This window comes from Macaca mulatta, chromosome 14 (assembly GCF_049350105.2).
Source record: "Macaca mulatta isolate MMU2019108-1 chromosome 14, T2T-MMU8v2.0, whole genome shotgun sequence".
NCBI lineage: Eukaryota > Metazoa > Chordata > Mammalia > Primates > Cercopithecidae > Macaca > Macaca mulatta.
This window is the reverse complement of record NC_133419.1, coordinates 87,465,147-87,589,428: the sequence shown is the minus strand read 5'-3', so window position 1 is coordinate 87,589,428 and position 124,282 is coordinate 87,465,147. Positions and strand designations below refer to the sequence as shown.

The 124,282-nt window shown below is 42.1% G+C and overlaps 1 protein-coding gene and 1 long non-coding RNA gene across 4 annotated transcripts; one reads left to right on the top strand and one right to left on the bottom strand.

Moving 5' to 3' along the window:
- Positions 1 to 7,790: 7,790 nt before the first annotated feature.
- Positions 7,791 to 65,197, bottom strand: LOC144334441 (uncharacterized). Its single transcript, XR_013404248.1, has 3 exons — positions 65,073 to 65,197; positions 20,915 to 20,983; positions 7,791 to 7,969 (listed from the first exon to the last, which is right to left on the bottom strand). It is a non-coding gene; the product is annotated as an uncharacterized LOC144334441 (long non-coding RNA).
- FZD4 (frizzled class receptor 4) lies at positions 61,524 to 111,168 on the top strand. 3 transcript variants are annotated; one of them, XM_028832624.2, is made up of 3 exons: positions 61,524 to 64,630; positions 65,781 to 65,987; positions 68,318 to 75,069. In XM_028832624.2, exons 2-3 carry the CDS (start codon positions 65,856 to 65,858, stop codon positions 69,644 to 69,646), a joined length of 1,461 nt encoding a protein of 486 aa, XP_028688457.1. In that variant the 5' UTR covers positions 61,524 to 64,630; positions 65,781 to 65,855; the 3' UTR covers positions 69,647 to 75,069.
- The last annotated feature ends 13,114 nt before the right edge of the window (positions 111,169 to 124,282 follow it).

Below are 124,282 nucleotides of genomic sequence, written 5' to 3'. Positions count from 1 at the left end.
TACTGGCCAAAATAAATGGAAAGAGACACGTAAGCACTTGCCAGCTGTTGTTCATTATAAAACCTTAAAGTCTATTCAGAAACTTATTGAGAAAGTTCACCTTTTATTTCCATTTGTCTGAGTTGACAGTCTCTACAACCTAAACCCATTAGAATCCACACCTCCAAATTCATTTAGTTCTGTATGACCTATGATTACAGAAATTGAATCTCTAAAGAATCTCAATTTCACTATTTGACTAACTCTAATTCTTAAAACTTCATAAAATTATTTTTGAATTATTGTTGACAAGCCAGGTATCTAAGTTTCAAGAAAAATAAATCAAAATTAGTTCCATATTTATGTGGTCGTGGAAAAGGGGAAAGGCTGCGTTGCCCGGAAAGAGGCAGCAGTTTCCCTTCTGCTCTCTTTTTAGGGCTAGATTCCCTTTTGTGAGTGATACCCTTAAGAAAAGCAGAGATCACTGGGGGTAGGCAGTCACATAATACTTGTAACCAGAACCTTAACTAAAAATGGGCCTGAGATCTGTGAAGGCTAGAGTGGGGATGGTGCCTTGAATGTTGTAATTTCAGATCTTCATGTAGTTTTTGCAGGAGGTGGAAACTTTCATTCATCTTGAGGCAGATTCACCCTTGGTTTGGGAATAATTATCTAAATGGACCAGGTTAGATATGCTTATATTAAGCCAGATCCTTTTCAGGAATGGGGGTTTGACAGCTGTATCTTTAGAGAGCTAAACTTTTCTGCATAGTAATAGCAAAAATTATCTTTATTATGGGCAAAGCTACATATCAGCAGTTTACTATGCCTTTGGGGAAATGTTTCCTTTAAAGTGCGGGTGTAGGCTACCCCAGCCTGTATGGTATTGTTTATTGTAGTAGAAATGCTCATGCTTCCTGTTTAAACAGCTTCTCACGGGAGATTGGGAGAGAAGACTTTAGGACTGCAGAGAAACTGTGGTTCTGATTTTGAGTTCATGCTGGATAAAATGTTGTAAAAATAATGGGACTGGGCTTGGCTTCATGCTAAAAGACTGGCCTGCTATTCTGTCATACACAGTAATATTCAAATGCAGATTTTGGAGAATATGCCCCATTGGATATTTTGCTTTTATACGATGATATCACAGAGACCTTAGGGAGAGGCCTGACCCCATGAATGGGGGAGGGCTGGAGTTTACCCACAGGAAATAAACAGGAAAAGAGGATGGGGAGGCAGGCCTGAGACTAGAGGGACAGAGGGAGAAATGTGGTCCTCTCCTGGGCTCTCGGAGATTGGGGCCTGGACTTTTAGCAGAGCGAACCCACTGGAGGTTGCCCCTGAAGGGAAAAGATAAACAGACACCACTAGAAGGTCCAAGTTTGAGAACAGGGAGGCACTCTCAAAACAGGGGTCCCCAACTCCTGGGCTGTGGACCAGGAGCAATTCACGGCCTGTTAGGAACCGGGCTGCACAGCAGGAAGTGAGTGGCAGGCAAGCAAGCATTACCACCTGAGCTCCAGCACCTGTCAGATCAGCGGCAGCACAGGAGCTTGAACCCCACTGTGAACTGTGCATGAGAGGGATCTAGGTTGCGTGCCCCTTATGAGAATCTAATGCCTAATGATCTGAGGTGGAACAGTTTCATCCCAAAACCCTCTCCCACCACCATCCATGGAAAAATTGTCTTCTTCAAAACCGGTCCCTGGTACTAAAACAGTTGGGGACTGCCGCTCTAAGAGCCCAAGGCAGACTATGCTCTGGCTTGTGGACTCTGAGAACATTCAGAATTAGTAGGCATTTTTGTTTGTCAGTTTTATAATTCCTTTCTCATATCCTTAAACATTCTGCAAAATAATGTTTGGTCTTCATCATGCTGTGGGAAATTAAAGGGTCTGTGTCCACCTTTGGGATCATCTAGCAAAGGGAAGAAAAGCCTTTCTCTCCCTGAGACCAGCATAGCTACAGTGGCATCAATCCTGGGGTTGTGGGAGATGAGGGGTGACAGTGGTGGAGCTACGATGAACAATCTGCCACCACAGGGATGGCTAGGGCAGTATGGGTTTGTGGAACATGTGACCGACTGGGAGGCGCAAAGACCTACTTGCAGAGAGGGGCCTCATAAAAGACAGGATTTTCTGTCATTAGATGAGATGAAAGTTTGAGCCACAGTAATTTGGACATTACAAGGTAAACCTGACCTCCTCTTTAATCACCGTCTGGTGCGTCCAGGTAGACTGGGTGTATGTATATGGAGCACACCATAAAACAGTTTTTGTATCTTAGTAACCTGTTTAACATGGGTTTGCAGAATATAAAAGAAAACCGAAATGGGTTCCTAATCAAATCTGTGGAAATCTTATTGAACATTTTATAGTCACATTCCATGTATCCATTTGTTAGTACTCTAATCATGTAATGAACCCCATCATGTGCCAAGCAGTATGGTAGAAACCAAAGTCGATCCACTGACGTGTAGCTGGTGTCAGCTCCTCAACATTCAAGGTAGAATTATGACAGCATATTCAATTTTCCTATTTAAATGAAAAATGACTTGAGTCCCCTCATGTTAGGTTTGTGTGGAATCTGTTGTCTCTTTTTTGGGACCCCTTTCCCTTCTTCTAGCTCTTCTGAGAACCCTGGAGGGTGTACACATTCCAACTGGGAGGTCCATTTGACTTCTGCTTCAAGTTAAGGTAAGCCCTGATATCCAAGCACCCACTGCTATTCCTGCATGCCTCATAGTGTTGCTGTTGAAAGTTGGCCTTCCACCGTCAGCCAGGGCCTGTAGCAGCTCAGTGTCAGACACTGCTGCTGATCCAGTTTACCGCATCAGCTAGCGTTGTACTTTGATGGAAGGTGTCTTCATGAGAGACTCCATTCTTTTGATGCCATGATCAACAGAGAATGTCCCTTGCTGGATCTCCCAGTCTGCAGCATTTAGTGCTCAGTCCTTTGCATCACATAAAACCATTCCCCTTCAATCCCCACCACCAATCCACCTTCACTCTGACTGGCTGAAGCATTAGCACCTCACAGACTGCAATACCAGAGGCCAGCCCACTTTCCATTTCAACTGTAAAAATACAAAAGCACTATATTCATACTTCTCACAGACAAAAGGCCCTTTCATGCCCTCAGCTAAAGTGACTATCTAGGTGGTCTCCAGGGCCACCTCTCCTGGCAGCAGTTTTCTGTTGACCTTTAGACACAAAAGCTCCTTCCTTGGCAATAGGATTTACAAAGCTTGCCATGAATCCCAAACTCCAAATTCCAGGATTCCTATCTATCACCTCCTGAGAGGTGATTAGCTTTTGTGTCTCAATAATTCAAGCCCCAAGGCCTCCAAAAGCAGAGGAGACAAACTTATGTTTAGTTCCTTGCAAGGCATTCTTGTGTCAAAGGTTAAAAGAGTTCGTGCCTCTGTGATTTCTCCTGTCTAATAGGGAAAATATGCATGGAAATTAAATGAAAGTATAATGTAAGATATATGAGGAATAGGCCGGGTGAGGTGGCTCACGCCTGTAATCCCAGCATTTTGGGAGGCCAAGGCAGGCAGATCACAAGGTCAGGAGATCGAGCCCATCCTGGCTAACACAGTGAAACCCATCTCTACCAAAAATATAAAAAATTAGCCGGGCGCGGTGGCGGGCACCTGTAGTCCCAGCTACTCAGGAGGCTGAGGCAGGAGAATGGTGTGAACCGGTAGGTGGAGCTTGCAGTGAGCTGAGATCATGCCACTGCACTCCAGCCTGGGCAACAGAGCAAGACTCTCAATAAAACCAAAAGATATATGAGTAAATAAAGGCAGAGGCAGAAGTGCCTAACTTTTTGGGGGTTCTGGAGGGGTAGACCAGAGGAGTTCAAAGAATTTTAATTATGCCTCGAAAAAATAGTAGCCGTTTTCCCGATGAATAAGGCATTAAACCCTTTCTAGGTATGCATTCATGTATCACTAATTCAATAAGTATGTACTAAGTATCTGCACAGTGAGTGACACTATTCTAGCTGCTATGGGTAGAGCAAGAAGCAAGGCAAACAACTCTCCTCCTCTCTTGGAGGTGGAAGGCAAAGAGCTATGAAGGCAGCTTGTTGTCTGTGTCCCACATGTGGCTGAGTCACACAGGTCCTCCCAGCGGGCTGTCTTACATGGCTAACTATGCCCAAGACAACAAGCATCACCCTAGACATCTTCCACCAACATAAGGTGGGTCAATATTTATTAAGCATTTACTGTGTCCCAGGCTCTGTCTGTTCTATGTCTATTATCTCATTTAATTCTCACAACAATCCTATGAAGATAGTAATTTATGACCCCCATTTTACAGATGAGGAAAACAGAGATACTCATGATCAAGAGGATTGTCTAGGGTCAAAGACTTCATAGGTAAAGGGGTTGGATACGAAACTAAGCATTTTGATTCCAGAGCCTGGACCCTCAGTCATTCTGCTTAGTTCCGCCAACAAACATCCCTCTACTGCCTCTTTTAATTACACTGCTTCCTTTTCTTCACTCCCTGGCATCCTCTGACCCTAATTCCTCATGCTCATCTTTAGTTACTTGTCTCCTTTCCCTGTCCTGTACCCACTCACTATCTTAATGGGAGGCAATTAGCTGGGAAGGCAGGCAGGAGCTACCATCTGACTGCTCTCAGAAATCAGGGGGGTTTTACTTCCAATTTAAGTTTCCTGCCTAAATGCCATACTTACTAAGGGAGTATGACAGTCTCCCACACACCAATGAGAAAGAAAGGCAGTTTCAGATATCTCTGAATACGTTCTTAGTGTGTTCTATCATTTCCACTGGACTAGGAGCTCCTTGGAGCCTGCATTTCAATGATCATCTTTGCATTCCAGGTAAAGACAAAATCCAGGTTCTATCCCAGTACCAATCACAGAAGGCACACATGCTGTATAACACTTTTTTTTCCTTGTAAAATGGGAAAGTATAATTGAATTTAAAAATTATTTTTATTTAGATGTTTTGTATATTTACCATAAAGTGATTGATGATTAGAAGCTGAGGAGAATTGATAATATAAGAAGAGAATGCATTTCGAAGGGGTTTTGGAAACAAACAGCAACAGGAAAAGGTAAGAAGAGGCCAATTGCCGTGGCTCACACCTGAAATCCTAGCACCTTGAGAGGCCGAGGCAAGTGAATCATCCGAGGTCAGGAATTCGAGATCAGCCGGGCTAATATAGTGAAACCCCATCTCTACTAAAACTACAAAAAATTAGCCGGACATAGCGCTGTATGCCTCTAGTCCCAGCTACTTGGGAGGCTGAGGCAAGAGAATCATTTGAACCTGGAAGGCAGAGGTTGCAGTGAGCCAAGCTTGCTCCACTGCACTCCAGCCTGTGTGACAGAGCGAGACTCCATCTCAAAAAAAAAAAAAAAAAAAAAGTAAGAAGAATTATCAATTATAGAAGGAACCAATAATGATGATAAAAGTACCAATAATAATTACCATTGTATTGCATTAAACACTGTTTTAGGTGTTTGCCTATGTTATTAGCATTTACCCCTCATTCTCATAACAGATCATTTTATAGATGAGAAAATTGAGACTTGGAGGGCTTAAGAAACTTAAACACTGGGTGTGGTGGCTCACACCTGTAATCCCAGCACTTTGGGAGGCTGAGGTGGGCGGATCATCTGAGGTCAGGAGTTTGAGACCAGCCTGACTAACATGGTGAAATGGAATCTCTACTAAAAATACAAAATTAGCTGGGCATGGTGGCACACGCCTGTAATCCCAGCTACTCAGGAGGCTGAGGCAGGAGAATTGTTTGAACCAGGGAGTTAGGGGTTGCAGTGAGCTGAGATTGCACCATTGCACTCCAGCCTGGCGACAGAGCAAGACTCCGTCTCAAAAAAAGGAAAAAAAAAAAGTCTGTTTATATATCTATCTCTATATATATACATTTAAGAGTCCGCCTTTACCCTTGTCTAATTACCCTTTCTTTCCCAGAGGTAACCATTTTCTTTATGCATTTGTGCACACACACACACACACACACGCACTGGGTTTTCTTTTTCATAAATGAGATAATGGACAATATTGAGTTTCAGGCCTTTTCATATTTCAAAGCCAGAATAAATATACAAGGACTGTAACCTGTTTATCATTCTAGGCCTTTTTTCTTAAGGCCCTCCAATCTAATTTGTATGGTAGCCACTGCAAATATATCATAGGCACTGGGAACTGGGCTGCATTAGAGAAAGAGGTGCATCAATAAGATCTCCCTGGGACATCTGACCTTGTAGAACCTCTCCTCTTGTGGCTTTAGCACTGCAAAACTAAGCTGAGAAGAAAAGGATGGAAGAGGAGAGTAAGGGAGAAATGTATAGGCCCCTTGGGCCCTTGGATGCCTGGGCTGTTAGGGTTTGGATACAGTTCTCGCTAGGACTCTAAACTCTTTTGCCTCTTATAGCCAGAGGGATAGAGTTTGAAGCATGTAAGATTTTGGGAAACATGCAACTGACCAAGGTCTAATCGTTGATGATTGGAAGTGAAATGTGCAATAAAAGTCAACTGGGAGTTAACTCAAAGGCATTTTGAAAGTTTGCTTCAGTGAGTTAAAATTATAGCCTTTTGTCCCAAATTTCTCAACAAATACTCTATAGAAAATTTTAAGCCCCAGAGTCCTTAACTAATGTTATTTAAGGCAATTTTATGTGTCTAATTGTACAGATTATTTGCTAACTTTTGACCAAGAAATGATCTCAAAATACCCTTGTGTCTACTGATATTTCAAGGTAAGGGAATACTCTGGAATGCTTCCCATTTTCCAAATGTAATATTTTCCAAAATAAACTTTGGAGTAACTGCATGGTTGATATCATGTGAACATTTTAATTCACACAATCATTCTGCAGTTTATGGGAGCTTGGCTTTTTTCCAGGAGGTTTGGAAGTCCAAAAGCCGGCTGTTTCTTCTCTGTGGGAGAAAGATGGAGCACGTGAATCAGAATTGGTAAATTGGAGAAGAGGTCACAAACTGAATGGAGTTAAGCAAAGTGCAGTGCAATCTGCAGTGGAGAAAAGCCAGTTGTACAGGGGGGAAGGACTGGTTACCATTAAAGTCTTCAAAATTGAGACCTCAGAGGAGAAATGAATGGAGAACAACTCCTTGTTTCTCTCTCTCTCTTCTAGAGGATGGGGCTGGTGTAATGAGATCCAGGTGCAACCCTTGAGATATCAGGGATCCCCATCCTGGTCTATTCAGAAGTCCCCCAAACCTTCAGTGCCTATAGTTCATGTACTGCCTCTTACAAGGAGCCTCCCTTGATGGCTCGATTGCAGTCATCAAATGACATCTCACTACTGAGATGATCTGTTTCCTTGTCCTTTTCTCAATGGAATGTGAGATTCTTGAGACAAAGATGTAACAGGCACACAATAATTATTTGTTGAATGTTGGCTGTATCCGCTTCTCTGGTTGGAAATAATCCCCCCTCCTCTGAGCTCCCCTGGTGCTTTGCACTTACCTCACTCATGTGATCTTTTTCACATTCCACCTTGTACTATAATTTCTGCATTTTTTAGCTCCACTATTAGACTCAAATTCTTCTGCATCAGAGATGAGATAATGCATGTAAAGCATTGGTACCATGTCTGCTGAATAAATGATAGCTATTATTATTTGTGTAATGAGGCACCTGGAGGAGCAGAAAATGCATTTTATTTAAAAAACAGCTTTGGAAAATCACATTTGAATAGATCTTTATTTTGCAAGAATCACTTGAGTGAATTACATTACTACAAGAGACCTACTGCCTTGGAAGAAGGAATAATATGATGACTTGGTCTTGAAATATCTGTTCTTTCCCATTCCCTTGGGATAGAAGGCTGGGGTTAAGTAGGTGACTCAGTGCTAAGCTGCACAACTTCAGGGGACACCATGCATATTGTAATAGATTGCGATGGACATGTTCTGAGGGGCACAATGTGGATGGTACCCCTGGAGTTCTGCAAGGAAGCCACCCTGAAAAAAGAAAAGGAAAAGAGGCTTTGACTCTTTATCTTTGAGGTCCTAGGTTAGAGGTTCCCAAATGGATTGGGATGGTACTCATTGAGAATTATTAGCGGGAAAGAAGAACAAGGGCCCCAGAGAGGCACTTGCCATAAGGGAAGGGCTATCTGCAGAGCACTGGGCTCAGCAAAGCTTTCTGAGGCTAGATGCCATTGGGAAAAAAGGATGGATCTGAATCACTGAAGGGCCACTGTAACCTAAAAATCTTTCGGGGCTCTCCCCAGCACTGGTCAGAAACACCAAGGTAGATCTAGAAGTCTTTTTTCCTCTCTATTTTACCAGCTGCTTTTCCTCGAGGGTCCAGGAAGTTGAGACTGATGTTTTAATTTCACTTCAAGTTTACCATCCTGTACTGTGTATGCTCAGCAAGTGTTAATGACTAATCAGCTAGCTGGTTGAGTGAAAAGTTTTAATATTGAAAGAATTGGAATCATTCATTATTATTTGATTCCAGACATGAAACAGAATGGCAATTCGAGGAAAATAGTCCTATGTGATTTTGTGTGTGTGATTTTTATTATTAAAAAACTAAATCTGGCCGGGCGCGGTGGCTCAAGCCTGTAATCCCAGCACTTTGGGAGGCCGAGACGGGCGGATCACGAGGTCAGGAGATCGAGACCATCCTGGCTGACACGGTGAAACCCCGTTTCTACTAAAAAAAATACAAAAACTTAGCCGGGCGAGGTGGCGGGCGCCCGTAGTCCCAGCTACTCGGGAGGCTGAGGCAGGAGAATGGCGTAAACCCGGGAGGCGGAGCTTGCAGTGAGCTGAGATCCGGCCAGTGCACTCCAGCCTGGGCGACAGAGCGAGACTCCGTCTCAAAAAAAAACAAAAAACAAAAAACAAAACAAAAAAAAAACTAAATCTATCATTATATTAAGAAGCTTTCCTTTTATAAGCTTATAACCATATAAACAAGAATACTCTCAGCCCTACCTTCTCTGGCCTCAATGTGGCTGTCAAGATATTGGGTCTGGGTCAGTCAAAACTAGGTTTGAGTCATGTTTGGCAACCTATTTGTTTTGTGATCTTTAGCAACTCACTTAAGTCCAAGTGTGTTTCTGGTGTATAAAAGGGGACAACAGGCTGGGCGAAGTGGCTCATGCCTGTAATCCCAGTACTTTGGGAGGCCAAGGAGGGCAGATCACGAGGTCAGGAGATCAAGACCATCCTGGCTAACACGGTGAAACCCTCTCTCTACTAAAAATACAAAAAATTAGCCGGGCGTGGTCACAGGCGCCTGTAGTCCCAGCTACTCCGGAGGCTGAGGCATGAGAATGGCGTGAACCCGGGAGGCAGAGCTAGCAGTGAGCCGAGATTGTGCCACTGCACTCTAGCCTGGGCAACAGAGCGAGACTCTATCTTAAAATAAAATTAAATTAAATTAAAATTAAAAAATAAATAAACAAAAGGAGACAACAATTGTACATGGTTCACAAAATTAGATGCTACGTGTCAGACACTAAACCTGACACAAAATAAGCACTTAATAAATGTTAGCTATCACCATTTATTATTTCCTTCATCACCAAACTCCACTCTGCATCCTTTTATTATTATTTTTTTTTTTTTGAGACGGAGTCTCACTGTGTTGCCCAGGCTGGAGTGCAGTGGCATGATCTCGGCTCTGCCTCCCAGGTTCAAGCGATTCTCCTGCCTCAGACTCCTGAGTGACTGGGACTATAGGGGCACATCACCATGCTCAGCTAATTTTTGTAATTTTTAGTAGAGACGGGATTTCGCCATGTTGGCCGGGTGGTCTCGAATTCCTGACCTCAAGTGATCCAACTGCTTCGACCTCTCAGAGTGCCGGGATTACAAGTGTGAGCCACCATGCCCCCACCTCACTCTGCATCCTTCTGCACCTTCCCTGTGTTCATATTTAAATATCCTACAATCCAGTACCCACGACCCACACACTTTGATGGGATTTTTTTCATGGTTTTTTTTTTTTTTTTTTTTTTTTCTGAGACAGAGTCTCGCTCTGTCACCCAGGCTGGAGTGCAACGGCGCGAACTCGGCTCACTGCAAGCTCCGCCTCCCGGGTTCATGCCATTCTCCTGCCTCACCCTCCTGAGTAGCTGGGACTACAGGAGCCCGCCACGAGGCCCGGCTAATTTTTTTGTATTTTTAGTATAGACGGGGTTTCACCGTGTTAGCCAGGGTGGTCTCAATCTCCTGACCTTGTGATCCGCCCGCCTCGGCCTTCCAAAGTGCTGGGATTACAGGCGTGAGCCACCGCGCTCAGCTTTTTTCATGTTAAATAGTCCTTTTTTTTTTTTTGTATATACTTAAGGGATATAATATACTTTGATATACATATACATAGTGAAATGATTACTACAGTCAAGCAAATCAATATATCCATCTTCTCACAGTTCCTTTTTTTAAAAAAAAGTTTTCTAGCTGTTTTGAGATATAATTGACAAAATTTTATAAATTTAAAGTATAAATGTGATAATTTGATATATGTATATTGTGAAATGATTACCATAATCAAGTTAGTTAACACAGCTATCACTTCACTAGTGAACTTAAATGTATGTGTGTATTCACGGGGGCGGGTTGGTAAGAACATTTAAGATCTCTCAACAATTTCAAGTGTATAGTATTACATGGAAACTATAGTCACCAAGCTGTATATTAGGTCCCTAGAACTTACTCATCTTATAACTGAAAGTTTGTTCCCTTTGACCAACATTTCCCCATTTCCCCTGCCCCCAGCCCCTGGCGACCACCATTCTACTATTTGTTTCTATGGGTTCAACTTTTTAGATTCTATACATACGTAAGATAATACAGTATTTGGCTTTGTCTGTCTGGTTTGTTTCACTTAGCATAATGCCTTCAAGGTTCATCTATGTTGCAAATTATGGTATTTCCTTCTTTTTAAGGCTGAATAATATTCCATTTGTCTATACATAACACAATTTATTTACCCATTCATCTATCAATAGACACTTAGGTTGTTTTAATGTTGTGGCTACTTTAAATAATGCTAGAGTGAACATGGGTGTGCATATTCTCTTTGAGATATTGATTTCATTTTCTCTGAATATATACCCAGGAGTGAGATTGCTGGGGTCATATGGTAGTTCCATTTTTAATTTTTTGAGGAACCTCCATACTGTTTTCCATAATGGCTGTACCAATTTACATTCCCATCAAGAGTGGAGAAGGATTCCCTTTTCTCCACATCCTTACCAACATTTGATATATTTTGCCTTTTTGATGACAGCCATTCTAACTGGTGTGAGATTATATCTCATTGTGGTTTTGATTTGCAATTCCCTGATGGTTAGTGATGTTGAGCACCTTTTCATGTACCTGTGAGTCATTTGTATGTCTGCTTTGGGCAAGTGCCTACTGAGGCTCTTTGTCCATTTTTTAATTGGATCATTGGTTTTTTGCTACTGAGTTGTATGAATTCTTTATATATTTTGTATATTAACTCCTTATCAGATATATGGTTTACAAATGTTTTCTCCCATTCCATAGGTTGCCTTTTCATTCTGTTGATTGCTTCCTTTGCTTGTGCAGATTTTTAGTTTGATACAGTCCCACTTACTTATTTTTGCTTTTGTTGCTTGTGTACTTTAATGTTCTTTTAAAGGTCTTCAATGACTTTCTTACTGCCAAGGCCAATGAATACTTTTCATTGTTTCCACTGCTTTCTTTGGGGTATTTGATATCCCCAAACACTCTGCTTTTTGGAATTCTCTTCCTTTTGTTTCCATGACAATCCATTCTCCTGATTTTCCTGATGAACCACAATGTCTCTCTTCTCAATTTGCTTACTTGGCTGCTTCTTCTGTTAGCCAGACCTTACGTATTAGTACTCCAATATTTAATTATTCACCTGTCTTTCCTTTTCACCCAGCACACTGCTACCTTAACTTCAATTATTATTCATACTCTAACTACTCTTAAATATATATTTATACTTCTATGTTAATCTCCAGACCTGTATTTTTGACATCTTACTTGACATCTCCACCTGGATTTCTCCTGGGAACCTCAAACCTAGGGTATATAAAGTAGAATGTATGCTCTCCAACTCCAAACCAGCTCCTTATTCTGTAGTCATTTTTCTATTAGTGGTATTACCACTTCCACATTCATTCAAGTAAACTGATGTTATCTATAGCTTCCTCTCTCATCACACCCCTCCGCACCCCACTGCCATCAATATGCACTCATTCTATTTATTCTACTCCTAAACACCTCTCAAATCTATCTTTTCTTCTACATCCTCACTGCCAGAACCTTGATTTAGGTCATCATTTTCTCTTACCCAAATATTGCAGTAGCATTCCACATAACTGTCATTTTCTATTTATAAAATACAATATCACTCATCAGCTAAAATCCTTTACAGACCTCACACTCAAAACTGGACAGAACCAGAGTGGGGCTGCTAGAAAAAAAAAAAACAATAATAAGAATAATTTGCTTTTAAATTTTCAAAAAAAAATTTTTTTTTTTTTGAGACGGACTTTTGCTCTGTTACCCAGGCTGGAGTGCAGTGGCGTGATCTCGGCTCACTGCAACCTCCGCCTCCCAGGTTCAAGTGATTATCCTGACTCAGCCTCCCAAGTAGCTGGGACTATAGGCGCCCGACACCTCGCCCGGCTAATTTTTTGTATTTTTAGTAGAGATGGGGTTTCACCACGTTGTCCAGGCTGGTCTCGAACTCCTGACCTCAGGTGATCCACCTGCCTTGGCCTCCCAAAGTGCTGGGATTACAGGCATGAGCCACTGTGCCTGGCTACATATTTTCATTATGTGGTACATATACACCATGGAATACTATGCAGCCATAAAAAAGAATAAGATCAGGGGCTAGGATGGAGCTGGAGGCCATTATCCTTTGCAAGCTAACACAGGAACAAAAAACCAAATACCACATGTTCTTACTTTCAAATGGGAGCTAAATGATGAGAACAAATGGACACACAGAGAGGAACACACACTGGGGACTACTGGAGGGTGGGAGGAGGGAGAGGATTGGGAAAAATAATTAATGGGTACTAGGCTTAATACCTAGGTGAGGAAATAATTTGTACAACAAACCCCCATGACAAAATTTACCTATATAACAAACCTGCACATGTACCCCTGAACTTAAAAGTTAAAAAATAAAAATCCATTTCCTTTCTATTTTGCACAGTGAGCAGGGTAAGTGAGCATGCTTATGCATAGATAAAGTTTATGGGAGGAAGAGGAGAATATATTTATCTTCTGTAATAGAAGCAGCCTTACCATAGAAGGACCCCCTGGTGTATGGCTTGGCACATGGTAGGCACACAACTGTTGCTAGTTGAACAGCTGGATGGATGGATGCCCAATATTTTGTAATGGGGATAAGTAGTTTCCAAAGCTCTCAAGTTGCTAGTGGGCACCCAAATAAATATATAGGTTCAAGGCAGCTGTGATTTGGGGCCACGCAAGTCACAAATCAGGAATGTGGAAATTGGTCTCGTATCAGCTCAGTGCTGCTTCGACTTTTTCCTTCTGGGCTCCTAGCCATGAGGTTTGGCAAAGCTACCTCCATAACACTTCACATAGTCCATGTTCATATTGCAATAAATTGACCACAGTACTTAATTTCATTTTTTTTTCTTTTTAGAGATAGATTCTTGCTCTGTCTCACAGGCTGGAGTGCAGTGGCATGATCATAGCTCACTGTAACCTCAAACTCCTAGGCTCACCTACCCTTTCTTACCTTTTTTGTGCCCACTCACTCCCCCCACCCACCTGCCACCTCAGTCTCCCATATAAATAGGACTACAGGTACACATCACCACGCCCAGCTAATTTATTTTAATTTATTTTTATTTTTTATTTTTTTCTGGAAGAGATGGGGTCTCATTATGTTACCCAGGCTGGTCTCAAACTCCTGGCCTCAAGCGATCTTCTCACCTCCCAAAGCACTGGGATTGCAGATGTGAGCCACTGTGCCCAGCCCTTACAATTTCACCTTAATCTCACCTGTGAGTTCCAGACTTAGTCGTCTCCTTAAATGATTTGTAATCTTGTTCCCCCTATTAATGGTTCTTTATTACAAAAATCTATATTAAAAAATAAGCAAAATCCAAGAAAAAGTTTTCTCACAAAATAACCTTTTAATCAAATTAATGTTTAACGTTTGTTCTTGCTATTGTTCAGCTTTTCTTAAATGCATATTCAATACTAGATATTTGCAATAACACTGTAGAACTTTATATTTGACATTTTCATTTGACATTATGCCATGTCTATTGTTCTGTGTTGTTTTAGTCTTTGTTTTACTTTTTTGTGCTCACTTCTTCCCCCCAGCCACCTCCAAATACTCTCTGCCCAATGTATGCTAATTCCACTCAATTCTCATGAAACCACATATGAGTGTATATATGTATAATTTGTTTATTGTTTGATAAAAGTGAATCACATTCCATATAGTTTCTGCTATTTACTTTCTTCATTTGATGGAACACCATGGATATATTTCCAGGTCAATAGATCTAGATCCAATTCATTCAAAATATACCTGCCAAATATGATTGTGTCGCTGCTAATTCAACCTTTATTGATGGACATCAGGATTTTCCAGTTACATCAAGAATATCACAATAAAAATTCTTGTATGTACATCCTTTAGTATATATCTATTACTTCTGTAGAATATGTTCCTGGATTGTTGGGTTAAAGGTATGTGTAGCTGGGCACGGTGGCTTATGCCTGTAATCCCAGCACCTGGGGAGGCCAAAGTGAATCACCTGAGGTCAGGAATTCGAGACCAGCATAGCCAACATGGTGAAACCCTGTCTCTACTAAAAATACCAAAATTAATCGGCTGGGTGCGGTGGCTCACCCATGTAATTCCAGCACTTTGGGAGGCTGAGGTGGGCGGATCATGAGGTCAAGAGATCGAGACCATCCTGGTCAACATGCTGAAACCCCGTCTCTACTAAAAATACGAAAATTAGCCAGGCATAGTGGTGCACACCTGTAGTCCCAGTTACTCAGGAAGGTGAGGCAGGAGAATGGCTTGAACCCAGGAGGCGGAGGTTGCAGTGAGCCAAGGTCATGTCACTGCACTCCAGCCTGGGTGACAGAGGGAGACTCCATCTCAAAAAAAAAAAAAATTAGCCAGGCCTGTTGGTGCATGCCTGTCATGCCAGCTTCTCGGGAGGCTGAGGCAGGAGAATGGCTTGAACCCAGGAGGCGGAGGTTGCAGTGAGCCGAGATTGCACCACTGCACTCCACCCTGGGTGACAAATCAAGACTCTGTCTCAAAATAAATAAATACATAAAAATAAAGGTAGGTATAATTTAAATTTTAATAGGTGTTGCAAGATGACTTTCCCAAAGGTTGTATTCCTACATTCCTATAAGCTTATTAACTTATCTGTGCAAATACTGTGAAAAACAGTAAAACACCATGGTTAAGAACAACAGAAGCTTTAGATCAAGACTATCTGGTATAAATCCTAGCTCATCCATTACAACCTGTGTGACCTCAAGCAAGTTAAGTAATTATGTCATACCTCAGTTTCATATGTGTAAAATGGGGATAATAATAGTCTCTACTCATTATTGATATGTGTAAAATGATTGGAACAGTGCCTGAGTGTACTGAGTATATAATAAGTACTCAGTAAGGGTCAGCTGTCATTATAGTTATGATGAAGTGAAATATTAACATAATCAATTCACTACATTTCCTCCACTGTTTTTTTGTCATCAAGATATGGTAGAAGATTCTCCTGGCCTATTTCAATGTGACACAGCCATCTCAGCAGTTGTTTTTTATTTCCTTATTTCTTTTTGTTTTCAGCAGTTATTAATACTAGCAAATCAGGATTTTCCAGCCATTCACAGCTATGACACATCATTTCACAGTGTTCTTCAATGTGTTCTAAAAGTATTTCTGTCTGAGTCTTTCAGGTTTAATGAGCTCAGCCCAAAGAGCAGTGTTCCTAAACGGTGCACAGCAGCAAGAGCTCATGGCCATTCTGGTACAGAATTGAGGCTACGTTTTCACAGTAATAAATAGAAAAATATCGTATTTCTCTACCCCTTTTTAATTTGAGAGAATGCCAGTAGCTTTGTGTGAAAGGACTCAAGCTCCAGAGAAAAAAAAACAGGTTTTTGTTTGTTTGTTTTTTGTTTTTTTACAAAGGGCAGAAAGTAAACATTTTATTTGACTGAGCCACCGATAGAGCAATCCACTCTGCATCTTCCAATCAGTTTTGTTGGAGCATGTAGTGAGTATTCCAAGTACATATTTACACTAAGTTCAGTTCAATGTGGATTCAAACAAACAGAAAGATCAAATATTTGGAAGTTCTTCTACAGATTACTTTTGTGATTAAGAGACAAAAGCAAAAGCAGCAGTCAGCAAACTTACAGACAGAAGGCTTTTTTTTTTTTTTTTTTTTTGAAATGGAGTCTCTTACTCTCGCCCAGGCTGGAGTGCAGTAGCGCCATCTTGGCTCACTGCAAGCTCCTCCTCCCAGGTTCACACCATTCTCCTGCCTCAGCCTCCTGAGTAGCTGGGACTGCAGGCACCTGCCACCACTCCCGGCTAATTTTTTGTATTTTTAGTAGAGACGGGGTTTCACCGTGTTAGCCAGGATGGTCTCGATCTCCTGACCTTGTGATCTGCCCGCCTTAGCCTCCCAAAGTGCTGGGATTAAAGGCGTGAGGCACAGCGCCCGGCTGACAGAAGGCTTTTCGAAAGCAACTTTTAGGGAATGTTGCAGAATCAACCCACATTCAATCCACTAACTCCATCAGACATTTACTGAGCACATGTTATGTACAAGACACCATCCTAGGCATTGATGGGGATAGAGTATAAAGAGAAATATGGCAGGATTGGAGTTAATTCAGCTGGGGGAGAAAATACTATGCAGGCAGTAATAAGCCATGCATTAGGTCTTGGTATGAAGTCAGAGAAAACTCCATTCAAACTGACTTAAACAAACTAAAAAATTATTCATGGCTGGGCATGGTGACTTATACCTGTAATCCTAGCATTGAGAGGCCGAGGCAGGAGGATTCCTTGAGGCCAGGAGTTTGAGACCAGCCTGGGAAACAGAGAGAGACCCTACCTCTACCAAAAAAAAAAAAAAAGCTGGACATGGTGGCATGTGCCTGTAGTTCCAGCTATTTGGAGGCTGATGTGGAAGGATTGCTTGAGGCCAGGAAGTTGAGGCTGCAGTGAGATGTGATCGTACCACTGCACTCCAGCCTGGGCAACATAGCAAGAACCTGCTTTAAAAAAAAATAATTCACTTATATTATGAAAAGTCTGGCTTCGGCCAGGTGCAGTGGCTCACACCTGTCATCTCAGCACTTTGGGAGGCCAAGGCGGGCTGATCATCTGAGGTCGGGAGTTCAAGACCAGCCTGACCAACATAGAGAAACCCTGTCTCTACTAAAAATACAAAAAAAATTAGCCAGGATGGCGCATGCCTGTAATACCAGCTACTCAGGAGGCTGAGGCAGGAGAATCTCTTGAACCTGGGAGGCAGAGGTTGCGGTGGGCCAAGATCGCGCCATTGCACTCCAGCCTGGACAACAAGAGCAAAATTCCATCTCAAAGAAATAAAGAGAGAAAGAGAGAAAGAAAGAAAGGAAAGTCTGGCTTTAAATGGGGGTTGATTAAAAGGCTCAAGTAATGTCACTGGGACCCCAAATCTCTTCACCTTCTGGATCTGCTCTCCAAAGTGTAGCCCTCACTCTGGTGGTTCCTACAGCCCTAGCTCTATGTACTCCCTGATTTCAGAATGTCAGAAAATAGAACTTCTCTTCCCCCATGTATGATGTAAGTCTTGGATAGGACTTGCAGTGGCCTGAAGTTTAAGTTTATCCTTAAACTTATTACAGTGGTCAAAGGAATGTCATGTTCTAACTGGGCAAGTCTGAGTAACTTGCCCAGCCCTGGAGACAGAGGTGAGGTTAGCATTTATCAAAGCAATGGACCAAGGTTCAGATAATGGGTAATTCCTCAGAGAAAAAAGAAAATAGGCTGGACACAGCGGCTCACACCTGTAATCCCAGTACTTTGGAAGGCCAAGGTGAGAGGATCACTTGAGCCCAGGAGTTCAAGACCAGCCTAGGCAACATAGTGAGACCCTACCTCTATGAAAAAAGAAAAAGAAATCAGAGAGGAGGAAATGGATTCAAAACCAAATATAAAAGAGGAATAAACATAATATAATGAGCAGACAAGGGTAGAGACATATTCTGGCTTTGCAGATCTAAGAAATAACCACTGAAGTAGAACCAAAAGGAACCGAGTTCAAATCCCTTTCCATTCTGAGAATCTCTGATTCCGGGGATTGTCCTAAAACCCACAGCTATTATAAAGTATTGGCAGTGTGATCTAGTGGTTGAGTTCTTTCTAACTCTGATGTCAGACAAGTCTGGTTGTGAGACCCAGAGGTGACCTTTCATCTCCAAGTCTATTTGCTCATCTGTAAAATGGGGGTAATAATAGTCCCTTCCTCATAAGACTTTACAAGGATTGAAAATGATGATGTTTATTAAAACAAATACATGTTGAGATTAGATCCCCAGGTCTTGAGATAGTGTATGTTTTTATGTCATCATCTCCCGTTTCCATTTTAGCCCACTGAAATTAGTCATACTAAAGGTATGAATGACCTCCTAATGGCTAACACTAATGGATAATTCTCAGTCTTTACTTGATTTGACCTATGTATGCTAACACTCTTGATAACTCCCTCCTTAAAATTATTTAATCTACTTTCTGACTGTTTTTTCTTTTTGGATTTTCTTTCCATCTATACTACTACCTTGCCTTTTCTGTACTCTTCTCTGGATCCTCTTCCCCTGTTTGCCCCTATGATGTTGGGTTCTCTAGGAGTCTATGCCTTGTCCTTGTTGTAGGCATCTGATTATAATCATGACTGCCCATTGTCTTTTGATTAACATTTCTATGTTAGGAGAAATTTTCTTTTTTCTTTTTTGAGATGGAGTCTCACTCACTCTGTTGCCCAGGCTGGAGTGCGATGGCACAATCTCAGCTCACTGCAACCTCCGCCCCTCCAGGTTCAAGCAGTTCTCCTGCTCAGCCTCCCAAGTAGCTGGGATTACAGGCACCTGCCACAGCACCCAGCTAATTTTTTGTATTTTTAGTAGAGACAGGGTTTCACCATCTTGGCCAGGCTGGTCTTGAACTCCTGAACTCATGATCCATCTGCCTCAGCCTCCCAAAGTGCTGGGATTACAGGCATGAACCACTGCGCCTGGCCTAAAATTTTCATATTTAAGTGGCAAATTTCTCAATTTAGAAAAATTGAACTCAAATTCCCAGTCTCCCTTGCAACAAAGATGCAGGCACACAACTTTAGCACCATCAATCAGTGTAAACCATGCAAGTCTTAACTAGAAACTTCGTATTCTTTAGTTATCATCCCTCATTTTCCCCATCTTCCCAAACTCTAAGCAACCACTAATCTCCTTTCTGTCTCTATAGATTTGCCTATTCTGTACATTTCATCTAAATGGAATAAAATATATGATCTTTGGTGCCTGGCTTCTTTCACTTAGCATAATGTTTTCAAGGTTTATCTCTATTGTGGTACATATCATACTTCCTTTTTATAACTGAATAATATTCCACTGTATGAATGTACCATATTTTGTTTGTCCATTCACCAGGTAAAGGACATTTGGATTGTTGCAGGTACTATTATTGCTACTCCTATTTTATTTTAGAAATATGAAAGTGAAGCTCAGGGAAGTAAGTTCACCAAAGTCAGACAGGTAGCAAAGCTGAGATGCACACAAACTTAGGTGTGTTTGATGCTATCTTTCTTTCTCTTAACCACTAAACCAATGCCTCGTACCATGCTATACAGCCTTGTAAGGCCAACACAAAAGAAGATGGGGCTGGCCGGGTGCAGTGGCTCATGCCTGTAATCCCAACACTTTGGGAGGCTGAGGTGGGTGGATTACCTGAGGTCAGGAATTCAAGACCAGCCTGGCCAACATGGTGAAACCCTATCTCTATTAAAAATACAAAAAATTAGCCGGGCATGGCCAGGGGCGGTGGCTCACGCCTGTAATCCTAGCACTTTGGGAGGCCGAGGCAGGCGGATCACAAGGTCAGGAGATTGAGACCATCCTGGCTGACATGGTGAAACCCCATCTCTACTAAAAATTAGCCAGGCGTGGTGGCATGTACCTGTAATTCCAGCTACCCGGGAGGTTGAGGCAGGAGAATTGCTTGAACCTGGGGAGGCAGAGGTTGCAGTGAGCTGACACTGTGCCACTGTACTCCAGCCTGGGCAACAGAGCAAGACTCCATCTCAAAAAAAAAAATATTGAAAACTACCTAAATACTTAACAATGAGGAAACAGTTAAAGTATGCTACATGTAAACAATTATGCAGCTATTAAAATTGTTTACCCAAACAATGTAGAAATTTAGGGAAATATTTGTTATGTTTTTAAATTTTAAAAAAGCCACAATACAAATATACATTTTTTACAAAAAGTATATAATCACAACTATTAAAGATATAACATAGTAAAAGATTAAAGATAAATATATCAAATATACTAAACTATTAAGGAATTTTTTTCTTTCCACTGTTATTTGCCAAATTTTCAATAATGAGCATTGATGACTTTCATAATGGGAAAAAGTAAAATAAACTTTGCTCTTTGAAAAAAAAAATTAATGGGTTGTGTTACGTGTGTTAACTGATCCCACATTACTCCCAACTCACTGTGACACAGCCCATCTGACCCAGGGCAGTGGTGTGCATGTATCTCTTTGAAGCTCCAGCCCTGGAGATAAGCCCTCAGTTGACCTGTGGGCCTGCTGATCAGCTAGCAATGTCAGATAAGAAATTTTAAACACAGAAGGAAACTTACAGGGCCACTGGCTGGTCTACATCAGGAGAGCTCAATCAGTCCAGTTTTTGTTTCCCCTGGTCAGCGGCCCTGAAAGAAAGCAAGATTACACTGTAGCTTTTGCACTGTATCCAGGCAGACAGGCTCCACCACTTAAAGAGCTGAGGAATGCATGGCTAGAGAGATAGGGGGAAACAACACCCATGGAGAAGCACACAGATAAGATCTCCAAACAGAGACTCTGGTTAACAGTTTCTAAGGTCTGAGGTGTAAATAAAACCCTCTAGGACACAGGGAATCACATGCAGGTAGGAAATTCCTGACTTGACCCATTGGAAGGGGTAGGGGCCTTCTGAATTTTTCCTCCTTTTCCTCATTCTTTCACTTGCCAATTATTTTTTGAGTACACAGAATAGCCAGATGTGGCTTCTTATAGGTTTTGCTTATAGACTAATACAAGGTACAACAGGCAGACAGACAATAAGGTCCAGGGTACATGATACCATGACTGTGATATTAGGGATATCTTCAACTCTTGAGGAAGGCTTTTTGGAGGATGTTAACTCTAAAATAAAACCTTAGAAGAAAGGTTAGCTTGACAGTGGTGCGGCAGAGTGGAAGAGAAGTTTCTTCCAGGCATGGCTAAGATGTGCAGGCAAGAGAGAGAGAGAGAGAACAAATTTGAAGAAGCTTCAGAAACTTGAAATGGAAAGCAGGAAGAGGGGAAGTGGTTTCTCCCAGATCCCCTTGATTGAGTTATGGAGAATGGAGAGAGGAAAATGAAGAAAAATGAATATTCTAAAGCTTTCCTCTTCTTCCTCTCAAAATTTTCCCCTTTTCCTTTGTCTTGATCATGCTGTTCTTAGCTCTCTTACCACCTGTGCTGCTGTTTCCAGGTTGCAGAGGAAATGAAGTTTCAGAGACAGGCCAAAGTTGAGGCCTGAGCTCCATATAGGTGCTGCTGCCATCACACATAGATGAGACCGACCAGGCAGGCCAAAGGTGGCTAGCCATTCATGTTGCCCTTAAACACTGCAACTGCCATTATTTTCAGTTCTAAGGGGCCAATGGTGAGGGCTAGGGTTGTCATTTATTCATTTTGCATATGTTAAGTGCAGAGTGGGTATCCACAGATGTAATTCACAGCCTCATTGGGAAGATAACACATGAAATTATGTTATGTTTACTTTGTATGAGACAATAGTGGAGTATGGGGTATAACAAACTTTTCTTGAGTCCTTATTGTGTGTTAGGTATATGTGAAGTACCGGGGAGAAAAATAATTTTTAAAAAACCTATTCTAGGCAGGGCATGGTGGCTCACACCTGTAATCCCAGCACTTTGGGAGGCCAAGGTGGGCAGATCACGAGGTCAGAGTTCGAGACCAGCCTGGCCAACATGGTAAAACCCCGTCTCTACTAAAAATACAAAAAATTAGCTAGCCGTGGTGGTGCATGCCTGTAGTCCTGGCTACTTGGGAGGCTGAGGAAGCAGAGTTGCTTGAATCCAGGAGGCAAGGGTTGCAGTAAGCCAAGATTGCCCCATTGCACTCCAGGCTGGGCAACAGAGCAAGACTCCGTCTCAAAAAAAATAATAAAAATAAAAAAATAAATAAAAATAAAAAACTTTTCTAAAGTAGCTCAGGTTATTATAGCCTGTGTTTATATGTAAGGGAAAGAGAACCAAATGGGAAACTGAAGACTAAACTTTGATTTTTTAATCTTGCCCAAATTTTTATCTAAGGAGTCTGGGCAGTCATGCCCTAGAAATCCTAAATTCTCGTCAGATGGGTTTTATTTAACCCTATATATCATGACTTGCTTTCCAACCTGACTCTAGCAAAACATTACGAGACAAGGAAGAAAATAAATATATTTTACCCCAAAACATGTTTCTTTGCCATTATCTTGAATTGTCCCTGCAAAGCTGTCCTTTGTGGGGAAAATTTGCATCTTTAAGGAATCTCTATTAACATAGCTAGATCTTTTTCTTCCAGGTCCTCCCAATCCCTTTTTTTTTTTTTTTTTTTTTTTTTTGAGACGGAGTCTCAGGCGGGAGTCCAGTGGTGCGATCTCGGCTCACTGCAAGCTCCGCCTCCCGGGTTCACGCCATTCTCCTGCCTCAGCTTCCCGAGTAGCTGGGACTACAGGCGCCCGCCACCACGCCCAGCTAATTTTTTTGTATATTTAGTAGAGGCGGGGTTTCACTGTGTTAGCCAGGATGGTCTCCATCTCCTGACCTCGTGATCCGCCTGCCTCGGCCCCCCAAAGTGCTGGGATTACAGGCGTGAGCCACCGTGCCCGGCCTAGGTCCTCCCAGTCCTAAAGAGATTAACTAAAAGTCTAGCACCTTTTGAACATCTTAATAGGAAACATTTGTCATCTATTGTCTCTAAGGGCAGCCACTATAAGACTTCAAAAGAACCTTGGTCTCCACAATCTTTTATTTTTAACCTGAACATTTTCTATGATCCCAGGTCTTTAGGTAAACTCAACCAAATGTCAACCAGAAAAAGTTTAAATTTACCTATAGCCTGGAACCCCCCCCACCCCCCACCAACGCGCTTTGAGTTGTCTCACCTTTCTGAACCAAATCAATGTATTTCTTAAATGTATTTGATTGATGTCTCATGCCTCCCTAAAATATGTAAAACCAAGTTGCTCCCCGACAACCCTGGGCACATGTTTTCAGGACCTTCTGAGGCCTGTGTCATGGGCCATGGTCACTCATATTTGGCTCAGAATAAATCTCTTCAAATATTTTACAGAGTTTGACTCCACAAAGCGAACATTGAAATGCAGTTTAAAAGTAAATAATTGTATTGTGAACCTATTTAGATAGATTCATTAGCTTTCTGTCCTTTTGTACAACTCATTGAAGGGCTGCATTGAATAATAGGTGGCTGTCTCACAGCTCCTTCACAGATGAGAAAGCTCACAAAACTATGATGGTGATCAAAAGGACATGAAGTCAACTTTGAATCTAAACTTGAAATTAGGACTGCCCTCATTCAACTTGTGTCTTTGGGCAAGTTACATAACTTTTCTGATCCTCCTCATCTGAAACAGGTAACAACAGCTACATGTGGCAGATAATGTCAGTGACCTACTCAGTGACAATGTCCCCTTCTTTTTGCTATCAGAAGCTCTCCCAGTTTTGTTTGGGGGAGGGAAGTGCCTAATCTAGATGATGGCTCACAAGTGGTTTAAGGCAGAGGTCAGCAAATTTTCCTGAAAAGGGCCAGAGAGTAGCTATTTTAAACTTTGCAGGCCATTCAGTTTCTGTCACAACTCTGCCATTGTAGTGTGAATACAACCATAGACAATATGGAAATGCATGGGTATAGATATGGTGCAAGAAAACTTTATTTACAAAAACAGGCAGTGGTCCAGATTTAGTTATTGTTTGTCCATCCCTAATCTAACACAACCCTGACAATCCCATCCCTTACTTTCTCTGACTCCTTTGTAACTAAGGGTATCTATGTGACACATTTGTTGTCAATAATACCTAAGTAGCAGTCTGATGATGGGGTTTTCTGGGGTATGGCCTTATCCTTTTTCCTCAATTCTACCTTTTTTTTTTGTTTAGACAGAGTCTTGTTCTGTCGCCTAGGCTGGAGTGCAGTGATGTGATCACAGCTCACTGCAACCTCCGCCTCCTGGGTACAAGCAATTCTTGTGCCTCAGGCAATTCTTGTGCCTCAGCCTCCCGAGTAGCTGGGATTACAGATGTACACCACCACCCCTGGCTAATTTTTTTTTTTTTTTTTTTTGAGATACAGTCTCGCTCTGTTGGCCAGGTTGGAATGCAGTAGCATGGTCTCAGCTCACTTCAACCTTTGCCTCTCGGGTTCAAGCAATTCTCCTGCCTCAGCCTCCCGAGTAGCTGGGACTACAAGTGCCCGCGACCACGCCCAGCTAATTTTTGTATTTATAGTAGAGACATGATTTCACTATGTTGGCCAGGCTAATCTCGAACTCCTGACCTCATGATCCACCCATCTTGGCCTCCCAAAGTGCTGGGATTACAGGCATGAGCCACCAAGCCCAGCCACACCTGGCTAATTTTTTTTTTTTTTTTTTTTTTTGAGACAGAGTCTCGCTCTGTCGCCTAAGCTGGAGTGCAATGGCGCGATCTCGGCTCACTGCAAGCTCCACCTCCCAGGTTCAAGCCATTCTCCTGCCTCAGCCTCCTGAGTAGCTGGGACTACAGGCGTGCGCCACCTTGCCCGGCTAATTTTTTTGTATTTGTAGTAGAGATGGGGTTTCACCATGTGAGCCAGGATGGTCTTTGGGAGGTGGGCCTCCCAAAGTGCTGGGATTACAGGCGTGAGCCATGGTGCCCAGCACACCTGGCTAATTTTTTTGTTTGTTTGTTTTTGAGACAGAGCCTTGCTCTGTCACCAGGCTGGAGTGCAGTGGCATAATCTCAGCTCACTGCACCTCTGCCTCCTGGGTTCAAGTCATTCTCCTGCCTCAGCCTCCCAAGTACCTGGGATTACAGGCACCCACCACCACGCCCAGCTAATTTTTGTATTTTTAGTAGAGATGAGGTTTCGCCGTGTTGGCCAGGATGGTCTTGATCTCCTAACCTCATGATCCACCTACCTCGGCCTCCCAAAATGCTGGGATTACAGGCATGGGCCACTGCACCCGGCCACACCTGGCTAATTTTTGTAATTTTCAGTAGAGACAGAGTTTTGCCATGTTGGCCAGGCTGGTCTCAAACTCCTGGCCTCATGTGATCCACCTGCCTAGGCCTCCCGAAGTGCTGGTATTACAAGTGTGAGCCACCGCGCCCAGCCTCTCTCAATTCTACCTCTAATGTGGATGTGATATCTGGAGCTACTGTAGCCATCTTGCAATTATGAGACATGAACAAAGCCAAATGTTAACTTGCTAAGGATAGTTATGCAGATAGAGATAAGTTTTTCAATGTCATCACTGAGAAGCTGCATCAATATCAGCACCACCTAGTGGTGGATACTGGTGGACTACTAATCCCATAAATTTCAATCCACTGTAGTCAGATTTTCTGCATTTTCCAGCCAGCTCTATCACCAGAGAATTTTAATATGTCATAGGCTTGTTATGAATATTGACTGAAGTTAATATACAAATCATGTGGCATATAGCAGATGCTCAATAAATGATGGTTCTCTTCACATCTTGTTTCATGGAAAATTGGTATCATTCCCATTATGATAAGTATTAACATTTTACACAAGCTCCTTTTAAAAATAAGTCCCCCAGCTGGGCCAGGCGTGGTGGCTGATACCTGTAATCCCAGCACTTTGGAAGGCCAAGGTGGGCGGATCACAAGGTCAAGAGATTGAGACCATCCTGGCCAACATGGTGAAACCCTGTCTCTGCTAAAACTACAAAAATTAGCTGGGTGTGGTGGTGCCTGTAGTCCCAGCTACTGGGGAGGCTGAGGCAGGAGAATTGCTTGAACCCAGGAGGTGAAGGATGCAGTGAGGCAAGATTGCGCCACTGCATTCCAGCCTGGCAACAGAGTGAGACTTCATCTAAAAAGAAAAAAAAAAGAGTAAGTCCCTCAGCTGGAATATTTTTTAAGGGTCATCTCTAGTTTCATTCTAATTTTATTTATTTATTTATTTATTTATTTATTTATTTATTTAGAGTCAGAGTGTCACACTGTGGCCCAGCTAGAGTGCAGTGGCGTGATCTCGGTTCACTGCAACCTCTGCCTCCCAGGTTCAGGGGATTCTCCTGCCTCAGCCTCCCAAGTAGCACATGCCACCACGCCTGGCTATTTTTTTTTTTTCTTTTTTTTCTGAGACAGAGTCTTCCTCTGTTGCCCAGGCTGGAGTGCAGTGGCCTGATCTCGGCTCACTGCAAACTTCACCTCCTGCATTCAAGTGATTCTCCTGCCTCAGCCTCCCAAGTAGCTGGGATTACAGACCTGTGCCACCATGCCTGGCTAATTTTTGTATTTTTAGTAGAGACAGGGTTTCACCATGTTGGCCAGGCTGGTCTCGAACTCCTGACCTTGTGATCTACCTGCCTCAACCTCCCAAAGTGTTGGGATTACAGGCATGAGCCACCACACCTGGCCTAATTTTAAGTTTCTAAGATCTCAGAAAGACTAGGAAAGGGAAGGACTAGAAATAATTCTAGTTTAGCAAGAGCCCGAGTATGAAAAGATCAGAGGTGATTGTCAAGCAAATTGGAGATAACACACTCTCTCTAGTAACTACTAATGAAAGTCTCCTTCTGCATTCCCTTTCTGGGTTGCTTGCCAAGGTTTCTCACTCCTGCCTAAGACTGACTTCAGGCGTGAAGATAAATGTATTTATGTGTATGTATTTACTAATGCAAAAAAGGATTAAATCAACTAGTGTCAAATTACCACATTTCATCACATATAGGCTATAATTATGGCAAGTCTAAGCTAATCTTTTTTTTCCTGCTTCCCACAATAATCTAGCTTTGTCTACTTCCCTATTATTTATATGCTAATATATACTTGTATACTAATGCATATGACAACATATACATTATAAACTGAATTTTTGAAGGGGTATTTTCAAGATCATATTATAGAAATAACCATTTAGGGCCACTTTAATCAGCCTCAGTATGATTTAAGCTACCTATTGCAAAAAAAAATTATATTGTGTGTCTGGAAAATGTTTTTAAAATTCACCTAATGTTTGAACTATTGATTCATTAGTTCTCTAAGGAGAATATTTTCTCTTCATGTAAATTGGTGGATGGACAGATAGATGGGCCATTAGAAATAGGAAAGGATAATATGAACAACAAGCAGCAGTGATTGGCTGTCTCTTTGTCTTGGCCTGGCTTTGTGAGAATTATTCAAATTCTCTGTTGCAGCTATTCAGATCTGCTGCTATAATGTGAGAGCAGCCACAAACGATATGAAAAGAAATGCACATGGTTGTGTTTCAGTAAAATCTACTTTAAAAAATCAGGTGGTGCTCCAGATTTTCCTCATGGTCATAGTTTTCCCGTCGTTTCACTGGACTATGCCCACTGGGATATAGTCTGGGAGGGCCTCCTGGAATGACAACCATTCTGCTACCAGCCTGAGGATGGAGAAAGATAGGTACAGATAAAGAGCTGGTTCCTTCATAGAAGCTTCTAATCCTGATGCATCTAGAACTCACCCTCACGTCGTGCTTCCTATCTTGGGAGATAAGAGATTTCCTCTTTATTTACGTCTCAGTGGGCTTTTCTTTTACTTGTAGCCAAGGGCATCCTTGCTGCCATACGTCCCTAAGCGGATACTCTCGCTTGTCTATTTCCTCACTTGCTTGCAGTGGAATGGTAAATGTACTAAAGGCTGGTAGCAGTAGGATAAAAAAGGAAGAAAATAAATGCCTCCTACTGCAGACTTCCTGGAGCAAGGATTCATTTGAATTTAGTAAACTTTAAAATCCTTCTAGAATTGCGACGCTGTGGAACACTCTGAACTATCATCGATCCGCTACAGTAGTGTTTAAAGAGGTTTGAAGATGATTTGGAAAGATGCGGATATTTTATTGTACCTTGCCATGATTATTTATTTAAAAAACAAGAGAAAACTGTCCTCAGCCATGTTTAGTTTCTATTACATTTCTTTGGCAGTCCTAGGCTATGATTGTTCCTATTTTTGTTTTATGAATGTGATAACCTCTCAAATGCCTGCTAGTATGCCTGTTAGATCGTGTTCCCTTGGTTAGTGCACTAACTTCCCTGAGCCACTCATTTGTACTTTCATTTGTCTCTTATTGCTTCATGTGTAAAAATTTTATCTCTACCAATTTAGACAGAAACTCTTTTATAGCAGGAAACATTTCACAGATCTCACAGAACTGGGCACTTAACAGATATCCAACATACACATTATTAACTGAATTTATTTATTTATTTATTTTTGAGACGGAGTCTTGTTCTGTCACCCAGGCTGGAGTGCAGTGGCACGATCTCGGCTCACTGCAAGCTCCACCTCCTGGGTTCACGCCATTCTCCTGCCTCAGCCTCCTGAGTAGCTGGGACTACAGGCACCCGCCACCACGCCCAGCTATTTTATTGATTGATTGATTGATTGATTGTATTTTTAGTAGAGATGGGGTTTCACTGTGTTAGCCAGGATGGTCTCAACCTCCTGACCTCGTGATCTGCCCTCCTCAGCCTCGCAAAGTGCTGGGATTACAGGCTTGAGCCACCACGGCTGGCCCTTTTGTTTTGTTTTGTTTTGTTTTTTTGAGACGGAGTCTTGCTCTGTCACCCAGGCTGGAGTGCAGTGGCGTGATCTCAGCTCACTGCAACCTCTACCTCCCAGGCTCAAGCAATTCTCCTGCCTCGGCCTCCTGAGGAACTGGGATTACAGGCACATGCCACCATGCCTGGCTAATTTTTATATTTGTAGTAGAGATAGGGTTTCACTATGTTAGCCAGGCTGGTCTCAAACTCTTGACCTCAAGTGATCCGCCCACCTTGGCCTCCCGAAGTGTTGGGATTACCGGCATGAGCCACCACACCTGGCCTTACCTGAATTTTTGAAGGGGTATTTTCATGGACATATTTTAGAAATAACAATTTGGGGCCATTTTAATCAGCCTCAGTCTGATTTCAGCTACGTATTGCAAAAAAATATTATTATTTGTGTCTGGAAAATGTTTTAAAAATTAACCTAATGTTTGAACTACTGATTCATTAGTTCTCTAAGGAGAATATTTTCTCTACATTGAAACTTGTACAGTATGAATCTGTGCCATGGAAATCCATTCTAGCATGCAGTTGTTACAATCAACAAACCACAACATATACAGATTTACTTTCTTTTTTTGAAATACACAAAACATTCATTGTTATGTATAAATATCAGAGATTGGCCTGTAACTTTGAGGCAGTTTTCAAACACAGTTGGGCAAAATACATAAAAGTAGTAGGAAAGGCTGGGTGCGATGGCTTACACCTGTAATCCCTGAACCTTGGGAGGCTGAAGCGGGTCAATCACTTGAGGTCAGGAGTTTGAGACCAGCCTGGCCAACATGGTGAAACCCTGTCTCTACTAAAAATACAAAAATTAGCTGGGCATGATGGTACACACCTGTAATCCCAGCTATTTGGGAGGCTGAGGCAGGAGAACTGCTTGAATCCGGGAGGTGGAGGTTGCCGTGTGCCAAGATCGTGCCACTGCACTCCAGCCTGGGCAACAAGCTGAGACTCAGTCTCAAAAAAAAAAAAAAAAAAAAAATAGTAGAGAAGACGACAAAACCAGATTATTGTGGGAAGCAGGAAAAAAAGATTAGTCCAGTTTAGACTTGCCTTAATTATAGCCTATATGTGGTGAAATGTGGTAATTTGACGCTAGTTGATTTAATGGTATAATCCTTTTTTGCACTAGTAAATCACCACAAATTGCCTTTTATATGAATTATGTTACAAGATTTATAATTCTATTTGAGAGATTGCTTAAACAAAGGGGGTGGAATTTTAAAGGTAGGCTTTAAAAAGCAGAGATTTTCTTTTCCTCTTAAAAACTGGAATTCCTACAGACTCTAAGCATCTTTTTAGAAAAAAATACAGGTGTATTTTTCTAGAAACTAAAAATTATGCATAAACCCAAAAGTCCAAAGATAATCACTGCACACATTTTGGAGCAGTTCCTTCTAGTTTTTCATTCTCTCTCTCTCTTTCATGGAAAAAGATATATTTATTTTCGTATCTATGGTTAGATCATATGGTACATCATAAATGTTTTTCCAGATCATTAAGAATTTTTTGTTAAGTTTTGTGCATTATCTTTCATTTTAGTCATTTTTCAGTATATTATATCCTCCCTCTCCATTTTAGTTTAAAAGATAAACTCATGGTATGTAAAAAGATTTTTCAAGTAAAAATCATTCATAATCCTATTATTCTAGTATACCTATTTCCATTTTTCCTACTCTTTCCCTTGCAGAGCTAATGCCATTACATGACAAATATGCCTCAATTTAACCATGGAACCCTTTCTTCAGAGAGCATCTTATGATGGTGGTTCATGAAATGTTGACCCTAGATCAGCAGGAGCAGCAGCAGCATCACTTAGGAATTTGTTCAAATTCAAATTCTCAGGCTCCTACTGAATCCAGAAACCAGAGGGAGGAGAGACAGCAATGTGTGTGTGTGTGTGTGTGCATGTACAAGCCCTGAAGCAATTCTGACGCACATTGAAGTTTGAGAACTATTGTCTTTTGGAATCAACAATTTGTAGATCATTCTTTGGGAAGCAGTTTGCAAAATGCCTGACCAGTCTCTATATTTCCTGGAAGGTTTTAGATAAAAATTGCTGGTTGCCTCTATTACCTCAAGGGTAGAATAAGGATATATTAGCTACCTTCCAAGATAATGATTAAATACAATAATTAGTAAAAGTGTTTTGTAAACTATAAGTAGTGAAGTGGTATATAGACACAGTTATTGTAATGGTGACCCTGAGTCTAAGCTGACAGATTTATATTACTAAGCTCTGGGGAAAGCCAAGTGGAATGTGGACACAGATGGTTCTTAACTTTCACATAGTCAACTTTTATACAACCCGATTTTCACACATTACACATGCCACCCCTAAAATGCCTTTCCCACACCAAATCTGGAATTTCATCTACTTGCCGTTTAATGAGCAATTTGAGGTATCCCATGGCTGCACCACCTGCCAGCCCACAGCTCTACTTTGGCAGGGCCACATCTTTTTCTGTTCAGCAGTTTTTGTGCATATTTTATTGCATCTTACCATGATTATTTATAAAGAAAACAGGAGAGAAACTGTCTTCAGTCATGTTTAGTTTCTATTACATTTCTTTGGCAGTCTTAGGCTATGATTGTTCCTATTTTTATGAACGTGATAGCCTCTCAAATATCTCCTAGTACACAAATTAGTATTTCTTGCAAGTTCTCTGCTCTCTGAGATATCTCTGCTTCCTCTGGTCAGTTTGTTCTTCTTTCTCCTTCTTAATCTTGATGTCTGTCTGGTGATCGCTAGTTGTCTGTTTGGATTTTAGATATCTGGCACGGGCTTCCTCTGCAGCTACTCAGACTTGTTTTTCCCAACAGGTCTCTCCCCTAAAAGAAAGGGGGGCTGTGGCTGCATGTAAGTGGATAGGGCTTGATCAAAAGATGTCACTTTAGGGAGCATGGGCATGGGGCAGACAAGCAGGCTAAAGACCCTTTGCCTTCCCTACCTCATTACTAGAATAAGTAGGGTTTTACTTTGGCATGGGAAGACTTCAGTACATTTTTTTCCTAAGCAAAGATGACATAGTTTTATTTCTCCTGGGTCTATTTTGGAAGTGTGTATTTGTCTTTCTCAGCTCTCTATCCCCATACAACATTATCCCTCCCAAATAGGAAGTTAACATTATATGGAGGGGTAGTCTCTTGGGGTTTTAACCCAGGGTCCAGAGCTGCTGCTGCTGGCTACTCAGTGGTGGTAGTAATGGGGTATCCAGGACATGACTGGCTTTGCTGTTCCAGATGCAGGTCTGTAATTAATTATCCTGACACTTGTCTCAGGACCCCCTCCTGCTTTTGACTTGTAGTCACCCTGACTGTGAGCTATCCATCCCTCTAGAACAGTAGTTCTCTAAGTATAGTGCCTGAACTAGCAGCATCAGCAGCACCTTGGAACTTGTTAAAAAGGCAAATTATCAGAATAATGCTGACAAACATTTGGTTGTTTCTAGATTTTTGACTATTATAAGTAACGCTTCTGTGAACATTCTTACACAGATGTTTTTATGAACATTATCTTTTCATTTCATACATTCCTAAAAGTAGAATTGCAGGACAAACTCAATCTAATCCAATCCCAAAATTCTACATAATTATGATCCACTGATGTTACAGTGTTATGAATTTATATGAATTTATTGTTTTTATGGTTGCCAGATAAAATATCGCATGTCCAAAATAGTGCATTTGGGGCATACTTATACTAAACAATTGTCTGTTGTTGATCTGAAATTCGAATTTAACTGTGTCCAGTGTTGTTTTAATTTTTGCTAAGTCTGTCAACCCTAAATCTTTTTAAAATTTTCATTTACGTTAATTTAAGGGCTTTGGAGGGTGGGAAAAGCAAGATTGACTTGCATGATTATTTCATCATCTTGATCCAAGAAAGAAATCTGGCAAAGGCTGATAAGCCATCTCAGTTAGCATAATAATTTATTGATCAGTCCACTCATTCCCCTGCAAAATACCTTGTCCAAGCCAGTGAAAAATCACCATCAGAAAGTCCTCCTTCCTAACACTAAATCAATGTCTTATGTCAACAAAATGTCACATAAATTGGTTAACAGCCAGAATTTGAGGTAAGAAATTACTTTAGGTAAGTAATTTTATTGTCTGTATTCAATGTTTGTCTTTTGAACATTTTTAATAATCACATATATATTGTATAAGACTTGGGTTTCTATTTTTAATTCAAGATTAAAATATTTATAATATATAATAGGGAATTTATATTATTTTTAGCTCTTGGGGATAAAATTCTTCACATAACATGTGAAGTTATTGCTTGATTTTTTATATATTATACTTTTTGTTTATATTTGCAGGACCTCATTAAACAGAAAAATAGAACTGCCTTCAAAAAGATGTAATGGGAAGAAAAAAATTTAGGTGTAACCATTATACATTTGAGTTAGAAAAATAAATAGCTAGGTATTTTATTAGCTTTCTAGCAAGTCTATACCAATCCTGTTACCTTATCGTAAGTTTTTACTGGATAAACTAAGGCAGTAAAATCAGTTCTCTTTTAGCAGTTATAGACGTTATGATGAGATTATTATACATTCTGTCTTATGAGTATTTTGAACTTCCGCTTCTTTATCCTGTAATTTTTACAATGTGGGCTCCTTGTACTCCTCTGCTTTGGTATAATCTCTTGTGGTGAGTTGGTGGAAGGACACCACCCTGGCCCTGAGGTTCCTGGCAGAACATTATTCTGGTGGGGTTGTGGTTGCTATTGAGTTATTGCTGAGGAATCATGTCCAAAGCTTATCCTCAGATTGGGTTTTGCCTATGCATTAAATTATTACTAGTGGTTTTATTCCCTTCACAGTTCCCATTTGAATAACAATAATAATAAAAAACTCTTGTGAAACAGGATTTCCGGAGGTGGTAGAAAAAGCTCCAGGTCCAATGAAGCTCAGATTGCTTTGCATACAGTGGATTCACTGCTGTTTTATTCAATCATTTTTGAGAGGTGAGAGGAATTTTGCCTCTAGATGGTTTTTCATCTCTGGTAGAAACATTAATGATGACAATAATTAGCATTTACCATGCACAAACTTAAGTATTAGTTCAAGCACTTAATATGTATTTCTTGCTTATAAGAGTCATTATCATAATCAGTAGAATTTATAAAGCCCATATATAAGCTAGGTCATTTGCATACATTATTTTAATCTTTACAATGTTTTAGAGAAGTATTTAGAGATCAGGAAATGAGGCACTGACAAGTTAAGAAACATGTCCAAGATTATAGGCTGGGGCATGGTGGCTTATACCTGTAATCTCAGCACTTTGGGAGGCTGAGGTGGACGGATCACTTGAGGTCAGGAGTTCAAGACCAGCCCGGCCAACATGGTGAAACCCCATCTCTACTAAAAATACAAAAATTAGCTGGACCTGGTGGCACATGTCTGTAATCCCAGTTACTTGGGAGGCAGAGGCAGGAGAATCGCTTGAATCTGGGGAGGAGGAGGTTGCAGTGAGCCGAGATCCTGCCACCGCACTCCAGCCTGGGCGACAGAGTGAGACCCTGTCTCAAAAAAAAAAAAAAAATTATACAGGTAGTAAATCAGAGAACTGGTATTTAAACCCAGATTCCCAAACCCTTTTCATGTAACACAGTTGACTTAGTTTGCATACTTAAAAAACACTTGGCCACTTATCTTTTTATTTTTTTTTGATATGGAGTTTTGCTCTTGTTGCCCAGGCTGGAGTACAATGGCATGATCTCGGCTCACCGCAACCTCCGCCTCCCCAGTTCAAGAGATTCTCCTGCCTCAGCCTCCCTAGTAGCTGGGATTACAGGCATGTGCCACCACGCCCGGTTAATTTAGTATTTTTAGTACAGACGGGGTTTCTCCATATTGGTCAGGCTGGTGTCTAATTCCCGACCTCAGGTGATCCGCCCGCCTCGGCCTCCCAAAGTGCTGGGATTACAGGCATGAGCCACTGTGCCTGGCTGGCCACTTATCATTTTATTTTACTTTGACAGGATACTATTAACTCCATTTAAAAGGTAAGGAAAATTAGACACAAAGAAGTTAAATGGCTTGCCCAATCTCACACATTAAAGGAGAGTTTTCCTGAAACCCTACTTTCTGGCCATTAATGCAATACTTTTTCAGCTATTCATGCATCCTATGACTGGATGAAGTCACATTAAGAGGACACAGTGTTGTAGAAAAACACCAGGTTCTTGTCACACGACTAGGAAAATTTAGGCACACAGACACAACTGTAGTGTGAGCAGGGTTTATTGGGTGAAAAGGAAAAAATGAAAGAGGAACTCTGAGCAAAGTCAGATGGAGTCCTACTAACAGATCTCCCACCTCACAGATTGATTCCCAGGTCACCACACAGGAACTGAAGAGGTCAGGCTCCTTCCCCTGCAAATGGCAGGAACTTCTACTGGCTCCACCCTCTTCCCCCAGTGCGCAGGTGGGCATTATTCAGAGAATCAGTCGGGAAGGGTGCACTTCATCCGGGACCATCAGTCCGGTTTTTCAGCCTTCAGGCTTTTAGGCTTGGAGGCAGGGTTTCATCGGGACCCTTGGCTGCCTCCTGTCTCTATCTATAGTTTTAAATCGTTGCACTCAAAGCAAACCTTAAGAAGGCCATCATCCTTGAATTCTTAGTTCCCACATATTCATTGTTTATACCTAGCTGTGGTGAGGAAAGAGGCAGTTGTTAGATTTCCAAGTATCCAGAAATCCTCAATGAGTGCCAGCAAACACTGATCTTCAAAGAGAGATGGTCTTCAACAGTTTTACCTTCCAAACCACACTTCCCAATAAAAATGATCCTCCACAGCAAGTTCCAAAGTAAGCTCCAGGCCTGGATCCCAGTTCCCAGGTTCTAGGAGAGGGTGTCACCCACAACACATGGGAAATGTGGCCAGTCATTTAGGTTCTCCATCTCCATCAATTTACCTTTGATGGCAAAGCCAGATGGGCTTCTCTGAGTACCACTTGACTTCCTGCTCACCTTATGGGGCTCTCCTTTTCTTTTAACCTTCCTCTTTCACTAGTTCCCTGCACAAATGCTTCTCCTTGCCAAGAAGACACATTGACGCAAATGATCAGATAAATATGCTAATAATTTTTCTTGGCAAATCAACTCCGTGTCACCTCAGGTCTCTACACACTTTCTTCCAACAACTTGACAGCCCTATCCACTTACAATCACAGAGTTCTTCAAACCCAGATGCAGGTTGAGCCCAGATTCTAATTTCAAATCTCCGTTGGCTCGCACTTGGGATATGTTCTGTCTTCCATCTCCAGCTGGCCCGCTGTTGTGCCCTTTCCTCTGGAACGAAGACTTCTCCACATTCATCTCCACATTCCTCACACTTAAACTAGTGGAATTTATAGCTTGCTAACTCAGCCTTGCCCCAGAGAGCAAGCAAAAGGGAATTGAGTTCAGGGCCTGCCTGCTGGCCAGGGAATAGAATAGGCAAAGCTCCAACTTTTGACCTTTGTGCCCCATTTTTTCCTTCCTTGCCTTGCCCTCCATCCCCATTTTAAAAAGACTTCCCTTCTAAAGGTCTCTGCTTAACTTTCTCAGCACCCAGCACTTATTACTGCCTGGTTAAGGCTCAGCAAGAAAACCCTAAAGTAAGTTTGTAAAATCAGAATTTGTTTCCTACCTCAAGAAGAAAGTCCAGTAGAGACATTTTTTTGAAACATGCATTACCTGTTTTAGAACCCTATGGTGGTATTAGGTAAAGCCATCCTATAAAATTTACCATGACATTGGGTGAACTTCTACTCCGTTGTACTAAGAGTTCATATGACTTCTAAGAGTTCCAGGAAGCAACTTAAAGAGAGGACATAATCAAATCAGTGCCCCTTCAGTCTTTTCCTGTTTTACTGAAAGAAAAAGACACCTGGACTCATTTATTCATTTATTCTACAAACATTAATGAGCTCCTGCTCTGGGCCAAATATGAGTTATATGCTGATGGTATATCATGTAAATACAAAATAACACAATTCCCTGCCTTCAAAAAGCTTGAAGAGGGATTCAGGCTTCATGTTCCATTTCCGGTGGCTTGACCTGTCCTGCCCAACTACCTAAGGCTGGAGAAATATTGCCCCTCTCTTCCTGCTTCATCTCCCATCCCACATGGTAGTGGGTGGAAATAGAGATAGACCAAGTGCAAATTCCACTTCTCTCCTAGTGTTCATCATTTTGCAACCTCTAGTAGTCTTGGTTTCTTCGTCTATGAAATAGTAGGTAATATTTAATGTGTAGTTTGCAAGGTTTCTGATAATTAGAAATAATGAGGCCGGTGCAGTGGCTCATGCCTATAATCCCAGAACTTTGGAAGGCTGAGGTGGGCAGATCACTTGGGGTCAAGAGTTTGAGACCAGCCTGGCCAATATGGTGAAACCCTATGTCTACTAAAAATACAAAAATTAGCTGGGTGTAATCCCAGCTACTTAGGAAGCTGAGGCAAGAGAATTGCTTGAGCTGGGAGGCAGAGGTTGCAGTGAGCTGAGATTGCACCACTGCACTCCAGCCTGGGCAATAGAGTGAGACTCAAAAAAAAAAAAAAAAAGAAAGAAAGAAAAAATATATATATAATGTAATTATTATTATTTAGGTAAAGTATCTGGCACATAATAATTGATAATAAGAGCTACTGTAATAAATGGAATGAGATACAGGAGTTGTCCAGTAAGTAGCAGCTATTAGTATGGTAGTTGTCTTCAATCCATAATTCAAAGGGCTGATGTGTCAAGGTGAGGGTTAATGGATGTGGAGGATTATTTTCCCTGGCCGCTTTCTCATCCTCTATTGTGCAAGCCCTGTTTGTGCAAGCGTTTCTTTTCTATCCTGAGGAGCTCAGGGTGTGTCTGCTCCTGAGGCTGGCCAAGTTCTACCTGCTGAAGTTTCCTGTGCAGCTAGGGGTCAAGCAGTTGGCAAAGTCAAGCCAGCCAGCTGCTGTGATGTGATACTTCTGAAGGAAATCCTGGATGAGTCCTGCAAGGGAGTTGCAAGCTGCAGCCTGGATTAACCCAGGCTGTTCATCAGTGTGCCTCAGCTGCTCGTCCACTCTCTGCTGGGCAGCTGGGCAAGAACTCCAGGACCGCCACTCCCCACTGCCCAGAAGAGGGAACAGTGGGGATTCCTGATCAGTACATGTCCTCCTTCCCAGAAAAGGGATTAAGTGTGCCCTGACAGTATACTCTGCCATCATTCTTTCTTAGGGAGCGAGGCGAGTGAGAAAAGGGCCCTGAACAGTCCACTCCCCCAATCCCTTTAGCTGCCTCATTCTGCCATCAAATACTGTATCTCAGCAAGCAATCCACTGGCATCAAATGTGTCTGTGTTCTTGGTAAAGTGAGGATAATAATGCCAACCTCAGAGTGTTGTTATAAGAAGTCAATGAGAGCTCACATGTGAAAGCACTTACCAAATTGCCTGGCACATGGTAACTACACAATACAGGCTAGTGTTCCATTTTTTAAAATAATTATGTACAGTGGTATTATGTTGTGTAAGGAAAACAAGCCCTTAAGTATCTATCAGAACTCCATTGTAGGTGACCAAAACCTGACTACAACCTACATTAGAAAAAACTCATGGAACGAATAGGCATGGCTAGATCTTGAGGCTCAGGTAAAGTTTTCAGGGCTTGGTGTCTCTGTCTTTATTTCTTAGCTGGCTCTGCTTGGGCTTTGATTCTTTTTGCTGTTGGTTTCATTCCTCCTGCCATACACAGAGTCTCTCCCTGTGGGAAGGAAGATGGACATGGAAATCTTGATCCAAAAGGAAGAAGGACATACTCTCTCCCAGCGTCCACGGATTAAATCCCGTGGCAGGACTTTGGCCCTTTGTGGGTCACATGCCCATGCCCACACCAGGAGTCAACAAACTATGACCCACTGGCCAAATCCAGCCTGATTCTTGTTTTGGGGCAGCAGATGAACTAAAAATGGTTCTGTCATTTTTAAATGATTGGGGAAAAAAAACAAAAGAAGAGTAATATTTTTTAACACCTGAAAATTATATGAAATTCTAATGTCAAGATCCATAAATGTCAGTTTTATAATAACACAGTCACACCCATTTGTTTCTGTGTTGTCTATGGTTGGTTTTCCACTGTCACAGCAAGTTGAATAGTGGTGACAGAGGCCACATGGCCCACAAAGCCTAAAATACTTGCTATCTGCTCTTTACAGAAAAATTTCCCTGACCTTGCCCTAGACCAATCGTGGTAAAGAAGAAGATAGGACAGACACTCTGATGGCCAGATCTGAGTCATGTGCCCAGCCCTATAACTGGGAGACAGGTAGGGGAAGAAGAAAAAGGCTTTATAGTTACCAAGCACTTACCATGCATGAGGCACTGCTGTAAGTACTTCATTCCTATTAACTTATTTATCTTTACAAGAATCCAAGTGGTAAAGACTTTTGTCATCCTCATTTGATAGATGAAGACACTAAGACACAGAAAGGTTAAGGAATCTTTCAAAAGTTACACAGCCAATAAGCGGTAGAGCTGAGATTTTTTGTTTGTTTGTTTGTTTAGATGGAGTCTTGCTCTGTCGCCTAGGCTGGACTGCAGTGGTGTGATCTTAGCTCACTGTAATCTCTGCCTCCTGGGTTCAAGCGAGTCTCATGCCTCAGTCTCCCAAGTAGCTGGGATTATAGGCATGCACCACCACACCCAGCTAATTTTTGTATTTTTAGTAGAGATGGGGTTTCAGCATGTTGGCCAGGCTGGTCTTGCACCCCCGGTCTCAAGTGATCCACCCACCTCAGCCTCCCAAAGTGCTGGGATTACAGGCATGAGCCACCACACCTGGCCAGAGCTGAGATTTGAACCATATTGTCTGCTCTAGAGTTCACTCTTGAGCCTTACGGAATCTGTTCTAACAAAACAAAGTGAAATAGGGGTGGTAGGATGGTGGGTTCCCTGGGTATAGAGTGGTGCTGGGGAAAAAAAACAACAGATATCTGGCCAGGGAGGCCGAGGCGGGCAGATCACCTGAGGTCAGGAGTTCAAGACCAGCCTGGCCAACATGGTGAAACCCCGTCTCTACTGAAAATACAAAAAAAAAAATTAGCCAGGCGTTGTGGCAGGCACCTGTAATCTCAGCTACTCAGGAGGCTGAGGCAGGAAAATCGCTTGAACCTGGGAAGCAGAGGTTGCAGTGAGCCGAGATTGCGCCATTGCACTCCAGCCTGGGTGACAACATCGAAACTCCATCTCAAAAAAAAAGAAAAAGAGAGAGAGAGAGAGAGAAACAACAGATATCCATCAGTGTCAGATCAATACAGGTCTGAAAATTTTTTACTTAGCTTCTTAGAACCTTAGGTTTTTAAAAATCTAGTGTGAAGTAGATAAGATGTACTCTTTAGGGTGGTCAAAAAGATAGTTAACATTCATTGAGCACTTACTCTGGGCTAATACTAAGTACTTTATGGATATTGTCTCACTGAGGAAACCAAAGCTTAGAAAAGTTACATAGATTGCCCAGAGTCACATGGTAAGGTAACACTCAGGCCTCGATGAGAAGCCAGGTCTGTCTGACTCGAGTGCGTAGGCATGTAACCGCTACACAGCACTGCCTGCCATCTGAGAGAATGAAGGGAGATAACATATCAAATGGACCTAGAAGAAAGCTTGATATATTATTGTAGACACTCAATTAAAGTTCGTTTCCTTTCTTCCCCTTTCTTGATTTTTCTGTTCACATTATGAAGGTTTATGAGCAAGAAATCCATGTGTATCCTTGAAGAGTCCTGTTGCCTCTATCTTTGTAGTTAATATTTAAAAGAATAAAATCACTCTTTAATCAGTCCTGCTATCAAAAAGGCAGAGCAAAAATAGCAACGGTTCAGAGAAGGGCAGTGAAAATAATTTGTGGTATGCATGGCAGAAGAGCATGCCATGTAAAGAGAAATTCCAAACTTTAGGATCATTTCATTTGGAAAGGAAAGCTCACAGAGGCATGATGTTTACTGCATAATAAGCTGATGACAGGCATAGGAAAGGCTAATCAAAACCTGGCATTGATTTTCTCCCCCAAAATGCAAGAACCAGACTGTTGAACACATTGTATAATAGCCCTGTCACCTTCCACTCTGGAACACTATCAAAGTGAGTTTTACCCTCCCTTCCTACTGACTATGTGCCAAACCACACCTCTAGTCCCAATCAGTACACAAGACACTACACTCCACACGTACTATTCAGAATCTGGAGATGTCTTGCTGGAAGATGTGTTGGGGCCATGCAGTCCAGTCCCTTATGTTGTAGATGAAACTAAAGGCCAGTGAGGTGAAATGAGTTGTCCAATTTGTATGGTGAGCCCATATCATATCTAGATTTAGCCTTGGCCTTGGGGGTCAGATGAACTGGATTAAGGTCCTTTCTAGCTAAAGGACCTTTCTGAAATTCAGTATACCCATTTTTAATATGGTTGGAGGGTCAAATTATGACTACAAAAATACTTGGTAAATGTTAAGTGTATTGTAGCCTAATTTCCAGTTGAGTACTTTTTCCTCTAAGTCATTCTGCTCCTTGGAATAGTCTGATGTAGGAAAAGAGCACAATGCTGGATTGCTGGGAAAAAAATTGGAAGATGTAGCACCCCCTCCTCCCTTTACTTCCCTTCACCAACAATAAAGTACAAACTTCAAAAGAAACAAACTTGAAAATGGCGACTGCTGGACTCAAAAACCTTTCCCGGAGTGGAACCCTGTGGTCAGATATTGGCTAGGGCAATCCTTGAACAACTTGGTTGCCATCCAAGTCTGTTTTCAGTAGGGAATAAAGTTCATGTTTTGGAGGCAGTATCCTTGACTTTTTTATCCTGTTATTCAAATATTTCCTAATAATCTTCAGCATTTATGCACTCAAGAGACCTTGAAGGAAAAGGATACAGGGCTCCAGTCTTTTTTCCTTCCTTTTGCTAATGAATAGATGTTTTCTTTCTGAATCGACTGCCCCTATCACCCTATTTTTTTCATGCTCACATAACCCTACAAGAAAGAGGTCAAATAGCAAATGGGAAATTGTAAGTTACCAAGTTTGGGTTTAGATTTAACATTATGAGGTCCTTTTCAACATGAAAAAACTAAGTAGAGAGGGATTGAAATTTTAGCACATATATACATACTATGCAGCTGGAATAAGTGTGGGTGTTTCTGGTGCCACCTATTGGTCATACTGTAAGACTAAACTATATGCAGTATTGTTGGCCATGAAAATGCATATAAAATGGAACATATGCTGTAACATTCAAAGTTATGCATTTCAGCAGGCTGGCTGAATGTTGAAATAGAGTGAAGTTACTTGAATATTATCTTTACTTACAGCAACTTAGAACCATAGGACTATGTTGCTATGTGATTTTCACTTTGGCTTACTCACTCATTAAATGCATAGAAAGGAATATATAATGAGGCATAGTCTCTGGGAACTCTTGAGATTAATTAACCAATACTCAGATTCAAATGACTCTTGTGTCGTATGATTCAGAAGTGCTGTTGGTGCCCTGTCCAGATCCCCTTTACCAGCCAGTGTACCCAGGCAGTTACCCCCAGCTGCTGGGAGAGTTGGCTAATACAATTCACAGCTTCCTCTTTCTCTGGAGAATTGCCCTTGGCCATGAGGAAGAGACCTTGAGCTAATGGGAGCCATCTTGGCCAGGAGGCTACATGCGCATGTACACTAGACTTGACTTCTGCAGCTGGTGGCCCATGACTAACTGTCGTGGGGAGTACAAAAGGCCAGCTGCACCCCCTCAACTTTAAAGTGGGTTTAACTCGGTGGTACAATTTGTGATTCAGTGCTCCTCATGAGATCAGGCGGAAGCAAGACATCAGTAGAAGCCAAATTCTTGCTTAACACCTTTCTCTGTCCTGTCCTGTTTCTCACTCCTTCTTTTTTTTTTTCAAATTATTATTACTTTTATTATACTTTAAGTTCTAGGATACATGTGCACAATGTGCTGATTTGTTACATATGTATACATGTGCCATGTTGGTGTGCTGCACCCGTTAATTCGTCGTTTACATTAGGTATATCTCCTAATGCTATCCCTCCCCCTCCCCCTCCCCCTCCCCCACCCCATGACAGGCCCCGGTGTGTGATGTTCCCCACCCTGTCTCCAAGTGTTCTCGTTGTTCCATTCCCACCTATATCTCACTCCACTTCTTAAAAACACTCAATAAATCACTTGAGCACAAATCCTCACCTCAGGGTTGGTTTCTAAGGAACGTGACCTAAGACAAGAACTATCCCCTGAAAAAATGTATCTTTGTAATGATGAAAGCTATGTGCAATGATGAAAGTAGCCTACCCCTTTGGGTTTTATTGTGGTTTTCCCGACATGCTTGGGAGGTAAATACTAAATAAAGCAATTCTTCTCCATAGACAGCAAGGCCCAGGCTGAAGGACAGTAGCAGTGATACTGCACTGTGGGGTGATGATATAAAATATATCCTTGAATGGCATTCTGCCTAAGTTTTCTGAGAAATGCATTTAGTTTCAAAATAGTATATCCGTGCTGGCATTAGACCTAGTGCTCCCAGGGGCAATGAAAAATAACCTGGAATTGGAAGACCCAAGGCTTTGCACAGTTCTGCATCTGCTGGAGGAGCCAGGCCTTCTGGCTTGTGCCAGAGGAGAACCTTGGGGAAAGAGAAAAACTCTGCCTGGAGACAACTTTGGAAATCTCGTAAGAATTATTGGTTGATTTAATTGGGTCTTGGTTGTAGAAGTTCCAGCTTGTTCCCCAGAAGCAGCAGTGCCAAGTAAGAAGCTGGGAGCTTTGGGTCTAGTCAGGTCTAGGGTTGAATCCTGCTTCTCCAACTTACTAACTCAGTTTCCCCATCTACACAATGGGGATCATAATATTTAACTCCAAAACTTGGGGAGGAGGTTTAGAAATAACATAAATTCAGTACCTGGTATATATATGAGTTAATGAATAAAGGGCAGCTATCACTAGAGCTATAGCATTCACTGACCAATCTAGCCTCTCTCACTAATAAAGGTAATATTTTGACTTACTTATCTAATTTATTTTGAACTCAGGAATGAAAATAATGATGTTTGTTTAGGGCTTTATTGGGTACCCCAAAGAGCTCATTTTGTTTATCTTATTAATCCTCAAATGCTCCTTCTTCAGTGAAAACCAGCAGAAGGGTTTCATAAGGACATCACGTACAGTTGTACAGACTGTACAGTGCACAAAAATACCCTGATTTGGGCAAGTGGGCTAAAATCTAGCCTTACTTCCCTTACCAAGCTGTGAACTCCACAGAGTGGTATCTACCTGGAGGGAATGGCTTTACTAATTCTTACAGAAAATGGTCTAAAGCAACCCTTTACTTAGGGTACAGCTTCCTGTTGTGAGCAGAGGAGACCATGAGAAATTCCTAGAGAAAACATCTAAGCATCATGGTCTCTAGACTCAATTTCCACCTACATTCTCTAGTCTCTCAGGCAGACCCTAACAAAGATATTTTAGGTCATGGCAATTAGCTGGCAGGGGCCTTCTCAAAATAAGTTGCCTAGCTCAGATGTTCCTCTTAGGGTATTAGCAATACCCCAAGTAAAGTCTGAAAAATTACTGACACCATCCACCTGGGATACTTGAAGGAAAATGCAATTTCCTGTACCATGCATCTGACCTTCTAGATTCTAGAATCTCTAGAAGTTAAATTAGGGAACAACTGTCTGAAATAATCATATTTTCACAGGCTTGCTGAGCAGAAAAAAAAAGCTCCTTGGTTAAGGATTCCCTTCATTCACAAAGTCTACATGGGCGTCTTAGTGAAGAGTTGAAAGTTCTTTAAAAAGGCTCTTCTGGGGAGAAGCCAAAAGATGCAACAGTCATAGGCTTCCTTTCTCTTGATAACCTCCCTCCACTCCACCTTTCCTCCCGTTATATATACACAAACCCATCTCTTACAGGGATCCTTTTCCCCCCTCTCTTTCCTATTTCTGGCCCATAGTATAGAGAAGGACATACCTTCCAGCAGGCAGAAGCAGCTACGTCATGGCTAACTATCCTAGAAATTCTAGTTTACCTTTCAGAATCATATTTAGCATTTTCTATTGCTTTTCCCAGAGCCCGGAGGTAACCCAAGCCCTTCCAAGCATCCTAAGTCTGTCCTTGGTGGCAATCCTAACAGTCGTGGAATTTCCACATGATGGTTCAATTATAGGGCACCTGGTTATTAAGTTAAAATGGTGCCTTTAACATAGCATAGGCCTTAGATAATAGCATAATAGCAGTTAACATGTAAGTACATCCTTATCAACATAAGGTTTGCCAATCAAAGAACCAAATTGACTGTCCTTTAACAACAACTCTACTATGAAGTATACATCTACAGTTGTGTCAAGATAACTTGTAATCACTAGGTAATTACTAGGTAATTACTTCCAAGTGAGCATCAATGTTATTGAGGATCAAATCCATTAAAAGATGTAGTCTAAGAAACATTCAACACCTGTGCTAGAAATAGATACAAACTTAACATGGTTTCTACTTTTAAGAAACAGTCTAGTAGAAAAATGTCTATGGAATCTCTCTATGACAAACAGAAGACTATATCACTTAAGGGGTTCTTATTATGAAGAAGTGTGGCTTGAGCTATAATTTAGATGCTGGGAAGAGAACTAATATTTATTGACCACCATTAAATTTTCACAACAGTCCTACTAGTTTGATTTCTGGATCTATTGTGATGCCTTCAGATGCAAGAAATAGGAGACCAACTAAAAGTAGCTAAAATAAGAATAAAAAAGTATTTCATTTAACCATGTGTCTAAACATAGAGTTTATTAGGTTGATTAATCCAGTAACTCAACCACCTCTGCAAGAACCATGTTCTTTCCATTTTCCTGTTCTCTCGTTGTGTTAGGGTTCTCCAGAGAAACAGAACAAATAGTGTATGTGTGTGTGTTTATTATGAGGAAATGGCTCACAATATTATGGACTCTACTTAGTCCCAACCTCTGCAGGGTAAGCTAGAAAGCTGAAAACTCAGGAGAGCTGATGTCATAGTCTGAGTCTGAAGGCCTAAGAACTAGGAGAGCCAATAGTGTAGTTCCAGTCTGCAGGCCAGAAGGCATGAGACCCAAGAAGAACAGATGTTTAAGTTCCAGTCCAAAGGCAGGAAAAAAAACCTGATGTCTCAGATTGAAGGCAGTCAGGGAGGAGGAATTCTCTTATTCTGGGGAGGGTCAGCCTTTTTGTTCTATTCATGCCTTTAACTGATTGGGTAATTAGGGAAGGCAATCTGCCTTACTCAATCTATTGATTTAAATGTTAAACTCATCCAAATACACCCTCACAGAAACACCGAAAATAATGTTCAACCAGATATCTGAGTACTCTTTGTCCCAGTCAAGTTGACATAAAATTAACAATCATAGTCATCTTCATTATTTGGCCTATACCTCTTCTGGTAGCAAGATAGCAGCAACAGTTCCAGCCATCACTTCTTCACACAACATCCAAAAGCTGGAGTAAAAGGAGGAGGTTGGTCTATTCTGCCACACGCTTTCTAGAAGTTAGGGAAAATGTTCCAAAAGGTGAGCCCTCTAAATTCACCACCCCCATATCCATTTCAATCTCATTGGCTAGAATTATGTCACATACCATTCTTATACCAGCCACTCACAAATTTTTATTATCTCCATTTTAGAGATATGAACACTGAGGCTCATAAACATTGAGTTGACCCACACCACACAACTAATACAATGTTAAGTTAGAACTGCTAACAACATCTTTCTGGCTCTCATTTGCTAGCTGTAGCTATTGATAGATCTGATTTGGCCCTATATTGTAACTTTGGGCCAATGCTTTGATCCCTACAAATTTTCTTTTCTGATAAATAGACACAACAATAGTTCTTACCTTTTAGAGTATCACATTAACTTAGTATATGTAAAACACTTTAGCTATTATTTGCTGCCCCACCATAGGATAAAGAATGATACAATGTGTAATTCTCAGGTGTGCTATTCACCAAGAAGATAAGACTAATTATGCCCCTAGAGCTTCACCACAGCATCACCTTGACTAAAAGTTGTAAGATGACTTAACTTTAGAGTGAGAGTGGAAAATTATTTAACTTAAGTACTACTATAACACAGACAAGTTTGAACTCCATGCCACAAGAAACATGTGAAATAAAGCTAACAGAGGCCCACCCTAGTGCCAGGCTGGGTCCTGCAGCCTCAGGTACAAGGCTGATAACCACAAACCCACACTCCAAACCATCTTCCACAGCCCAGACTCTAGCAGACTCAGGATTCAGGTCTGCCCCTGCAGACCCAGATACCAGGCCCACCCATGAAGACCTGAGCTACAGGTTTGCCCAAGTTGACCTTCAGGCCACCCTGCAGACCCAGGCACCAGGCTGGCCACTGTGGACACAGACACCAGGACCATCCACTCACAGACCCAGGAACCAGGTCAGCTACTTGAGGACTCCAACAGCAAGCCCATCCATAAATCCCACCAGTTAGCCCACCCAGTATCTCTGGATAGGTTAACTAGTGAAGGTCTTTCCCTGTTGAAGCAAATTTGCAAAGGTGGGAAAAAGTACTGCTTCTTCAAATGCACAGAAACTAACACAAGACCACCAGGATCACCACCAAAGGAACAAAATAAAGCACAAGTAATCAACCCTACAAATGGATATCTATGAACTGCCTAACAAACAATTATAAATAATTGTCTTAAATAAATTCATTGAGTGACAAGAGAACACAGATAAACAAGTAAACAAACAAAAATCACAGAAACAATACACGAACAAAATGAGAAGTTCAACAAACAGAAATCATTTTTAAAAATTCTGGAATTGAAGAATACAATGACTAAACTGAAAAATTCCTTTGAGATCTTCAACAGCAGACTCAGTCAATCAAAAGAATCACTGATCTCAAAGACAGGTCATTGAAATTACCCTGCAAAACAACAACAACAACAAAATAACAAGAGTGAAGAAAGTCTATGGGATATATGGGACAACATCAAGTGAACCAACACTCACATTATAGGATATTCAGAAGGAGGAATGAAAGAGAAAGGAGCAAAAAGCTTATCTAAAGAAAGAAATAACAGAACTCCCCCGCCCAGCCCCAGTCTGGAGTAGGAAGTGAACATTCAGACACATGAAGTCCCCCAAAAACCACAAAAACAGATCTTCACCAAGACATTTTATTATTATTATTATTTTATTTATTTATTTATTCGTTTTGAGATGAAATCTTCCTCTGTTGCTTAGGCTAGAGTGCAATGGCGCGATCTCAGCTCACTGCAACCTCCGCCTCCCAGCTCAAGTGATTCTCCTGCCTCAGCCTCCCAAGTAGCTGGGATTACAGGCACCTGCCACTGCGCTTGGCTAATTTTTATATTTTTAGTAGAGATGGGGTTTCATAATCTTGGCCAGCCTGGTCTCGAACTCCTAACCTTGTGATCCACCTGTCTCAGCCTCCCAAAGTGCTGGGATTACAGGCGTGAGCCACCGTGCCTGGCCTCACCAAGACATTATAATCAAATTCTCAAACATCAATGATAATGAAGTTTGTTTGTTTTATTTTTGACAGAATCTTGCTCTGTCACCTAGGCTGGGGTGCAGTGGCACGATCTCGGCTCACTGCAATCTCTGCCTCTTGGGTTCTGGCAATTCTCCTATCTCAGCCCCCTGAGGAGCTGGGGCCACAGATGCCCACCACCCACATCTGGCTAATTTCTGTAAAGATTTTTTAAAGTAGCATATCTCTTTAATAAATGGTGCTGGGAAAACTGGATATCCACATGCAGAAAATGAAATTAGACCTTATGTTAAACTACATACAAAAATGAACTCAAAATGAATTGTAGACTTAAATGTGGTTGGGCATGGTGGCTCATGCCTGTAATCTCAGTACCTTAGGAGGCCAGGCAGGAGGACTGTTTGAATCCTGGAGTTCAAGACCAGCCTAGGCAACATCATGAGACCCTGCCTCCCCACCCCATCTGTGCAAAAAAAAAAAAAAAAGTTAAATGTAAAGCTTGAACTACTAGAACAAAAGATATAGAGAAAATCTTCTTGACATTTATCTTGGCAATGAATTTTTTATTTTCTCGCTCTGTCGCCCAGGCTGGAGTGCAATGGCGCGATCTTGGCTCACTGCAACTTCCACCTCCTGTGTTCAAGTGATTCTCCTGCCTCAGTCTCCTGAGTAGCTGGGATTATAGGTGCCTGCCACCACACCCGGCTAGTATTTTTAATAGAGACAGGGTTTCGCCCTATTGACCAGGCTGGTTTCGTACTCCTGACCTCAGGTGATCCTTTCCCAAGGTGCTGGGATTACAGGCATGTGCCACTGCACCCAGCTGAATTTTTTAAAAAATTACTCTAAAAGCACAGGCAACAAAAGCAAAAATAAACTAATGGGATGGCATCAAACGAAAAAGTTTCTGCACAGCGAAGGAAACAACAAAATGAAAAGGTAAGTTATATAATGGGATAAAAAATATTTGTAAACGATATATCTGATAAGGGGTTACTATCCAAAATACACAAGAAATTCAAACAACTCAATGGCAAGAAAACAACAGAATTTTTAAAATGGGCAACAAACCTAAACGGACATTTCTCAAAAGACATACAAATGGCCAACAGGTATATGAAAAGGTGCTCAACATCACTAATCATCAGACAAATGCAAATCAAAACCACAATGAGATATTACCTCACATCTGTTAGAACGGCTATCATCAAAAAGACAAAATAGAGCAAGTGTTGGTAAGGATGTGGAGAAAACCCTGTCCACTGTTGGTGGGAATGTAAACTGGTAGAGCTATTGTGCAAAATAATAACCGAAGAAAGGAAATCAGTATATCCTCAAAAAATTAAAAACAGAACTATAATATGCTACAACAAGCCCACATCTGGGTACCTATCCAAAGGAAAAGGAATCAGGATCTCTGATATCTCTACCCCTTTCTTCACTGCGGCACTATTCACAGTAGCGAACGTATGGAATCAAACTCCATCAGTGACAGATGAAAGGATAAAGAAAATTTCACACACACACACACACGCGCACACACACAGGAATATTATTCAGTCTTATAAAAAAAGAAAATTCTATCATTTGTGACAACATGTATGAATCTGGAGGACATTATGCTAAGTGACATAAGCCAGACACAGAAGGACAAATAATGCATAATCTCTATACGTAGCATCTAAAAAACTCAAACTCATAGAAACAGAGAGTAGAGTGGTGGTTGCCATGGACTGAGGGATTAGGGAAATGGGAGGATGCTGGTCAAAGGGTACAACGTTTCAGTTATGCAGAATGAATAAGTTTTGGAGATCTAATGTATACTGTGATGATTATAGTTAATAATAATGTATTGTATTTTGCTAAGAGATTTGATCTTCAATGTTCTCACAGACCTACACAAAAGGTAACTATGTGAGGTGTGATGGAAATGTACATTAGGTTTATTGTGGTAATCATTTCATGGCATATAACTGCATCAAAACATCATGTTGTACATCATAAATATATGTAATTTTTATTTGTCAAAAACACCTCAATAAAGCTGGAGTGAAAAGAAATCTAACAGTATTTTCCAAGCCCAGTGGTAAGTTATATAGTTCACACAGTTATAGTTCTTCATATAGTTATCTCTTTAATTTTCACAAAGCCCCTTGGATGATAAAGAAATTTTGTTTTTGCTTTTGTTTTTCCTGGAGAAGGTTACTATGGTGGGGAATTCCTCTAAGAAGGAAACATAATTTCTTCATTTCCTTGCTGGAAATTATTATCAATTGGTCAACATCCTTTCCTGGGGGCTCATTATATCCCTTGTCTTCTAAGTGCCAAGGCTTCAGTGTAATGTATTAATAGTAAGTACTGAACCGGGAAGTCAGAAGGCCTGGGTTCTAGCCATGCTCTGCATCTAGCTAGCAATATCAACCTGGACAGCCAATTAATATTTCCCTTTCTCTTGCTGTCTTCATTTATCTTCAAGATGGGGCGATGAGGTGGACCTTTGGGTCTCTAAGTTATCTTCCACTTCTAACATTCTATGAGCCACACAGCCTCTACCAGTCTGGTCTCATGTGGATGGTATAATTCAGACCTCATTAGCTTGCCCCTCAAGGAAGGCTTAAACAGCATCACAGGGGCAGAAATGAGAAAGTCATTCAACACAATGCCTTCCTGAACACAAATGTTTTGAAAAGGAGGAAGGAGAAATGGCATGGCAGAGGGAGAGGAGTGATTGGCCACTCTGAAGGACAGGCAGGCAGGGAATGTTTATTCATTCTTAGTCAGCAAATGACAACGTGCAGCAGTAATATAGAGAACAGGAAAGGGCTGGATTATAAAGAGCAACCTATGACCTAGCTCCTGGTGTATGCAGTCTGAAGTCTCAGGTCTGATTGACGGGTTTGCTGCTATTTACCCCAAAACCTGGTTTCCACAGAAATCCTAGTTTCTGGAGAAGGTAGGTGGAGGAAAAACAGAGTTAGATATGGTGGGAAGGGTCCTGGTAACAGGGTAAGGGACCTCTAGTTTTAACCCTGGATTAGATAAGTCATTTCCATTCACTGGGTCTCAACTGCTTTATCTATTAAGCGGTGTTCAGTAACAGATGATCTGGAACATTCCTTCCAGGTCTCTGATAGTCTAATGGATACTATCAGCTGCTATTGTTTCTTTACATTGGTGTGAAAATTGTTTTCTTTTTTTTTTTTTGAGACAGAGTCTCACTCTGTTGCCCACGCTGGAGTGCAGTGGTGTGATCTTGGCTCACTGCAATCTCCACTTCCCAGATTCAAGCAATTCTCCTGCCTCAATCTACCAAGTAGCTAGAATTACTGGTGTGTGCTACCACACCCAGCTAATTTTTGTATTTTTTAGTAGAGATGGGGTTTTGCCACGTTGGCCAGGTTGGTCTTGAACTCCTGAAGGGCTACTAAAGGAAAATCAGATAAAAATATAGGCATCTGGAAATTTTCAGGATGTGATAAATGAGTGATCCTTAATGTCTACCCTATTTTGGGGAGGAATTTCAGTTACCTTAGCAATGCATACTATAAAAACTCAATCAATAGTTGTTAACTGATTAAACTTACTATAATGACTAGGCAAGGAACTAGCTGATTATCAAATTTCCTTGCAATGCTAATATACCCTAATACATTTTACAGAGAAAAACTAGGGATGCAATGAAGCTGTCTAAGGTAGCATGCATAATGATTAAAAGCACAGGCTGTAGAGTCAGACAGACTTGTGTTGGAATATCAACTCGGCCATTTATTGTGGGACCTCAGGCAAGTTTCTCAATTTATCAGATACTCTGTTTCCTTATCTGCAGAATGGGGAGATTAACAGTAGGTACTGTATCGATTTATTTATGTAAGAAATATTCACTGAGGGGGGGTTGCTTCCAAGATGGCGGAATAGGAATAGCTCCTGTCTACAGCTCCCAGCAAGATCGACGCAGAAGACGGGTGATTTCTGCATTTCCAACTGAGGTACCTGGTTCATCGCATTAGGAATGGTTGGACAGTGGGTGCGGCCCATGGAGGGTGAGCTAAAGTAGGGTGGGACATCCCCTCACCCAGGAAGTGCAAGGGATCGGGTGATTTCCCTGTGGTAGCCAAGGGAAGCTGTGAGTGACTGTACCTGGAGGAACGGTATGCTCCTGCCCAAACACTATGCTTTTCCCATGGTCTTCACAACTGGCAGACCAGGAGATTCCCTCTTGTGCCTGGCTTGGTGGGTCCCACGCCCACGAGTCTTGCTCGCTGCTAGCGCAGCTGTCTGAGATCAACCTGGGATGCTGGAGCTTGGTGGGGGGAGGTCCACCCTTGATGAGGCTTGAGTAGGTGGTTCTATGCTCACAGTATAAACAAAGCGGCAGGGAAGCTCGAACTGGGCAGAGCCCACTGCATCTCATCAAGGCCTACTGCCTCTCTAGATTCTACCTCTGGGGGCAGGGCATATCTGAACAAATGGCAGCATGGCAGCAGACAGCTTCTAGAGACCTAAACGTCTCTGCCTGACAGCGCTGAAGAGAGCAGTGGTTCTCCCAGCACAGCATTCCAGCTCCAATAATGGAAAGACTGCCTCCTCAAGTGGGTCCCTGACCCCCATGTAGCCTGACAGGGAGATATCTCCCAGTAGGGGCTGACAGACACCTTATATAGGCGAGTGCCCTCCAGGATGAAGCTTCCAGAGGAAGGAACAGGCAGCAGTATTTGCTGTTCTACAGCCTCCTCTGGTGATACCCCTGCAAACAGGGTCTGGAGTGGACCTCCAGCAAAATCCAACAGACATGCAGCTGAGGGGCCTGTCAGAAGGAAAACTAACAAACAGAAAGGAATAGCATCAACATCAACAAAAAGGACATCCACACCAAAACCCCATCCATAGGTCACCAACATCAAAGACCAAAGGTAAATAAAACCACAAAGATGGGGAGAAAACAGACCAGAAAGGCTGACAATTTCAAACACCAGAACGCCTCTTCTCCTCCAAAGGAACACAACTCCTTGCCAGCAAGGGAACAAAACTGGACGGAGAATGAGTGTGACAAGTTGACAGAAGTAGGCTTCAGAAGGTCGGTAATAACAAACTTCTCTGAGCTAAAGGAGCATGTTCTAACCCATCGTAAGTAAGCTAAAAATCTTGAAAAAAGATTAGACGAATGGCTAGCTAGAATAACCAGTGAAGAGAAGAGCTTAAATAACCTGATGGAGCTGAAAACCATAGTACGAGAACTTCATGAAGCATACACAAGCTTCAATAGCTGATTCGATCAAGTGGAAGAAAGGATATCAGTGATTGAAGATCAAATTAATGAAATAAAGCGAGAAGACAAGATTAGAGAAAAAAGAGTGAAAAGAAATGAACAAAGCCTCCAAGAAACATGGGGTTATGTGAAAAGACCAAATCTACGTATGACTGGTGTACCTGAAAGTGACGGGGAGAATGGAACCAAGTTAGAAAACACTCTTCAGGATATTATCCAGGAGAACTTCCCCAACGTAGCAAGACAGGCCAACATTCAAATTCAGGAAATACAGAGACCACTACAAAGATACTCCTTGAGAAGAGCAACCCCAAGACACATAATTGTCAGATTCACCAAGGTTGAAATGAAGGAAAAAATGTTAAGGGCAGTCAGAGAAAAAGGTCGGGTTACCCACAAAGGGAAGCCCATCAGCCTAACAGTAGATCTCTTGGCAGAAACCCTACAAGCCAGAAGAGAGTGGGGGCCAATATTCAACATTCTTAAAGGAAAGAATTTTCAACCCAGAATTTCATATCCAGTCAAACTAAGCTTCATAAGTGAAGAAGAAATAAAACCCTTTACAGACAAGCAAATGCTGAGAGATTGTGTCACCACCAAGCCTGCCTCACAAGAGATCCTGAAGGAAGCACTCAACATGGAAAGCAACAACCGGTACCAGGCACTGCAAAAAGATGCCAAATTGTAAAGATCATCGACACTATAAAGAAACTGCATCCATTAATGGGTGAAATAACCAGCTAGCATCATAATGACAGGATCAAATTCACACATAACAATATTAACCTTAAATGTAAATGGGCTAAATGCCCCAATTACAAGACACAGACTGGCAAATTGGATAAAAAGTCAAGACCCATCGATGTGTTGTATTCAGGTAACTCATCCACGGGCAAAGACACACATAGGCTCAAAATAAATGGATAGAGGAAGATCTACCAAGCAAATGGAAAACAAAAAAATGCAGGTTTGCAATCCTGGTCTCTGATAAACCAACTTTAAACCAACAGACTTTAAACCAACAAAGATCAAAAGAGACAAAGAAGGCCATTACATAATGATAAAGGGATCAATTCAACAAGAAGAGCTAACTATTCTAAATATATACAGACCCAATGTAGGAGCACCCAGATTCATAAAGCAAGTTCTTAGAGACCTACAAAGAGACTTAGACTTCCACACAATAATAATGGGAGACTTTAACACTCCACTGTCAATATTAGACACATCAACAAGACAGAAAATTAACAAGGATATCCAGGATTGGAACTCAGCTCTGGACCAAGTGGACTTAATAGACATCTACAGAACTCTCCACCCCAAATCAACAGAATATACATTATTCTCAGCACCACATCGCACTGATTCTAAAATTGACCATATAATTGGAAGTAAAACACTCCTCGGCAAATGTAAAAGAACAGAAATCACAAGAAACTGTCTCTCAGACCACAGTGCAATCAAATTAGAACTCAGGATTAAGAAACTCACTCAAAATCGCACAACTACATGGAAACTGAACAACCTGCCCCTGAATGACTACTGGGTACATAACGAAATGAAGGCATAAATAAAGTTGTTCTTTGAAACCAATGATAACAAAGACACAACGTACCAGAATCTCTGGGACACATTTAAAGCAGTGTGTAGAGGGAAATTTATAGCACTAAATTTTCACAAGCAAAAGCAGGAAAGATCTAGAATTGACACCCTAACATCACAATTTAAAGAACAGGAGAACCAAGAGCAAATAAATTCAAAAACTAGCAGAAGACGAAAAATAACTAAGATCAGAGCAGAACTGAAGGAGATAGAGACATAAAAAAATCCTTCAAAAAATCAATGAATCCAGGAGCTGGTTTTTTGAAAAAATCAACTAAATAGATAGACTGCTAGCTAGACTAATAAAGAAGAAAAGAGCAGAATCAAATAGACACAATGCAAAATGATAAAGGGGGTATCACCACCGATCCCAAAGAAATACAAACTACCATTAGAGAATACTATCAACACCTCTATGCAAATAAACTAGAAAATCTAGAAGAAATGGATAAATTCTTGGACACATACACCCTCCCAAGACTAAACCAGGAAGAATCTGAATATCTGAATAGACCAGTAACAGGTTCTGTAATTCAGGCAATAATTAATAGCCTGCCAACCAAAAAAAGTCCAGGAACAGACGGATTCACACCCAAATTCTACCAGAGGTACAAAGAGGAGCTGGTATCATTCCTTCTGAAACTATTCCAATCAATAGAAAAAGAGGGAATCCTCCCTAGCTCATTTTATGTGGCCAGTGATACCAAAACCCGGTAGAGAAACAACAAAAAGAGAAAATTTGAGACCAATATCCTTGATGAACATAATTGTGAAAACCCTCAATAAAATACTGGTGAACTGAATCTAGCAGCATCAAAAAGCTTATCCACCACGATCAAGTCAGCTTCATCCCTGGGATGCAAGGCTGGTTCAACATATGCAAATCAATAAACGTAATCCATCAAATAAACAGAACCAACGACAAAAACCACATTGTTATCTCAATAGATGCAGAAAAGGCCTTCGACAAAATCCAACAGCCTTTCATGCTAAAAACTCTCAATAAACTAGGTGTTGATGGAATGTATCTCAAAATAATGAGAGCTATTTATGGCAAACCCACAGCCAATATCATACTGAATGGGCAAAAACTAGAAGCATTCCCTTTGAAAACCAGTACAAGACAAGGATGCTCTCTCTCACCACTCCTATTCAACATAGTATTGGAACTTCTGGCCAGGGCAATCAGGCAAGAGAAAGAAATACAGGATATTCAATTAGGAAAAGAGGAAGTCAAATTGACTCTGTTTGCAGACGACATGATTGTATATTTAGAAAACCCCATTGTCTCGGCCCAAAATCTCCTTCAGCTCATAAGCAACTTCAGCAAAGTCTCAGGATACAAAATCAATGTGCAAAAATCACAAGCATTCCTATACACCAAGAACAAACAGTCAAATCATGAGTGAACTCCCATTCACAATTATTACAAAGAGAATAAAATACATAGGAATCCAACTTACAAGAGATGTGAAGGACCTCTTCAAGGATAACTACTAACCACTGCTCAAGGAAATAAAAGAGGACACAAACAAATGGAAGAACATTCTATGCTCATGGATAGGAAGAATCAATATCATGAAAACGGCCATACTGCCCAAGGTAATTTGTAGATTCAATGCCATCCCCATCGAGCTACCAATGACTTTCTTCACAGAACTGGAAAAAAACTACTTTAAAGTTCATATGGAACCAAAAAAGAGCCCACATAGCCAAGACAATCCTAAGCAAAAAGAACAAAGCTGAGGCACGACGCTACCTGACTTCAAACTATACTACAAGGCTATAGTAACCAACACAGCATGGTATTGGTACCAACACAGATATATAGACCAACGGAACAGAACAGAGGCCTCAGAAATGACACCACACATCTACAACCATCTGGTCTTTGACAAACCTGACAAAAACAAGCAATGGGGAAAGCATTCCGTATTTAATAAATGGTGCTGGGAAAACTGGCCAGCCATATGTAGAAAGCTGAAACTGGATCCCTTCCTTACACCATATACAAAAATTAACTCAGGATGGATTAAAAACTTAAATGTAAGACCTAAAACCATAAAATCCCTAGGAGAAAACTTAGGCAATACCATTCAGGACATAGGCATGGGCAAAGATTTCATGACTAAAACACAAAAGCAATGGCAACAAAAGCCAAAATACACAAATGGGATCTAATTAACTAAAGAGCTTCTGCACAGCAAAAGAAACTATAATCAGAGTGAACAGGCAACCCACAGAATGGGAGAAAATTTTCACACTCTGTCCATCTGACAAAGGACTAATATCCAGAATCTACAAAGAACTTAAATTTACAAGAAAAAACAAACAACCCCATCAAAAAGTGGACAAAGGATATGAACAGACACTTCTCAAAAGAAGACATTTATGCAGTCAACAGACATATGAAAAAATGCTCGTCATCAGAGAAATGCAAATCAAAACCACAATTAGATACCATGTCACACCAGTTAGAATGGGGATCATTAAAAAGTCAGGAAACAACAGATGCTGGAGACAATGTGGAGAAATAGGAACACTTTTACACTGTTGGTGGGAGTGTAAATTAGTTAACCATTGTGTAAGACAGTGTGGCGATTCCTCAAGGATCTAGAACTAGAAATACCATTTGACCCAGCCATCCCATTACTGGGTATATACCCAAAGGATTATAAATCATTCTACCATAAAGATACCTGCACATGTATGTTTATTGCAGCACTACTCCTTTACAAAAAGGAAAGCTAGGTGTGAAGTTTGGGAAATCAGGGGCAAAGTGGAACCCACGGGGACAAACTAGATCCCATGTCTGTCTTTAACCACCTCTAAGCTTGATAATGCAGGTGACCTGCAGAAGCTGGAGTCCTCAGCAACAGAACTACTCAAGCACCTAGCCCAGGACTCAGAGAAAATAAAGGAGATCATCAGGAGTTGGAGGAACTGCAGGCCCGGGTGCTACCCCATGCCAGCAGGTGAGCCAGCAGATTAGTAACAGTGTGCATGAGCCACCATGGTGCCTGGTACCCAGCACTGACTTTCAGAGCATAAAAATGCTGCTTCACATCTACCTCCCCAATCTTGTGTTAATTTTTCTTGTAGCTTACCCTAATCTAGAACCATGTAGGAAGGAGATTCTGGGAAAGTTCATTTCAGCTTAGCTAGATTAACATAATACGAAACTAGTGGAGTCTACTCCTTGTCAGCCTGGGATGCATACACACTTCTTTTAACCACACTTAACTTCCAAATAAAGACAATAGCAAAATAAGGCTTTCCCTTCACAATACACAATTGTCCCTCATTCAACTGAAAATATGCTATCCCTCTCCCCAAGAGAGACTATAAAGTCCCTTTATTCATCTTTAGGTAATAATCATTCTTTTCCTAGCTGAGTCACACTCTCCTTTGATATCTTGCTATTTAATTCTGTCCTAGTTATTTGTTGCTAACCAACAAACCAACCTAAACCTATAGGAATAAAACAATTATCATCAAGGATTTTATGTGTTAGGAATTGGGAAAAGGCACAGCAAGGATGTTGGGATGACACCAACAGTAGAGGTTAGGAATAGCAGGGGCCAGAGAATCCACTTTAAAGATGGCTTCTTTCCTCACATTTTGGGCACCTGGCTTGGGATGGCTGAAGGAAAGGCTCATCTGGGACTAATGAAGAACCTGCATGTAGCCTCTCCTGCATGGCAGTCTTAGAGTAGCTGAACTATTTACAAGGTTGCTCAGAGCTCCAAAGTGAGTTTTCCAGCAAACAAAGTAGAAATTGCATGACCTTTCATGATGCAGCTTTGGAAGTCATGTACTAGCACTTACAGCATACTCTATTGGTTGAAGAAGTTACAAACCCTCCCTGATTCAAGGGGAGAGAACATAAATTCCATCTTTCAACAGGAGAAGAGTCAAAGAATTTGAGGCCATGTTTTAAAACCATCATCTGGGACTTTATCTCGTCTAGTTCATGCTTATACACAATATGTGGTAGCTAGTTCACCCTTTGGTCATTATTTAGCATCATTTTCATTCATATTCATTTCTCATCTCCATTAATTAATGAGCGGTGTCTATGAGAATATTATTAAAAGTGCCTTCCTTTCCATGCTTCCCAAGGTTTCTTGGAAAATTACCCATCCTTCAAAACTAAGCTTACATTCTAATTTTTCTACAAATTTATCAATTACAGGTAATTCCTTGACTTAAAATGCCTTGGCTTGAGACCCTGGCTTTTACCAACTGTTTCATGGCATATATGATTCCTAATGGCTTCAGCTGACAATAATGAGATGAGTGGTTGACTAGCTACAGTAGTAAACAGTGATTTAAAAAATGTCTTAGGCTCCATCCTGGCTAACATGGTGGAAACCCCATCTCTACTAAAAATATAACAAATTAGCCAGGTGTGGTGGTGGGCGCCTGTAGCCCCAGCTACTTGGGAGGCTGAGGCAGGAGAATGGCATGAACCTGGGAGGCGGAGGTTGCAGTGAGCCGAGATTGTGCTACTGTACTCCAGTCTGGACAACAGAGCGAGACTCCATCTCACAGAAAAAAAAAAACAACAACAAAACAGTCTTAGGCTGATTCACGAAATAGAGAAACACATTTGCTTCTGAATTGAAAAACAATTTTTGTCAAGGTTTTTTTTAGGCCAGATGCAGTGGTTTATGCCTGTAATCCCAGCATTTGGGAAGCCAAGGTGGGTGGATCACTTTGAGCTCAAGGGTTTAAGACCAGCCTGGGTAATATAGCGAAACCTGCCTCTACAAAAAAATATTAAAATTAGCACAGCATGTTGGCTCACACCTGTGGTCCCAGCTACCCAGGAGGATGAGGCTGGAGGATCACTTGAGCCCTGAAAGCAGAGGTTGTGAGCCACGATCACACCACTGCACTCCAGCCTGGGCGAAAGAGTGAGACCCTATCTCAAAGAAAAAAAGAAAGATATTTGTCTACTGTAAAAGATTTAAGAATAGAGACACTGTCAAATAAAAAGGAAGATAAATAATTGGCAAAACATCTGACTTGAAAAGAAACCTGAAAGCGTGAACCATACCTGACTTGCAGGAGTGGTTTATAATCTTGACTTAACCGTCATTCTGGAACCACTTAGATAGTATTTTGATGGTTGCCTATACCCGGCTCATAATGCAGGCTCTCTTTTTCTGAATAATCCAATCACTTATAGCCAGAACCATTCATTTATGTATTAAACAAATAACTACGGACTGCCTTCTGTGACTCAGGCAATATTGTTCTATGTTGTTTAGGAGCACAGTAGTGAAAAAGACACAGTCTCTGACTTCAGAGGAGAGTGAGAGACAAAAACAAAACAACCCAATAACTTTATAATACAGAACCTTATGTACAACAACAAGGGGAAACAGGAAATAAGAGAGCTCAACAAAATGCACTTAACCATAAAAAACTTGTTTCACCCTTGGTCTCATGTCTTAATCTCCCCCAATGTGACTGTAAGCTCCTTGAAGGCAGAAACCACCTTTAACAGGTCCGCATACTCTCTAGTACCCAGCTCAGTAACATGTCCACAATAACCCATCACTAAACATTTGTTAATAGCTTGACTGATCAATTTCACTGAAATGAAATGAGGCTATGGATGTAAAAGTGTGTTTGCATTATTTTTTGCCTTCCATGGAGGTTTTTAGTTGTTCATCTTTGTGTTTTCACCACCAATAAATAAGGATGTCTGATGTACCATTTAATGCTTGCTAAATTTATGGGTAGGAGGAAAAATTTTGAGCTTCTATTCCTTGAAATGCAAGAGCTCTGTGGTGACATTTCTTCTCTGCTAGCTAGTGGTGCAATGGACTAAGAAGGGAGTTTGGCTCTGCCACTTAATAGGTGTTAATCTCTTGGGAACTTTGATTCCTCAGCTCGAAGTAAGATCAGTGTTCCCTTCCACCTTACTCAGTAGGCGCATTTTTGTTTTATAACTAGTTTGGGTGCAGGGGGAGATGTAACACCCTATTCATAAACGGATGGAATGTGTCATGGCATCTTCCTTTGCTTCTGTTGTTCCACAGTAAATTCCCAATACTTATGGGGTTTTAGTCCCAGTGAATTATTTCCCTCAAAAACCAGGCAGGATAATAATGAACCACTTTCTTGCATTTTCCATCAAGACAGCTCTTTGTGAGTTCTAAATGTTCTATCTAGATTCAAAGAAGCTGGTTTCTTCATGAGTGGTTGGAATAAGACTTTTCTTGGAAGCTACTGAATATGGATTAGTTGGATTGTTTCATAGGAAATAAAAAGCAGGCTCTAGGGTAACTACTTCAGCACTTAATTGGGTTAGCAAAGAGCTGCAAATGAGAGATTTTCCCGTAGGAGGGAAAGGATGTTTATGGCTTCCACCCCCTTAGGTGATGCATTTTAACCTAAATGTTAGTCTTCCATGCGGCCTTTAATTTACTAACCATTACAAGAATCTATTAGAGCAGAAAACGTCAGGTTGAAAAATTGACACATCACCGGAGTTAATAAGAACCCAGCCTCTTATTAGATACAAATGGAGAGCCCTCCAACTGCCCAAGAGCCTGTTGAAGTCATGTTTGCTGCAGCTCCAAAGCAGTTGAATCTTTACTGCTCAGAGGCTGGACCAAGGAAACTGCCCAGGCACTCAAGCCAGAGTTAGCAGGGGCCCATGGCCTGCACTTTATTCAGGTGTCACTATATTTTCCTCTCAGAAATGCTGTGCATGTCACAGGGTGGATATCCCTCTGCCTGGGACTCCCTTGGGAAGTGTTTTCCGTAACAAAGACAAACATGCCATGCCTGTCACCAGGGGCAGATTGTGGACTGTGTAAACCACTCCAGCAGAGGGAGGCTGAGGGACTCCGGGCCATTCCGATTTAGCTCTAAGTTATGGTCTTTGTTGCCTTTCCACATTCAGACTGAAATGTGATTCCCCTAGCTTTCTTTTTTGGAAAATACTGGTGATGAGTTCCACCACTAGAAACAAAGGCTGTTGACAGAAAAGGCTTCTGATAGGGAAGGGGCTTCTTCATGTGTTCTCAAAGGAGACAGTTGCTTCAAGCAAGCTGAGGCAGGATGCCAGGTCTAGGAATAAGAGGTCCAGATCACAAAAGGGTCATCTTTATGGATTAGGCTGGGCGTGAAGCAGTTTCCTCTGCAAGAGCAGTACCATGCACACAGAATTTAGGGCCAGGCAGACACGCACGAGTTCTTCTCCACGACTTACTGTGTAATCCTGGGCAAACTGCTTGGCCTCTCAGAGCATCAGTTTTTGCAAGTTGTGAGAAATAAATAAAGAATGTTAGGCATGTAACACAGTGTCTGAAAGTAAGAGTTCTATATGAGTGGTTATTGATTTGAAAACATATTCCTTCACCCAGCACAAATGATGTTCCTTGTGTGCCAGGCCCTGTATGAGGGACAGGTCCTCCTCCGTGACCTCACTGTTTAATAAACCATGTAAGTATATCTTCAGCACAAAGCACACCCCACCACCACCTCTCTTCCCAATGAGAAGGGCCAATTGCATACTAACTTCACTTTGTTGAGTAGCTAGAAATCTTGCAGGTCATCCCCCTTTGAGTAGCCCTCCAGACTCAGCCACTTCTACCTTCAGTTCACCCATAATTCTCTATCTGTGCACTAGCACACTAAGTTATTGTTGTTTGTTAATCCTTTATCTCCTCCCGTGAAGTCCTAAAGGATGAGGATTATCTATTCATTTGATCTATTCATCTGATTATGTATTCATCTCTGTAACCCAAATGATTAATAGATCATTTGATCTGTTCATTTGATCGTTTATTCATCTCTGTAGGCCAAGGGTTTCATGCATTACTCAGCACAGGCACACAGAGATTCAATCCTATTGCTGAGTATATTGATTTCCAGCTGGGAATTTTTTCTGGGAAAATAGCCCTGCCTTCCATCTTTGAAGAGCCTCTTCTGTGCCCTGGTTTGGTTGGTCTTGTCATTTTCTATTACTTTGGTTCTAGCCTCAGTTTCCTAATCTCTATAAGGGGCTAACGGAACCTCCTTCATTGGGAGTTTATGATGCTGACTGGAGACAATGCAGCTTCTCCGTGTCCAACACAGTTCTAGGCACAAAGCCAAATACCAAAAAAAAGTTGATTCCATTTTTGCCCTCAGTCAAGTCTCGTTGCCAATATAAGACGACTAAAAATACAAGACAGAATATGAGTGTCATATGAGTGGCACAGACATTCTTCCAACTTGCACCTAGCCTCTGCCATATGCCACAGAATTTGGTTGAAATGGGAGGATAAAAACATGCATAAAACAGTTCCAGGAAAACAGTGGTAAGTGTTGGACAAAAAGATCTCAGGAAGAGGGTGAAAAGTCTTTTACCCAGATCCTCAGTCTGGGGCTGTTAGAGCTGTCTTTAGCACCAGGCTGGAAAGCAGGAGGCTGTCCCAGAATTGATCTCCCCTAGTGTTTTGGAAACACACACACATACACACCAATCATCAAGTTCTTCAGCATTCATTATGTGTCAGACACCGCTAAATGATTTACAGGCATTATCTCACTGAACTCTTAGAACAACTGTGTGAGGTGGATATGAATTTCCCTACTTCACAGCTGGCCACTTTGAGGCTCAGAGAGGCACCATAGCTTGAACATAGTCAAGCAACAAGTGAATGGTTGAGGAATCCACCTGCTGGGAGTTTTACTGGCCGACTGGAAAGCAGAGAGAGGGTGGACCAGCACAAAGCCGCGGGGGGGCTGGTAATGAGACAGGAAAGTTGGGTTCAAACCTGGGTCGCATGATCCCCAAATCCCTAGGAACCGAGGCAGAAGAACAGTAAGGAAAAAAAGGGGTGCAGGCTGGTGGGGAGGGGGTGCCCGGGAGGCCGGGAGAGAGGAGTCACGGTGGTTGTGCGCCTTCCTCGTCCCCAGTCATAGGTCAAGCCTCTCCCCTCCCGCCCTCTCACCCTCCCAACCTTATTTAGAAACCGTGTCCCCGAGACAGGAAGGGCGGCGGGCCGAGAAGCACGGAGAGTCCCGGTCTCATTTCCTTTCGAATCCCCCTGTGGAATTTCATTTCATACGGTGAGGAAATCGGAGCGCGAGACCATCGGCTGGTCTGCAGCTTCGCAGCTCCGGGGCGCCTCCCCTCTGGCGGCTGGAGGTGGGCGGCTCCCGGCGCAGGTCGGGCGAGTCTGGGGGCGGGGAGAGGCCGGGCCCGGATCGCCTCTAGTCGGGAGTGAAAATAGCTGTGGGCTCGCGCAGTACCAGGCACCGCGCTAAGCCTTCTACGCTTTATCTCTAATCCTCCCAAGTGACTTTAGAGAGGAGGAGACTGACGCCGAGAGGCTGAGCAATTTGCTCAAGGTCACACAGCCGGGACTGAAAGCCACAATCGGAGTAAATCCAAATCCCGTGTTCTTTGTGTACGTTCCTCTGCCTGACGGGGAGGTGGCCACTGGCCTAGGTTACAGCTGAAAGGAGACGGGAAGAAAAGGGGGCAGACGGAACAGGGCGCACTTCTCACCTGGGGGAGGAGGCGGCAGGACGGCGCGGCTGGAGCCACTGGGCTCAGTCCCCGCCTGGCCCCTGCGCGCCTAGATCCGGGTGGGAGGAAAGCAGGAGCCGGGAAGCAGGCGGGGCGGGGCGCTCAGGGAGGGAGGGAGGGAGGAGCGGCCGGAGGAGGGGGCTGGAGGGCGGGGGCCTGACCCCTCCAGCGGGAGAGCGGCCCCGCCCCGCCGCCTCGCCCCTTGCTGCCCACCGCGCCCGGCCATTGGAGCGGCGCCCTGTCCGTCCCGCCCCGCCGCCGCGCCGCGAGCCTCCAGCGCCGCGCAGGGCTCAGGCGGTGAGAGCTGCGCAGCGCTGGCTGCTGGCTGGCCTCGCGGAGACGCCGAGCGGACGCGGCCGGCGCCGGCTTGTGGGCTCGCCGCCTGCAGCCATGACCCTCGCAGCCTGTCTCTCGGCCTCGGCCCGGGACGTCTAATATCCCACACGGTCGCGCGCAGCTTCTGGAGAGCCGGCCGCTGCCCCCTCATCGCCGCATCACACTCCCTTCCCGGGAGCTGGGAGCAGCGCGGGCAGCCGGCGCCCCCGTGCAAACTGGGGGTGTCTGCCAGAGCAGCCCCCGCCGCTGCCGCTGCTGCCCCCGACGCTGGCCATGGCCTGGCGGGGCGCAGGGCCGAGCGTCCCGGGGGCGCCCGGGGGCGTCGGTCTCAGTCTGGGGTTGCTGCTGCAGTTGCTGCTGCTCCTGGGGCCGGCGCGGGGCTTCGGGGACGAGGAGGAGCGGCGCTGCGACCCCATCCGCATCTCCATGTGCCAGAACCTCGGCTACAACGTGACCAAGATGCCCAACCTGGTGGGGCACGAGCTTCAGACGGACGCCGAGCTGCAGCTGACAACTTTCACACCGCTCATCCAGTACGGCTGCTCCAGCCAGCTGCAGGTGGGCGCCCCCACCCCCACCCCTGGCAGGACCCCTTGGGGAGGGACGCTCCAAACTAACTTTGCAGAGCCCATGCCAAGTTGATCATCCTAGCCTGAAGGAGACAGCTCTCCTGGAAAACTGATTTCCATCCCCACCCCCACTTTCTCAGGGACTGGAAGCCAAAACGTTGTGTAAGTCATCTGGCCTGGGAAAGAACCCACTCTTACACCCCGCCCTTCCGTTTTTCTTCCTTGCCCACCCATGTCTGGCCAGACCCCTAACCCCAGTGGAGCTGAGGGTTATCTCTGCCAAGGATTCTGGCCGCCAGTGCTCGGTCGGCAAGTGGGAGGGAGCCAGCTGCAGCTAAGACTTGGAGGGAGAGATAAGGAGACGATCCCTCACGGACCTTCCCTCTCCCCACTATTTTTGGGGTGTTATTAAATGAAACACTACCGTACCTTTTTCTGCCGAATAGCCCCTCCTCACGGCGTCCCGCAGGGTTTTAGAGGTCATGCATGAAGGAGTGGTTGGGTTGGCTTGAGTTCTTTCTTATCCTCAAGAGTTGAAGGCACGTTTAATGCTTGGAGGGTGACAAGAAGCTGCAGGAAGGTGGTTGGTATATTGGAAGAAATTTTTCTTGCAGTCGTTAAAAAATGTAAAGCATATGTAATGATAGAGAAAATGTTTATTCCACAGTAATAAGAATTTGCATATACAGGGTGATTATAATCCTGCAAAAAAAATCATTGGGGTAATAAAAAACTGAAAGGAAAATTTTTAAAGTGTTAACATTGGTTATGTTTGGGTTGTTGAGGCTGGATGATTTTTAGAAATTTAGAAAACAGAGAAGTTGTGGGAAAAAGTACACGTTAGTTGTCCAGGCTTCAGAAATCTGGTTTCTGGCTGGGCGCGGTGGCTCACGCCTGTAATCCCAGCACTTTGGGAGGCCGAGGCAAGTGGATCACGAGGTCAGGAGTTCGAGACCAGCCTGACCAACATGGTGAAATCCTGTCTCTACTTAAAGTACAAAAATTAGCCGGGCGTGGTGGTGCTCACCTGTAATCCCAGCTACTCAGGAGGCTGAGGCAGGAGAATCTCTTGAACCTGGGAGGTGGAGGTTGCAGTGAGTCAAGATTATGCTATTGCACTCTAGCCTGGGCGACAAGAGCAAAACTCCATATCCAAAAAAAAAAAAAAAAAAAGAAATCTGTGGTTCTGGCTGTAACTTCTGAGAGATAAGAAACAGACATATAGCTTACTTACTAGGTGCATGTTTTTACATAGGTCATTTTAAAACTTGGTTTGTGGTTTTGGAAAGATGGTCGGGATTAGACCTGTTGCTGCTGAAATATCCCTTTGGAAGTTCCAGAATTTTAGAACTAGGTTATAAAAGCTTAAGAAATGATCCTCCAGCTCTCAGTTTGGAAACAGCACATATCCTGACATCAGTGGTAATTTGTTGGAGAAACAGCTTTTGCAGGGATATATATTTTTAATTACATGTATCCTGGGGAAAGTGGCCAAGCTGTTTTGAAGGACAAGACTGGATCCCTTTACATGCTGGAAAATAGTTACTTGTAACTCTAGACTTCATAGACAACATCTGTAAGGAGCCAAGCAGACTGTTTATCAATGCTGGAGGAATTGAGGACAGCAACTGGACTCTCCCCTGCTGGTATTGCAGTTTCAGCGACTTAACATTTACATTTTCCTATTGTGCTTCATTATTATTCATTGAGGTAACCTGGCCAAACAAATCCCTAGTGACCAGAGACCTCAATCTGCATCCCATCCTTGAATCTAACAGTGTCTCAGTTGGGCCATTTTTTGTTTCAGTATGGGACTAGTTTAAACAAATTTTTAAGGGGTAAAGTAGGGAGAAGAGAATACTAACAGGATCTACATTTTTTTAAACTTTTATTTTTAAAATGATAAAGAAATGGGGATAAAAATAAACCACCTGAGTCATATTAGTTTCTTTAGCTTTTTCAAATAGTATCTAAAATGGAAGGAGATTGAAAGCCAGTTTTTTAAAATTTATTTCAAGTGTTGTGCAAAGAGGGCTTATGCAATTCTTCACACCCTATTTATTTTATTTATTTATTTGTGTACATTCCTCTGGAAAGGATTACTAGAGCCAAACTAAGAAAAGTGTGTAAGTGATGGATTATCAGGCATCCTTGTTTGAGGTCAGAGTAAACAGACAGACTCCCCATAGGTTGGTTTAAAAGTAGATAAGTACATTGCCTGGAAGCATTCAACTCAGCTTTGTGGGAGCATTTGGTCAAACTTCCAAGTCATTGTTTTTTTTGTGTTTTTTTTTTTTGTTCATTTTGTTACTTTTCCAGTTCTTCCTTTGTTCTGTTTATGTGCCAATGTGCACAGAGAAGATCAACATCCCCATTGGCCCGTGCGGCGGCATGTGCCTTTCAGTCAAGAGACGCTGTGAACCCGTCCTGAAGGAATTTGGATTTGCCTGGCCAGAGAGTCTGAACTGCAGCAAATTCCCACCACAGAACGACCACAACCACATGTGCATGGAAGGGCCAGGTGATGAAGAGGTGCCCTTACCTCACAAAACCCCCATCCAGCCTGGGGAAGAGTGTCACTCTGTGGGAACCAATTCTGATCAGTACATCTGGGTGAAAAGGAGCCTGAACTGTGTTCTCAAATGTGGCTATGATGCTGGCTTATACAGCCGCTCAGCCAAGGAGTTCACCGATATCTGGATGGCTGTGTGGGCCAGCCTGTGCTTCATTTCCACTGCCTTCACAGTACTGACCTTCCTGATCGATTCTTCTAGGTTTTCCTACCCTGAGCGCCCCATCATATTTCTCAGTATGTGCTATAATATTTATAGCATTGCTTATATTGTCAGGCTGACTGTAGGCCGGGAAAGGATATCCTGTGATTTTGAAGAGGCAGCAGAACCTGTTCTCATCCAAGAAGGACTTAAGAACACAGGATGTGCAATAATTTTCTTGCTGATGTACTTTTTTGGAATGGCCAGCTCCATTTGGTGGGTTATTCTGACACTCACTTGGTTTTTGGCAGCAGGACTCAAATGGGGCCATGAAGCCATTGAAATGCACAGCTCTTATTTCCACATTGCAGCCTGGGCCATCCCCGCAGTGAAAACCATTGTCATCTTGATTATGAGACTGGTGGATGCAGATGAACTGACTGGCCTGTGCTATGTTGGAAACCAAAATCTCGATGCGCTCACCGGGTTCGTGGTGGCTCCCCTCTTTACTTATTTGGTGATTGGTACTTTGTTCATTGCTGCAGGTTTGGTGGCCTTGTTCAAAATTCGGTCAAATCTTCAAAAGGATGGGACAAAGACAGACAAGTTAGAAAGACTGATGGTCAAGATCGGGGTGTTCTCAGTACTGTACACAGTTCCTGCAACGTGTGTGATTGCCTGTTACTTTTATGAAATCTCCAACTGGGCACTCTTTCGGTATTCTGCAGATGATTCCAACATGGCTGTTGAAATGTTGAAAATTTTTATGTCTTTGCTGGTGGGCATCACTTCAGGCATGTGGATTTGGTCTGCCAAAACTCTTCACACGTGGCAGAAGTGTTCCAACAGATTGGTGAATTCTGGAAAGGTAAAGAGAGAGAAAAGAGGAAATGGTTGGGTGAAGCCTGGGAAAGGCAATGAGACTGTGGTGTAAGGCTAGTCAGCCTCCACGCTTTCTTCATTTTGAAGCAGGGAATGCCAGCATTTTGGAGGAAATTCTACTAAAAGTTTTATGCAGTGAATCTCAGTTTGAACAAACTAGCAACAATTAAGAGACCCCACCCCAACCCCAGCATCAAAAAACCAATGATTTTGCTGCAGACTTTGGAATGATCCAAAATGGAACAGCCAGTTAGAGGCTTTCAAAGCTGTGAAAAATCAAAAACGTTGATCACTTTAGCAGGTTGCAGCTTGGAGCGTGGAGGTCCTGCCTAGAGTCCAGGAAGTCCAGGGCGATACTGTTTTCCCCTGCAGGGTGGGATTTGAGCTGTGAGTTGGTAACTTGCAGGGAGAAAGATTAACTTTTTTAACCCTTTACAATTTTAAATACTAACTGGGTCTTTCAGATAGCAACGCAATCTATAAACACTGGAAACGCTGGGTTCAGAGAAGTGTTACAAGAGTTTTATAGTTTGGCTGATCTAACATAAACATCTTCTGTGGTGCACTGTCTGCTGTTTAGAACTTTGTGGATTGCACTCCCAAGAGGTGGTGTTAGAATCTTTCAGTGCCTTTGTCATAAAACAGAGTTGTCTGAACAAACAAATGTACTGTACTCACACACATAAGGTATCCAGTGGATTTTTCTTCTCTCTCTTCCTCTCTTAAATTTCAACATCTCTCTTCTGGGCTGCTGCTGTTTTCTTCATTTTATATTAATGACTCAAAAAAAAGGTATTTTTATAGGAATTTTTGCACTGCAGCATGCTTAAAGAGGGGAAAAGGAAGGATGATTCACTTTTTGACAATCACTTAATTCAAAGGAAAATGAGATTTACTAAGTTGACTTACCTGACCGACCCCAGAGACCTATTGCATTGAGTGGTGGGGACTTAATATATTTTACTTGTGTGATTGCATCTATGCAGACGCCAGTCTGGAAGAGCTGAAATGTTAACTTTCTTGGCAACTTTGCATTCGCACAGATTAGCTGTGTAATTTGTGTGTGTCAATTAGAATTAAAAGCACATTCTTGGACCATGACATAGTATACTCAACTGACTTTAAAACTAGGGTCAACTTCAACTTGCATTCTCAGAATGATAGTGCCTTTTTAAATTTTTTATTTTTTATTTTTTAAAGCATAAGAATGTTATCAGAGTCTGGTCTACTAACGACAATGGAGACTTTTCAGTTTTATAAAGGGAACTGAGGACAGCTAATCCAACTACTTGGTGCATAATTGTTTCCTAGTAATTGGCAAAGGCTCCTTGTAAGATTTCATTGGAGGCAGTGTGGCCTGGAGTATTTATATGGTGCTTAATGAATCTCCAGAATGCCAGCCAGAAGCTTGATTGGTTAGTGGGGAATAAAGTGTAGACCATATGAAATGAACTGCAAACTCTAATAGCCCAGGTCTTAATTGCCTTTAGCAGAGGTATCCCAAGCTTTTAAAATTTATGCTATACGTTCTTCATGAGGGGGTATCCCCTAGCAGCCGCTTGAAAATTGCACTTCTCTTAAAACTGTAACTGGCCTTTCTCTTACCTTGCCTTAGGCCTTCTAATCATGAGATCTTGGGGACAAATTGTTGACTATGTCACAGGTTGCACTCCTTGTAACTCATACCTGTCTGCTTCAGCAACTGCTTTGCAATGACTTATTTATTAATTCATGCCTTTAAAAAAATAGGAAGGGAAGCTCTTTTTTTTTTTTTTTAAATCACACTTTGTGTGATTGAAAAAAACATTTCCAGGGACTCAGAATTCCAAATAGGTGGTCAAATTCTGGAAATAAGCATTTCCTCTGTTTTAAAAATGTGGTTTGAGCCTTATGCCCATAGTCTGACATTTCCCTTTCTTCTTTCCTTTTCATTTTTGTGTGGTTCTTGAGCTCTCTGACATCAAGATGCATGTAAGGTCCATCGTATGTTTTGGAAGGCAAAGTCTTGGCTTTTGAGACTGAAGCTAAGTGGGCACAGGTGGCCCCTGCTGCTGTGCCCAGTCTGAGTACCTTGGCTAGACTCTGGGTCAGGCTCCAGGAGCATGAGAATTGATCCCCAGAAGAACCATTTTAACTCCATCTGATACTCCATTGCCTATGAAATATAAAATGTGAACTCCCTGTGCTGCTTGTAGACAGTTCCCATAACTGTCCAGGGCCCTGGAGCACGCACCCAGGGGCAGAGCCTGCCCTTACTCACGCTCTGTTCTGGTGTCTTGGGAGTTGTGCAGGGACTCTGGCCCAGGCAGGGGAAGGAAGACCAGGCGGTAGGGGACTGGTCTTGCTGTTAGAGTATAGAGGTTTGTAATGCAGTTTTCTTTGTAACGTGTCAGTGATTGTGTGACCAAGGCAGCATCTAACAGAAAGCCAGGCGTGGAGTAGGTGATCAATGCTTGTCAATGACTAAATAATAACAATAAAAGAGCACTTGGGTGAATCTGGGCACCTGATTTCTGAGTTTTGAGTTCTGGAGCTAGTGTTTTGACAATGTTTTGGGTTTTGACATGTGTTTTCCACAAATCTCTTACCTTTTCAGGGCAAAGTGTATTTGATCAGAAGTGGCCATTTGGATTAGTAGTCTTAGCAATGCTACAGGGTTATAGGCCTCTCCTTTCACATTCCAGACAATGGAGAGTGTTCATGGTTTCAGGAAAAGAACTTTGTGGCTGAGGAGTCAGTTACCAGTGACCTTCAATCAACTCCATCACTTCTTAAATCGGTATTTGTTAAAAATATCAGTTATTGTTGTATTTATTGAGTGCCAACTGTATGTAAAGCCCTGAAATAGATAATCTCTGTTCTTCTAACTGATCTAGGGTGGGGACGCACCCAGGTCTGCTGAACTTTACTGTTCCTCTGGGAAAGGAGCAGGGACCTCTGGAATTCCCATCTGTTTCACTGTCTCCATTCTGTAAATCTCTGCCTGTGTGAGCCACCACACCCAGCCTGGGTCTCTCTACCTTTAACACATCTCTTATCCTTTTCCCAGGATTCCTTCCAAGTCAGTTACAGGTGGTTTTAACAGAAAGCATCAGCTCTGCTTCATGACAATCTCTGGAGAAATCCCTTAGGAAGACTATAAGAGTAGTCCACAAGGACATGGGCCCACACATCTGCTTTGGCTTTGCCGGCAATTCAGGGCTTGGGGCGTTCCATGTGACTTGTATGGGTGTGTTTGAGGACAGCATCTTGCTAGAGAGAAGGTGAGCATTGTTTTTTTTTTCTATGAAACCTGCAGTAAATAGGTATGATTGTAGCTTCCTCAGAAATCCCTTGGCCTCCAGAGATTAAACATAAATGCAATGGCACCTCCATCCAGCGTCCTTTCTGGTAGACTCCTTTCTCCTGCTTATATAGGCCAAACCTCAGGGCAGGGAAACATGGGAGTAGAATGGTGCTGGCCAGAACCATCTGCTTGATCTTCTTGGTTGATTCATATCCTCTTTCCTTTATGGAGACCCACTTCCTGATCGCTGAGACTATTTCTGAACTGGCAACTTACTTGGGCCTGAAACTGGAGAACTTAATTTCAGAGATGCTCTCTGATTTTCCTCTTCCAGGTCACTCTCTCACCTGCACTCCCCAAACTCAGGTTCTGGGAAGCTCGTGTGTCTAGACTCTGATTTTAGATTCTGTTCAGCACCTTTAGCTCTATATTCTCTGGCTCCCTGCATCCTCATGGTCACTGAATTAAATGCTTATTGTGTTGAGAACCAAGCTGGGACCTGAGGACACAAAGATGAGCTCAGCAGTCTCAGCCCTAGAGGAACAGACTCAGGGATTTCACCAGGCCGGTACAATATTTGATTTCTGGTGAGGTGGCCACAGCTGCAGTTAGGGAAGGGAGCCACAGAGCACAGACTGTCAAAGGAACCTCTTTTTTGTTTGTTTGTTTGTTTGACACAGAGTCTTGTTCTTTTGCCCAGGCTGGGGTGCAATGGCACAATCTTGGCTCACTGCAACCTCTGCCTCCCAGGTTCAAGCGATTCTCCTGCCGCAGCCTCCCGAGTAGCTGGGACTACAGGTGTCTGCCACCACGCCCAGCTACTTATTGTATTTTTAGTAGAGATGGGGTTTTACTGTGTTGGCCAGGCTGGTCTCGAACTCCTGACCTCATGATCTGTCCGCCTCGGCCTCCTAAAGTGCTGGGATTACAGGTGTGAGCCACCACACCTGGCCTGGAAGGAACCTCTTAAAATCAGTTTACATCTTGTATTTTGTTCTGTGATGGAGGACACTGGAGAGAGTTGCTATTCCAGTCAATCATGTCGAGTCACTGGACTCTGAAAATCCTATTGGTTCCTTTATTTTATTTGAGTTCCCATCTGGGTTTGTATTATGTCTTGCAAATGACCTGAGTTATCACTATTCCTCCAGGGTTAGGTCATAGATCTTGGAAACTACTTAGAGAGCGTTTTGCTCCTACCAAGGATCAGATACTAGAGCCCTACATAATGGATTTCATTTCACTCTAGCCTACATAGAGCTTTCTGTTGCTGTCTCTTGCCATGCACTTGTGCAGTGATTACACACTTGACAGTACCAGGAGACAAATGACTTATAGATGCCCCGACATGCCTGTTCCCCTTGGCAAGCTCAGTTGCCCTGATAGTAGCCTGTTTCTGTTTCTGATCTACCTTTTTTCTCTTATTTGCATTAGCCAATTTCCAGAATTTACCCAGGCAATTTGTAGAGGACCTTTTTGGGGTCCTGTATGAGCCATGTCCTCAAAGCTTTTATACCTCCTTGCTCTCCTACAATATTCAGTACATGACCACTGTCATCCTAGAAGGCTTCTGGAAAGAGGGGCAAGAGCCACTCTGTCCCACAAAGGTTGGGTCCATCTTCTCTCCCAGGTTGTGAAAGTTTTCAAATTGTACAAGTAGGCTGGGGCCCTGACTTGGCTGTGGGCTTTGGGAGGGGTAAGCTGCTTTCTAGATCTCTCCCTGCGAGGCACGGAGGTGTTTCTGAATTTTGTCTACCTCACAGGGATGTTGTGAGGCTTGAAAAGGTCAAAAAAATGAAGGCCCCTTGGGTTCTTTGTAAGAAAGGTTGATTAAATATTAGGTGTAATCTGCAAAAAGATAACATGTGACTCCCCCTGCTCTGTGCAGCTGTTGGGCTGGATGCTCTGTGGCCTTTCTTGGATCCTCATGCCACCCCACAGCTCCAGGAACCTTGAAGCCAATCTGGGGGACTTTCAGATGTTTGACAAAGAGGTACCAGGCAAACTTCCTGCTACACATGCCCTGAATGAATTGCTAAATTTCAAAGGAAATGGACCCTGCTTTTAAGGATGTACAAAAGTATGTCTGCTTCGATGTCTGTACTGTAAATTTCTAATTTATCACTGTACAAAGAAAACCCCTTGCTATTTAATTTTTGTATTAAAGGAAAATAAAGTTTTGTTTGTTAGCTTGTGTGTGACTTGGCATATTTCTGAAAGTATATGACAGCCACTAGGAAGCATATACACCCAGCAGTGACAAATAGAGGATTCAGTTTGCAGGGCAGATTGGAAACTGCTTTCTGAGGGCCTCTTTCTTTTTTGCTGGGGCTCTTTTTCCCCTGTGGGATTTCTCCTGGGTCAGCAAACCCCCACAGTCCAAGGTCAACAGAATTGATTACTAATATGGGCATCAGTAACACTCAAGTAGGTCACATGATGCTTTGGATATAACTATAGTTCTCAAGTTGTTATCCCAATGACACCTCTTTTTCTGGCATTTTCAATGCATGTGGCTATCTTTGCCTTCCAAGCCCCACTGACTTAATCTGATGGCCTAAAAAAGAGTTTTCCCATCATTGCTAGAACTTTTGGCCTCTTAAAAAAGGGAAAGGAAAGGGGGCTTTTTTTTTTCTTCAGATTTTTTTTTTTTTTCTGGCTACACAGTGGTTCTGTTTGTGTAATATACATGGGCATATGCCACATTTGTCAATCAGGAAAGTGGCTTCTTTAGCTAATTTTATAAATTGTGTGGTCTGTGTCGCCATATCCAGAAAAGTCATCAGACAAAGCAAATTCAAAGCTACTATGAGGATATTGTTATGGGAGCCAGTAATATTATAGACCACACAGACAGAGAGGAGAGCCATCACCGTCTGCTGATGTCCCAGATGTGAATGTTAGGCCTCTTGGTTTGCTTTTAAATTGCTTGCCACCATTTAGCTTCGCTTGAATACCACCCTGTTTTGGTGCGAGTAAAAAGCCCATTGAACAAGGATCTGCAATACTACTCTCCTTATCTGCAGATTGCTACTGGACACTTACCTCAAACCTTAAACGAAGGCAAGTATGTAATTTAAATGGTTTTCCCAGTAGGGCTGTGTTTCTCTTTCCATTACCTCTTCATTAAGTAGTTATGAAGTTAAGGAAAGTCAACACAATCTGGAATGAATTCTTAATTCCTTGCACTTAAAGAAACATTTTCTGAATAGAAAATACTTTCATTTACATGATTTCATTTTATTCTCCTGGCATTTCTGAAGTCAGTAGGGCAGGCCTGATGACCTTCCTTTAGAGTGGAGAAACCAAGACGTAGAGAGGGCGAGGACAGCCCAAAGGGGTTGGAGAAGGTTGGTTAGCAGGTCTTCCCATGCCCAGTTCAGGGTTTTGGTTGTATTTTTATTTTATACAGGGATTTATTTTGTTTTTGTTTTATACTCCTATGGGCATGGTGTCCCCCTAATCTTAACCCCAGATACCTGTGAACATGACGTTATTAGGAAATAGGGTCTTTGCAGATTAAATAAAGTCAAAAATGAGTTCATACTTACTAGATTAGGGTGGGTTCTAATCTCATATCTAGTATCCTTATAAAAAAGAGGGAAATTTGGACACAGACACAGAGAGGAGAATGCCATGGGAAGGCTGACACAGAGATTGGAGTTATGCAGCTATGGGCCAAGCAAGAAACACCGATTGCTGGCAATCACCAGCCAGGAGAGAGGCAGGGAAGATTCCTCCTTGGATCCTGCAGAAGAAAACAACCTTGATCTTGGCTTTCTAACCTCTAGAACTGTATAAGAATAAATACCTATGGGCGAGGTGCAGTGACTCACGCCTGTAATCCCAGCATTTTCAGAGGTCCAGGCAGGCAGATCATTTGAGGTCAGGAGTTTGAGACCAGCCTGGCCAATATGGTGAAACCCCGTCTCTACCAAAAATACAAAAATTAGTCAGGCATGGTGATGTGCACCTGTAGTCCCAGCTACTTGGGAGGCTGAGGCAGGAGAATCGCTTGAACCTGGGAGGCAGCGGTTGCAATGAACCGAGATCACGCCATTGCACTCCAGCCTGGGCATTGCAGCAAGACCCTGTCCCAAATAAATGATAAATTCCTGTTGTCTTTAGTCACCCAGTTTGTGATAATTTGTTATAGCAGCCCAAGGAAACTAATACAGACTCTATCCCTCTGATTTCTTTCTTTTTTTTTTTTTTTAAAGATGGAGTCTTGCTCTGTCACCCAGGCTGGAGTGCAATGGTTCAATGACTAGTTCTCAGCTCACTGCAACCTCTGTCTCCCTGGTTCAAGTGATTCTCCTGCCTCAGCCTCCTGAGTAGCTGGGATTACAGGCACCTGCCATCATGCCTGACTAATTTTTGTATTTTTGTGGAGACGGAGTTTCACCATGTTAGCCAGGCTGGTCTTGAACTCCTGACCTCAGGTGATCCACCCGCCTCAGCCTCCCAAAGTGCTGGGATTACAGGTGTAAGCCACTGCACCCAACCTCCTCTGATTTCTTTACTGCAAATAGTTCACTTGGAGTGGGTAGATTCTTTGGCACTTTTCTCAATAATGAGATCTGACTGTAAGCTTCTAGTTTTTAAAAGATTATATAGCATAATCACTATAGTACATTTCTTTATCTGTAAACTGGACACCTCTAGAGTAAATGCCATGATGCCCAACATTCTATGGTTTGAATTGGTCTTGACTGGTCTCTTGCCCACCTTCCCCCAATGGGAGCTCTGTGTGCATGGCCAGGACCCTAACTGGAATGTGACCCAAGGGTTTTTAGCATTTCGGTCTTGAGAACTGATTTTTTCTCTTTCCCATTTTAGCTTTCACATGCAATTATAATTTTAAAGTTGAGCTGACTCTTGACTAAAGAGGTCAGCCTTGGCCTCCTGTTTTCAGAGGTTCCGTGTACAAAAATAAACCAGACTGGGAGAAGGGCTTTATTCTGTCCTTCGTTTTCCTTCACAATGCAAGCTGGTATCGTAGGACTGGGAGGATCCCACTAAATATCTTGAAAATGTGTTGGACCTGCAAAAGTTTAGTCCAAAAGACTTTCAAAATGGACCTTGGCCTCACATGAAATTCTTAGAATTACCCTGTTTTTTTCCTTCAGTCTATTTCATCTTTAGGCTAAGAGGGCCCATAGATTTATTTACCCTCATGGCAAAGGATTCCAACTTCTCAAATTACCAGGGAAAGGGAATAGAAAATCAAATGTACTGCATTTTTCCATCCACTGCCTGATTTTCATCAGCTTTCCACCTGGTTTCCTATAAGCAACCAATTCTGTTTTCACCCAAGAACGTGCTTAATCTCATGGAAAGCCTGCATTATCAATGCCTTTCTCTTTAAGAGATTAAATGATTGGCTATGTAAATTTCCTGAAATGCCTGGGGTTGCATCATTCCACTTGATATGAGGTAAATGGGTAGAATATAAAGCAATGAGATGGAATAGATAAGTCACAGAAAAGCCTGTCCTGGTTTCATCATTTTCCTCTCACCCCTTTGCCTTTGCATATGTGTTGATTCCTTTTGCCTGGAATGTCCTTTCCATCTTTCTTTAAGTAGGTTATGCCTGTCCTTTTTAAAGCCTTGTGTCATCTTTCCTGGGAAGACATCCCCGATCCTCCTGCTTGCCACTTCCTGCTTCCCTTTCCTTTTATTGATAGGTAGGTTTAAGCCTCTGTGCATTCAACTCTGGGAGCCTTCCTTGCACTGTGATTGCAAGGTCTGTGCATGCACCCATTTCTTACTAAACTGAGCTCCCTGAGTGTGACTTTGAGCACCTAAAGTTGTCTATTTATGTACCGTCAGAGCTTGGCACACTGCCTGGCACAGGGCACAAGTATCAAAATGTGTATAAGGAAGGAAGGGAGGGAGGAAAGAAGAAATGGAGTAAGGAAGGAGGGCAGGAAGGGAGGGTTTTAATATTGTTAGGTGGAGAAACTGAAGGGCTTTGGTGACAAATGTGGCCACCATAGGAAGGAAACTAAAGGTGACAACAAGAGCCATCAGGTTGGCAGGACTTTCTGGGAAGATGCTACGGCACTAGCCTCAGAGAAAATTCTCTAGCCTCAAAGATAGGTTAGGGAATGATCGACTACCCCACCGTGTTGCCTATTGTAAGTTGTCTCTTTTAAATATTTGCTGAAAGTCTACTGTATATAGAACACTGGAATGGGCTAGGGAAGGGAAAGGGAGTGATTTTTTAAAACTATGAAATATGAAGTCCAACTTGGAGTCCAAAAGTGCAGATGACAAAACAGAGAAAGAATTCAGCTGCTATTAACAAGCTTAAAACTCTAAACCTGGAAAAACAAATCCTCTACTGCTTAGTAAATATTTGTTGAATAGCTGAATGAGGGTCCATCATGTGCCAGCCACTGTCCTGGGAAGGCACCGTAGGGGACACAGATAAATAAGACACAACCTTTCCCTCTGGAAGTTCGCTGCGGCACACTACGTGCCTCTCTCTACACTCCTCCCCACAAATGATCAATGCTACTAGTCCTATCACACTTACTATGTTATTTCTTCCTAAGTCCCTAGGTCTTATAGTTTCTGAGTACCCAGTGTAATGGGCAAACAGTTCCTAAACTGCTGTCGTCTCACCATTTCACCCCTCAAAGGACACATCTGCTGATGTAAACATGTAGGGAAGGTGCAGGGAAGAAGAGAAAGAAGTGAGGATCCCAAAGACCATAACTCTTTTAAAACTTGGTCTGCTCATCAAAACCACCCCCAGAATTCAGAATGTTAAAACTATAAAAATTGAAACTTACTCATTATGTGCCATCGGAAGTATATAGTCAGAATTCAGCATCTGACCACCTTTTCTAGGCATATGTTGATTTACAATATTTGCACCCAGTAGGGTTGTTTATGTAGGTGTGTTACCTTGTGCCCTCTGAACCTTCTCTTACTACTGTTAAGTCATAATTGTATAAATACAAAGAGATTGCCCTATAGAAGTTAAAAGAAGTACAGTACATGATCAGTCCTCATTTATCCAGAGTGAAAAGGATAAATGTGTGAATAAACTTGGCAGAGAGTTGCCTGGCAGGAGGTGCAGGGCAGTGAGTGGCTCAGTGTAACTGGAGCCTGAGATTCTTGGAGTAGGAGGGAAGGTGGGCTGAGGCCAAGTTATGAAAGGCCTTGGAGGCCGTCCGTATTCTCTCCTGCGCTCAGCACAGGGGAGTCGGCAAAAGTTTGAAAGCAAGGAAGGCTCATGTCCCTGTTGGTGTTTTTACATAGCTTGCTCTGTGTGCTGTGTGCACTGCGGGCTGGGAAGAAGGCAGGCAGGAGGCAGGAAGACTGGTTTGGATGAGAAACCATGAAGGCCTGAATGAAGGTGGTAGCAGAGAGATGGAAAAGAGGGGGTGATTTTCAGAGAAGCCACAACAAATTGTGTCCCCTGTAGCTCTGGTCAATGAGCCGAATCTTTGCTTTCTAAAATGCCAGTGTTTCAGAGGCAAGGAGTTTGTTTGCTCTGCACACCTGATACAGCACACCCCTACGTTGCAAACTAAAGATAAATAACGCCAAAGGCCACAGCAGCTTGCAACACTGACCAAGTACCCCGGAGATCTTGAGTTTCACTGCATTCAGACTCCCCCTTGCAGTCCGAGGGTCAGCATGACACTGTTAGTGGAGGGGACAGGGTCCTTGGGAGGAGAGGGTAGCATTTAGTTGTTTATGTAGTGCTAAGAGGCCCCACCAGCTCTTCAGGACTCAGAGTTTTCTAACACGACTTACTTCTTAGAGTAGCTGATTCAAATTTCATTGTAAAGGTTTAAGTTAGGACAAACTGAATCCAAGTCATGTCTCCCATGTAGATTTTGTTTCTTGACACAGTTTCCTTTGCTAGCTACTGTGGATTGCCTAACTAGTTCTACAGAAAATGATATCATGGGCCCACACATTTTTTCTAATCCTCTTCCTTTTAAATCAGAAATTCAGTATAACATTTTCCATAAGTGAATGAGAGAACCACTTCCTAGCTTTTTTGTGTGTCCCTCCACCCCCCCCCCAAAAAAAAAAAAAAAAGAAAGAAACAACAACAGACCTTCCTTTTGGATTTACATCAGCATTTAGCTAACTTCCTGAACATTTCACCCATTTCCTGAACTTATTCTGAGGAAGGAAAAACATCCTCCTTCAGAAATAAATGCAAATAATCTCAGAGATTATTTCTATTAAATAAATAGTGTAAACGCAATGGAATTTCCTGTAAGATGTATATTTACCATAGATATTTCAATAAAAATGTATTTGTTGTGATTCTGTAGGACTAATGATATTTGCAGGTAGTCTGAGGAATCATAATCCTTAGTAGCCACTCGAGAGCTAAGTCCTGAACATTTGCAATTTTTACTCATGTTAAAAAATATATATATATACACACATATTTTTTAACTGAGAAATAGGAACAAAACACTGGAAAAATTATTCTCTTGAGGTGTTTTTTGAAGCTTTGTTTCTTTTAAAAGAGGGCTCTAATGACACCTAGTGGTGAATACAGGCAGAACAGCTTTAGGACAGACTCAATGCAGTGTCCCTGTAATTAGGATTTTTTGTTTATGCATTTGCTTGGGAGAAAACACACTCCTTACAAGCACTTCTTAAGTACCCTTAATGCCCAGGAATCCTGAGAAGTAGTGACATGGAAACATTTCCCTTACGTGTTTCTGGCGATGTTGTTCTCTTCTCTTGATTGATGATTCCTCAGAGCCTGCCCACCTCCTAGGGCTAAACTGGCTCAATTTTAAGAATGAATGAAAAATGTGAAGCTCTGCAGAGGAAAAACATCAATACATCAAGTGAGAAATTTCCCTGTATTTTTGAGAAGGCCTTCTCCCATTTGGCTATCTTTTAATGGAGAAGTGTGGTCCTTTTCTGCTGTGTATGTCTTATTGACTTGTTAAAGGTGTGCTCTAGGCTGACTGCCTGTCATTTCTGAATGCTTTACAGGGGCCTTCTTAGGTTCTCTAGTGTTTGGCAGTGGCTGATTTTTAAAGAGAGAGGCGATAGGGATCTCAGAGAGGCTGCCCTCACTCCAGCCCCACCCAGCCCCCACCCCCAACCCCTGAGAAGCTCATCTAGGACAGATGACTATCTGGCCTCCTTGCACCACCCCTAGGAAGGAGTTCCTTAATCCATCACATTGGTTGATATTCTTTTTTGTGTCCAAACCCCTCAGAGTGATATCCAAGACCCTCAGGTCTGGCTCTTCCCCTCTCTTCCAGCCACATCACTCCTCCTCCTCGGACACACCCTATGCTCTAGCCAATCCCAGCCACTTCTAGCTCCTCCTGTCCTCAGGCTGTTTCAGCCTTCTCTGCTCGTGCATGCTAGACTCCTCAGCCAGGAGACTCTTCCCCTCCATGGCCCTTCTGCTCATTCTTCAAGTCCCTGCATAAGTGTTTCCTCCTCTTCTTCAAGTCCCTGCATATGCATTTCCTCTTCTGGGAGCTTCGCATGATCCAATCAAGCAGAGCCTGTAGCACCTTCTGTTAGGGCACCTCTGAACCTAGTTCAAACATCTATAATTGCATGTGTTATGTTACATTATATTGTTCTTGTTTGTTTCTCCTCTAGATGTGTTTGAGCTTCTCAAAGACAAGAGCTGTTCTTGCGCCCAATACCCTGGCTGGTTCAGGTGCTCCACAAATGTTCACTGACATCCTAGCAGCAGCCTTTTGTGGCACTGGATTGTTCCATTTGGCTGCAGTGTCTTGACAGGAGCAAATTAGGAGTGGGACAACTAGTTCAAGGTAGCGTTGACAATGAGAGGACTAGCTCTTTGAAAATGTGCAGAACCATTTATTATCCCAAATGACCTCAGCTTTCACACCACTAGGAATAAGGTGCTTTCACAAAAATAATCTCTAAGTTTCTGTCTAGTTCTAACATTGGAAGATTCTGTTACCAGAAAGGGGTCTGGATCCAGACCCCAAGAGAGGGTTCTTGGATCTCACGCAAGAAAGAACTATGGGGGAGTCCATAAAGTAAAAGCAAGTTTATAAAGAAAGTAAAGGAATAAAAGAATGGCTACTCCACTGACAGAAGGCTTCTGGTTGCCTATTTTTATGGTTATTTCTTGATTATATGCTAAACGAGGGGTGGATTATTCATGCCTCCCCTTTTAGACCATATAGGATAACTTCCTGACATTGCCATGACATTTGCAAACTGTCATGGTGCTGGTGGGACTGTAGCAGTGAGGACAACCAGAGGTCACTCTCATGGCCATCTTGGTTTTGGTGGGTTTCAGCTGGCTTCTTTACTGCAACCTGTTTTATCAGCAAGGTCTTGATGGTCTGTATCTTGTGCTGACCTCCTATCTCATCCTGTGACTTAGAATGCCTTAACCATCTGGGAATGCAGCCCAGTAGGTCTCAGCCTTATTTTACCCAGCCCCTACTCAAGATGGAGTTGCTGTGGTTCAAACGCCTCTGACAATTATATAATTAGGGGAGCCATGCTTTAAAATACGGTTTTTAAAAATCTAGGGCTATGGTAGAGAGTCTACAATTGAACACAAGAATATTTTACATATACCTGTCTTTTTTTCTGGGGAGATGGTTCATACTTTTCAAAGAAGGGGTCTGCGATCTCAAAAGATTAAATACCACTGGTTAAGAATCACTGACCAAAATGACAATCTTTACTCAACCTCTGCTGGGTCAGTAGGAGCTAACACCTTAATAAGAGTTAGTGCCTCAGTAGAGAAGTTTGTAATCTAGCAGCTGCAAAGCTCTTGTTGCTTTTTTTCCTACTGCCCTCTATTAGGGCACACGTACTGGTCCCAGTTTGCAATTTAAAAAGAGGCTTGCATCCCAAGAGGCTTTTGGACATGTTCCATTTATGCAGCATTAATGTTCCCCCTCCTCATGTTCTAAATGTAAGAATGTAAGAGTAAGGGTGTGAGGGTATGACCAGAACTCTTTTTTTTTTTTTCTTTTTTCATTCTGTCACCCAGGCTGGAATGCAGTGGCATGATCATGGCTCACTGTAGTCTCAACCTCCCAGGCTCAAGTGATGCTCCCAGCTCAGCTTCGCACTACAGGCACATACCACCATGCCTGGCTGATATTTTGTATTTTTTTTGTAGAGACAGGGGTCTCTGTTTCCCAGGCTGGTCTCAAACTCTTGGGCTCAGGCCATCCTCCTGCCTCAGCCTCCCAAAATACTGGGATTACAGGCATGAACCATTGCACCGAGCAAAACTCTTTCAGCTCAAAACTATATAGCTTTCCCCACACTAAAAAAAGTAATTGGCTGGCCGGGCAGAGTGGTTCATGCCTGTAATCCCAGCACTTTGGGAGGCCAAGGCAGGTGGATCACCTGAGGTCAGGAGTTCAAGACCAGCCTGACCAACATGGAGAAACCTCTTCTCTACTAAAAATACAGAATTAGCCGGCTATGGTGGCACATGCCTGTAATCCCAGCTACTCAGAAGGCTGAGGCAGGAGAATCAATTGAACTTGGGAAGCAGAGGTTGTGGTGAACAGATTGTGCCATTGCACTCCAGCCTGGTGATAAGAGCAAAACTCCATCTCAAAAAAAAAGTAATTGGCATTACCAGAAATGATATTAATATTCTTTAGGTTAGGTGCCAGGGCTACTCTGAAAAAGCTACCACACAGAGCACCCAAATCCTGCCAGGTGGTTCACAATGAACTCTCTGGGTAATGCCAGAAATCCTACATGTGAAGCATGATCACTGAAACATTCTGCGACTGTGATCTGGGCCTGCAACTTGCTATGAAGCTTTTCTGCTTCAGTGGGAGATGCCACTGCAAACTGAATTGTGGCTGGCAGGGCTGGATTCCTAGTGTGCAACATGGGCAGTCATTCAGAGCCCTGTGCTTAGACAGGCCTTGTGCTTTGTTTAATGCTTTGCTGTTGCTGTCTTGAAATTTTCAATATTTGAACAAAGGGCCTCATATTTTTATTTCACACTGGCTCCTGCAAATGGTGTTGTTTGTCCTAAGTGGCTACATATACCTGAGGCAGCACCAAGTAGTAGAAAGAGCATGTACTTTGGAGTTGATGGGGGTCAACTCCGATCCCAGTTCTGTAACTTCCTAGCTATGTGAGCTTGGGTAAGTTACTTAACTCTCTGGGCTTCAGTGTTATTGTATAAAAAATAGTGATTATAATGTCTAACTTTTAGAGTTGTTGGGGTAATTAAACAATATGTATTTGGTAATTGGTAATGTTGACAATGACAACAATGATTTGAAAACAACTAGTCAAGAAAGAATGAAATAACATACATCCATGTGAAAAGACAACCAAAACAAAATGAACAGACAAAAAATGCCAAGCACGTAGACTTTGGGGTTGGGAAGAAACCTAAAGATAAGCTCCTAGGCTGAGTTGTTTTTACCTTTGCCCTTCCACAGCACTTTTCTCTTATGATGCATTTTTTCCCCCATTAAACATTGAGACCCTCTGAGAACAGATACTGTGTCTATACTTTAAAAATATTTCCAGCTTCTTGCACAAAGCGTGACACAAAGTGGATGTTTAATAAGCGTTGGTTGAAATAATAAACTAGCTAAAAAATAATAATAAACTAGCTCATTATTTTATAGTTGAGGACTCTGAGGCCTAGAGAAATTAGGTGACTTAAATAAGCTTACAAATCATGTCCTTGGCAAAGCCAGGTCTGGAGTTGTCCTCTCTGTTTGTTTCAGAGGGATTAGTTATTGCCTGGGGGCCCTGTGTGGACCCAGCCCTTGGAGCTATTAAACACAATCACACAATCTTTATTGCTTGCTGAATTGCAATTATCAGATTATATAGGAAATGTTTAAGCATTTTATGTATGTGTATTTTTATTTGTTTTGAGTCAAAAATCAAAAGGGAAGAATGGTCATTGGAGCTAGAATATACTTGTGGCTGTCCCAGTGAAGTCCTAGAAAAAGTAATCCCTCAGCTTGCCTTTGCTGGAGCACATGGTTCAGGGACAGTTTAGGCTCCCCTTTCTCCTTTCCCAAATCCTCCCATGCATGAGCTTATCTGCTGTAATGCTGATGTCCTGGATGTGATTGATTACCCACCACTATCTTGGGGACCTGGGAATGACCTTCTGGATGCATTTGTAAGGAACCAGCTTGGGAAGAAAAACAAAAACTTGAAGGCATCCTCTAGTTGGCCTGAGATAAGGGGACCTCGGAGTCTTTTTTCATTAGCCTGGCAAAACAATCCAAACAATAAAAAATCCATAAGAAAATATTCTGCTTCCAGGAGCTTAAAAGATACTTCTCATTTCAGCCACCCAGTCACATGACACTATCCCTATGTAAGACAAACAAATGTTTTTGTGGGTGAGAGGATGAGAGGAAGGGAGGAAAGAAGAGAAGGGGAGGAGTTTAACAGAGAAAGGAAGGGAGGTATGATGAGGGAGGAGAGGTGAAAATATAGAAAAAAGTTAAGAAATAAACTGAAGAGGGAGAGAGATGGAATATGTTTGGAAAGAGATGTGGGCCTAATATTTACCCAAATGATCCCAGGAGCTAACTCAAATCATCAGAACGAATCGATCCAAGTCACTTTGTTACACTTACTTGGTACAAGAATAATTATTGTGTGCTGAAAGAAGCAGTGAGGTACGGTGAGACAGAATGGGTTTGAGTTTTGGCTCTCATAATTTGCTATGCAAACATACATCTGTTATTTCAAGTCCCAGGCCTCAGTTTTCCCATCTAGAACTGGGGGAAATAAATGAAACGGGACATATGAAAGTAATTTGAAAAATAGAGTGTGACACAAGCAAACACAGTCTCGAATTTACACTCAAGCTGGATCTATTCCACTTAAATCAAAACAGGCTTTGACGTGCCTCCAGCTTTTCTTTTCATGGACTCAGTAAAGTTTTCTACCTTGTGTTTTTAAAGTAAGTACATATATAATCCAGTGATCTTGTTACATCATTAGGCTCAGGTGGGCTCATTCCAAATCATGGCTACAACAGTGAAATCAAAATATGAAAAGAAAAAAAGGTGCGTGGTTTACCCACCATTGTCTAGCAAATTTATGTAGTGGAAAGGGCAGATGTGGTTAGGAATGAGATCTGGTTCCGATTCCAGCTCCAATAGTCATCTGCTGTGTGGCCCAGGACAAGTTTCTCAGCCTCACTGAGCCACACTCTTCCCACTTGGGATATGGGAGCACCTCCCTCCCTATGATGTTATCATAAGGTAGCCAGACAAATGCCTAGCTGGCTCCTGGCATCTGTTAGAGCCTCTGCCTATGTTGATCATTGCTGTATCCTCAGTCCTAGACTATAGTAGGTATGAAATGTGCAGTACTTTCTCTTTTCCCTTCCTCTTTTCTATTCCTCTTCCTCTATTCCCATGCCCACCCGCTCAGGTGTCTTTCCATTGCCACACAAGTAACACCTTTGATTTGGGTGTCTGAGGTACTGCTTGAGAGCATTTTCTTTAAAGGCTTCAAGTAGGAAATGGAATCACACTGGCTTATGATTATGCACTGTCTTAGGTGTCAGCAATAAAAACAGACTCTGGAGAACACAAATGGAAGGAAATGTATTGGAGTGGGTATTGGAGAATAAAGAGAATTAACCTTAGAAATGAGTAGAAATTAGGGGAGAGTCAAGCCAAAGGAACCACGGCAATGGCACCTTGGCAGGAGTAGTTTGGTCAGCATGCCAGCCAGCCTGCTTTTGAAAGGACGACCTCCAGCTGTCTCCAGAGATAGCCACCCACCCCCTGCCTGTTTTTGTATTGCTTCCCTGAGATTCACGCTTCAGGGCAAGACCACTTGGTGTGCTGAGCCAAAGTCAATTACTGACCCTCAGATTGTGCCAGGGTTCTATGAGTGAGTGTTTATGTGTGAACCAGAGAGTGTGAGTGTGATTTTGTGCACTTTTGGTATGGAAGGTGAGTCCAACCTCACATCTAGAGAAGCCACAACAGTGACCAACCCTTACAGAGGGAGATTTTATGACAGACACCCATTAATAAAAATATGACAAATGTCCACTGCAGCTCAGAAGAGGGTCTTCAAGGAGGTCAGAGAATCCGCAGCTCTGCTTTGTGCAGGGGTGTCTCCTCTTCACCAGGGCATTTAGCATCCACTGGGGTAAATGGGGAGGATCCAGCTGTGTCTGCTCATTCCAAGTAGTTTTGAGAAAACAAAATCAACATTAAATTAAAGCAAATAATCAGAGATTTATTAACACTGAAAAAAAATGGCATGGAAACAAAGTTGAATTCAGTTAAATGGTGAGTGAACAGTTCTTCAGATGACTTTTGCCTGATTTCCACACAGCTGTTTCTCCAAACCTGTCTGCACTCAGAGGCAGATGCTTGCAAGCAGCCCCCGTGTATTTCCCACACACTCTCAGCCCCCAGCAAACTCTTCTGAAGGCTGGGTGGCCGTGTCACTGATGGTGATGGCCCCTGCATCAGGAACTGACAGTCTGCTTCCTTTTTTGCTGTATCCTTCAAACCCTAATTATACAAAAAAATAAATTCAAGACGCCAGCCCAGCAGCTGAATACACTTCTTGTTTGGGAAAGCCCAGTTTTCAGTAGAAAACGACTTCTGGCAAAAGCAGCTCCTGCCCCTCCCCCGCCTTTTGCCCCCAAGGTCAAGTATTCTGATGACTCTCAGCAGTCATTGGTCCCACTTCCTGCCAAACTGTGACAAACCAACCAGATGATCATGATTAATCGCCCCCAAGTCCTTCATTGCCAACAATGGGACTGCCTCGGGGGCAATTTTGGAAGTCCCCATCACCTCCAAAATTTGATGGGGTTTAAGTTAGACTGGGTCCTCACTTTCACACAAAGGTTCACAGTTCGCATAGAGCTTCATGGTTTGCATGAAGATTTATTATTTGCCCTCTTATACATGTTATTTTATTTGGTCCTCAGTAATAGGGGACCAGGCTGCCATCACCTTTCTCTGGATTATTACAGTTGCCTCCTATCTTCCTCAAGGTCCACTCTTTTTTAAAACTTGAAGTATACTTAATAGATAATAAAAAGCATGCTGGGAATGGTGGCTCATGCTGTAATCCCAGCACTTTGGGAGGCCAAGGTGAATGGGTCGCTTGAGCTTGGGATAATAAAAAGCACAAGTCCAGCTGTTTTGCTTTGATGAGTTTGGACAATTGTATACACTGGGTAACTACCATGTGCAAAAAGAGATACAATATTTCCGTCACCCCAGAATAATTCTTTGTTTTTTTCTTTCCAGTCAATGTCTCCTTCCCATAGGCAACTACTTTCTGATTTCTATTATTAGGGACTATTTTTCTGTACATTGATTTCATTTTATATCATTGGAATCATACAGTATGTACATATCTGTGCTTTTTTTTTCATGGATTTAAGACTCACTCATGTTGTGTGTATGAGGAATTCCTTCCATTGTATTGCTGAGTGGTATTCCATTGTAGAAATACACCACAATTTGCTTATTAATTCATTTTTTGGTAGAAATTTAGTGGCTTTTTCCTACATCATTTTTGCTACTATGAATACAACTGCTATAAGAAATTTTGTACAAATATTTTGTGAACATATGTTTTCATTTAACTTGGATAAATACCCAAGAATGAAATTGCTAGGTCATAGGGTAGATGTATGTTTAACTTTATAAGAAACTGCCAGACAGTTTTCCAGAGTAGTTTGTCAGATATATGAGTTGTCAACATCCAATCTTGCTTCCTCCAGTCATTTCTCCTCATAGGCTCCAGAGCAATCCATTTAAAACATAACCTTGATCCCATCACTTTCCCGCTTAAACTCCTTCAATGGCTTCCCATTGCCCTTAGGAGCAAGTCCAGATATTTTTCACGTAGCCTGCACGATTTGGCCCTCACTTTGCTTTCAGCTTTGGCTACTCCTTCCTGCATCTCCCTTTCCCCTGGTTTTCTGTGTTCTGGCCATACTGTGTATGTTTTTACTCCTTGACTGTGAAGCTCTTTACCTGCTCAGGGTTTTTGTAAGTGGGGTCCCTTTTGCTGGTCAGCCATTCTTCATCCACTTTCCTCTTTGCCTATTTATTCTTCCAGTCTCAGTTTAAAAGCGACTTCATCAGAGAGTTTCCCTAGGCCCTGCAGACTAAGTTACTTGTTCCTGTGGGACCCTGGGCTTCTCCTTCCTAACATTCACTGCACTGTTGTCGTTTTACAAATGACAATGCATATATTTACAAATGCATATATTTATTTCAATTTTTGAATAGCTTATACATTCATGTTGGTTCAAAATTCTCAAAAGATATTCTGTCAAAAGTTTTATTCCCATCCATGTCCCCATTTGCCTGGCTTCCCAACCCACATTTTTCTTTTTAAAGGAACTTCTTGATTTCAGTTTTTTTCCCCAGAGATTTTTTTAATGCCTATACAAGATTTTATATACATATACATATACACAAACATATATACACATACTATACCATTATAATGAATACTATTACAGTATAATATACTGTATTTGCATATATTAGCAAATAAGTAATTACTAGTACTATTAGTATTGCTAATACTTATGTGTATAATTTTTACACATACGCATACTCTACACACTGTTCTGCACCTTGCTTTTTCCACGCACTGTTACATTTTGGTAGTTTTCCGTTTCAGAACTTAGAGAGCTTCCTCATTCTCTGTCATTGATGCCCAGAGTTCCACTTTATAGATGATCTAGGCCTCTGCTGATGGCCATTTAAATTGTTTTTAATCTTTTGTTATCATAAACAATGCCACAATAACAATCATATACAGATGATATTATGAGTGTGAGAACACTTGAAGCATAATTTCCTGGAAACCTAATTGCTGGTACAAATTGTCTACGAGTTTGTATTTCAAATTTTTTGTTTTTGTTTTTGAGACGGAGTCTCGCTCTGTCGCCCAGGCTGGGGTGCAGTGGCCGGATCTCAACTCACTGCAAGCTCCGCCTCCCGGGTTTACGCCATTCTCCTGCCTCAGCCTCCCGAGTAGCTGGGACTACAGGCGCCCGCCACCTCGCCCGGCTAGTTTTTTGTATTTTTTATTAGAGACGGGGTTTCACCGTGTTCACCAGGATGGTCTCGATCTCCTGACCTCGTGATCCGCCCGTCTCGGCCTCCCAAAGTGCTGGGATTACAGGCTTGAGCCACCGCGCCCGGCCCAAATTATTATTTTTGAGACAGAGTCTCGCTTTGTCATCCAGGCATAATCTTGGTTCACTGCAACCTCTGCCTCCCAGGTTCAAGCGATTCTCCTGCCTCAGCCTCCCAAGTATCTGGGATTAAAGGCATGTGCCACCACGCGTGGTTAATTTTTGTATTTTTAGTAGAGATGAGGCTTTGCCATGTTGGCCAGGCTGGTCTTGAACTCCTGACCTCAGGTGATCTGCCTGCCTTAGCTTCCCAAAGTACTAGGATTATAGGCGTGAGCCACTACACCCAGCCTTGAGTTTGTGGGTTTTTTTTTTTGTTTTTTGTTTTTTGTTTCTGAGACAGAGTTTCACTCTTGTTGCCCAGGCTGGAGTACAATGGCATGATCTTGGCTCACCGCAACCTCCACTTCCCAGGTTCAAGTGATTCGCCTGCCTCAGCCTTCCTGAGTAGCTGGGATTATAGGCATGCACCACCATGCCCAGCTAATTTTGTGTTTTTAGTAGAGACTGGGTTTCTCCATGTTGGTCAGGCTGGTCCCGAACTCCCGACCTCAGATGAACCGCCTGCCTCAGCCTCCCAAAATGCTGGGATTACAGACATAAGCCACTGCGCCCGGCCAAGTTTGTGGTTTAATAAGTTTTGGCAAATTGCTTTCATTGGGATTGTACTACTTCATATTCCCATCCACAGTGTTTAAGTGCACCTGTTTCCCCTTGGCCTCACCCACATGTGTTGCAGAACATTTGGACATTTGGAGATCTGAGAGCAGAAAAACATTATTTCGGTATAGTTACTTTTAATTTGCATTTCTCACTTTAGAAGATAAGCATCTGGTAGGATTTGTTTTATTTTTAATTACTTAATATGTTGTAGATATCCAATATATCTGTTGATATAATAATAAAACATGTATTACATATTAATACATAACATATCATATGGTATGGTATATATGTCTTAGGCATTTATATATTAAACATATGTATTATAGATTTATATATGTTAATGTAATATATTAAGCATATGGATTACATACTTATATAAGTATATGTATGTTAATGTAATATGTATTAAACATGTATAAGTATATAATACATACATATATTATACTTATATATAATACACATGTATAAGTATAAAATATTTGTAATGCATATGCTTTATATATTACATTAACATATACATATGTTATACTTATGTATAATATGTATAAGTATATAAAACATATGCTTAATATTACATTAACATATACATATATACACATACATACATACATACATACATCTATATAGGCTAAATAAAAGAAAAAACTGAATGATGATCAAAGAGCTTAAGGTTAAATCTGTGCGTTTTAAGGACATGGAACTTGTAAGTGGAAACTTTCTGGGACCAAGTACAGTATTTTTTTTTTTTTTTGAGACTGAGTTTCTCTGTTATCACCCAGGCTGGAGTGCAATGGTGCGATCTCAGCTTACTGCAACCTCCGCCTCCTGGGTTTAAGCCTCAGCCCCCCAAGTATCTGGGACTACAGGTGCCTGCTATCATGCCTGGCTAATTTTTGTATTTTTAGTAGAGACGGGGTTTCATTATGTTGGCCAGGCTGGTCTCAAACTCCTGACTCAAGTGATCTTCCTGCCTCAGCCTCTCCTGGCTTACAGGCATGAGCCACCACGCCCAGCCTAGTATTCTTTTTATTAATCTTTGCAGCTCGTATTTCTAGGGTAGTTCAGAAGGAGAAAGGAAAAGATGATGTCACTGAAAATGAGAAGGTAAGGCCAGGCACGGTGGCTCATGCCTGTAATCCCAGCACTTTGGGAGGTCAAGGTGGGAGGACTCCTTGAGCTCAGGAGTTCAAGACCAGACTGGGCAATATAGTGAGACCCCATCTCATTTTTAAAATAAAAAAAAATGAAAAGGTAAAATCTTAACTCTGATTTCTTATTAGTATTACTGGGATACTTTACACGATGGGATAGTTTACACGATGCCAGGTATTCTATTCAATGCCAACTAGAGAATGCCAGCTCAGGGCAGCTTCTGAGATCTTATAACTATGTTAGGAATATAACCTTTAGAGTCAATCAGACCTCAGTATGACTTTTAGCTCTGATATTAGCTGTGAGACTGTCTTCTCCCTAAGATGCAATTTCTCCACTGGTGAAAAGCAGATGACAACACCTGCCTATAATAGAAACCTTGAGGTATCTGCTTAGCCCCTTGATTCTTTCTCTCTGACTACTCTCCTCCTCTCTGTTTGTACCACATGGTTCCAGGCCCCTGGCAGAGCTGATTGGACCCACGGTGGACTGACTCAAGTTAGGTTAGTCAGAATCTAAAAAATACTTAAGAATAACATCCAGAGGCTCTGTTAATTCTTGATCTGGGAAGTGGGGGTGACACCATGACTGGGTAACCCTATCTGACTACATGTTGGAGTTTGAGGGGGCCCAATAAGTAGCCTCCCCTTTCCTTGCCTCACTTGCAAACCAATTAAGGGATTCATGAGGTTATGGCAGAGGAGGAGTAACGCATGAGCTTTTTGCAGATAAACATGGTTTAGTGTGGCAATGCTGAACACATAATGAGAGAGACTTTTCGTAGACAACCCTGAATAGCCAGAGGCTGCTGCATGTAGATGGAGGGGAAAATGCGAGGGGAAACAGTTGAACTATGAGTGCTTGGTCCCTTCCCCAAATTCATGAACCAAAATCCAGGAGTATAGCCCTAATGGACGTTTTTGTACTTGGAAACAAGAAGGTTCACCCGGAAACAGAGATGCATAGAGAAGCAGGGTCAAAAGACAATACCCTCTGGAGAAGTAGGTCCAGTCAGTGTTCTGACTTCCCAGTTTCTGCTTCTCGTCTCTCTTATGAAGCTCAACCACACTTCCCACCCTTGAGTTCTCCCAGATACACATTATTTATAATTATGGGTATCCCTTTATTTAAATTCTTTCAGGTGGGTCTTGCAACTGGTAACCAAAAACCGTTTATTAAGACTCTAAGTCACACTTTTTTTAGGGTGAAGTTTATTTATTTTTTTATTATTTATTATTATTTTTTTGAGATTCTGTCTTGCTCTTGTCGCCCAGTCTGGAGTGCAGTGGTACAATCTTGGCTCACTGCAACCTCTACCTTCCTGGTTCAAGTGATTCTCCTGCCTCAACCTCCCGAGTAAGTGGGACTACAGATGCATGTCACCATGTGCGGGTAATTTTTGTATTTTTAGTAGAGGCAGGGTTTCACCATATTGGTCAGGCTGGTCTCCAACTCCTGACCTCGGGTGATCCACCTGCCTCGGCCTCCCAAAGTGCTGGGATTACAGGTGTGAACCACTGCACCTGGCCTTGGGTGAAGTTTAAAGAAGGAAATGAATGTAGGGCACCTGGCTTGGTAGACTCAACATATATTTAGTTTTATTCTTTACTTTTTGATGGGAAAGGGGATGGAGCAAAGCTCTGAGGCTCACTCAACTCATTTCCAGTTTGAATATGACACGAAACAAACTCCCAAATTTTGAAATTTCTACTTGACGGTCAAACAGTCATTAAAAGTAGCACATTTGCTATGAAAATGTTGCTGAAGACATGCCTATCACAGGCTGGAAAGACAGTGTTGGTTAGTAGCTGGAGTCAGATATACTTGGATAGTAATTCAGGTTTCAACTGCTACTAACTGGAAAGTCTTACAAAAGTCATCACCTCTGGGAGCCTAATTTTTTCAACCATAAAAGAAAAAACTAATTTGTTTGGTTGTTTCAAGCACAAAATGTGCTCTTGGTACATAGAGAGTACTCAGTAAATGACTGTTGTTATTGTTGTAATATTCTGAATGCTTTCAAGAAGGGTCAGGAGGGCCTTCCTGTCTGTTATCGAGAGCTACATGCCTGATTATGTTTTCATTTTTGCCTTGATTGCCAGGGAGTTCAGAATCAAATTTAAAACTTAATCATGGCAACCCTGCTACTATTAAGGGTGGCATATTTGTAAGTCCCTTTTCCTGGCTGTTGATTTTCTACTTCTAAAGCTTGTCAACCAATGAGAAGCAGCTTATCAACCAGACCAGACTACGGCATGCATATAAATGTATACGAACATGCGTGCACACACACACACACACACACACTCCAGTCAAACAGTTATTTTTCAATGCAGTTTTCACTTGGGTAATTCCCTGCCAAGAGAAAACATAAATCACTTTCCAGTCCAACATCCAGGGGCTCTACAAACCAGTCCAAGAGAAATTTAATCTGGGTCTACATAACAGAAACCGGGCAGCCAGCCAGCAAATTTTTGTTTTGTGTTTTAAGAGAAATGCAGCATGCTCCTTGTCAAGTGATGTCTGGGGTGATCAAGCTCACCCCCACAGGGCCAACGGCTAACCCCGGAAAAGGTAGCTTGGCGGCTTGTGCTAAAGAAGGGCCTCTGAAGGGGTCAACTCCCCTCGGTGAGTTAAAGGCTTCAGAAAATGCTACAGAATGAAATACTGAGTCTCAGCATTCAGGATGTTGGTTCTAAAAGTGTCACAAATCAGAAGCTGACCCCAGTTGGGTAGGGGTGAAGAGGCAGAGGGTGGGAGGGAAGCTGTGGAAATAAGCTGGGCTCTTGGAGGAAAGGAAGCCATACTGAACCTTTCACTAAAGGTTTTAGGGAACCCTTGGACCATTTTAAACAATGTAGTCTTTCCTACTCTTCAACTTGACATTGATTACACCAGGACTCAGGAGCTTCCTGATTATCATGTAATCACTATAACAACTCTTGGAGGTAAGTTTTATTACTCTCCCAGTTGAGTAAACTGAGAGTCACTGAATTGCCTAGGATTAAGGGGTTAGGTGGAGCCAAGAATTGAATCCAGGTCCAAGAGCCTTCAAGTCCAGTTTGCATTTTCCAGTTTGGTTCCAATGCAAGGGCAATATCTTATTTAACTCATTTTTTGTTTTATCTATCCCTTACTTCTTGGTCCCAGGTCTCCAAAATTTAACAGAGTTTGGTGGGTTGTAAAAGTCAAACATGCCGTCATCATTTTGTTGTTGTTGTAGGCCCTAGAAATGGCTGTAGGAGTTGGCAAAATAAGTGCACTCTGAGGCCAGCAGCCCCTTTCTTCTCTGAGCACATTCTCTGTTCCTTTCACAGTCCTTGGGAGAAGAATTTTGCCCATGAGAGGTGTCTCAGGTGCCGACCTTTCTGTGCCTCCCTAGCACATTCCTGCATCTAAATCAGAACTAGTCAATGTTTCACTCCTCCGCTATCCTCCCAGCCGTGTCTTCTGAATCTGGTGAACAATTAACCGCCAGCAGCCCCTGCTTTTCCAGCTTTCAATCTTACCTCCTTAGAAGCCTCCCTACATTTACTGCTAGGTGTCAATGATCTACCAAGCTTGAGAAGCACCGGGGCTTCCTCTCCATTCTTTAAGGAGCCTCTTGCATATCGTTTTACAATGATCTTGATGATACATGATTCTTCTCAAGGAAATATATCATAGGGAATAACCAAGTCAAAGCACCCACATTGACTCTTGAATTGTGTTTTCTGTTGGGAATTCTTTCAAAGAACTGGAGAAAACGGGCAAAGATTCCAGGCCAGTTCTGCCACTTACAAGCCAGGTGACATTAGTCAGTTTCTTAACTTCTGTGAGTCTTCTTTTTACACTTATTAAATGAGGAGGGTCATTCTTCCCTCTTAAGTTTGTCATATAGACTAAATGACAGTGTGTACAAAAGTGTTTGGCCCAGACTAGCAACTTAATCAGTATTCTTACATAAGAAACTGTAGTCTAAAGTTCATAAGATCATAGAATGCTGGACCTAGAAAATGCCTTGTAAAGCTTGTATAACTTTAACAAGAGAGGAGGTCCAGAGAAAAAAGTCTGAGATACACATATTCAATGACCTTTCAGCCAGTTGGTGGCCTGTAGTCTAGTTCTGCTCTGTCCATTAGAAATATAATGTAGGCCGGGCGCGGTGGCTCACGCCTGTAATCCCAGCACTTTGGGAGGCCGAGGCGGGCGGATCACAAGGTCAGGAGATCGAGACCACGGTGAAACCCCGTCTCTACTAAAAAATACAAAAAATTAGCCGGGCGCGGTTGTGGGCGCCTGTAGTCCCAGCTACTCGGGAGGCTGAGGCAGGAGAATGGCGTGAACCCGGGAGGCGGAGCTTGCAGTGAGCCGAGATCACGCCACTGCACTCCAGCCTGGGCTGGGCGACAGAGCGAGACTCCGTCTCAAAAAAAAAAAAAAGAAAGAAATATAATGTAAAAGCCATACATGTAATTTAAAATTTTCCAGTAATCACGTTAAAGAAATAGAAGGTGGTTTATGCTGGTAATCCCAGCAACTTGGGAGGCTTAGGTGGGAGGATCACTTGAATTTGAGACCACCCTGGGCAACACAGCAAGACCCTATCTCTACAAAAATATTTTTAAAAAATGAGCTAGGTGTGGTAATGTGTGCCTGTAGTTCCATTTTTCTGAGAGGCAGAGGTGGAACTTGAGCCCAGGAGTTCAAGGTTGCAGTGAGCAATAATCACACCATTGCACTCCAGCCTGGGCGACAGAGACCCCATCTCAAAAAAAAAAAAAAAAGTAGACAAGAACAGGTGAAATTAATTTTAATAATATATATTATTGAACCTGATGTATGTGATATATTATCATTTTAACATGTAATGAATATAAAAATTAATAATGAAATATTTTACGTTTAGTAGCCCCAAAAAAGGGGTACTAAATTTTCAAAATCTGGTGTGTGTTTTGCATTCACAGCACAATCAATTCAGACTAACTACATTTCAACTGCTTAATAGTCACATGAGGCTGGGACCTACAGTGCAGGTGTAGTTTAATTCAAGCCAGTAAACATTTTGTGCACCTGTTATATGCCAGGAAGTCTGTTAGATGCAGGAATATGAAGGTGAACAAACATACCAGGGTAATAGGCAGACAGCTCTGGAAAGCACAAATCATAATTCAATGCTGGGTGTCCCTTCCTGTCTAGGCTGCTGTATTATTTATTCATATGTTTGATTGAACAAATATAGAAAAAAATTCTCTAGAGAATATCTACATCCTCAGGGCATTTTCTTTTGCTTAGGTATTAAGGGATGGAAAGTATTTTTACTGAGCTACTACTGTGTCCCAGGTATTGTATCTGCACTTAACAGGTACTGTCTCATTTAATCTTCATAGTGATAGTGTGAGGACATTATTTTGCCCATTTTATTTTTATTTTTATTTATTTATTTTTTTAGAGATGGGGTCTTGCTATGTTGCCCAGGTTGGTCTCTAACTCCTGGGCTCAAGCAATCCACCTGACTCGGCCTCCCAAAGTGCTGGGACTACAGGCAAGAGCCACTGTACCCATTTTTGCCCATTTTAAAGAGGAGGAAATAAAAGTTGAGAGTGGTTAAGTAATTGTCCATCTGATTTATCAGAGGTAGACCTGGGATTCAATCTCGGAAACAAGGCATGTTTAACTTGGTCAGTATTGTCTCATGGAGAGGTAGGAGAGAGGAATGTTCCTTGGCCATTACTATTTTTATCTATTTATAAACATTCCCAAAGTTTCCTGAATAATGTGACTGGAGCTTTATTTTAATAATAACTTTCTATTCCAGGTGACCAGTGGTCCTCGTTTCTGAATGCTCTTGCTACAAAGGAAAGATGAGGATATCCTATTTCTTGATCCCTCTCAGCTACTGGGAGCTGCTTTGTGCCTTGGAAGCCTCAAGCCGAAATGGATCTCAGCCTTAAGTTTACCTCCAAGAGGGTTCACCTTGTTTCTCTGAACAAAATGTGCTGCCTGTTGCTTCCCTTTGCCGGGAGTGGCGTTCCCTTTTCCACAGGTCCGGACCACCGTGTCGCTAGCTCCCGTTCCTGGATACCTGGTTATCATGTGTTTCGGTAAAAAGCATCCACAACGTGCATATCCTCTAAGCTGTAACAGGGCCTGCTGCAACTATAGTATTTCCTGAAAAAATATCAACTGCCACAAGGGCCACAAATGAAGTTTGTGAACTTGGAATAACCATGGAGAATGAAATGTTCTGATTCAGATCTTCAGTGGGATTTCATTGGGAAATCTCCCATTGGGCAAGAGTAGATGATGGAGGAGGAGAAACAGTCACTGGAAAAAGGTGATACTTTGCATCAAGAAACAATTAAAAATTAGATCACATCCTGAAACACTGAGCATATGCCCCTTTGTGAGGCTTGCCTGGCTGAACTTGAACTGGATTGAGTGAATAATTTCTTAAAAACAATCAAAATAACAGATTTATTCTATTTGAAATACTTATATTTGCTTATATTTCATTCAGGAATTAGTTAACAAATAATTTTTGAGTATCCTAGGAACTGTTCTAATCATTAAACATGCAAGTTTGAAGAAAGTAAGGATGAATCTGCCTGCATGGGGCTCTCAATCTAGCAAGAAGCAGATAAGAAGAAAAATGTCAGGGAAGATCACCGAACCTTCAGGTAGCATTTAAGCTGAGACCTCACTAGTTGCTAAGACTGGATTTCAGAGGTCAGGTTTGCATATACAAAATTTAGGAGCTGGTACATGACATTTAAAACCATGGGAATGAATGAGATTTCCTAGATAGAAGAAAAGAATGTTGACATTTGATATCAAATGGAGTAGGAGGAGCTGAACAGGGAGACCAGCAAGGAGCAGACAGTGAACCTGGAACATGAATAGGAGAGTGGGTGTCATGGAAGCCAAGAGAAACAAGAAGTCAAGAAAGAAAGTTTCTCACTGTGGCAAATGGCACTGAGAGGGAAAGTATGGCCATGGAATGATGACAATGCCAACAGTGACAGAGGATCATTGAGTATGGTATCATGCTGGCATTTGTCTCTACCCAGGCTAGGTAGTTACGGAGGGGTGGTAGCTAAGATAGGGTGGTTGAACATGAGGAAGTGAAGACAGAACATGAATTTTTGGAAAGTTTGGCTACAATGGGAAGTAGAGAAATGGGGTAATATCTGGAAGGGGAGGGAATTGAGTCAGTCGAGTTTTGTGTTTTGATTTTATGGTAGGGCATCTAGATAGATCATGTTTATGTGCCACCCTGTTAAATAGATCATGTTTATTCCCACCCTGTTCTCTCTTCCTGAACAGTCTCCTCTGGCAAGCTCCATTCTGTGAAAGTCCGCATTTAAGTGTCCTGTTCTCTGTCAAACATTCTTCCCAGGCCTGGTATGCTGTCTGTCTCCAGGCTTCCATGCCATTATGTGTACACATTATCTGCCATAAGGCTTACTTTGTTGCACGGCAATGGAAGTTTTTCCTCCCTCTCTCTTCTTCATTAGACAAGAACAGGGTCTTGAAGAGTAGAGACTGTCTTCTCAAGTTCGGACTACTGGCACAGGTAGGTGCTCAGAACTTGGCATCAGGAAGATGCTCATTAAATATTTGAAGAAGAAATAAGTAAATGAATGAATAGACTAACTGAATTTGAAGGCAGTGCTATGGCAGCTTTTTCTTATTTTATGAATGGAAAAACTGTGGCATAGAACAATTTGGAATCTGATAATTTTACAAATTAGTAGGAGTGCTGGAAAACAGTAAAATCTTCAGTCTTGCTCTTTGAGCTGTTGCCCAGATCCCTCTCTGGGACTGCACTACCAGCCCTAAAAAACACCTGGGGCTGATACCCTCACATTCACAGCAAACGGCAGACATCACCACAGAAGCACAGGCCTTCAGCTGGTGTCTGCAGTCTACTTGTAGTTTGATTTTAGTAACATCTGCTAAGTTGAGGCTGGGAAGCAGCTGGTGAACAACGGGTGGACACACTTTTCCGAATCTAGGGGGAGACAAGGTTAGGGCCATGCTAAATGAAGCTGATAGGGTGGGTGGGCCAGGCAAGGGAACAGGCAAAAATATCCTTGGTTCCCTTAAACTTGGGCTAGAAAAAACAAAGACATGGCTCAAGGAGAACCACAAGGTGTCACTGTTGATCCTCAGTTAAACAAAAACTGATTTGGGCAGGGACTTGAGAAACACTGCAAAGATCTTTATTTTGCAGATGAAGAAACAGAGGCCTGGGGAGGTAACATGATTTGACTAAGATCATGTAACAAGTTAATGGCAGAACAATTATGAGAAACCAAGTCTCTTAACTGATTTCAGACTGGCAGGACCACTTTCTCCCATTGCTCCTATGATGGCATTTTGAGATGAGGATTAAGCCATCACTGCAATCATTCCCTCAAGACAATGGCTTTCAATTAGAAATAGAACAGAAAAAAAAATAGAGAAGAAAAGAATGAAAAAAGCTCAGCATTCACTCTCACATGTGCCTTATTCAAAGTGCTGGGCTAAGATACCAGTGCCTATAATGAGAGAGTGGCCCACAGGGCCTCCATCTGTGGCAGGCTTGAATACCCGAATAGAAAAGTATCAGGTAAAGGATTTCATTCTTTTTATGACTCCAACTTACAAAGAGTCTGGTTCCCAAGGAAAACAGTAAGCCAAGTTGCTCAGCAAAGAATTGGCTGAAATCTAAGTAGGACCCAGATAAAAACATTTGTTGGATGGAAGGATGTGGGCAAATTTCTGGGCCCCGCTGCTTGGGGATGGGAAGCTATGGGGCAGAAGACCCTTTGTGAACCAGTGACCCGTAGACCAGGCATTTGTGTGGATGTCTGGAAACTGCGAGGCAGCGGAGGAGTCATAAATTAGTTGGCTTTTTAACTCCAACTAACTTTACTCCACCAAGTGTCTCAAGAGGTTTCTCCTATGCTGTTTGGCCTGACTCCCACTAGGCCCTTACTCCTTCCATGGTGGCTTCTAGGGGAGCCTCTTTCTTAGTTCCAAGGTTATCATTTAAAAAATAATAATTTCAATTGCTTTCTTAGGTAATATGTGCTCATTACAAAAATTCAGATATCAAGTAGCAGAATGAAGAAAATAAAAGACATCTGTAGTCTCTCCATTCAGAAATAATTGCTGTTAGCTAATGCTGTATAGAGTCAGGCTGTTGGCCTATGGAACACCTGGTATGTGTGTTCTCAGCCCTGGGTTTAGAGCTGTAAAACTGGCACACAGTAATCTCAGCTCTCACAGAGCCTGTGTTCTAATTGTCCGGGAGAGACAGACAATAATATTTTGTAAAAAAGTAAAATACATAGCATGTCAGATTGTGGTAAATGCTATGAAGACAGATAAATTAGAGAAGGGGATGGATATTTTAATGGTGGTAGGGTGGCAATTTAAAAATAGGATATTCAGAAAGTGACATTTGAACAAAGATCTGAAGCACACGTGGATATCTGGGAGACGACTCCTTTCTTTCGGTACATGTACAATAATGCGATTATAACGTAAACAAGATGTGAATACATCTTTGATTTAAAACCTTCAAATAATACAGAAATATATGGGAAACAAGGGAACAACCTTCTCACCACCCTCCTATTACCTTCTCCTCTCTCCCAATAGACACTTTGGCAATGATGTGTTCCCTGCCCAAGCTTTGTCTCTGCATTTACATTCATTTCTGTATATACCGACACAACAGCTTTATTTTATTTTCTACGTAAATGAGCTCATCCTTTTTGAAGGTGATATCTTTTAATTTTCAGCAAAAAGACTCTTCTTAACATTTTCTAAAATTGAAAGGTATGTGAGAGCTATAGGCCTCATTACTAAAAATGAAATAGCTAAATTTGATTGCTAAGTGTAGGTAAATGTTTTACTTCTTCCTTTGGGCTAATAATCTAGCATATACTGAATTCTATTGAAATAATTTGATTCTGCCTCTGTCTCTGCTACTACACAGTGAATATTTTGTGGCCAGGGAATTATATCTTCACATCTCTTCATTTCCTGTGCTTGGTGCAATGCCTAGCATGTGGTGTTTGGTGAATGAATAGGCAATCAGTTATACTTTTACGCATTACTGTAGAAGGCTTCCAACACTGGGTGAAATATTGGCTGAGATCAAATCATCTGCCCTAATGTGGTCCAATCTTCTCTCCATTGAAATATCTATGTCACTATGGGATACAGCCACTGTGGGATGATAGCCAGGATGACTGTGGTCAGATCCTACAAATCAGATAGTCCAATTTTAAGCATTAGAATTAAAAAATCAACTGAGAGCTACCCTTCATTCCTCTTGCTGAAAGAAAATCAAGAGTTAGGACACAAATGTGCTAAGCACTTGACATAACACTTCTCGTTCAAGGCACAAAAGCCTCAATGAAGTAGATATTATTTTGTGGACAAGGAAACTGAAAATCAGTGATTAATATGGATATTAGTTAGATCCATTCATGTGTCTACCATACAGACTTATCAGATCTTAACATTTCCCTATGTTTGTCTTAATTTTTTTCCCCAGAAACATTATACCACATATAAATATACCCCAGAGGGCTATGATCACAAATTGATTGATTGATTGAGACGGAGTCTCACTCTGTCCCCCAGGCTGGAGTGCAGTGGCTCAATCTCGGCTCACTGCACCCTCTGTCTTCTGGGTTCAAGCGATTCTCCTACCTCAGTCTCCCAAGTAGCTGGGATTACAGGCGCGTGCCACCATGCCCCACTAATTTTTGTATTGTTAGTAGAGATGGGGTTTTGCCATGTTGGTCAGGTTGGTCTTGAACTCCTACCTCAGGTGATCTGCCTGCCTCGGCCTCCCAAAGTGCTGTGATTACAGGCATGAGCCACCGCGCCTGGCTCCACATATTTAATTGCGAACACTGGATGGCACATTTAAAAAGCCACTTAAAACAACTTTGTCATTTTAGTCAATAGACATTAATTGAGCCTCGGTGCTGGCTAGGCTGTATAGATACAGAAAGGTATAATGCTCTGTCCTTGTGCTTATAGGGGCTCACTTTTTAGTGGCGGTGGCAGACGTGCGGCTCACTTTTTAGTGGGGCATGGCAGTTGAGAAACTGAGGCACAGAGAGGGGTGGTTAGTCTTTCAAGAGGCAAAGCCAGGTTTATACACCGGAGGTCAAACAAGCTGGCCTCTCAGTGGACTGGGAGGCCACTACACATTCCTGGTCTGTTGCAGCAGCATGGACTCTGAGTGGAGGCACCTCTTCTCTGGGTGGGTCCAGCTAGGAAGGGGAGCTAGTTTGACAATCTGTGAGAAGCATGCATGAGTATTTTTCTCTCTTTCCACTAACCATCTTTTTGCTGCAAAGAATTAAATTCTTTTCTGGTGACACACACTTCCTGTCAGAATGAGGCACACCCAGCCAGACAAAACCACCCAAAGTAAATGAAGAAAAATCCTTCTAATTCCTCTAGGTCCGCAGATTTAGTTTCTGCTGGATTGTTGCCATTTTCCCAGGGGCTAAGCCAGAGGTGGGTTTGGGGAACAGCAAATAAGAACAATTCACTAATAAGGGTAACACCAATGGCATGAAAACATCCACTATCTATTATCTCCAGTTAAAATTCTATATTCTTATAGAAGCAATTCATTCTCATCATAGAAAACTCAGAAAGCTACCAAAGTTTGTGTTTATAGGGTTTTTTTGTAAAAAGGAAACGAAAATCTCTCAGTCTAAACTATAATCACTGTTAACATTTTGATGTATAAACGTTCTTTTTAAATAGTATATTTGTATGCATTATTTATTCTGGTCTGGTCATATGACTTAATATGATAAATACTTCCCTATATATTATGCACTTTTTTTTTTTTTTTTTTTTTTGGAGACAGAGTCCCGCTCTGTTACCCAGGCTGGAATGCAGTGGTGTGATCTTGGCTCACTGCAACCTCTGCCTCCTGAGTTCAAGCAATTCTTGTCCCTCAGCTTCCTGAGTAGCTGAGATTACAGGTGTGTGCCACCATGCCTGGCTAACTTTTTTGTATTTTTTTTAGTAGAGACAGGGTTTCACCATGTTGGGCAGGCTGGTCTTGAACTCCTGGCCTCAAGTGATCCACCCGACTCAGCCCCCCCAAAGCACTGGGATTACAGGCATGAGCCACCACACCTGACCTATTATGCTGTTTCAAATGTAATTATAAATATAATATTTCATTATACAGTTGCTCTGTGGTTTAGTTGGTCAATCTATTGTTGGACATTTAAATTTTCTATCTTTCAGTTATTATATTATTACCACTTTAGCCAGGCACGGTGGCTCATGCCTGTAATCCCAGCACTTTGGGAGGCTGAGGCGGGAGGATCACTTGAGGTCAGGAGTTTGAGACCAGCCTGGCCAACATAATGAAACCCTGTCTCTACTAAAAATACAAAAATTAGCTGGGTGTGGTGGTGTGTGCCTTTAATCCCAGCTACTCAGGAGGTGAGGCACCAGAATCGCTTGAATACAGGAGGCAGAGGTTGCAGTGAGCTGAGATCATGCCTCCGCACTCCAGCCTGGGTGACAGAGTGAGACTCTGTTTCAAAAAATATATATATATCATTATATATTTTATACATATTAGTTGTATACATTATATATTAGTTTTAAATATATCTAATATATTATTATTACAACTCTAAGCAGATATTTGCCTTATTGAGTGACATCACTGGCCTCTTACATTATCTCATTTCCTTATCTTAAGCCTCCAGAGTAGACATTATTACAGTATTATTACTATTTTATAAATGAAGGAACTAGAATTCAAAGAGGATAAGAAACTGTCCCAAGATCAAAGCCAGGTTTTACACCCAGGTCTCTTTAACTCCTGAGCCAACACTACTTATTGCCACACCCTGGCTGTGCCTGGTGCTCCCTAACCCACCCTGAGTTTTCAGTCTTTCCAGAACATCATTACTTGTGATGTAGGAGTTTTCTTCGACTCTCCTTTGCTCAAAAAACTTAATCCTAGTCTCACTCCTTTCATGTTCCCATGAATCCCCTGGCCCCGTAGTAAGATTTGGGCCTTTCCAATTAAACACTGTCCATTTTTAAGTTCCCAGGCAGCTGGACTGATGCAATTGATGGTTCCCAACTGCTGTGCCATGTGCTCTGGTCCTCCTTCCTTCTCAGCTGTTCGCAGATAGGCAGGCTGTGAGGTTAATCACGTCTCTATGCTGTTAAACTGAATCCTGATACACTCACTAAAGCCCTTGTGGTTATTTGTGCCCCATTTGAATTCCCATTTATATTCTCAAAATTTTTCAAAATCTGAGATGCTCTCAGCAACTCAGCACATTCTAAACAGGATATTAAACTTTAAAAAAATATGTAAGGCTTAAAACTCTCTTCTAAATTCCAGACTTGGAACAGTTTAATTGATACCCAGTCAGATGTTTTGAAACTTAACACATTCAAATCAGAATTATTAAAAGTTTTCATATGTACAATGATTACATGTCAACTAAAAAGGGGAAAAAAGGTTCTGCCACATTATAATCCTTTTTTCCAACTGTTTATTTCTGTTATTTTGAAAGAACAATCAGATGGTACTTTTTTCAAAGACAGTCACATAAAAACTGAAAGAAAATATAGATTAATTACATTTTTTGAAAATTGCATGATACACTATTATGAAATTTGTAGAAATTTTATGTGGAAAAAGAACAAGGGAAATCGAGTGAAATGCTTTGAAGGCATCTATGATATAGAATGCTCTGCTCTTCCTCACCTTCCATTCACTTTTTAACCCTCTCCAATCTGCCTTTTCCACCATCCTCTGAAATTGTTCTCACAAAGGTCACCAGTGACTTTCCAATTGCAAATCCAGTGGGAGTTTTCTGGACCTCAGCTTCCCTGATTAATTTGAGGCATTCGATGTTATTAATCAATAGCACTCCTTTTACAACTTTCTTTCTTTCTTTCATTGTTTTTTGCTTTTTGAGATGGAGTCTCACTGTGTCACCCAGGCTGGAGTGTAGTGGCGTGATCTCGGCTTGTTGCAACCTCTGTCTCCTGGATTCAAGCAATTCCCCTGCCTCAGCCTCCTGAGTAGCTGGGGCTACAGGCACACGCCACCATGTCTGCGCCTGGCTAATCGTTGAGTTGTTGTTTTTTTTTCAGTAGAGATGGTGTTTCACCATATTTGTCAGACTGGTCTCGAACTCCTGACCTCAGGTGATCCACCTGCCTCGGCCTCCGAAAATGCTTGGATTACAGGCATGAGCCATGAAGCCTGGCCACAACTTTCTAGTCTCAGTGTCATCACAACCAGTTTCCAGCTTCTCTGACTCTTCTTAGCTACCCTGTTGTCCTGTCACTCCCTGCCTCTTCCCCAGTGTTCAGCCTATGGTCCACTTCCCTTCTCACACTTCCCACTCTCCTAGGAAGATACTGCCCAAGATCATTGCCTCCCCTCTCACCACAACCTACATCTCTATCCAAAAACTCTTGATATTTTAGTTCAGACTGTTTTTAGCTATTTTACTGCAGAGTTGGAATTTAAGAGTCTGGAGCTTGCAAATACAAACTTTCATTGCACTTAATTGCTGCTGTTCTGTGAACTCTCATTACCTTTTCCCTGGGTGGCTGTTATATTCCTGACTGGTTTCTGTCCCTCGTCTCATTTCAGATCCATTCTCAACATTCCTTTAGAATACTTTCTAAAACATGGAAATCTGAGTTTCCACTTCCGCTATTGGCAGAATAGTTCCTATCAGACCAACTCTTCCACAAATAAAAACAGTAGACTATTGAGAAAAAAAAACACCAATACAAACCTGAAGGCTATGGAGAAGAACAAAAAACAAATGCTAGACAAGAGTCAGCATTTGGACAAAAAGAATATCATATGTGAAATTTGCATTATATATATGTACACACACACACACACACACACACACACATATATATATATATATATATGCCTGAGGGCAGACCCCAGTCAGTACTAAGCAGGGCAGCAGCTAAAATACAGATAGATGCAGTCTTATCAAATAGAAGAACAAGAGGGAAGCATTCAGGGTAACTATAGCAGCTGTAAATTGGGATCAAGGGCAGGAGGATCCAAGAAAGGAAAAAACAACAGAAAGGGAGCCCAAGATTTTATGTATAAAACTCTGCCTAAGTCTCTGGCAATTCCCTGAACTATGCATGTGTGAGACAGACTTCAAGCAGACCAACTAAGGCCAAACAACTAAACAGAGATTTCACTTGGTGTCTATTTTAGTGCAAGATAGAGATTGAATTTAGCCATGTTAATTACTGGCTAAAACGAACAAACAAAAATAACACTTTTTGGATGAATGTAACAAAAAACAGAATCCCTACAACATATTACTCACAATGTCCAAGACGTAATTCAAAATTATTATAAAGAAACAGGGAAGCATGACTCATATTTAAGAGAAAGGGTTAATAGAAACAAGCTCTGAGATGAACCATACGTGGGAATTAGCTGGCAAAAATGTTAAAGTAGTTATTATAACTGTGGTTAAGGACATAAGATGAATAGGCTTCTAATGAATTAACAAATAGAAAATTACATTAGAGAAATAGAAACTTAAAAAAAGAACCAAATGGAATTAAATTGTATACAAAAATGCAATATGAGAAATAAAAAATTCCCTGATTGAACTTCACAGTAAATTGTAGGTGACAAGAAAGGGTCAGTGAACTTGAAGAGCGGTCAATAGAAGTCACTGACTTGCAGAACAGAGAGAAGAAAAATTGGGAAAAAAATGAACAGAGTCTCAAGGAAAGTGGGCCAATATCAAAGGCCTAACGTGTGGAATTGGAGTCCCAAAGACTAGAAGCTAGAAAATGGGACAGAAAACATTTTTGAAGAAATGATATCTAAAAGCTTTCCAAATTTAATTAAATGCATATGTTCTCAGATTTAAGAAGCTTGATGAATCCCCGACAGGATAAATACAAAGATAACCATCACATAACTCAGTAGTAAACAACAATAACAACAATGACAACAAAGCCTATGGTTATGTCTGTAATCTTTTGGTGCAAAACTTTCTTGTCTTTTCCTGCTTATCACCACCCTCTTTCTTATTTTCACTAATCTGGAGATGCATATACAAAAACATTTTAAAATCTACTTTTTGGCCAGGTGCAATGGCTTACACCTGTAATCCCAACACTTTGAGAGGCTGAGGCGGGAGGAGCGCTTGAGCCCAGGAGTTCAAGACGAGTCTGGACAACATAGGAAAACCCGGTCTCTGCAAAAATAAAAAAATTAGCTGGGCATGGTGGCACATGCTTGTGGTCTGAGCTACTGACCACTGAGCTACTGAAGTGGGAGGATTGCTTGGGCCTAGGAGGTTGAGGCTGCAGTGAGCTGAGATCATGCCACTACACTCCAGCCTGGGTGACAGAGTTGGACCCTATCACACTCACACACGTACACATACACTCCATTTCTTTTCTAATCATGGTGTATAGATGCAAGCAATGTTGTTGGTTCTATGACAATACTTTTAAAACTACAAAAACAAGTTTGAAAGTCATGTGATGTGAAAAAGAATGAAATCATGTTGTCATAGCCACATGGATGCAGCTGGTGGCTATTATCCTAAGTGAAATAACTCAGAAACAGAAAATCTAATACTGCGTGTTCTCACTTGTAAGTGGAAGCTAATCAATGGGTACACATGCACATAAAGATGGAGATATTAGATACTGGAGACTCCAAAAGGGAGGAGGATGGAAGGAGGCCAGAGTTGAAAAACCACCTGTTGGAAGTTTTGGGGTACTATGTTCACTATTTGGGTGATGTGTTCACTTGAAGCCCAAATGCCAGCATTATGCAGTTTCCCCATGTAACAAACCTGCACATGTACCCCATATATGTATAATACAAAGTACATTAAAATATTTCTATATAAAAATAATTTAAAAAGAAAGTCATGTGGTAGAAAGGGATGAGATTCCTTATAAGCTAATTACATATACAATACTCTTCTGCCCTTTTTTATTTATAGTTCAATCATTCCTTAATTAATTTATTCATCTAATAATGAAACCTGTTTAGTCACCTACTTGGGGGCAGGTCCTGGGGACGTGATGACAAATAAGGACATCTTTACCCTTTAGAACTCATCATGTAATGGTCCATATTGGTCACTTTGGGATTCTGGTACTTCTAAAAATAACATTATTTTTACTTCTTATTACAAAAATCATACATGGGACATTTAGAAGATATAGGAGAGCAAAGGTAAGAGAATTCACTGTGCATTAATTATTCATTGAGCACTTATTTTGTGCCATTGACTATCCTTATTGCTGGAAGCACAGCATTTAAAAAAAAAAAAAAAAACCCTCTCACTCTAACAGATGAGTCACATAAGGGGAAAACAAACAAATACATCATCTATTAGAGTGGGAGAACTTGTTTTTGTAGTTTTAAAAGTATTGTCACAGAACCAACAATATTGCTTGCATCTATACACCATGATTAGAAAGGAAGTGGAGAGTGTGTGTATATGTGAGAGGGAGAGATAATATTTAGAATGCCAAAAGTGGGTACTTCAAGGAAGGCTTTTTTTATTAAAAAAAATTTAGCTCATTCTAGATACTTTAGAAATTACCTTTGAGTAGCAAATGTTAAGGACATACATATTTTGCACATATATTTCTTATTTATAGTTAACCATATGTTATTTTTTACCTGCAGAATATTAAAATATATTCTACCTATGAGCCATCTAAGTTTTGTGGCAGAGTCTTTTTGTGGGGGCCAAACAATTCTTGACCAATTTTTAAAGCCCTGAAATGGCTCAGTGTTTTGAGGTTATTTTGATGGAGTATGAATTTACTTCTTTGTCATTTGGAGAAGGCGCACAGTATTATTATGAACAGAGAAGAGCTGTATGAAAGCTGATCTTCCAGCATCTATTGTCTCCTTTTAGTCTAATGAGATACTGCCATTATCTCCTGATGAAATATTGTTCTATAAAACCTTACCCAGTCATATGATTTCTGCAGATCTTACAGGAGCAGTCTGAGCTCAAGCAATATTAATTACTGTTTCATTTGTCCATTTGTCTGTGTATAATCACATATCTTAATGATCTTCTATTTCCCATGGCTTGTGTAGACTTGGAGACTAATTCAAAAGAGTTGAATTTTTTTGGATCTGTTTAGTTGAATGTGCAGTTCTCTTTTGAAGCATCCTGTCTCCAAATCCTGTTTTGAAACGAGTGTTGATGAGTAGAACACTACCTGGCGTATTGTGAGTGTGCAATAAAATCATGCCTTTTCCACAGACCTTAACTGAAGAGTGAATTTTATTTATTTAAATCCACCTTTCATATGTCTCTCATTCTGTTTTGTCAGTGGTTGACGAGGGGAAAGGCACTTGAGGATGTACAACACACAGGACAGGGGAGCAAGCCTTTCTCAGTGCGGAGAACTAGGATAAACTTTTGCTCAGAAAGGGGTACATGAATGACAAAGGATCACAGCATTATGGGAGGATACTACACACCTGTTCTTCAGGGAATACTCTGGACCTCCCTGTTCCTTCCCCACCCTGTGTTTTGAGGTGCTCCCAGCCACACTACCCTGAATTCCCATATCTGGGTTGCCCTCTATGCCAGCCTCTCCTCTTAGCCTTGAATTTAGCTTTGTTGCTTAAGGCCAGTCACTTCCCTCTCTGGGTGTGTTTCTTCTGAAAATGGATGGGGTTGAACTAGATGAGAGCCAGGGTGGCTTCAACTGATCTGCAGTGGCCCTCTGCCCTGCTTACTTTCATCTCCACGGCTCCAAGGTGGCTCACAAACACGAATCCTCAGCCCCTTGGATTGGGTTCAAGGGAGTGCTATCAGGAACTCATGGGAGAGACAGGAATGTTTTCAGAAACCTCAGCCTGTCCTCTTTTTCCTGAAACGGGCCCCTGTTGATGGTAGTCACTGTCCATGCTGTTTAGCCTAAGGAAGGTGACAGCGGGTGGGCCACCTCAGGCCATATGGAGGAAGGCCTGGCACAGAAACAAGGCCAGGCAGGCTGTGGCTAGTCTGAATTTAGCTGTAGCCTCAGAATCAGGGGACTTGGGCTTGACAGCTGACATTAAATGGTACACAACTCTAAGTCACTTAACTCAAATTTTCTCTCTTCATCTGTAGATTGCTTGAAGACCAAATTAAGGAGCTCATTCAACAAATATATTAAAAAAAAAAAAAAAGATAATATAAGCCATAAGGCACATACAAATCACTTGGGAATCTTGATAAAATGCAAATTTTGGTTTGGTAGATCTGGAGTGGGGCTAAAAATTCTGCATTTCTAACAAGCTCCAGGGTGAACCTAGCTGATATTGCTGCTGCTTGAGTGTTCATCTATCCTGATGAACAAGGATAGAAACCATTAAAATAGTTGAAAATGAAAATAACAGTGAGTTATCTAAACCCCACCACCCTCACACTGCTTTCACATCTGATATTTTTCATTTACCTAATAAACATTTTCCATGTTTCTACAGATTCTATGGACTGCAAAGTTTCTGTAGTTATTATTATTGAGTAGCTACACAATATGTCATAGTGTTGAAATAGCATCATTTTTCCAGTTGCTTCCCTCACACTGGACCAGTGAGTCCCAGGAAGTGGCTGCAAGGAAGCAGTGTTTCTGGGACAGCCCAAGGGCATTTCTTACTTCCTCCTGTTCCTCCCTAGGATCAATCTGTAGGAGTAAACTGGCTCAAGACTGTGAACATCTTCATGAACTCCTGTTACTTTTGACTTATTATTTTCCAAAAGGCCAACAAAATTATAGATAGGTACATATTTTGATTATTAAAAATATGTGTTTCCTTGTACACTGTTGGTAAGAATGCAAAATGGTGCAGCTGCTATGGAAAACAGTATGGCGTTTCCTCAAAAAGTTAAAAATAGAATTCTCATGTGATCCAGTATTTCCCACTTCTGGGTATTTAGTAAAAAGAATTGAAATCAAGATCTTGCACTCTCATGTTCATTGCAGCATTATTCACAATAGCCGACATGTGGAAACAACCTAAATGTCTGTTGATAAAGGAGTAGATAAAGAAAATGTGTCATATACATACAATGGAATATTTTTCAGCCTTAAAGGGAAGGAAATCCTGCCATATGCAACAACATGAATGAATCTTGAGGACATTATGCTAAGTGACATTAAGCCAGTCACAGGACAAATACTGCGTGATTCCACTGACATGAGGAATCTGAAGTAGTCAAACTCGTAGGAGCAGAGAGTAGATGGTGGTTGCCAGGCACTAGGGGGAGGGAAAAATAGAGTTGCTATTCAACTGGGTATAAAGTTTCAGTTATGCAGCTGAATAAGTTCTAGAGAACTGCTCTACAACATCGTACTTACTGTTAAAAATACTGCACTGTGTACTTAAAAATTTGTTAAGGCTGGCATGGTGGCTCATACCGGAAATCCCAGCATTTTGGGAGGTTAAGGCAGGTGGATCCCTTCAGCCCAGGAGCTTGAGACCAGCCTGGGCAACATAGAGGGACTCTGTCTCTATGACAAATACAAAAATTATCTGGGCATAGTGGTACGCACCTGTAGTCTCAGCTACTCGGGAAGCTGAGATGGGAGGACTGCTAGGGCCCAAGAGGTCGAGGCTACAGGAAGCCATAATTGCACAATGCGCTCCAGCCTGGGTGACAGAGTGATACCCTGTCTCAAAAAACCCAAAAAATTGTTAAGAGGATAGATCTCATGTTAAAAATTGTGGTACCACAATTTTTAAAAAGTTCCTTATCGAAAAGTATTCTTAAAATGACAATTTCGCTAACACCACTGCTAACATTTTATTGTTTTTTTAATCATGAATTTGTTCAATAAACATTTATTATACACTTAGAATGTGCCAGGTTCAGTGTTATACATGGGGATGCTGCAGCAAACAGTTTTTCTTTATAGGCATATGTGCAACATTATCCATCAGTCAATCTATATAACAAAAAGTATATGCAATACAAAAATATACATGTACATATATACTACAAGATGTTTTTGTTCGTGTTTTATGTGAATAGCAAGACTAAAAAAACCATTAATTGGGCCCAGTGTAGGCCAGCAATGGTATTCTGTCCCCTGGATGTACACAAATAAGAAAAACGATGCAGCCCATTCCTTTTAGGCATCTTAAAGTATACCAAAGTTTGTAACAGCCAGGTAGGCACACAACAGAGAATGAGTTCCCTGACATCAGCGGGAATCTATCACGGGGTAAAGTGAATGGAAACCTCGCCCTCCTGCTCACTGCTTGTTGCTCTTCAGGCACTATTTAATTTCTCGGTGCTTTAATTTATATAGAGATACAAATGTCATCTCTGGTTGTGGCTGAGAAGAATGAATGAAATAACGTACCTAAAATGGTCACAGGGCCTAGTATATGGCAAGCGCTTCCTAAATAGACATTGCTTTTATTGTCATGAGTGCCAGTGATAGAGGACCTTGGGTTTGGGCCTTATTGTGCCACTAACCAGCAGTGTTATTTTGGGCAGCAGTGCTGTCCCTGGACCTCAGCCCTCCCTCTGGGAAATGCAGGGCATGGAGGAAAGTGGTAGTTCAACGTCTGGAGATTCGTGGCAAACTATCGGGCACAACTCCTTGAAATCTTCCGGAGTTGGCGAGGCATTGCGGGGCGATTACAGGGGGCGCAACCTCGCGGTCCCGGCCACAACCTCCCCAAGCCCGCCGAGCCAGCCTCCAGCCCCTCAGGTGCCCCAGGGTGGCGCAGGGGCAGGCAGCTGGGCGCACGCGGAGGGCGCAGCCTCAGGGGGATCCTGGGCGAAGAGCTGAGAGTGGCGCTGGTGGGGGCCTTTGAGGGGCCGCAGCCGAGCCCATGGCTTCGGGCTTCGACGAAAACAATAGCTGCAAGGTTTGGTTTCCTCGGGACAAGGGTGGAGGAAGGTGCTGGAACCCTTCCCCTTCCAATCCCAGTGTGGCCTTCTGACTGGCAGACAATACTAGAGGTATTAGCTTTCCTCTTGCCTCCGCCCCTTCGGTCCCGAAAGGCCCTGGAGCCCTTCCCTGCAAGGTAATAGTGCGCCTGAGAAATCCCAGTGGTGCCTTGTTCTCTCTACAAAGGCAATGAATGCCCAGCACAATTTGGCATGGAGTTGGCTCTCAAGATAATTGAATGAATGAATGAATGAATGAGTGAGTGAATAAATGTCATCACTGGGGATGGGCCTAGGGCACCAGCAAGATCAGGATATCTCATCTTTCATCCTCACCTTCCTTGTTCACTCCATTTGTTCACATCTGTACAGAATTTTCACGTTGTGTTGGTCACAGCGGGCTGGTGTAAAGGGGTCATGTTTTCAGGTAAGAGCAGCATTGCATAGTGAGCAGAAACCCCAGCTGAGTGGGACTTCTCTGAGTTCTGTGTCTACACCTTGGGGACTCAGACATCTATTCCTGCCTTCTGTTAAGCTTGACAGCAAACTCAACAGATGTAAATATTGACACTTTCCGGAAAAGTGTGAAGGAATTTGTTAGAGAGAAGCTTAAAGAAAGGGAGGCAGACATTGCGAGGCTTTTTATGCCTTTCAGGGTAACTTCAGGACTTCAGTTTAATATGTTTCAACTCAGCATATAACCTAATGATTCATTTCTTCTTAGAAGCTGAGTCTGACAGGAGTGAGGTTTTTAGCTGGTGTTTTATTTTGTGTCTGCTTGTGGCAGGAAATAACAGGTTCATATGTGACTCTTCACCTCCTGAGGCTAGAGCAAGAGTGTCAATGATGTGCCCGTAGGAAGAGCACCATACGTTTGAATGGTGCCTTATCACTGTCCTGGGCTTTCACATGCTTTATCATGCTTAAAACCCATAGCCCTGTGGAATAGCCAGAAAGAGATTATTATTCCAGTTTTCCAGCGTTGTTACTTCAGTTATTGAATAGCCACTGTGTGCTGAATGTTAGAGGTACAAAGAAGTAAGGCCTATCTCTGCCTTTAGCGCACGGTCTAGTGAAAGAGAAAGATATGCACATGGATCAATTCCGGTATGACATGTTACCTGATAGGGTAGATCAAGCCCAACATCTGTTTTTGAAAATAAAGGTTTTTTTGTTTTTGTTTTGTTGTTGTTTCGAGACAGGGTCTAACTCTGTCCCCCAGACTGAAGTGCGTCATACCTTGTGACGCACAGTCATACCTTGTGACCTGTATAACCATAGCTCACTGCAGCCTTTAACACTCAGACTCAAGGGATCTTCCCGTCTCAGCCTCCCAAGTAGCTGGGACTACAGATATGCACCACCAGGCCCTGCTAATTAGAACTTTTTTTTTTTTTTGGTGGACATGGATCTCAATATGTTGCTCAGGCTAGTCTTAAATTTTGGCCTCAAGCAATCCTCCTGCCTCAGCCTCCCAAGATGCTGGGATTACAGGCATGAGCCACCATGTCTGGCCCAACGGTAAAGTTTTACTGGGACACAGCTATACTCATTTATTTATATGTTGTCCACGGATACTTTCGTGCTACAATGGCAGAGTTTAATATAATAGTTGTGACCGAGGCTATCTGGCCTACAGAGCCTAAAATATTGACTATTGAACCTTTATAGAAAAAGTTTGCTAACCCATAGAATAGAGGAATAATGCTCAGGTGGGTGGGCATTTAGAGTTGGGGTACATAGCACCACCTGGGGGTTGAGAAAGGCTTCCTGGGAAAGGCACTGCTTGAGCTAGGAACTGAAGGGTAAGACTTATGGGAGTTAGAAGGATAAGAAGGGTACTCCAGGCAAAGGAAAGCCAAGGGACTAGACAACAGAATGATACATAGGGAGAACCACAAGCAGTTTATGATTACTAGGATACAACATGCAAGATGGGGACGGAAGCAGATGAGGAAATCAGTCTCGACTTGGGTGATTTGCTGGAGGTGGTGTGTCTAGGTGGGGCAGGACTAAAATCCAGGTTTTCTAACTGGCAGTCCTATGTGCTTATCACAACAGCAAAGACAGCAAATACACAGCACCCATGTTGTCATTCCTTCAACCTAGGTCCACAGTGACCAGTGCTGATTGAACACAGAACTCTTTGCTGCAGCTTTATTTGTACTCCAGGTGGCTACTATTTGTCAGAGTGAGTGTGCATGTTCAGACCTATATGCTATCCCTGATTTACCTCATTCCAGTCATAGTGAGAAGGTTTTAAATTTATTTTTCTCTGGATCTATTAGAAAAAGCCTTCAGAAGCAACAGCTACCAATTCAAACAGTCCCATTTCAGCACATTCTAAATTATTGCTTACCCTGCCTATGCCAGGTCATACACCAGGTGGTTTACACACTTTCTCTCTCTTAATCCTCACTTCAAGGTCATGAGGGAGGTAGAATAAATAAGTCATTTACCCAGGGGTCTGGAAGTAAGCATTTTAATTGTTCAAAAAGGTTTTAAAAGATTATATGTTAAAAATTACGATACTTAAGGAACAACTTGGTGTTGTGGTACTGTATAGGGCTGGGTTGTAAATGACCAGTGGGCATGCCAGAGGCTCAGCCCCTACAACATCCATAGTGGGATATGAACCATTATGAGTGATTGCAGTGACCTTGTGACCCATAGCTTGTAAAATAGAACGTGGGATGCTTATTTTGCTGGATATCACGTTTATATATATATATATATATATATTTTTTTTTTTTTTTTTTTTGAGACGGAGTCTCGCTCTCACCCAGGCTGGAGTGCAGTGGTGCGATCTCGGCTCACTGCAAGCTCCGCCTCCTGGGTTCATGCCACTCTCCTGCCTCAGCCTCCTGAGTAGCCGGGACCACAGACGCCCGCCACCACGCCTGGCTAATTTTTTTGTATTTTTAATAGAGACGGGGTTTCGCCATGTTAGCCAGGATGGTCTCAATCTTCTGACCTCGTGATCCGCCCGCCTCGGCCTCCCAAAGTGCTGGGATTACAGGCGTGAACCACCGCGCCCGGCCACATTTTTTATTATCTTTTAACTTGATTGTGGAAATTGACATTAGACATGCATCCCTTAATCCATGTAGTAGGTAAGAACATATAGATAAACAAAGGGCAGTGGGGAGGGGAAAGAAAAAAGAAAGGTAGGAAGGAAGGAAAGAAGGAAAAAATATATCCAGAAGATGCAAGATCTGGATCAAATGGTAGCAGGAAAAGTTCTTTTGAAGATATCTAAATGTTGGAAATATCATTCATCCAGGACAGGTGAGGTCCTGGAATTCCAGTGAGCAATTTCCCTCTGTGCTGTTATTTTTCATATTTTGGAAAGAAGAGCACTATGGCTTGAAGAGGTTAGATAGCTTGCCCATGCTACTTACTAGTAGACCCAGAATTTCCACACTGGCCTTCCAGAGTTGACAATCCAAGATCTTAACTACGATTATATTCATCTTTGATCCTTGGGAGGAAGGGAAGATATTTTCAATTTAGACTTGAAAACATAAAGTAGCTGAATGAAGCAGTGTGGAATTAGCAGAGAGCAGGAAAAGCAAGCACCAATCTGTGTCTTGATGTCATGTTTAAATCTTGCTTTGGGTTTTTTTTTAACTGTCTTTCTAGAAAAGACATAGGTAGTAGCATCATGTACAGTAATATTTTCTCCTCAGTTATCCACATCTGGAAGTAGTTTGATAGCTAGATGTATGATATCATCATGCCTGTTACCTGTCATCTGTCGGCAGCTCACCAATTATCCAATTTCTAGGGCATCTCTCTTTAAAATCTGTTTCAGAAGTCTTGGGCTGACAGAAAGCCAGTTACACCTGAAGTGGCTGAAGCTTGAGGGAGGACCCTTATCTAGGTCAGCCAAAGATGAGAATGAGATAAGCTGAGTAACAGGTCTTAAGAAAGAAAAAATTAAGTACCAATGCCTTGTCCAAGGAAAGAGAAGACTCCAGCTGGGAGATATTGCCAAAGGTCAGAAGACATGCTGAGTGTAAATAGAACAGTAGAAATTGGGAATAAATAATAGATAAGGTTTTGGTGGCGGGGGGGATGATGTAGAGAATGTCCCTATAGGGTCTGAGCACAGGTGGGTCAGTTTATAAGTACATAATCTTCCTAAATGAATAGTCCAAGGGTCAACTTTATTTCAGTGAAAGAAAACTCCACAAATTGCTTAGACACACTCCCATCTCTCCATCATTTATGTAGACATTCAGTAGACACTAATTGACAATCTACTCTGTGCTCAGCACCATTCTAGGCTCCAGGTAAGCAAAGATGAGCAACACCCAGTTTCTACCTTGAAGGGTCACCCATGCCTGGTTCAGTAGAGACAGAGACAGAGTTATGAGTTTCCCTTTTATCTATTTTCCCCCAGAAGTACCCTGGTTTTCATAAAGACCATGGCTTGACATGCTATACCATTACAATAATAATGTATAATTAGTGGAAAACCAAAGGAATGACTGGAAATTGCCTTTAGTCATGGGAACAGCTGGGCTTCTCAGGATAACACTGGAAAATACTGTACTATGTGAGCAAGGTCTGTAGGGTCCAGGTTTCTGTGGAGATACAGCTACTTCCCTTCCAAATGCCAACTTTAAATTCTGACATTTTGGCATTTATGTGAGTGACTGTAGGACTATTTATGGAGGTGATTGGCCCTCTCAAGAGACTTTGGATTAGAACCTTCCTGGTTTTGATAAATGCACCTTCTTTTCCTCAAAGTCCTTTATAACTTTTTAGACCAGTGACTTCCCTTTTTAGCAGCTCCTTGGCTAGAAGGAGAAGACAGCCAATCTACCATTTTGACTGTAATTCAGTTTGGTTTCAGGCGCTTTTAATAATTTGGTATTCTGTTGTGAGATGAGGTATAGAGGCCACCTCTACTCTTTCAGTTCCGACAGCAGAAATAGAAAAGATGGTAGTTTTGTTCAAGCCAGCCATTCATTTATTTTCTAAACATTTATCATGCACTGTGCTGGGACAAGAGCTATGTTCGGGTCTTGGTATATAATGTATATAAAATAGGTGCATATTGGTCAATGTCTCCATGAGGTTTACTCTCCATCAGGTGTAGGGTCTCAGATATTTGGCAAATAACCTCACAAATAACAAGCGTTAATAAGGAAAGACTAGGCTGTTATGAATGTACAATAGTGGTTGGCCTACTTTGGATTGAGAGACAGGGAAGACCTCTTTAAGAAAGAGATAACAGGCTGGGCATGGTGGCTCATGCCTGTAATCCCAGCACTTTGGGATGCTGAGGTGGGTGGACCACCTGAAGTCAGGAGTTCGAGACCAGCCTGGCCAACATGGTGAAACCCCATCTCTACTAAAAATACAAAAGTTAGCTAGGCATGGTGGTGGGTGTCTGTAGTCCCAGCTGCTTGGGAGGTTGAGGCAGGAGAATTGCTTGAACCTGGGAGGCAGAGGTTGCAGTGAGCTGAGATCGCATCACTGCACTCCAGCCGGGGTGACAAGACTGAAACTCTGTTTAAAAAAAAAAAAGAGAGAGAGAGACAATAATGCTGAAATTTGAAGGAGGAGGCACTAGCCAGGCAGAGCCTGGGAAAGAGATTCCAGGGAGAGGGAGCAGCATATGTGTAGACTCTGAGCTGAAAAGAAGAGGATGTCGCCTATACACTGTCAGAGGCAAACACAGGTGTGCCATAGTCATGGTGGGGAAGAGTGGCACAAAATGAGCATGGTGAGGTGGCTCAGAGCCAGCCCATGTAGGGCCCTGTAGCACCTGGTAAAGAGTATGGATTTCATTCTGGGTACAGTGGGAAGTCACAGGCAGGTGGCAAGCAGAGAAGTAGTATGATCTGCTTACGTTACAAAATATCTCTGAATTCTGTGTGCAGAATGAATCAGATATGCATTTAAGAAAATCAGTACATAGCCTGAGTCATCAAATGCATATTGCAAGGTGGGCACAGAGCCTGAACATATGCTGGGCACATGCAAGCTGCTTCCTCCTCTTGCCTCCCCCTACCAAATGTCCTGCCTGGGAGGCAGAATGCAGTTTACAGAACTTGAAACCGAGTACAAAGTGTCTACAATTACAGGAGAGGAAAGCATTGAGGAGGAAATAATAAATCAAGTATTAAAGATCTCAACAACTTAGAGAACAAGATACTAGTCTTAAGTGAAAAGAACACATTTGGCATTAAGTATCTCAGGAAACATGTCCTTAGGGTCCGTTGACTTAGAAACATCTCTATTTCCAAAGAGGCATTTAGTCAGCTCCTTCCCTCATCTAACTCAATTTCCTACTTTCCTCCATCATAGACCATGCATTCTTTGGTTATCGGATTTGCCTTTGGATTTTTTTTTAAGACAACTAAAAGCATCTTTTTAAAACTCTAGCCTTTTCAGCGTCATTTGTCATTACTTTTTCTTCCCAATTTAATTCATGGCTGAGGCGTCCCTTGGGGTAGTATTTTTTTTTTTTTTTTAAGAAATGAGGTCTCGCTTTGTTGCCCAGGCTGGAGTGCAGTAGCATGATCTCAGCTCACTGTCACCTCGACCTCCCAGGCTCAGGCGATCCTCCCGCCTCAGCTCCCCAAGTAGCTGGGACTACAGGTGCGAGCTTCCATACCTGGCTAATTTTTGTATGTTTTGTAGACACGGGGTTTTGCCATGTTGCCCAGGCTGGTCTCAAACTCCTTAGCTCATGCAATCTGCCCCCTTCAGTCTCCCAAAGATCTGGTATTAGAGGCATGAGATACCACGCCTGGCCGGGGTAGTATTTTTTTTCTTGACTTGTTAAGAGTTAGCTTGATTCTCCCCTACCAGTGCCCCATGGATGGGGTGTGGGGTTGGGGAAGGGATCAGCATAGAATGCATGCTGGGCAGGCCAGGGTTTGTTGAAGCAGGTGGGGTTTGAAGGTTGCGGGACAAATACTTTCCAACTTTACCCTATGAACATGGTAGCAGGTCAGCTGGGACTTGCACACACACTTTGTCTGCTGGGTGTGCCTGGAAGTAGAGTGATGCCCTGGAACCTGCATGACCTGGTGCTCAGAATACCTGGGCTTGGTTTCTAATCACTGCCTAGTCCAGTAACTCTGGGCCACAAATAAATTAACATAGATGAGTGCCCATGACTACCAGACAATATATATAAGTGCTTCTGGGCACCCAGAGAGATGTGCCTTGTTTTGTCCACCCAGGAAATGAAGGTTCAGAGAAGTGATATCCCCACCGCATGCAATTCCCTCTGCCTGGAAAGCCTCTGCTCACCCCATGCCCCTCTGCTGATGGAGTCAGTTTCTTTGTGTGGTCTCAGCACGTTTATCACATCTTCAGTGTGACACATATTTTCTTCACAAGACGTATATCCCCAGGACAGGGGCCCATGAAGGAACAACAGCAGAGAACTGTAGCTCTGAAAGGTGCTCCGCTTCATTTGTCCTTTCCCCAGATAATGAGGAAAGGGACCCATAGCTATGGTCACGATGGAATTCTCAAAGAGACTCCTTCCTTATTGACTATATTCAACAGAAAATGAGTCCTTGGCATTCTGCTCCTCAACAAAAAATATCGATATTAATATTTAGCATCCTTATATATCAAACAGACTCTAATGGGTTATGGGAGCTTTCTGAAATACTTTTTATACTATATTTCTTGAAGGAAATAAATAAGTTATAATAATTCACTTGTCCCATCCGGTTCAGTTTTGGGGGCCTTCTTCACTATGATTGTTTTTAAAATCCATGGAAATAGAGGTGAAAACCCTTCTCTTCACTGCACTACTGACATTATAAACATTCACCTAGATTATAACCATTAGGTTCTCATTGAAATGAAATATTTGCCCTGGGGTTTAAATTCCTAACTTACACTGTAAGATGAGCCTCCAATTAAAGACTTCTAATAAGAAAATCAGAGATTTGGTGTTAAAACATCCTCAAGTAATCTGTGGGGAATGTTACTTTTGTATTTATAGCACTTACTATCATCTGATTGGAATTAGAGTCTAGATCTATCTATCTTCTCCAGGGAGAGCTCCTTGAGGACAAGGAATTTGCCTCTTTCATGTTATTTGGCACAGTTTTTAGCCCATAAGAGGCTCTCAGTAAATACTGGTTAAACAGAAATGAGAAAAAGGAGATGTTAAGCTCAAAGAGCAAGGTAAAGCTATTCTGCTCTTTTTTTTTCTTTGAAGATGATGATGGCAAGAGTTACCATAAACTGGCCAGGTGTGATGGCTCACGCCATAATCCCAGCAAACAAAGCCCAGGGTAGGAGGATCACTTGAGGCCAGGAGTTTGAAACTAGACTGGGCAACAGCAAGACCCAGTATTTATAACAAACAAACAAAACTATCCAGGGGTGCACGCTTATCATTCTAGCTACTCAGGAGGCTGAGGCAGGAGGATTACTTGAGCCCAGGAGTTTGAGGCTGCAGTGAGCTATGGTTGTGCCACGCACTCCAGCCTGAGTGACAGAGCAAGACTTTGTATCTCAATTAAATAAGTAAAATAAATAAAGAGTTACTATAACCTGAGTTGTTTACTATGTGCCAGGCACTGTGTCAAGTACTTTATGTTGGCCAGGCATGGTGGCTCACTCCTGTAATTCCAGCACATTGAGAGTAAGCCAAGTTGGGAGGATTGCTTGAGGCCAGGAGTTTCAGATCAGCCTGGGCAATATAGTGAGACCCTGTCTCTATCTAAGAAATTTAAAATAAAAAAAGCACTTTATGTGCAATAGTCCTTTTAACTCTTTAATTCTATAAGGAATCCATTTTTCCTTTAAGTAGATGAGGGCCCCGGGCCATTAACTAAAGTATCCAAGGTTACCTGACTTACAGGTGATTTTCCAAGATCTCAATTCAGGTCTCTCTACATATTTTTAAACATTGCATTACCTTTCCAAATGAACCAATATTTATTGGCCATTTTATGCAAATAATTGGACCAAGTATTAAAAAATCATTTCTTATGTTCTTATTTCAGCTGGTTTGCAAAGCAGCCCTGCTGGGGCTTGCATAGGGTAAATGATGGGCTGAAGTTAAAGATATACGTATGTATAAGATGTATAGGATGGCGTTTTGCTAACCCTGGAAAGTTAAAGAGAATTAGAAGTTTTCAATGTAACAATTCCAGGCAGGAAAATGTTAGCATGTTATGAGGAATTTCCCTTCCTCTGAGCCATTAAGCTTTTGCCAAGTCTTCAGGGTAGATGCTGCATTAGTGGAAGATGAATTTGATCCAAAAAGACATCTTCTCAATCCTTGTGTAAGATTAGTCTGAGTAGGAATCACTTGGTAACAATTTGAAATGGAGTTTGTTAGAGAAACAGAAAAACATAGCTTTGTCTGGGTTGAGCCCAGAAATGGGTGACAGATGTTAATGATGAGTGACTGAACAGATGTTTGGGGGGGAATTACAAAAAGGGTTTCTATCATGCAGGATCGAAACCTTAACCTTTCTGGCTGAT

Excerpts from the sequence above, each read along its gene's own strand:
- FZD4 (XM_015115299.3), top strand. The coding sequence starts at position 65,703 with ATGGCCTGGCGGGGCGCAGGGCCGAGCGTCCCGGGGGCGCCCGGGGGC. Across the intron at positions 65,988-68,317 it reads GCTGCTCCAGCCAGCTGCAG|TTCTTCCTTTGTTCTGTTTA; the intron begins GTGGGCGCCCCC and ends TTACTTTTCCAG. Across the intron at positions 69,581-98,661 it reads GATTGGTGAATTCTGGAAAG|GTGACCAGTGGTCCTCGTTT; the intron begins GTAAAGAGAGAG and ends TTTCTATTCCAG.